General features: G+C 39.6%; 1 protein-coding gene across 1 annotated transcript; it reads left to right on the plus strand.

The window, feature by feature from the left end:
* Positions 1-17,643: 17,643 nt before the first annotated feature.
* Positions 17,644-112,415, plus strand: hs3st4 (heparan sulfate (glucosamine) 3-O-sulfotransferase 4). Its single transcript, XM_074656050.1, has 2 exons — positions 17,644-19,147; positions 103,513-112,415. The coding sequence occupies exons 1-2, from the start codon at positions 18,534-18,536 to the stop codon at positions 104,165-104,167; spliced, it is 1,269 nt and encodes a 422-aa protein (XP_074512151.1). The 5' UTR covers positions 17,644-18,533; the 3' UTR covers positions 104,168-112,415.
* Positions 112,416-144,179: the final 31,764 nt, after the last annotated feature.

A 144,179-nucleotide genomic window follows, 5' to 3' on the forward strand; every position in this document is an offset into this window, starting at 1 on the left:
GTCATCCGTCTCATACGTGTCTGATGGAACCATACAATTTATATAAAGATGGACCACATGACAGCTCCCCAAAAGTGAAGCCATAATATCTCAATCACCCTCTAGTGGCTGGCTGCAGTATAGGTCATAAACCCCGCCCCCTCCATGTTAGTGGATGGGGCATTTGACGTTTATTTTGACTTTTTAGTTTGGCCCATGTCTCAAACTAAAAAGTCAAAGTATAAACGTCATATGATTTTTTTCCCAAAGAGGATTTCTGTCATTTTAAGTAGTTCTTATCACGTTGATGTATGTTCCAGTGTTCATTTTTCTGATAAGTTGTTTTTTATTAGTTATTTGATGCTGTAAAAAGGGGTCGGGACATCATGATTGGCAGCTGTGAGTCTCTCTTGCTGACAAGCATGCGGCCGTGCTCAGTCGTGCTCGCCCGATCACTACTGCGCAGACTTTGGCTCCAAATGACGTCAAAATCTCAAGATGGCAGCTCTCGTATCCAGGGTATTTTGACTTCACTTCTAAAATTTGCTATATAGCACTAAAGACGAGCTACAGTTGATATGAGGACGGGAATGTCATTAGTTTTGCTGCTATTCAGGGGATGACCAAAGTAGTTACAATGAATCCGGTGGGGAACATAAAGTCAAACGTTTTGTCCGTCCATCCAATAGTTGGATCCAATAGTTGGATGAACTGTCAAATTTCAACCTCATGGTGGCACTCTAGAAAAAAGTAGATCACAGGCCATCCATCCATCCATCCATCCATCCATCCATTCATCCATCCATCCATCCATCCATTCTTCCATTCATCCATCCATCCATTCATCCACACATCCATCCATCCATTTGCGTCCACTTATCCAGTGCTTGGTCGCGGGATCAGCAGGCTTAGGGGGACCCCGAGGCGTTCAATGACAAAGTCAAAGTCATTAGGATTTATTGTCTTGGAACCATGGATGTCTAAATGTCTAATGTAGACTACTAACGTTTGTGCCTCAAAATATCTTTAGAGCATCTAATGCTTGTTGCATTAGAGGTGCCAGCAAAACAGTAAACACCTTTGTGTATATATATAGTATATATAATGTGTAATTTTAACCTGCTGAATACTAAACCGTGACAGTATGGTGCTTGGGGGATAATACAATGATTATCTTAAGGTTAAGAGTCCTTATATCAAAACCATTTTAGGAAATGAAAGGAAGTATTCATAAAGTTATACAGTGCTAGTGCAGTGCCCGACTGCTTGGCCCTCAGAAGTGCTGCTTGCAGTGTTGTAGAGAACTGCTTGTTGACTCCAGGGAAGTGACGAAGAGTTTGGTTGTAACATTATATGTAGCATCTAGCAGCAAAAGTGAACTGCAGTCAGTGAGCCGCAGCAACTTCGAAACTCCCTCCCCAGCAATACACCCGCCAAATGAGAAGAAGAGCGGATGGATGGTCCTCGAGATATGCGAAGGACACACACAAACACATACACACAGACAGACAGAGATTCCTTGCTTAGTTAGATGCTGTTATAGAAGCATTTGATTGGAAGCAGCTGATTTGACCAGTCACACTGCACCTGTTCCCAGCAGAAAGCATATTACCATTGTACTTAACAAGCTGGCTGTGTGCTGAATACTGGGCTAGAGGGTAAATTATATGGAGTGAGCCCAATGCACAGTGTTCATCTCTGTTGCCATAAAAAAAGAATATAATTCGAGAGGTAGGAACAACAGTATAACTAAGTTTCATCCCTCATTTGATTATTTTGTAATTATTGTGAACACACTACTCTAAATCAAGCTGAATAGATGTTTTATAAGAAGGTCAATTATGAGTAATGCTTTAAGATTCTATGGCTCGCCTGCACTGCCTGTGGCTGGCAGCAGTGATACCAACCATTATGAACAGCCAAACTGATCTCGTTGCATAAAGAAATTCGACTTAACAGCATCTTTCAAAAAATCTTATTTGCACATTAATAATTGCGGGGGTTATTGGCCAAGTTGCCTGGCCCTACCCACAAATCATCACTATGTGGAGGGGGAAAAAGAGATTTACATATGCATGACCAGCAGAATGCAGATGTATTTCTCTGCCAGCACTATTAGGGGTGTTCTCCATTCACTGCACATGGTTCGTGAACAGTATGGCATTCTAATTTGGTCATTTCGGAGGTACGGTGCACACTCTATGCAGCTCAAGCCCCCAGGTCAGAGTCTACATGTCTCATCTGCTGAAGGAGTTGAGGGCACAAGAATGATTTGTTTGTGAAACACATCATAAAGCCAACTGGAGGTAATGGCGAGGCGAAATTGGTAACGTCTGACACTGACTCATCTCTTGGTGGGCCGTTTTAGTCAACTCAAAGGAACGATAGAAACATATGGTGCCACTCCCCAATTGCTGGAATGTCAACCTAAAAATCAAGCATATCAGTTTAGTAAAGAATCATGTGTGCATTATAAAGCAACATATTCGTATGAATCTTCATACAAAGTTTTGTTATTTTTTGTGCGTTTTCCTACGAATGTCCAGCAACATGAGCGATAAGTGCACCTGCGCAAGCCCCTGCTGTGTTTAAGCAATAAAACCACTTGGTTAGGTTGAGGAAAAGATTGTGGTTTGGGTAAAACTAATCCCGGAAGTGGTGTTACATAATTACAGAAGGTAGGCGACAAAACAAAGTCAACGTGTGGATTAAATTAACTAACGGAGGTTGCATTACTTAAAGGTTCTAAATACGATATTCAGAGAACATCTATGATTAAGGGTATTGCCTCCACACGGCTCTCAACATGGCGACAGCTGAGCCAGCGGCTAGCAACTAACGGTGCAACCAGCACTAGCAGTACGAACAACGACAACAATACCGACAGAGATAACAGTGTTAGCCTGGGGGGGGGGAAGCGGAGGGCGGGCGCTATAGTTCCCCGACGACGCCATCAGTCGGGACGACGTTGTCAGCGGTAACCGCAGTATGATAGCAGTGCAGAGCGCCGGTCGTGAGCTAGCCAATGGGACAAGAAATCAGATGCACTAACATGGGCCGGCCCAGCTTTGTAAACAAAGCACAGAGAAGCAATTGGATTGCAACATAGTTGTTTGCTACTATATCAAAGCTCTGGATATCATATAGAGAACCTTTAAGTACGGAAGTTACGTGATAAATAAATCAATGTTGACTTCTGATTTCACACGGGACATGAACAACAGTCTCCTGGGTGACAGCCCATCGTTTTTGGACCCATCCATCCATCCCGACCTCCTCCCTACGCGGACTTTGTCTCTCTTTATACTACGTCACCTGTCCTTGCTCATGATAACGAGCATTTTGTGTGCATTACGTGCACACTATAGTGCATTATTTTTCTTAGGTAGGCTATAGCTACGAACAGTGTGTGAGAACAGCCTGAACAAAGACAGCTAAAAGGTTTAACAGTAAGGAAAAGGAGATTTGTCCACCAGATTTACCCAGCTTTTTAAAATCACAAAATTAGCAAAATTATATATCAGGTTACATGTTTGTACATTGTTCCACAGAGTGTGGAGCCAACATTTCATATCTACCTACCTAACTAACAATGTGGACCGATTCCACATGGCACTCACCCATGCACCCACACAGGCACAGAGAAATGAACGCAAACGCACACAACCACACAGAGAGGACCTTTTCCAAACATCGCTGCCAGATCAGATTGAATGGCTTTGAATCATATAGAGCACATCCTTGTAATTACACATATCTTAGTCACAAAATATGCAAATGCCTCATGTTGGAAGATGTCTTAATACTGGGAGAAGACATTTTGATATAAAGCCAATAGAAACAGAAAAAAAAAACGGTGGCCTCTTGTTCCCTTTTATAAAGTCTCTAGTCATTTTTACGGATCATTCAGATATTTTAAAAGTACAAGCTGCGAAATGTTACATTTTATAAGTATTCATGCTGTGCCAAGTTTCTGATGTGCTCTGCTGCGTATTTGTTTATGTCTTGGAGACAGAATATGTGATTTATAGTTAGACTGGTGGGGGTGGCAGCAAGGGAAGCTGTTATGTTCTTCCTTTGCTGCTTGTCGTGCGCCGCTGCTGTTCTCTCCAGCTTGCTGTACGTTCACCCCGATATGCACCCTCAGGCAGTACGCCTTTCATTATTTCTTTTGAAACTTTCATCTGAAGTCTCTGAGGGATTAGCCCTCTTGATTCCTGACACAGTCAATGAAAAACAAGCCTCATATACAGGGAGGGCTTACAGCCAGAAAAGCCGTGCTCAGCCCTCCCCTCTCCTCTCACTGTGAAACTGTATAATGGTTTACACAACAAGTGGAGGCTCCTCTTGTTTCTGCCCATTTGGATATATTAAAAAAAAATTGTATGCAAGTGTGTTGCCAGGAAATAATAATCATTTTGCATTTCTGACAACATCTAGCTATTGTTCCTATGGAGGTTGAAGTCTCTTTGGATAAAAGTATTTGCTAAATAAATTTAATGTAATGCAATTTTAACCTTTAAGCAATATAAACCCAACTCTGCAGCACTATGGGGGCTTTATCTGCTTGTATGTGTTGTTTCCAGGCTGCACATAGACAGTATAGGTTTAGTCTCCATGCTGTCATTATCCTAATTCCAGCGGGCGAAATTAGACAAACTATTGCCCAGCATGATACCACAGTTATACTGTATGAGGGGAATAAAGGCTGGTAAAGAAATGTGATATTTTCCTTAGCAGCTGAAAGAGATCAAATCAGAGATAATAGGTTAATTTGTTGACTATAGAGATATACAATAGTATATTAGTGTTTTTTTTTTTTATATTTCTGTACCTTCAAAAATGACTTGATGCTGTTTTAAATATTAAGGAATTAAATAGCTGTCATATGAGGATAAAATCTACGGAACATATGAGGATGGTTAAGTTATTTAAGTGGCTATCAACATTTTTATAATAACAATGTATCAATAGAGTGCTGTAGGAATGTGTCTTAAAACCCAGAAATTAGTTTTCTTAGCACTTCCGGTTCCCTCGTCTGGAAGTCGATGTTTTTTTTGAATGGGTTTAAAATAAGGTTGGTTAACGTTTTGTTCTACGATAAAATTCATCAATAAATATCCCACTCATCAATTTTGAAGCTTTTATGTGTCTTAAAAAAGGCGGTTGCTAACAAGTGGTTAAATAAGACTACTAAACGTCATCACACCGACTCGTCCACCTTTACAGCCTCGTTGTGTATACTCACGCTCATGTGACCACGGTGCAGTTTGTTTATAGCCTAACGTTATAGTTTTTTACTGCTGCATTCGATTGCATTCACGCTTCAAAAATCTTAAAAGTGGTGTTAATTTGTGGCGATTATCTTGCTTAACAAGTATTATAAATGTTTGTTTGCCACAGAGCTTATGCAATAATCCAAAATCCAATAGAAAAATCCCATTGGCTTTTAGTCGAGGGAGCCAGGGCGATGCAAGCTTCCTGGTTGGCAAACAAAAATACGTTATCCCTGGTCGTGTGAAAGGGGTCACTCTTAGTGATGAAGCAAGTTCTCCCTAAAATCTGCAGCTCCCGTCATCTTAACAGAGTTTCAGCTCATTGTTTATCCGTCAGCCTGCAACTTTACTGTTTTGGCTCACTCTCACTGCTCTCATAGCATAGATTTCGACTGCAGCAGGCAGCTGTTTTCACTGAAAAAGCTCTTAAAACAACTGTACATTACCTGCTCAGCAACAGCAGACAGATACAGTTAACGACTAGCTGGTGAACATATGGTAAATGGACTGCTTTTATAAAGCACCTTTTTAGTGACCGCTCAAAGCGCTTTACATTACATGCCAACAATTACCCATTCACACACACACATTCATACATTAACACACCGGTGGCATAAAGGCGGCACCTGCTCATCAGGATGTAAACCAATGCTTATTCACAAACACTCACACACCGATGGCACAGCCTTCGGGAGCAATTTGGGGGTCAGTATCTTGCCCAAGGACACATTGACGTGCGGACTGGAGGAGCCGGGGATCGAACCAACGATCTTCCCATTAGTGGACAACCTCCTGAGCATAGTGGAACATTTAGCAGCTAAAAAGCCAGATATTTCCCTCAGGAGTTGGTAGAGACCAAAAACATACTGTTCATAAAAGAGTGAATTTTGGACTTGCATACTGGCTACAAAGTGTTTGATTAGAAAATTGAAATTTAGATGCTGATGCGGTCCAGATGGTCTGCCAGTTAATAGAATGTTTATAATGTTTTGCGATCATCAGATTAGTTTTGATGCTAGAAAGACTACACTGTGTGATGGAACGTAACACTCTCATATTCAAACTCTGTCTCCTTTTAAAGTGGCGGCGCAGGATTATCAGCAGGATCAACGTTAGCCGAATTTTGCTTGGCTGGTAAAATGTTGCAATCTTGACCCCTTACGCTGTAAAAAAACTGCGAGTTATTAAACAGCGTATCTGAGTTCCTTTGGGATTTACGTGTTGTGTAACGACGCACTCCCCCCTCGTTCTCCTTTGAGCTTACTTTTGTCAGCAGTTTCATTACTTTGCACTTTGCTACTAAGCAGGTGGAGCTAATCTATCTAGTTTGCCCTTCAGTTATGGTTTACTGTCCGGGGGACTGGACACAAGTGTCTCCAATAATCCCTTAATTAGGCAATGATGGACTATTCATTTAGTATGCAAAGCTGCAAATCTCCCCATCCAGTGAGCGGAGCCCTCTGCAGTCATACGGAGGCCAACGCTAATGATCTCGGCAAGTGGCAGCAATCCATTGGAGCGCTGCAGCAAGTGCACATTAATCTTGCGGGTGATCCAGTTGATGAATGACCCTGGCCCAGAAGCCCTGGCAGATCCCACCTTAATTATGCTGAGGGAGCCACACCTGGGAGGCACCGGGGGACGTCTTGCTAACTCAGGGAACTACGACTCAGGAGACGGCCCGCAGCTCGCTCCGGCCCGGGCGTCACCAGCTTCACAGCAACTCCGTGGAGGACATTATAGCCGGGACTGACTTCCAAAGCACACGTTATGGAAAGGGCAAATGGGATGTCATCAATTCAAGACATTTTCCAATGATAGGTCATTAGAGGGAAAGTGAAACTAGTTCAAGACTTTTTCCCTGTGATGATACTCCAACCAGAACAACTTCACCACCGCTCTGATTGTATCCCTTTATTTGTCCGTGCTCTGACATGTTTAAAGAAAAAAGAAAAAGCACAGCAGGCAAAAGCGTTGCATCAGTCTAACATCAACACCCTAAAGATAGCACACTGGCACAATGGGAGGATGAGTAAAACAGAAAATGGGATCAAAATGCAAGAGTAAACAATATGAGGAAAAGAGAGAAAAACACCAAATCCTCTGCAAACTGTTTGATTAGACGCCACAAAGAGAAAACACCATCCCACATAAAAATGACATCCACATTCTACAGAAGTCCTTATCTTTTAGGGAACATTCAAGGTCATATCAAAGTAGTTGGTTTCTTCATATTTAAGAGGCAAAACCCATTTACATACATACATTTTAGATGTTCATAATGCAAATTACTGTAGTAATAACAATATGGTTTTGGGTTTACCCCTTTGTCTTGAGAACAGTGTTTTAGTTTTTGTCACTGAGCAGCTGAGAAAGTGTGGAGAGGAGATGAGAGGAGGAGATTGGGAGAGTCTTGAAATGAGTTTTTGCTCCAAAACAGAGTAGTGGTCATTTTGTGCTGTTGGAAAAAATCTAGCTTTTTTCCCCCTGAGAGATATTAACTATTTAGCTTCAAGACATCCATTTTTAACTACATCAAATATGCTCAAAATATTCTAAATGTACCATACCTTGATGGTAAAATAGGCCATATTAAAATATTCCTGTGTAAGGGCATTGCAGTGGCCTCTCACTGATCGTGTTGGGAATACACGATCCACGTGAACTCAAAGCCGCCGCCTTGATTTACACCTTCTTCATTTTCCCTCCAGTAATGGTCGACTGGTCCTCACGTCCTCATAGGATGCTATTGAACATACGACCCGCTCATAGAGGTTATTGGATTTCCTGGCACAACAATCTCCAGTAGGGATAATTTGTCCCTTTTCTTGCAGCAAAGCCACTGTGACTTATCTGGGAGCAAATTTGTGAAATCTCATTATCTTGTGTTTTGAAGTGAGGATCAATGGGTTTTCTGCTTTGTTTTATTCATATAGGTGGGATGTGAAAATTGACCCATTATCACTTATTCCAAAATCCTTTATAGTATATATACTTTAAAGGATTTTGGAAAAAAAGGTTTTATTTTATTTGTCTAGTGAATCAATGCAACATAGGCCAATTGCTGCATCACAAACATCTAACAAATTGATATAACTTCATCCACCTATAATAAAGTTAGGACCCAAAAGGTCAGCTGAAAATGGGACAAAGCCCAAAGGAGTTCTCTTAAGGGCCAGCTGAATTAAATACACATCCATCACTTTTTATCATCTAATTAGTCCGCTGTGTGGCAGCCTGGTCAACATCGGAGGCAAGCAGAATTATTGATCAAGTAAAGGATAGTATCTATCATTTCAACCTCAGCATCGACACTCCAGCCGTTTGAAAACAGGGAAGACAATATAGCCGCAGCAAAGTGCGATGGGAATCATGATTGCCATTCAAAACAGGGGCCATTTGTTTGTTCTCCTCGGTTAGGCCATCGACTAATAGACTTGTTGTTCTGACTTTGGAGTGCGACGACTACTGGGAAAATAAACACCACAACTCCAGGAACAATAGCAATCTGCATTCAGAATCATAATGTGAAATATGATACTGTAGTTTCTGATCATTACAGGATGTCCGTAACAGTTGATGTGCACCTTACGTAAGTAACTGCAGAGAAATATAATAACTTTATTAACGCCTTCAGGGGCCAGCTCATAATTGATATAGATCATAGTTAAACATTAAAAGTCTTGTTGATATTTATAAATACTTTTTTATACAGAAATAGAGGAAATAGATATTTATTATTACATCCATTAATACACTTTTCATTATTGTATATCACGCAGTCTGACAACATTTATAGTAACAACCCTAAAATCCGGGAGCGAAGCTGCAGAGAAAGTCACCAGGTGGATCAACGGGGCTGATCCGTGGGTGGTTGCTGCTGGGACGCAAGTCAAGGCTTGATCAACCCCGGCTGGGTCGCCTGGGCGACGGTGTCTGATGTAGAGAGACCGGAAACACCCGATGAGCCCATGCCACATCACGGAGGATGCGTCACAGCGCATCCAGAAGACGTATCTTGCACACACACAGAGAGGAAGATATGGCATTTAGTTATGATTGATGGTTATTGTTTTGAGAGGATACGAGTAAATAATATTGAGTCTAATGATTATTAACAAACCACCTGGAAAAACACAACAAGAGAGATGTGTGTGCTACAGCTCCGTCTTGTGCTTCCTCTTTTGAGCGGCCCAATCAAATGACAAGGATTTGATTTAAATCCCTCTCGTAACTTTACACCGCTCAAATAAAGATGCTAAAGATGCTCTAACTTCTGTTTCAGTGGAACTCTAAAGTCAGCCATTTCTTTTCTCAAACAAAGACATGTAATTTGAAGTTGGGCATATTGAGGTTACCGTGTGCTATATCCCAACTTTAAAAGGACCTCCTCTACAGTATGCACCAGTAAGTAATTGGCTGAGGTGGATTTGCTGCATGCTGAGAGCCTCAAATGACGTGTCCTCCAAATTGAGCCAAACAAGGTTGCTTTTCTTGGCCATATTCGGAGTAGCCTTTGAAATGGGACAGGCCTTGTCGACCCGTTATGATGTATTTGGTTTTGGAAATGTGAATATCGACGGAAGCGGATCCTGAATTGGGACGCGGCTACAACCATCTCCGCTGAGATCTGTAATGTTAGAACAAACAAATCAATACTGTCAATCCCAGCATCAATTAGTCATCCTGACAGTTGACCCCGCTGAGTTGTGCTAGCAAGTTCAGCAATTCAAAAACAGCTTTCTAGCAACAATAATAGGCTAAAGTGACAAATAACTTATCTGGTTTCAAACAGCCCACTCAGGAATTCAGGAGTTTTTGCAGCTATGCAAGAATTACAACAAGAGGACAGCGTAACTATCCGGTGTGAGTGCTGGAATATGTGCGTGTTCTGCAAAACTGTGCTCCAAAACTGTTAGTATTTATTGCAGGATCAGAGGGTTCGTCAGGGTGTGAGTGTGTTTGTGAAGAATGACCAATAAAGACCAGTGCACACATCGGGGGCAAACATCCACACACCCTTTTTTCATTTACAAAATGATCTCATCAGTGCAAATGATTGTCACTATAAATCATGTGAAATTGTACATTACACAGGAACAAGCTTAATAGCGAGCTAATTCAATAGCTGTCGGCTCCTACAATTAGCCATAATTTGTTATTAATTTAAATGCCTCACTTTGTCCCTGTTTGGCCTTCAGCTCCTCTCTCACAGCATCCCTTTCTGTCAACAAAATGTGCATAACTCAGGACAGCAACCGCAGCTGACTGTGAAGCAGATCATAAGTGCATTAGGTCCTTACCAAAGAGAACTTAATTTTTTTTTACATATAAATTTGCTCAAATGTGTCTCAAATTTGTCAAACAAAGTATTTTTTTGTCAAAGGCTGCGATATTCAATCTGTTAAATCAAGACCAACAAAGGGATCCACTTTCCTGCCAAACTCTGCCATTATTTAAAAGGGACATATCATGAAAAACTCACTTTTTCAGTGCTTGTGCTCATACATTTGGGTATCTGGAGTGTCTACCAACCCACAAACTGTGAAATAATACAACCCAGTTAGTTCTTTTGTGGGCTGTCTAGATCAGAAAACATGTGATTCAACAAGCCGTTCAGATTTGGCTCCCCTTCCTATGTCACATGCAGGATCATTAGAATATATCGCCCACAGCTTGAGATCTACCTTTGCAAAGGTGCATTATGTTTTTCTCACAAGCCAATCAGAGCAGACTGGGCTTTTTCAGGAGGTGGTCTTAAAGAGACAGGCACTAAAACAGAGCATTTCAGACATTCATATTCAGACAGACACGATGAGAAAAATGTGTTTTTTTATATATTAAAGCATGTAAACATGTTCTAGTAGAAACCCAGAATAGTGTCAATGCAGTCATCACATCTTTTTACTCATAAACATAAAATGATAACATTTATTTCAGAGCAGGAACAAATATTACAACTTTAAGCCAGTTAGGTAAAATGTATTGCAGTTAGTCTCCCTGGATTTTTTACTAATTTGTTGTTGACTGCATCATAAATGTATTCATAGGAAATTTGCATTTAACTTTTGATTGAATTAAGGTGCATCCAAAATCCTTAACGTCCTATGGAAAGTGCCGAATGAAAAAAAAAAAAAGGAGAGGACCTCTTCATGTGTCAGGAACCTTTAGATCCGGCCGTCATTTTGTGTTCCAACAGGGTGATGACCTAAGCAAACTGTTAAATCCAGGGTTGCAGCCTGGAGTTATGGGCTCAAAACACTGAGTGTAACTCTAGTCTGACTCCATGTTATTCCCTTCCCGTCACTGCCATTACTCATTACTCAACACATTGTTTACAACAATAACTGAACTATAACTGACTTGACTGTTGTAACCAAAACTAACAAACAAAACAAAACAAAAACAACAAAGTCTGCATATAGGAAAAGGTTACGCAAATTGTACTATATTTTGTTCTAATGTCTCATCATATCATACATCTCCACAGTGATGTATACAAGCAATACTGCATTTATATATGTATATTTCCGGAACACAAAAGCCATTTTAGTCAGTAGTCAATATCACTTTATTGTCATTGCACAGAGTATACAGTAGATACTGAGACGATGAAATGCAGTTTAGCATCTAATTAGTGCATTAAAGTGCGGAGTAATGTACAGAGTACATACAGAATAAAAACATAAAATAAATATAACGTGGAATAAACAGTAAGGGGTATGAATACGCAAGATATATACAGTATGAGTACCATGAACAGTATTAACAGTGTGTAGCCTATGAATACACTAAGGTATATACAGTATGAACATAGTAAGCAGTGCACTATTATATACAGAATAAACAGCTGGAGGTATGATCTGAATACGGTGTAAATGTTATAGATCCTATATGTACAATATAGACAGGGGCATATGCAATATGACAGTATGGACAGTGAGTGTATGTGGCAGTAGTTTGGCAGTGTTGGTTAAGTGTGATACCAAAGATAACGTGGTTACTAAAACCCAGATTTAGCACGTTAGTATGCCTATTTTAAGGCATACACTATGTTTTTAATTGCTTTCATTATCCAAACTCTGTCTTTCACTGTTGTCATGCAGCACACCCAATCAAAATGTACAGTACATACCCAAGGTGCACAGCTGCAGGGTGGCACACACATATTTGCACACGGTGTTTGTGTTCATATTGTAAACCCCAGGTTTTATTTATATGCACGGCCCCAGGCTTCAGGTCTCTGGATGCGTGGGATTCATGTCTTTTCTTTACGCATTTTGTTGCTCAGCTTACTTTCACATGTGCATTAACCAGATTTCTGTTTATATTTGGTATGCTAACAGAAAACAAATGCTTTCCGCAGAGGTTTGTGTGATATTGATCCAAATGCATTTGCCTGTCCCAGAGATGGAGCACGGGATTTTTTCACGTCTCATCGTCTGAATGTAAAAGGTGGTTCGTCGCAATAAACATGGCATTCCCTGTTTAGTGTTTCTATAGAAATTCATTCTTTTCTCAGTAGTTTGAAATTCACTGTTCCACAATGTTGTTCTACATTAAAATGTAAAAAAAAAAAATATTTTAACAATCCTTCTACTAATGGCCCAATACTGTATAAGAAATCTTTATTTTTCCAAAACCTCCTGCAGAGGAATTCTTCAAAGACATTCATGAGGAAAATGCCTTCAAGCATTACTCGAGGCGTTTCCTCATGAAATTTCCCCATGAATTGTTATCTTCATTAAATGCAGACACCAAAGCTGTAGACTCTACTGAACCTGAGCCAGCACTATACAGCGTCGAGCATGCATGTTTTTACTTATATTCCTTCATTAGAATGTAACATATAGGGTATACTTTATTGGGACTTTATAGTACTCAAGACAGAGGTTGAAATTTGTGCAATTAATTACCAGGTCATGAAAGTATTAATTTACTCCTTTCACGATATTTTGTACAGTTCCTTTTCATCATTGTTTAACGCCCCTCAATAGTGGGATTTAAATGATGGAGGGTCGGACACATCCTCTGTCTAATTGCATGCTGATAAACCATCTCTGCTGTCAGTCCCAGTGGAACTACAGGGCGTGTTACCGGCCAAAGTGCTCTGACTTAAATTACACCGAGCGCTGTAGCAGTCCGGACGGCTGTACCTGCCAAAACCTTCCCACAATGGCCCGTTCATCTCAGCTGCACCAGACAGGCTCAGATTGTGGCAGAGTTCAGAATCAGGTCATTCCATATTAGACTAAATCTCAAGGTGGTGCAGCAGCTCCTGAGCTGTAACTATATTGAGAAAGTGCCAGCGGCCTGATGCATTTTGCACTGACAGCACATGAACTTCATGTGTGGTGCGTCTTCGAAATTTGGACAGGAATTATTTTAAAGGAGTTGTTTTTTTCTAGCATAAAATAGAGTGTGTTGCACCTTGTGATGATGAATCACACACTCAAGGTGCTCTGTAGTTCACCATACAAGCGATGGCAGGTGTTGTATAAGATGCAGTTTAGTCGTTAGCTCGTCTGTGCTAACTGCCTCTGGGCTGCAGCCCCAAAAGGAAACAATGCACTGACCACCAATAAACGCTGTGGAGCTGCTCTCTGCTTTATATTGTATCTGTACCTGGTGATACAAAGCACACGTTATGTAAGATACCTATTATATTGATATTAAAAAATAAGTGGTTCTAATATTGTCTATCCTGCTGTACAGTTCCACTGAATACTGTAGACTGAATGTGTCTTCTCTTTTGTAATATAGAACATATTCCAACAGGGTAAAAACAACAGCATTGAGTGCATAAAACATAGTGGACCAGATGTGTCATATGGGTATAAAAGAGACACACGCATGTACTGCAGTAGAATAAAGTCGACTCAGTGCTGCAGCCTCCTCTAAAGCCTGTGAGACGATATTTATAATGAATTAGATGAATAATTCCGCCTTAACTGTGAATGGATATTGTCAGGATGGAAAATCATAATTGCAGTGGAGCTGCAGACACATTGTGTAGCTAAGACACATTTTTAATTCCAGGTATAAATGTAATATGGATAATTCATATCTGAATACAATCTAGACACGAGGCGAATGTTAATGCGAGCTGCAACGAGGGCCAGTGTGCTCCGTGTGGCTCACAGCCTCGTAGTGATGAGCACTGATAGTAGATTGTGACTGCAGTGGTTTTAGCTTGTGCCATGTTTACTGAAACAACGAGACAACGTTTTATGATATTTAGCTTCAATTAAATCCTGTTAAGACTTGTTGCACGTGTGTAAAATATAAAATGTTCATTTGATATCGGCCTTTTGACACAACCAGTAAATTCTGTTCTTCACAAAGCAGCTGCCAGGACTTAAACTCAACTTCAATAAACTCCATTTTTTCCGGAGCGACTTGCTTGTTTGTAAATGCAAATAGACACAATCTGAGCATTCAGCTTCCGCGGGGACAGACAATGTCTGAGCGATTTATGAATGGCTCAGATAACAGACACAACAAAGGGAAGATAAAACGGGTCAATATATTTTCTCTTGTGCTCTGATAATAATTTATCATCAGCGCTGAGTAGCGGCAGCCATCTTAATGACACTTCACTTGTGTTGTTAACACTGACACGTTCTGCTGCAACTGCTCCACAGCCCGAGTGTCTGAGCATGCTCGGAAATCTCTGACAGGGTGACTCTTAGACAGGTAGGAAGTCTGATGACGGTGAGGATTTACAATCGGGGCAGTTTGCTGTTAGAGAGCTCTCCGCTTCTCCGAGTGGCAATTTGCGAATACAACAATTTCAACAAACCCATTGAGTGCTCCTACGCTCTCTTGACTGCCAAACACCCAGTAACCATTGTGCTCCAAACACTTATCCATGCTTTCCTCCCCCTCGCCCAATCACCTGCATTGCTTATGTACAGGTTCAGTTTGCCAATAACATGATATTCCATATTGGTTGGGACGTAACACTGGAAATAAAACCAGAACTGACAAATCCTTACAAATTATGATGAATTCAGTCATGCAATAGTGTTGTGAATCAAGTTTTCACCAAATACATTGCATGGCATCTAGTGATACTGTTTAATAGACATAAGCATCTGACATAACTAGCCTATGAGATAACTCATAATTATGGGATGATTCATAAAACTCATATTTGGCCATAAAAATCTAAATTTCTGACTTTTTTTTATTTTTTTATTCAGTGATCATGGAATGGTATCCCCTTCATAAAATAACCATAACTGTCTTAGCCATGAGATAATCACACAGGGTTATTAGACATACATTAATTTCAGCATTTCTTTTAACCTGCAAAATGTGATTTATTTATTTTTTTGGCCACTGGGGGGCAGCGAGCAACAGTTTTGAACACAACCTTGACATATCATCACCTTTTAAAGGGCCAGTGTGTAGCATTTCAGGGGATCTATTGGCAGAAATTAAATATAATATTCATAACTGTTTTCATTAGTGTATAATCACCGGAAACTAAGAATCGTTGTGTTTTCGTGACGTTATGCTATGTTCACACTACGAGTGGCAAAAGCAACCAAACGTCCAAGCATGGCCAGCTACATTATCGGCGAGTCGATAATGTTGTTGCTCAAGCGCTCATTGATGAAGGAACAGAGTGAAACAAAAATACATGATTGGTTGATGCTTCACCGCGTCATTGGAGCGCCGAAAAAAACTTGAGACCAGCTCAACTATGATTTGTAGCGTGTCACGCCTGTCACGCAGCGACAAGTGTCGGACGTCAGTTTGTAGCTTCATGTCACCAGCTTCCATTGAAAATGACTTGTAGCCTGTTGCTATGTTGCCCGTAGTGTGAACACAACATTAGAATGAGCCCTTCATATAGGGAGCGGGTCCTCTTCACGGAGTCCGCCATGTTGCTACAGTAGCCCAGAACGGACAAACCAGACACTGGCTCTAGAAAGAGCCTTTCACATTTTACATTACCACCGTAGTTCTCCGACACGTTTGGAAAGGAAGGGATGAGCGGAGGGGGTTATCAGTTGGTTGCAATCTGCAAACTCAAGGCTAGATGCCACTAAATCCTACACACTGGACCTTTAGGTTGAAATGGCAAACTTGATAGTGTCTTATTTACACATTTATGGAGCAACATTATCATTAATTTGGACTTGTGCTTCCGGGCGGATATTCCCTCTCTTTTAGCTCTGTTTTTGGTCTCCACCAACTCCGGAGGGAAATATCTGTCTCTTTAGCTGCTAAATGCTCCATCATGTTCACCAGTTAGTCGATCTGTTTGCTGTTTGGTGCTGAGCAGGTACAGTTGGTTTTTAGAGCTGTTTTGCAGCTGAAAACGACGTAATGAGAGTGAACAAAAACAGTATGAAGTTGTGGGCCGGAAAGCTAAACTATGAGCTGAAAATAAAGCTCTGTAATGCCGCGGGGAGTGACCCTTGTCACATTGGCACATTGGTTTGTTATTTTACAAACATAGTGATGGATATAGATAGCTGCTTTAAGTATAGACAGCACTTGCAATAGCTATATCTCCATTGGGTTCAGAAATCTCGACTATATGTTGATGAGATGAGAAGATGTGTTTTTTCTCTCTGTACTTTAGCTCTCATCGGATGACATAGATTTTCTGATTCGGTGGAAATGCACACAGTCTGAATGCAAAAGAGTTGTCCTTTAGTAACACCGCAACACTCTTATAATGAAATGACTTTGTGTCACCCTGGTTTGCAACGCTGAGCCGGCTACAGACATTTAGAAGAGACAAATTTGGCTCAAGGAACATACACATATATATTTTAAGTTCAGAATTATTTATAACAGTGCTTTGCTGCTGTTCTGAGAGGCAGGCGTTGCAAATTATTAGAGAGCCGGGTTGCTTAGTGTGACGCTGGCTCTCCTGGTGTGTTGGAGGTGTGTGATGAATGAGATCCTCTAATACAGGGAGACATTTCAGTGGCGTGCAATTTTAAATCCTCATATTGCGGCAACAAAGTGTACAAGTTAAGGTCTAGTGAATATTCTCATCAGTAATTATAGTCTGCACCCATGTATGATAAATTCAGTGTATAATACGGCTAAGCAGCATAATGCAGAACATGGATTGTTTTCTTGCATTTTGAAATATATACACCCTGCATGACTCATCATTTTAATTTAAAACACACTGTTACTCATCATACATAAACCTCTTTTTTTATTTATTAGAATAAACTTTTTGTAAATTAACTTATGCATTGCTCCACAGAAAACCAGCAGGGTGCAGACATGAGCTTTCTGTAAAAATCTAATCTCTATCAAAAAATAATCTTCCCTGAGATGGACTTTAAAATAGTGAACTTTATGAAACAACTGCACAGTGTAAAATAAGCTCATATTCCAGCTCCTGTAAATCTCTGCAAGCAGCATGCAGCCACATGAATGAGGTAGAAGCAGATTGTCCACGCCAACTATATTCCAGAAGAGGAAATCTGACGTTTATTATAGCCCTACTTGTGCACGGATAGAGGAAAGAAAAAGTGGGTGTACACACACTAGTTGTGTGGTGCTGTGTGTGGCTCTCTACGGTGCTTCAGTTTAGATGAGCTCACTCAGCCGATGTGCACATCGTTGGATGCTACCAATGTGAGAAGAGCGCAAGGACGGTAGTCAGAGAGGAAGACTGGACGCTTTTTGTGCGCACAGGCTGCGGACTTTCTGCTGCGCAAAGTGAGAGAATAGAGAGAGAGGATTCGCCTCTTGTGTTGGAGGAAAGATGCGATGGATGTGAGGTTGCCTGGATGGATGTGAATCCACTCTTGTATCGCAGACTGGACTGGACTCCGGCTGATGAGAAGAAGAAGAAGAAGCCTACTTTAAACACATTTTGGTCCTTTTCTCTCTCCTCTTTTGTTCTAAAATGCCAGGATCCGGTCCATCATCATCATATTATTCTGTCCAGTTCAAGCCAGGCTGCTCATTTGGAAGGACGCCAGACCTCCAGCCTCTCAAATCTGCAAGTTCAGTCCAATAAATTGTGACATTGTCTGTCAGCCTTTGGAATAAGAAATCGATACTCAAGAGAGAGAGAGAAAAAAAGGTGGATATTCTTCCGGAATTTTAACGATCTCATTTCCTATCCTTATAAATATGCGATTTTGGTTGGATTAGGGTTGGTTTGGTCCAGCTCCACGCTTTTTTTGCGGCTGATAGTGACTGATTATTGCTGTTGATTTTTGTGTCCATGCAAGACTCCGTGTGGAAACATGTCTGGCCACTTCTTTGAGAGGATCACTGCTATCAGAGATGGCATTTTGGTCCAGCACTTCGCTTTTCACCTCTAAAGTGCCAAGGAAAATCTTATTCATGTTCACCCTCTCCCTCTCTGTCACCTACTTGTTCTACAGCTTGATGAGCTGCTACAACTCGCTGCAGTTCCCAGTTTTGCAAGAGAATTACGCGTACCAGGCGAGGCTGGTGACGGAGGAGACAACTTTTGTGACATTGAGGGAGAAAGTTTACTCCGCTTCCCAGGGCTTTACCCAATTCACCGAGGAGGAGGAGAGGACCACGGAGGTTTCCAGCAGCGTGAAGGATCACCATGCCGAGGCCGAGCAACAACAAAGGACGGTGGAGTGGATTAGGACGCAGGCGTCTCCAACGAAGTCGTCGTCGTATCGCACCGACGCGCTGGTGGAGAGGGAGCGCCAGGAATTCAGCACCACGGACAGCGACCTCAGGGTGAACTGCACCATGGATTATGGAGAGAAGAAACTTCCCCAAGCCATCATCATCGGGGTGAAGAAAGGGGGGACCAGAGCTCTGCTGGAGGCTCTCAGGGTGCACCCGGACGTCAGAGCCGTAGGGAATGAGCCACACTTCTTTGACAGGAACTACGAGAAGGGGCTCGATTGGTACCGGTGAGTTCAGCAGTGTGTTTTTATTACAAGTCATGCACTTTAAAAGCTGCTGTTGAGCATTTTTCCAAAGAATGTATGTGTTTTTTATTACTTTCCACATAATCACAGGTGTTCATTATTTTCTTGGAGGTAAGAAAATCAATTAGCAAGAGACTGATTAGCAATCAATAACAGTGATTTCTGCCTATACATGGTAAAGCAAACTTTTTCACTCTCGGTACTTTGAGCCACATTTCATTAGCTTTTTTTTTTTTTTTTTTAGCATTTTCCATATAATCACAGGTCTTCATTATTTTCTTGGAGGTAAAAAAAATCAATTAGCAAAAGACTGATTAGTAATCAATCAATCAATCAATCACAGTGATTTCTGCCTATACATGGTAAAGCAAACTTTTCACTCTCGGTATTTTCAGCCACATTTCATTAGCTTTTTTTTATTTATTTTTAGCATTTTCCATCCAAAGAATGCCCTGTATGTGTTTTTTTTATTACTTACCACATAATCACAGGTCTTCATTATTTTCTTGGAGGTATAAGCAAATCAATTAGCAAGAGACTTGATTAGTAATCAATCACAGTGATTTCTGCCTATACATGGTAAAGCAAACTTTTTCACTCTCTGTACTTTCAGCCACATTTCATTAGCTTTTTTTTTTTTATTCTAATAAATATAAACTTTTGTTCTCTGTGGATTAGATTATGTGTGATGGGTTATTTTACTCCAGCAAGTCCTGCAAGTTAATTTTTTTAATTATTTTATTATTATTTAGCATATAGTGGCATGAATGATGGCTGCCTGGAAATGTTTAAAAAAACTTGAACAACAGTTTTGTAAAGTGGTTAGTAATGCACATATGGTTTGTAGAAACGGATAAAACTGTGTGATGGTCCTTTAAGAGACTGTCACTATCTGAATGAAGTTCTATAATTGTTGTGTGTTGGGAGTCTGAGACCATAAGATTGCGTAATTTAGTTTCCACCTTGTTTCTGAAACATAGGTGTGCATTATTATATACTGAACTGAATATACTGAACATGCATATTTACCATATATCAAGTCAGTTGAAGTTTAGACCTTTAACACACACACACACACACACACACACACACACACACACACACACACAGTGGCACTCAAACACACACAGAAGGAATGTCACTGTTTTTTTTTTTTAAACGTCTGATTCTATTTTGTTTAGTCTCTAAACCAAAATCACATTTTGTTTTACATGTTACATGATTATTCCTGAACAGAACCACTGTGTGCTCTTCAGGCTGGTTCCTGTGCCCACTGGTAAAAAATGAAACCCACTGTGAGAGAGTATCATCATATGATGTTCAAATTAAAAAAATAATATAATGTTGGTCATTTCTAGATGACATTATTGAGAAATTGTACTATTCAGTTAATTGCTCATCTCTAGTTTCCTCTTACACACACACACACACAAACACACACACACACACACACACACAAACACACACAGTCATGCTCACAGATTGCATATCACATACATTGTAGATGGACATATTTAAAGGACAACCAGTAAAGTCTATTTTTTCCCTGGTGTTTAATCTGTTTTGATCTCACAAGTCAGCCAGTCATTTCTGCTTCTTCTCAACAGAACATCAATACCCATCAATTACCAGACCAAATTGCTTATAATAACATGTAATAAGTGCTGTAATTCCTGAAAACCTCCTTTGTCTTTGCTTTGCAGATGGTTGCTCAAAATCAGCATGGATGTGCTCACACCCCCTTTCATGTGTGTGTGATGGTTGACATTCACTTTGACTGCAGGTTTTATTAGCCAGAGAGGAATCTGTTTATCATTGCTGTGTTTATGGGAGAGAAAAAAAAACAAGAAAATCAATCTGAGGGGTTCATTCATGGTCAGTTGGTCATGGCTCAGTTGGGCGTTGTTTTCACATGATGATGTTTGACCAAGGGGAACTCAGGATTTTTCTAATGGAGTCAATGAGCTGATGAGAATGACGCTGACTCAAAGTCCCCTCTGTTCCTCCGTAGGTCTGTTACGCTGGTGTTTGGGTTGCGGAGCATCTGCTTTCATCTTGCTGCATAGACATGGGAGCTCTCGGCTGCTCATTTTGCCTGTGTTAATGCAAGCTGTTTCATTACACTCACGGTGAAAGGCTCATTAGACAGGAGGATGACATGCTTACATGAATAATAATAAGTGTGCTCTTGTGTTTTAGGGCCCCTGAGCCAAACAAACACCTTCATTTTTATATCTGCCATTGTCCTGTTAAGACTGTCCACCTCAGAGTGATGCGTTCAGGGGGGGAAAGAAACACATTTCCTGTTGTCAAAGTTGATGGTTAAATGGTTAAAAATAATCACGAGCTGAGCCACTTTTTTCAGATACCAGACACTGATGTTAAAATTCATTCAGCCCACGTTTGTTTGTTTGCTTCTAAATGATGCATTATACTGCATCTCTCTTCTCTGTCTGTGATGCTCCGGCTAATGTGGACTTAATGGAAGTGAAATTATGATCAGTTACAGATGTTTGCAACCATTTGACATTGGTGTAGTTGAATGAGACCAGTAATCTCATAAAATGTGATTCATAAATTTGGGCCTGTCGCAGTAACACCTGCTCCACATTTTGATGGATATGATAGACTATGGGGAATGTAACCCAAAGGCATCTTGTAAGCGCTTACATGTGCTCAAAATGCTCGATCAGTCGCTTCTCAACAATCCAATGATGTCTTTGTGTTATTGTGTTTGGAAGCTCGTGTTGACTGTGGATATTTGTCCTTTCCACATATTCAGGTTTGGTGATCTTTAGAAAGAACTGATTACTTTGCTGTTACTTCGTGTAATGCTCTGGAGGAAAGAAAGCAGGAGGAAGGAAAGTTCCATTGAGTTTTGTGCTGTGAATTAAAAGAACCTTGAAGACAAGAAGTGAAAATGTACAGTCTGGATTCACTCAGGCTTGCGTGGAGCCTTTGCCACTTAAAGTACTGTATGGTAGTTCACTGGAGGTCATGGGTAGTAGTCGAACCAGACTGTAAGCATGTGTTTATGCCGATGATGAATCTTGAACACTTAGTTGCCAACTCTCTGTCCAGGAAATAGCATAGTAAATGTTTTTTGTTGGTACTTTTCTATAGGTTAGGCAAAGAATCATCCAAGGATGTTGTGATTATCCCGGCAAATGTCTGACATGGTCAAACATCAGTGACAGTCGAAGGGAAAAAAAAGGAAATATGAGCTCTTTTATGTAGGCAGCAATGCACGCCCCCTCTTATTCCACAGCCGCTGTGATGGGAGATAATGGGGGATATCATGAAAAACTCACTTTTTCAGTGCTTGTGCTCATACATTTGGGTATCTGGAGTGTCTACCAACCCACAAACTGTGAAATAAGACAATCCAGTCAGTTTTTTGTGGGCTGATTAGATCAGAAAACATGTGATTCAACAAGCCATTAAGACTTGGCTCCTCTTTCTATGTCACATGCATGCTCATTAGAAAATATCGCTCACAGCTTGAGAACTACATTTACAAAGGTGCACCGTATTATTCTCTCAAGCCAATCAGAGCAGACCGGCTTTTTCGGAACGGGGTCTTAAAGAGACAGGCGCTAAAGACAGACAGTGAATACAGGTATATTCAGACGGACAGTATGAGAAAAATAATGTGTTTTTGAACATTAAAGCATGTAAACATGTTCTGGTAGAAACCCAAAATACAAGTACGAACCTGGAAATGAGCATGAAATGTCCCCTTTAAGAAACCGCCAGGCTCTCACCAAAGTAATAACAAGCAGCAGCTTTCCAGTTTATAATGTATAAAGGCTTGTTATTTATAGAGGAGTGATCATAATAACTGCATTTCATCAAGTTATTCAAAAATAAAATAAAAAAAGGTAATTGACCTTCGATTTTGACAAAAGTGCAAGTGAAACATTTTCTGAAAGGTTAGAATCTCTGTGTTGTTGTTGTAGTTGTGTGAGAGGATGCACAGTAAATGGCAGACTAAATCACAATCGTGCAGTATATTACTTTTGAAATTAACATATAGTAAAGACCTACTTTTAAATGACAGTTTGTACAATTGTGCTTCAAAAATAGCACAGTGTATTTTTCACAGTTCTGAAAACTGGCCAATTACTGTCTCCATTAGCAGCTGAGGGGATTTAGCAAAATAAACAAAAGTAAACTATTAATCATAAAATACAGAGTAAGTAATCCATCATACATATCAGAGTAAACTTTGAAAGTTACTCCATTCCTGAAGAGGATACGGAAGGAAAACAATGCTTTCAGACCTTTTTGTATGTTTTGTAGAATTTGATTTCAAGTTTAAATTCAGTCTGTACAGTATTTCTTACAGTGATGACTGTAAGGATGATGCACCAAGAAGGTTTTAGCTTCCTCTAAAAACCCAGACTTCCCTGTCCATAAAAAATTATCTGCACAAATCCAGCACACATCTAATATTCACATCAGGATTCCAAGTTTAGTGAGGGTCTGCTACGAGCCTCCGTAGACGGGCCCAGATTGGTGATTGGTGCTGCTTTCCTGTTTTTATCGCTCTTGGACAGTTTCTCCAGTGTGTTTTGGGCTTACTTGAACAAGCAATTAGCAATGTAGTGCCATCATTACCATACACAGAGGACTCTCATCAGCCAATTGGCGCTTCTAATGTTGCTTCTATTTCTGAGTAAAGAGGATGAGCCACCACCGCGAGGATTTAACTTATCTGTTCTCTTGAGCATGCCCCAACCTGGTGCAAACGCCCATCCTGGAAGAGGAAACGTTTGATGCATGATGACCAATACAGCAAATGTTACTGCAGCGCTGTGCCAGCATTCAGATAGGGAAGATAATGTGCCACATAAATTGTGCTAAAGAATGTCATTGATTATCGATCATACATGAAGATTTATGCCTGCTGTGGGTGAGGCATTCTCAGCAGGAATTCACGCTAGTTGGGGGCCGTACTAATGAGGGCTAATTAGTGAGGTTGACTGCTTGATATTTTCTGCCTTTTTGCAAAATGCCAACAAATAGCGTTTACATTAGTGGGGACAAATTAGGGTTTGAAAGGAGCATATGCCAGAGCAAGAAGCTGGACAAAACAAATAAATAATCATAAAAATGTTGAATTGCTGTCCGAAAAAGTTAGCCATAATTATTTGGGACAGGTAGAAAAGCATGGTATGATCAATAACAATGGAGTCTTGTTGACGGAGCCATTATTTTTAAGCCAATCAAAGCAGACTAGGCCTTTTTCGGGAGGGGGTCTTAAAGAGACAGGCGCTGAAGCAGAGCGTTTCAGACAGAGGGTGAATACAGGTATATTCAGACAGACAGTACGAGAAAAAATAACGTGTTTTTTTAACATTAAAGCATGTAAACATGTTCTACTAGAAACCCCAAAAACAAATTTGAACCTGATAAGTGAACCATAACATGTCCCCTTTAACATTTTTCAAACTATTGCAGTACAAAATAGGAAAATACATACTTTTAAGCTCTTTAGTAGGGGAGTAGTAGAGTTAACAGTGGCAGTATCACTCTAAGACATTGTTAAAAAATAATATTGAAAAGAGTCAGATTGTCTGATTTAGATTAATTCCCGTTGAAAATTATGTGTGACCAGATCAAATCATTCAGCAGGAGGAATGAGGTTTCTCATCTATTGAGGCTCAATGGAATTCTGCTCTGCATTGAGGTGTGAACTGGACAGTCAGAGAAGTGGGAGCAGTTACATCAGTCTTTTCACAAGCAGTAAGAAAGGCTTTCTTCACACTCAAAGAGCCCGGTGTGGAGCAATTGTGCTGAGAAATGTGCTGCGTAATAATGGAATTATGTAATAAATATGTAATTAAGTAATTTTGAATGTTGAGGCATGAATGTGTCCTCAAACATCTCTGTGATTTATGAGTTAAAAAGCGAAGATTCAAGGTAATGAAGAGTGGATTCCATACTGAATGCGTTGGTATTTTAGGCTTTATCCGTATCTATATCAGCCAGAGGTGCAAAAGGTGAACTGATACCTATCAAGAAATCAATACAAGAGTCAGAGACACAGCTACATCGACACAGAACCACAGATCTGAAACAAATTCTGTGTGAAATTTATCAAAAATCGATATGTCTGTGAAACATAGATCTTAAAATTTCAAGTAACTCTGTCTCTGCAGTGTCCTTGTGCTTGTGTGTGTGTGTATACAACACTGGCTGAAATCTCAACTAAAGAACTGTGTTATGCAAAACCTGCAACAATCATGTGAAATATACTAGTGCCATTGACTTTGTCACTAATGTAAAAGGTAGCATAATACAGAATAATGGGGCGCTGATGGAAAAAAAAGACCCTATAGAATCCTGTTGAATCTCAATGAAATCCATTTATATTTTTCTATCACATGGTGGTCCATATAGTAAATTACATATTAAAGGGGACATATCATGCTCATTTTCAGGTTCATACTTGTATATTGGGTTTCCACTAGAACATGTTTACATGCTTGTATGTTCAAAAAACACATTATTTTTCTCATACTGTCTGTCTGAATATAGCTGTATGAAACACCCAGAAGCCCATGCTCTGATTGGCTTGCAAGAAAAATATGGAGCACCTTTGTAAAGTTCTCAATCTGTGGGCGATATACAGACGTAGGCAAAGTTGTTGGTAACGTTCCGTTAAAGAGAGAAAAACCCACAATGGTCACTGAAATAACTTGAAACTGACAAAAGTAATAATAAATAAAAATTCACTGAAAATTAACTAATGAAAATCAGATATTGTTTTTGAATTATGGTTCAGCAGAATCATTTAAAAAAACAAACTAATGAAACTGGCCTAGACAAAAATGATGGTACCATTAACTTAATATTTTGTTGCACAACCTTTTGAGGCAATCACTGCAATCAAGTGATTTCTATAACTCTCAATGAGACTTCTGCACCTGTTGACAGGTATGTTGGCCCACTCCTCGTGAGCAAACTGCTCCAGCTGTCTCAGGTTTGAATGGTGCCTTCTCCAGACTGCATGTTTCAGCTCCTTCCACAGATGTTCAATAGGATTTAGATCAGGGCTCATAGAAGGCCACTTCAGAATAGTCCAATGTTTTGTTCTTAGCCATTCTTGGGTGTTTTTAGCTGTGTTTTGGGTCATTATCCTGTTTGAGGACCCATGACCTGCAACTGAGACCAAGCTTTCTGACACTGGGCAGCACATTTCGCTCCAGAATGCCTCGATAGTCTTGAGATTTCATTGCACCCGGCACAGATTCAAGACACCCTGTGCCAGATGCAACAAAGCAGCCCCATAACATAACCGAGCCTCCTCCATGTTTCACATTAGGTACAGTGTTCTTTTCTTTGGATGCTTCATCTCTTCGTCTGTGAACATAGAGCTGATGTGACTTGCCAAAAAGCTCCAGTTTTGTCTCATCTGTCCAAAGGACATTCTCCCAGAAGCTTTGTGGCTTGTCAATATGCATTTTGGAAAATTCCAGTCTCGCTTTTTTATGATTTGGTGTCCTCCTGGGTCGTCTTCCATTAAGTCCACTTTGGCTCAAACAGTGACGGATGGTGCGATCTGACACTGATGTACCTTGACCTTGGAGTTCACCTCTAATCTCTTTGGAAGTTGTTCTGGGCTCTTTGGTTACCATTCGTATTATCCGTCTCTTCATTATGTCATCAATTTTCCCCTTGCGGCCACGTCCAGGAAGGTTGGCTACAGTCCCATGGACCTTAAACTTCTGAATAATATGTGCAGCTGTAGTCACAGGAACATCAAGCTGCTTGGAGATGGTCTTATAGCCTTTACCTTTAACATGAAGGTCTATAATGTTCTTTCTGATCTCCTGAGACAACTCTCTCCTTAGCTTTCTGTGGTCCATGTTCAGTGTGGTAAACACCATGATACCAAACAGCACAGTGACTACTTTTCACCCTTTAAATAGGCAGACTGACTGATTACAAGTTTGAAGATACCTGTGATGCTATTTACAGGACACACCTTAGTTTAACATGTCCCTATGGTCACATTATTTTACATCTTTTCTAGGGGTACCATCATTTTTGTCCAGGCCAGTTTCATTAGTTTGTTTTTTAAAATGATTCTGTTGAACCACAATTCAAAAACAATATCTGATTTTCATTAGTTAATTTTCAGTACATTTTTATTTATTATTACTTTTGTCAGTTTCAAGTTATTTCAGTGACCATTGTGGGTTTTTCTCTCTTTAACGGAACGTTACCAACAACTTTGCCTACGTCTGTATTCTAATGAGGCTGCATGTGACATAGGAAGAGGAGCCAAATCTGAATGGCTTGTTGAATCCCATGTTTTCTGATCAAGGCAGCCCACAAAAAACTGACTGGGTTGTCTTATTTCACAGTTTGTGGGTTGCTGCCTACCAACCCCCAAACAAGCACTGAAAAAGAGAGTTTTTCCTGATATGTCCTCTGTAAATTGTCTGAGAGGGCCAGATACACACCCTTCACATTTTCTCCACATAACACAGAAAAACCCTTTAACAAGCCTTTTCAAATCCTCTAAAATGAGTTCAAATACAACCCACTAAAACTGAGTTGTCCATCCATTTCATATGTGTATATGAACAAGTCTGTTTATAGTTTTACACTCACTTCCTGTCCCAATAATTGGCTAAAGGCCATAAATTATACTCATCTCATAAAGTGTCCTAGTGCAAGACTTAACAGGATATAAAATTGATTTATATACTGTACTTCATCAAATAACTGCCAGTAAGAGCAGCCAAAAGAAAAAAAACAGCACAGTCATGTATGAAGGAACATGTGTCCCTCTCTGTAGTGAACACAAACAGCCATCCTGAATAACTTATCGCTCTGTCAGCCTGCCGCAAACACACTACAGCTGCCACCTTCTGTAACGCCCTGGTTTCACCACACACTCTATGGATTTGACCCAGTGTAAAAGGATTTATTGCCAAGCGCACCTGTTTATGGGGTGAATACATCATTTATCAAAATCATAGCCCCACAGTCGGGACTCGGCGGCAGTAAATTAAGAGCATATTTTAAGGAGAAAAAGACGGAGCAACAGCAGGTCGTAATCTAAACAACTTTAGTTTGAAGTAGTTTCATGACTTTCATCGCACTGCACAAAAATCCAGAACCTGATTTGCATGCATTACTTGCATTTTTGCTAATGAATAATTAAGATTATGGTAGTCACTTGGAAATTTAAATATCTCTGGTCAACATGTGAGAAAAATCACTGCAAAAGGTCTGCATGTGCATAACTGTGTATCCTTTTGTCTCCTCTGCAAAGCGTTTACACATAAGATAAATCAGATAACTGTGAAACAGAACCAAAGTTTTACTGAGGTTTGCAAGCTCTAATATCTCTGTGTTATTAAAATGACACTTTAACCCCCTCTGTAATAAAAGCTGAGGGGATGTGCCTATAAATCTTTAGAGCGCCCGTTCTTATCCTTTCAGGGCTGCATGCGTCCCTGTGCAGAGGAACGAGTCAGTAGTAGCTCCCAGCTCTGTGGTGATTAGTCCCAGTAGATATTGTTTTTATCCCAGCATACTCTGAAACTATTTTACTTTTTGTTGCAGATTTTTTTTTTCAATCATCTTTTTCTTGATGCTTTGTAAGCCGTGGCCTTTTTAAAAGCATGTAACAGAATTAGCCTTGCCATTTCCAAGGACTTTTCTCATTGTGCGAGTTGTAATGTGCTCTAATCAATAGATCCAGGAATCTTTTTACCTCCAGCAAGGTCATACAATAGAGTGCATTCACTCCTCACCTTATCAAAGGAACGAATCCTTTCTTTGCAATGTGCAAAAATTCACCTATCTCCTTTTTTTTTTTTTTTTAATATTACAGTCTATTCATGGAGGCTGTGTCAGTGTATCCTGTCTGATTCAGCTGCTGTGGGACTTTGAAGGAACAGGGAACAGTGTGTGCCGCGGCGCAGGCTTTAGTGTACCTGCAACCTCCGGTCGTACGAAAAGGACCCGGTGACAGGAGGTGTGTAATGGAGACATGGATCCACTGCCGAGCCCAGCAGCAGAAAGTCTAAATCCAGCGTTTATCCCTTGTTTAGCCCTGCTTTCCCTCTCTCAGCTGCTCCGTGGGCAGCTTAGCCCCTGACTCTTGCCACCTGACTGGGAGCCCGTGACTCCACTCAGTGGGGAGATGGGGAAAAAGAGCAAGGTGGGCCAGATCCCCGAGTAGGCAGGATGCCATCCCTTCCAGCTGGGCCTGTGTGCTGCCGCAGTGCCTCCCTGTCCCGCGCCTTCCCAACATGGCAGAATCTGCCTACGCCTGATAAGACGGCGCCAAGACTCACAAGGACGCACCTCTGAGTGCTCTGATGCCAGTGCTGCAGTTGTGGAATTAAACTTTTTAATTAGCAGCATACCCCTGCGCTGTCAAGAGAGTGGACCGCTTCAGTACAGTCATAGTCCACCCTCTTTCCATTTGATTAAACTCCCAGGCATCGTGGAGCTCCGAGGTTCCAGTTACCACAGGAGCAATCATGTTTATTTCTTGTTTTGAGGATCTCTTTAGATGCAGCATAGCACAAGGAAATTACTCATTACATTCTACAGCCTGATAGAACAGCCTTTTTTAATATTACTCTGTGCCATATACAAACCGATGTATTGACCAGTAAAGCCTACACTGTTAAGAATTTCCCAGTAAAATAACAGTAAAGAACTGGCAGCAGGGTTGCCTTTATGTTACTGTAAAATTTACATTTTTATACTTTCGCTGAAATTTACAGCTTTGTACTGTTAATGAAAAATACAGTTTGAACTGGGTTTTTTTTTGTAATTTCACAGTATTTTACAGTTCATTTACTGTTTAAAGATACATTATATAGCTGTTTTTCACCTTTCTTTTACATTATCTTACTGATTTGTTTTAATGCACTATTTATTTTTTACATACATTTTAATAAACATTATTTTTTGCCTAGATGAATAGACTTAGCAGGTTACAGACATAGGAATAGTCACACTAAATACAATTAAAGGCACTTGTTAGGAAAAAGGCTATAATAGACTTGTTGACACTTTTCCCAAAATGTGTGTCTATAGCTGCTACAAGCACAGAATGCAAACCAGAACAACATGTGAGTGAAGAACAATAAAGATAATTCACTGATTTTACAATCATGTACAATGTACAAGCCTCACATGTGCAGATCAGGTCCCAGAATAAAAAAAATACTGCATGAAACTGTTACTGATGATACTTTAGACAGTTGATCAGCAGTAAAGTGATGTTTTTTTAAGAATACATTATAGTTCAGTTAAAAAACGGCCTATGAGCGTAATTTATCAGGTTTTATTTTGTATTAACAGTAAAGCACTGTTTTTAGCAATAACAGGTTAACACTGTTGAAATCCTGCTGTAAATTAACAGCAATTTTTTTACAGTGTACTATACTTCCATGTTATTCCTGTCCAGTCAACAATATGATGAAGTCATCTTCTCCATGAGCAAAGATGTGACTTCTTATTGTAAATACTGTAGGCACTCCTCAGTGATTATCCAACATGCAGCTGATTGTGAAGGGCAATGCTGGAGTGCCAGCTTGAGGTAGAACTGCATATCTACATATTTACACCATGTAATTCTAGTCACATTGTTAATAGTCTCTTGTATGTAGAAGTGTATACATGATTGTATCAGGTTACTTGAATCATTGATGGTATGCTCTGTATTTATGATGTCTATGTGTTTATTTATTCAGTGGAAATCGGTTCAATATATAGTTTATGTGCAGGGCCATTTCTGGACATGTTGGCGCCCGAGGCCAGGCATGTATTTTCATTATAATATTTTAGAATAATTATGATAATTGCAGAATATTTTATTTGAAATGTCAGTGCCATGCCTTTAACCTATATTCTGACAGGTAGTATCTTTACTTGCACACTAGTCTCTTGTATGGCTTATCCTGGTTTCATATTCTATGGAAAATAGGAAACCTGGGCATTAATATCCCTTTATGATTTGATGTGATAAACATTATCCTGGCTTCTGAAGGTCTGTGTGGGAGCATGTTTGACTGCTCATAATCCCACACAGTCTCTGTCATTCCTGTACAGACTTTGACTTATGGATGTCCAACACATTTTATCATCCAACATTTATATGAATTCTATTTTGTACACTTAAGGCTTGCATTAAAGGACTTTTTCAACATTTGAGGGAATACGCTTATTTGCTTTCCTGCAGAAAGTTAGATGACAAGATCAGGTCTGTGGCTACTGCCAGCAGCTGGTTAGCTTAGCTTAGCACAAAGACTGGAAATGGAGAAAAACAGCTAGCCCATCTCTGTCCAAGGGTAATGGATTCTGCCTCTTGATGTTTTAATCCAAGTGCAGACCAGGCAGCAACCTCTGGTTCTGAAAAGTGAAGCCAATGCTGAAGTGTCTTAAACTTGCATTCTCTCTAATAGCCAGCAGGGGGCGACTCCTCTGGTTGCAAAAAGAAGTCTGATTGTATAGAAGTCTATGAGAAAATGAGCCTACTTCTCACTTGATTTATTACCTCAGTAAACATTGTAAACATGAGTTTATGGTCTCAATCGATAGTTTCAAGTCTTCTTCAATACAGCATGATGTACAGCACAGTGTGTTTTCAGTTTGTGAAAGTTAATTATAACAGTTTTGGTCATCTAAAATGTATTTTTCAGCATTCGGTTGTACTTAGCTCCACCCTCTCGTGTCAGTTCTGGTTCCAGAAAACCAAGATGGCGACGGCCAAAATGCCAAACTCAAGGCTTCAAAACCGTAGTCCACAAACAAATGGGTGGCGTCACAGTGACTACGTCCACTTCTTATATTCAGTCTATGGTGTAGACACAACAAATCACCTTTTACTGGAGCTCATGTGCCAGACTATTTCTTGGCTTTGTTAAGCTAGGGTTAACTGGCATTTAGCTCCAGCTACAGATTTAGCATACAGACACGAGAGTGGTATTGATTTTCTCTCACATCAAGAATGCTTATAAAAATATTTCCCCAAATGTCCCAAAACTATTCCTTTAAAAAGGACCTGTGTGTGAGATTTAGTGGCTAGTGATGTAGTGTAGAAACATGACGGTGCAAGATGGCAGTCTTCATGGAAGGGGACCTGCTTTCTGTAGATATACAGGGTACATTTTTAGGTAACAAAATCACAACAATTCTTATTTGCACGGGATTATACACTAATTAAATCATACTTATGTATATTATACTCTGTTTCTGCCAAGTCCATTCAGTTATATGCGACTAAAATCCACACATTGGACCTTTAAGTTTTGGGAATGATCATGGCTTTGGCTAAATATTGCAAAAATAAACACGTCACATCCCATAATTTAATTCAGTGCAATGAATAGATATTGGGGGAAAACAAATGACATACATCAACGTTTTGCAGACACGTGCAGCATGAACATTTTGCCATTAATATTCATAAAAACATTTCCTCATTGTGTACCTAAATATGCAATTTAAGCGGCAAAATACAGGGTTGCACTAGAAGCACTTTCCAGTTAAATACCATTTTCTGGACCATCACCGATTTTATAGAAGGTATCAACATCATCAGGTTTGAATTATTGAAATCTCAGATGTAATACACTGTAGATTTGAATTTCAACAAGTACAGCCACGAAGCAGCAGCTATTCCAGCACAGCTAATTAGTACAGCCATTACAACACCATTCTCCAGGTTTCATATTTGCTGCAGCAAATATCCTAATACAGTGGATCAACACAGAGCACAGTGCTGAATTACCTTTCAGGAGGTTTTTCCTTTCAGTGGTTTTGTTTTGGCTGAATAGACGCTCCTTTTTTCATTCCATTCCAGGATTACAGATTGGTTTGATCTTATTGTAGCGATCTGTATTGTAACATGGGAATTATGGAAGAAGTAATACCGCTCCATCCTTTTTGCATATGGAGAGAGAAAAAAAAAGAAAAGAAAACCTCTTGAGAAGTTAATGGGTATAGCCAATTTCATCCTGCCTTTGGTCCTGTTCAGAATTCATGTGCATTCCTCCACTCTCGCACACACATTCATCTCTTTCTCCTGCCCTGCTGTAGCTACACTCCGATGCTTTCAAGTGGAAGTCTATTTTACTTATGGTTAGAATTTAATTCACAGTTTTTCCCCCCTCCATTGCTATGAAGTGGCCGTGGGTTATGGTTCACCATCAAGGCTCATATCCACTTTATTTTTGTGTCCATCAAAAGAGACGGATAAAATTCAGAGCAGCCGTCTCCTGCGTTGTCGCAGCAATGGAAGGGAGGACTTATAAGCTTGTGTTTTTGTTCCACGACATGGACAGATTGTCTGAGAATGAAAGACATAGCTTCATCTGTTAAATTATTTATTTTGGACACAAAATAAAGTATAAGCTCAGCTGAAGTCATTTTATGCTCAAAGGGATTCGTCTCTCCCAAAAGATTATTTGCATGCAACAGAATTGCCTTGATGTGCTTCTAGTCTGGAGGAACAATGATTCTGTTCGGCAGAATGCTGGTTTACAGACGTTTTTAAATCTCTGCAAATAAGACTACCTTGGGACAAATACGCATGTCAATCACACTTGTCAAGATTCCAATTTTCCTTCCACATCTCCTGGAGCACTTGCGCTGCTCATGCTCCTTATTGGCTGCGAGGGATGTGGTCTCATGACACAAGCTGATGCATTTGTTCAGTCAAAGGGAAAACCCTGACAGGAATGGTCATGGAGCCAAGATACAGGGACTGCTGGGAGTGTGTTTCAAATGTGTGTCCATGAGCTGATAGGTGTGTTATGCTGAGGGATGGGGGTAAATGAAAATGTTGGCTTCTCCCACTAGTATAGGTGGCATTATCATATGACCATTATACAGTAGATATATGCAGCATATGCATCAAGAAAGCCTTGGCTATCTTGAGAAAGCACATAAATTAGCATTTAACTCTGGCTGCTAAACAAAAATTCCATTTCAGCTCATTTTTCAAGATTTTTCAGAAATTACCTTTTTTTTCTCGAGGATTTGATTAAATGTAAAGTTCGGATCATTTATAGAGGTGACCAAATCGGGGCCAAATGCATCTCGTGCTCTCCGTAGCATCTACAGTTCAGCAACAACCTGACAGACTTAATTCAATTATGGCTTTGTGATGTGTTGAGACTCCGGAGGTGTGAGCTAATTCCTCTGTTTACACCCCTGAGTCACTGTCACAAACAAAGACAAACACATTCATTGGCTTCCAGGATCTTGTTTGCTGTGATTGTCCCATCTCCTTTGAAGCTTCTCATCGCTTTATGTTGTTTACTTATTCATGCGCTTTCTTTTCCACAAATCACCATGGGGTATTCCGTTGGAATAATTTTAGCACAGTGTGAAACAATCTATGAGCTGATATCTCGATGTGTAAACTGCACTCAACACACTCTCTACATACAGTAGAGACGCTGGATTGACAGGCGCTTCGATCAATACAATACAGATTCTGTGATGAACCATATTGCCTACGTCTCTGCCACCAGCGCTTTCAGAGCGTTTGGTATGTTGGAAGTCATTAACACAAGCTGTGGCATTTGCCAAACTCCCTTAAGACTTGGATTAAGACAATGAAATGCAAAAGGACGCTATTAAGGATTAGGCTAATTGCAAATGTCTGTTTCAGGAAGTGATTGTTTTTCCTGGATAGCTTGGATTATTGGCGTTTGAGATTTAGCAGAGAGTTGACGTGTTCTGCCGCTCTCTCTCTACCATGAAGCCAACTCTTTCCTTGTGGGTCCTTTGACATGTGCGATATATTGTCCTCTATGGATAATGCACCACACAACTACACACAATAAAATCAGCAATGAATTGTGATTCAGACAAAGAGAAAGAGTATTAAGACTTTTAGTTGAAATCATAATACAGTTTTGGTGCTGCCCTAGGGTTAATGGGGAGAGTTTAGTTTGCCTTCACATCCTCTTTTCATTCTGTTGTAAAACCCAATTCAACAAACCACGTTTACCAACATTTGCTGAAATATATAACCTACTCACCACTGCAGTATTTTTTGAAGTAACTGAAGAAATGTTTTCAAAAATAAAATCACACTAACTTGTCAAACAAGACAAGACACAAGAGGAGAGGACTTTCAAACTTTAACAAAAACCCCAGGACCATGACACTGTAAACCTTGCTTTTTCATGTTGTTTATTCATCACGCCCCCGGTGTCTAAAGGCCTTAAATGTTAACATACTGCTGGAATCAGATTTATTTTCTCTGAACAGTAAAACGTATGATAATCAAATTCAGACTTTTTCTGTACATCCATGGCTGACTTTATGCAGCATTTGGCATGGAGGCATTTCTGAGTAGCCCAACTTATTGTGAAGATAACAATAACAAGTCTAGGTTGCACATGAAGTGGCCATAAGACTGGAAATAAAGGAAAACTGAATACAAAGTTAAGGGATCCAGAGCACCATGGACATATGGGACTCACCAGAGAAAGAACAATAACATTGGTTGTTTGCTCAAATGCTTAAAATGTTTATATTTTGTGGACAAGGGACCAAGGTCAGTGTGGAGCATATGTGTAACCCTAACCCAACCCTGTCTACACAAATATTTTGCCATACAACTAAACTGCATTCTCAATTGTGTTTCGAGGAAAACAGGATTACAGTCGCAGTTTTGAACAGTTTAAAAACGTGATTAACGTTGTAAATTGTAACAAAAAAAAACTTACAAAACCATAACAGAACTACTTGGTTAGGTTTAGGCAATAAAATTACTTGGTTAGGTTTAGGGAAAAAAACATTATGACTGTGCTTAAAATGACTACGTTTGTTACGTTATTAAGCTACGGACGTAAATTATGATAAATAAAAGATAGTAAGATCTGCCTACTGCTTCACAATGGAAATGTTGATCGTCAAACCTTTGATTTCCTGCTCTCTGATTAATTTCTTTGCATCAGGTTATTGTGGAAATGTTATTATTTATGTTAAGGAAACACAAAATCCTCTGTCACGCATGTGGCTCGCCCCATAAAATGTGTCATGATGAGTTGACGAGTGCTGTTTTTACACCTCGTGTGGACACCTACAGTATGTCTGCGCTCAACGTCTCCTCTCCTCATCCCTCTGTGAGTGTAAACGTAGGCTCCTTCAAAGTGTGTCGGCCCTCCCCCTAAACGGTGTCGTTTTCAGGCTGATGTCTGTACATTACGCACCGTCTCTCCTGCAGTGCAGTGCAGTGCCCGACTTACAGGTGTAATTCAGCCTCCGGATTGAGCACAATGGACAGCCACAAATAGTAAACGGAGTGCCCTCCTAATCAGTAAACAGAATAGCTATAAAATCATCAATAGAAGACAATTCTAGGGCTGTACCGAGTAGTTGGAAGCTCTGAAGCATTGACATTGACATTCTAAATCAACATTGTAATGCTACACAGCTTCTTTTTTTTTCTTTTGCATGCATTTCTGCACAGTTGCAGATAAATATCAGGCTACACTATTATCAGTAGTATTATGCTATTTGTAGAATTAGATTCCAGTGGTGGCCACAAAGATTTGTTTTTAACTTCTGTAATCCAAACATTTCCAATAACTCCAGAGTGTTGTAAAGTCCAAAATTCAAAATTGATTGAAAACAGATAGATGTAATAATTTCCAAAATCCACTGCATGTTTTTATCTAATGAAATATTATGCTTCAATCTGTATTTGTTGGCATTTAGCCATTAAAAAACCCCCAAAAAAACATTTTCATTGCACTCACATCTCCACTTTGCCGAATCCACTATTTAAATAGCAATGCACCAGGTGCAGGCACTCCTAGCCTTTAAAGGAAATGGAAGAGGACACTCTGATTGGTTTAATTCCTGTTACGCACAAAACACACCTATGATTACTTAAGAGACTAAATACAACCCCTTTACTTACTAACTAGCAAAAGTGGAGTTGAACACGTCCTAAATGCACCTGTGCCATGCGCTATAGATCATTTAAAAAGGGCCCAGAGTGTCAGAGTAGAAAACTCACCTTACGGATGTTTTGTAATGCCACTGATGAACCACCTATAGTGGTATTATTCATGAGGACTCGTCAATACAATATGTGCACAGTCTGTAGAAAACAATGAACAAAGTCCCCTGTTGACTTTATACTATTCTGTTGGAAGTTTGGATGTAAGATTTCTGGGTACATTTAATGACTATCTGCCAGACATTTGACTGGAACTGGGAACTGGAAAGTGGAACTGGAACTGGAAATTGAACTGAAAATTTGGTATTTGGAAAGCCAAAAACACAAGCATAAAAAAATTAAATCATTTCCAAATTTAGTTACCCGGAATTAGCATATTTAGATATTACGATTACTTTAAAAACACACCACTATAGATAGAAAAACACAGGCAAAACTTCAGGATGTGTTTTATTTGAGGTGTCTGTTGGGGACAAAACTGTAAAAACATAGCAGTGTGCTTTCAGGCTGTTGCAGGATGGCAGGATTAGGATCCTTGACTTTATTCTCTGTCTTTTTTCATGAGGTATTTGAGCTGCGCTTGGTTATTCATTCCATGCATTTTAAGTACGCCCATGGAGAATCTCCCAATAGTCGCTCTCTACTCTAATCGACCTCTGGTTTGTTTCATGTCTACAAGACAGGAGGAGGCAGAATCCTAAGTATGAATTGATTTTTGAATGAGCATACATTTACTTTTAAACACCGACAGAAGACTGAAGGCTGTGCTTCGCGGCAAACGGCTGTCTTAATTGATTTGAGTAATGAACAAGGACATGCTTTCTGTCTTTTGACTCAAGGTCACTTTGCCATCGCAGTCTTAAACTGTGTCCTCTGGTCTTTATAAAGGACCAACTCACCATGAAAGTGTATCTGGGCCGAGGTGAGAAGGTAGCTGCTGTAACTAATGGGTTTATTTAATTCAATTTATTGCTTCAGCCGCTGCATCATATGAGACATGCTGGTCACTGTAAGATTGAGGTTTCTTCATGAAAGAAAGAGAGATTAACCCCCTTTTCAAAAGGGCAGAATACACTCTCATGTCATGCTGGATTTTCGTGCCTAGATAGCTGGATGTATAAATCTGCAGAACTAAATGAATATAGGTTTGTGGTGAAATGGGGCTCTCAAGCTTATTTGGTACAAGCCTTCTAATCAGCGTCACGCTGGGGCTGTGCTCGCCGGGTTGGGAATCTGTAATAAATGAGGGCTTTGTCAACATGTCCACTGTTGGATGGGGGGGGGGACCAGTGTCTTTTGATTTCAATGTGTCAGCCGAAAGGCCCTCCGGCATATTTGTCCAAGCAAATGTTGAGCATTTACTGCTATCTTTATCATCTATTATGTATTTCTATGGATTGAGGATGGCATTCTTTTTTCACCCTCAGCATATTGTAATAATAAATTCACCCTTAATACTATTATGGTGGCTACACGTCAGACCATATCTGCCTCTTAACACATTGTCTCCAATTAACATTTTCCAAATTTCTGATGCAATCTGCAGAATACAAATGAAGGCGTCCCAGCAGCTGCTGGCTCTGTTGTCTCAGCTCAGAGCGATGTGCTTTCTCTTAAATTTGTTTTGTAATACACCTCACTTTACAGGAACAAACACGTACGCTCTGCACATTGGGTAAACTCAACAAAGGCTTCAGGGTTTGGAAAATTAATGCGCCATGATAATTAGTTAAGCAACGGAGCAATGCCAGAGGAAGGAATTTCACACCTTGAGTTTAATAATATATAGTGTAATTTGCCTTGGTTGTAATGTGCATATGTTTCTTCGTGTTATTTCATGGTCCTGGTGCTGTATTGTCACATCTTGAACAGATGGATCGTCACATACTGACACAATGGCAGCTACTTATTTCAAAACATCTTTATTTGTGAGGATATTTTTAGCCCACTTGTAACATATTTGCATGGATTTCTCAAGTACGGCCATGATTGTTAGAGACTTTAAGGGTTGTAGGATGATTGCACTCATCAGAGTATATATACTTTTCTTGTAGGCTGTGGTTTGAAGAATTTAGAATGTCCTTTTTGTTTACTAATGGATGAATGCCTTGGTTTATATTTTCAAACAAGCATCAGCGTACCAGAGTGCATCTGAGAAAATTCCTCAAAAACAACTCAAAATATGAAGATATGCCATTCTAAACCATCTTGTAACAAGATGCTCAATGCACCACTATTTTCATTGCAAAACCATTCACCACTTCCCGCTTCCTTCTATCCTGCCAGGTAGCTGATTGCAGGTAATTGCCTTCACCTGGCGTCCCAGGTGTAAACCACTTCCTGATTACATGCTCAAACTGAAAACCAGCAGGCCTTTAGGTCCAGAGGGCTTGAATTGAGAACTACCGCCTTAAACACTCATCTACTTCTAAACCCATCTACTCTAATTGCTCTCCCGCAAGTCAGCAAATGTTTTCGCTTAAAAACATCATTTAGTATAGCATTTCTTCATGCATGCAGCCGGAATAATGTCAACACCAAAATATATATTTCTGTTAATCTTCGGAGGCTTGCCACTCTTTAGTTCACAGAGGAATGTCTGCATAGGTACGGTGGCAAATTATTCTGACAGTGGGTTGCACAGACTCTTTGACATCAGAGAGGCTTTGCCCCCTGCCCTGGATAAGTGCTAACCCACAGAGTCACACATAGCCCTTTTTCTCCATGACTTCATTGCTTTTTGTTTCCGGAGTTTTTTTTGTCTTTTTGAGAGCTCAAAATCTGAACAGCACAACAATGTCCACCGCACATTCTGTCAATTTTTGAAAGTCGCCAGAGCAATCGTGCGGTGAAAATGAATGTAATCATGAAGCCTCCTGTGGTTTTGACACAATTACAAAAAAAAAGGAATGTCAGGTCTTGGAGCTATGAGCATGTAAAACAGGAAAATACCCCCCCACCCCCCCACCCAGATTGTGGTGTATGATGGTCAACAATCTCGGAACCCATCAGTTATTGGTCTGATAAACCTCTGGGTGCAAGGGATATTTTTAGGGTTCCGGTGTAGCAAGTGGATATCCGGGCCAAGACCGTGCGCTGCTCATTGTTTTCAGTACGATTCTACATGCAAATGCAGAATCTGTATATAGAGATTAGACGGTCAAAGACTAGTGATGTCACGAGAACCAATACTTTGGTACTAAGTTGATGCCAAAATTCTGAAAATGTGAGGGTATTCAGGAGGTTACCGCAGGTACCAGGAATCAGGGCTCGAGACTAACAGCATCTCGGGGACAATAGAAAATGTAACCCTTTATGCTACATTGTGAGCAACAAATCCTGTGTTGAAATCGGCAGGAGGTGAGCTAGTTAACGTTAGCTGTTAGCAGCCGGCGGGCAGCAGAGTCCTGCTTGGCTAAATAACGGAGCTAACAGCTAACGGTAAAGGAAGTTGCATTGAATTACATTATGATACATTCAAGCTTTATTCAGTAAAATGAATATTGGGAGAAGGTAAGTTCTAACGTTATCATAATGTGTTCAAATGTAATCTTGTAAAATTTAGTTTTTGGCGAGAAACTTGAAGCGGATCATAAGGGATTAATCATTATTCACAAAAAAAAACAGTATGCAAACGTTAATAAAGGAGTGTATGTTGAAGTACATGGGATTCATTGTTTTCTCTGTGTTTTTTGCTGTGGTATCAAATTGGGTATCGAAAATCATGGAATTCCACTGGTATTGGTATCGACAACTACATTTCTGATATAGTGAGCAAAGACATTCTTAAAATATTTAAGGAATAAATTCTACCTTTCTGAATGGTAGAACAATTTCATGTGCATATTTAGCATGGACTGTGAAGTAATTAAGACCATATTTCATCATGTTCCACAGCAGTGCAAGTGCAAGGCACAGTTTTGATTTAGATATGTACATCTTTGGCCATGATGCACAAAGAGATGATGGGCAAACGGTAGAGCAGCATAATTCCATTGTCTCCCCTAAGGAAAATAAATCAGCCAATTGGTGTCACTGTGACATTGTACTTTGTATATTAGACAATATAAACTCAAATATACTGAGCAAATATTCATGAGCTTTATAGAACATTGGCAGAGTGTGTGAGTCAATACAAGTGTTAAGGCTTGTGCAAACATTGTGAGTTGACAGACAGATCAAGTAGGTATGAGTAGGAGTCAAGAGGCTATGTGGAGGCTGCATCTAAACACTGCTGTTGGCATATAGGGATGGCTCTGGGGAAGTAAGTGTGGTGACTCACGATCTTGGTCATAATGACTATTAAGTCTGAGAGGAAAACTTGTGGAGCAGATGGTTTGCCAGGTGTGTGCGCACCACTGTTAGCATTTGACCAAAATTAGCACAACGTCACTGAAGTATTGACAAGTGAAGAATTCATTTTGAGGCATTTTTCTGAGCTTTGGGGAAATTTGTCTAGACATTACAAATGTGTTAACTCAATAGGGTTGCCAGGTTTTGTCAAATGTGTCGATCTCTGTTATCTGTTTTGTTAGGATACTCTGAAGAGCTTTCTTTCTTGTTATAGTTAATGTGATTGTTGTTAATTTTACCTCTGAGAAATTGCTGCCACTATAAAATGTGTTCAACTGGCTTACCAAGCACAATGTTTAAGACACAGTGGCTGGGTTCCATATGTAATGTTTGAATAAGCAACCGTCCAATTTTTTGTAGATATTATTGTTCCCACATAGCCCTTACGATTTTGCAACTGAAGTAATGCACATACCTGCTGTCTTTTTTTTTTAAATAATTAATACATTTTATTATTAAAGATTATTTTGGGGGCTTTTTATGCCTTTATTGACAGTGACAGATATAGTTATGAAAGGGAGAGAGAAAAGGAATGACATGACATTTTGGTTCTTTTATCCATGCTAGCAGCATAGCTACAAAGGTCGCTATGTTGGTCTGCCAGTCGGTCAACCGCCTTGATAGATTGCCATGTAGTTTTGTTGACATTCATGATCCCCAGAGGACTGACTTGGAATGACTTTGATCCCTTAACCTTTCTTCTAGTGCTAAAATCATCTCAAAATGTTCAGTGAAATATCGCAACATATCTACTTGATGGAATGGCACACAATTTTCTACAGACATTCATGGTTTCCAGAGGATGAATCCTAAGGACTTTGGTGATCCTGTGACGCTACCTCTAGCACCACCATGAAGTTGACGTTTGTGGTTTGGAGTAAAAATTCTTGACGACTGGATAGATTGCCACAACAGGCTTTTACATACCGGGGTCCACGAAATACGACACGAAAATGCAAAATACTCACTTGCGAATATTACAGCTTTTATTGTGAAAGGTAAGAAAGGAAGGAGTGGATCTGGTCTACGCTGCCTTTGTCAAGGTTGAAAGGATTAATGAAGTTTGCCGTCTCGGTTCGGACTATGGAGCCTACGTGTTTTTTTCATAGACGCGAGTCAACCCGTTCCGCCCGACTTGATTGGTTGATGCCTTTATTCGAGGTGCAAAAGCTCAGAAAAATCAAGACTTTTTTGCAGCATAATATTTGTGTTCTGTGTGGAAGTATTCATGACAAAACAATAACTTGAAAAAATGTATTGACATGCAAATTAATCGCACAGAAGAAACACTCCCATTGTACAAAGGCCTTAAGATGAAGAGTAATAACCTCAATGATCCCCCGACTTTTCAAATAGTGCCATCATCAGGTCAAGTTTGTCCATTTTGATTTATGACCAAATGCAAAACGAATGACGTTCCCTTCAGCTGCATTTTGTGTTTAGTGCAAATTAGCAAATGTTACCATTCTATAATTGAGATGGTGGTCATAGCCATCAGCATCAGCATGTTTCCATTGTCACTGTAGGCAATGCTGACTATCTTAAAGCACCGCTTTGTCTAAGAACAACCTGTTAGAGCCGCTAGCATGGCTGTAGACTCGGAATCTTATTAAAACAAATACTGATACCAAGAATTGTTCGATGAAAAACGAAAAAAAAAAATAAAACAATAAAAGGAACAAGTTGTCTTATAGAGGCAGTTTTATTTTATCTTAACCACCAGGAGGTGTGTTAAACAATGCCTGACCATACAACATTAGTGAATGAACGGTTAACAGCTGCTGCCATTGCACTGACACATGATGCTGGACTTCCATGTTGGCTTCCTGTGTATGAGAGAAGCCTCTGGGTGTGATTTCATCCTCCTCTATGCTAGTGTTGTGGTTTGTTTGTTTTGGAGCAGGTTCAGTGCCTTAGCTGGCCTCTTTATTACTGCATTCCCTAATGCCTTGATTTAATGCACTCTCAGAGGTCAGATATTGTGCTGGCAGCCACAGACCACTTCCTTCAACACCGCCCCATTAATAACAGCAAATAAATCAGGGCACACTGTGAATTTCCTCACTTGCATATTAGAGCTATTTGGGAGTGCTATGGGGACATCTTTATTGCATAGAGGAGGTAAATTGCCAAACACTCATCTGTTTACACCTCAATCCCAAGTCTGAAACGTGTGGTCCATGTCCAAATTAATTAAAGGTACAGCTCCCTGTGGGATGCTTACATTTGCATTCCATTAGAAACCCTCAGAGGGCCTCAAATTGATTTGTGGAAGATTCATAAGACCATGTAATGTTTACTCACTCTGCAAACTCTTCAACAATTTATTTTCTCCTGAAGAAAAAAACACAGCTTTTCTTTGTTTTAGGTGATTTCATGGAGAAGAGATGGATGGAGAAACGTAGGCACCACATCAAGGCTTTTTATGTATAGTTTGTAACATAAACTAACATGATGAAAGTAAATTTGCTCATTTGTAGCCCAGTTTGTGTAACTAACCTGCTTAAAATGCAACAAGGGGTAAAATGAGTCATTGTCAGCAAGCAGTACGGTGCCAGAGATTTGCCTTTTGCAGCAGCCTGTTTTCTGCACACACGTATCAGATTGCGTTTTATCATTCGATGATACGGATGTGGTCAGACAGAAGAATTATTATTGTTGTCAGCATGTGTTCATCTTGATTTGGCCCTGTATAATCAACGTTGCCCAGCGAGCACCTTTCCTTTTATTCAAACGCAAATGTGTCATCAAAACCCCTTGTGATTAAACTTTGAATAATGCCAGATATCTCCTCTTGCTGCCCGTAACAGTCTGATTGTTTGTACAGCAGATGCAAACTGTGAAAGGAACCGCGTCCTGCTGTATCTTTTTAAATGACTGAAATTACTGAAAATGGGCTACCAGACAACTAAATGAGAAATGGCTTAGTGACGCAAGATGTTCACCATTTCCCAACCTTACATGAGGGACTCATATTTGGCCAGAACGACGGTGTTAAAGCTGCGTACATAAAACCCAACATGTCCTCCTAGAAGGGGTTTTTCAGGTAGAAATTTATAACAAATGTCGAATCACTGAGGTTAAGGTCTACATGTGCAAGTGCTAGATGCACATTTCAGTTCTAGATACATCGGGGATGTTAACCTCTCGGCAAGGTTTCTGTCCGGGTTAATGCTTTACAGAATTGCCTGAGAAGAAATAAATAAATAAATGCATGAAGATAAGAAAAAAAATGTATACAGCACACTGGTTCTATGCTTACACAGTCATCTATATTGTTATGTACCATTACTCTCCCTCAGCCTTCTCTCCTTCCCTTTTCACATGAAAGGATAAATTCCTCCAGGCTATGCTCATGCAACAACGGCTCATGCTGTCCGTGCTGTAACAGAGGAAAGCAGGCACCGTATTCACATAACTGCTCCCCAAGAGCGAAAATACATAGGACACCGCTGCTCATGGTTGGAGGGATTTCATTATACATAATTATGAAGTTGAGGAAATAAATTTTGCCCAGAGTAAAATATTAATTTCAACCTCTTCTCTTCTGAAGTAATCAAAGACGCCACATTAATTACATACATGAAGAAAGGAAAACTTGTTAAGGGGTGATGAACACAGAGTTACTGAAGGAGCTTAATGCAAATAGCACAATAATTGTGCACACGTTTGTGCGTGTGTGTGTGTGGGCTGGCACGAGGACAGTATCTTCAATATAGGAAGTCCAGAATTCTGCGATGATTTATGCTTTTCTCAATGAAAACCAAACATGTTGGTCGGCCTAACTGAAAAATCAACATCATTAGCCATTCTATTTTTTCTCCCCTTGCTATTAAAAATGAACAACCTCACTATAGCATCAAAACTACTTGATTTACCAGACAGCCAATGAAATGTGTTGGCGGGGGCGGGCATCCTTTCAGATGTTAAGATGTATAAATTATGCAGAAAGCAGCGGATCCAATATTTATCACTATATGTGATATTTTATTATTGCATAGGAGGAAGCAGCCGCGATTACACGTCAGATATTTAGATTTCCCCAATTACTCGTATAGAGGATGTTGCAAACATTTTAGTGACTAAAGAAAAGTGTCCAATTATCACTTTTTTCAGTTGTTCAATCACAATAATCTCATTACAACCCCACAGTCAGCTTAAGTGGATGCTAAGAATACAACTGGGAGAGTGAGAGTGAATGGATCTTGTGTTTGCACTTCCGTGCTCAAGTAAATTATGCACTGGAGCATTGTTTATCCATCAAACCAGGCCCTGTTCCAGCGATCCACTCACAAAGAAATTCAGAATTAATTGGCAACACCAAAGTGAAGACACAACAAACAGACAACTTTCTTCTTCTGTCCATGATGCAAATAAAAAAAAAAAAAAAAAAAAAAGCAGAGCTCTCTCTCTTTTATGTCTCGTCCCCTTGGTTTTTATGCCAGAACTCAGTTGCTCTGGAGTCTTTAACCTCTCCACCTCTGGTTCCCCAAGGCCCTGGCAGGAATATCCTGACTAAAATGACTGCAGTGAGCAGCGATTGAGGAGGTAAATGAAGGATTGTGAATGACGGTCTGATAATTGGGGTCTGCTGCAGCTCTCCGTCCTCCCTCTGATCTGGGGACAGAAAAGGGAATGGGAATGGAGAAGGGGGAGGGCGGCAGGGCTTACTCAGCAGAAGAACCCATTTGAAGTAGGGACACACATCCCCCTTCTACCTTCTGCTCTTATAATAGCCCTTTAGTACACTCTTAAGTGACTTGCTTAGATATATTGCATGTGGCTTACCCCTTTTGAAAGTTACTCTTCAACTGCGCTATCAGCGGCCCTTGTGGAGAGTGCTGTTCATGCTCGAGGGGGAGCGGAGCGGGGGTGTGTGGGGGGGGGGAGGGCTGCTAAGTGGCACACCTTGGCGGGAGCCGTGTTTACCCACGAGCACTCAACACAGTGACACATGCTTTCACTTTGACTAATAAATCATTGAAGGGCTGATGCATCGATGGGAACGCGGTGTCAGTTTTGATACTTGATTAGCATTGCTGTCACTTCGCCTTACGTTGAACATAACTCCAGCTGTGCAACTCAATTCACACTGCCCATGACTATGACGAGCCCTTCCTCAAACCGACAGCCTGACGTTTCGACGGGTCGACAAAATGTGCGATTTCACTGAATATTTGAAACAAATAAGATGACTGTGCAAGGCGTATTTGCATACTGTATACAACAATTAGAACAGAAGTCTAAACTTGCATTCTTTGCAGTTTTATAGTCTCGTACGTGACACAGCAAGAAAATATTACAGCTCTCTCTCTTGAATGATAATTCAATGAGAGATATCCCGTGAAATGATGACATCTACACCTTCTTCTTTAAGTACCATTTCAAACCAGTACACTTTGGCCTTGAAGGGATGCATATAGCAACAGTTCTTGGGTAAGCTGTTCCACTGGTTCATAAGGAGCCAAACCTGTGTTCAGAAAACATTCATTGCACCATTGCACCCATTGTGAATGTTATCAGGCAATCGAATGGCCATTATCAGTGGTTATCACTACCATTCTAATGCTTCAGATGGGCCAAACTTTTGCTATGTTTATGCCTAGCTCGCACACTACTCCAGCATTTTTGACGTTTGAAAACTCCGAGGTTGCGTTTAAGTCTGGACGGACAGAAATGGAGACCTTTAAAAATGATGAAGCAGACACCCATGTCCGCGTCTTGATTGGGTCTTATCAGTCATGACGTGTCCTTCCCTGATTAGTCACGCCCCATCACATGAACATCAGCCTCGACCACCAGTGGTTAATTTCAACATGGATAACGAGTTACAAGCCTTGTTGACCTTTTTGTCAATGCCAGCAGCTGTTGTGCAGTTAAATTCTGCATTTTGTTTTGCTACCCGTACCTACATGCGCAAGAGGCAAGCTATTATTCAAGCGTTTTGCATCAGTTACCGTGTCCAGCGCTGCTTCCTGTTTAAACCTGCACATGCATGCCTAGAGTATGTGAATGATCATGTGATATGAGTTTTCTGGCATGGTAGTATGGACGGAGATTAATTCTGAAACGACCCTAAAATGCTCGTCTGGCAGGAGATTGTTTAAAACGCTATTTTAAAACAAAAAAAGTATTAGTGTGGATGTAGCATGAGGCAGAAGTGACTGATTAGAGGGCGTTAACATTATTTTTTTAATATGAATTTCATGAAGTAGATCAGTCCCAAAAGATCGACTCAATCTCAGCATTGACCTGTGAGGTTCAGGGCTGATTTAAAACAGTATATGGTGTATTGAGCCATTTTCAACCCATGAAATGCATATTTTTATAAATTCCGGAAAAAAATGCCAATATTAACACTAGCAATAATGTGTTTAATCACAGTACAGTCATCATTTAGTTAACAGCTCAAAAAACAAACATGTTTAAATTTGCAGTAAACAAAAAACAAACCAACTTTAGGTTTAGGCTATTTGGTTAGGTTTAAGAAAAGATCATTGTATGTATTGAACTAAGTAGGCTTGTTACGTAGCTGACGTAAGTTGGCGTTGGGGAAGTGTGTAAGTTATGTAACAAAAGTATGGTAAAATAAATCAACGTTGACTTTTTCACATGGGACACAAAAAGCGGCCTCCAGGATGAAAGTCCTGTGTTTGTTTGACCCATCCATCGCCCCCGACAACTATACGCTCTTTATACCTCGTCACCTGGCTTCCTCCTTTTGCTCCCGACATAACATAATAGATGATAACGGCCTTCCTCTAATTACTAGTAAGTGTAGCAGGCCCCTTCTAACCCATATCTATGGGGCTGATAACCACTGATAACGCCCATGCAATTGGCTGATAGCATTCGAAACGGGTCACCATTTCATTCAACACGCTGCCCTGATTGCATATTTATTTTAGTCCATCATGCCATTCTCAGTTGAGTAAAGACGCTACAGCTTGCCAAAATCCCTGCAGATCAGCTGTTTCTGAGAGTCTTATACCAACAGTCATGACACGTTAAAAGTTGTAATCACACGTCCTGCCTGTTGGACCATTTTGATGAACAGTATATAAACCTTTTAACCCTGCCTGTATGTTTCACACATATGCTTTATTTATATACTGTATGACTCACTGATTAAATGAGCTGTTTGGTCGCCCAGCAATGTGGAAATTATGGGAGTGTGTAATATTCAGTAGCATGCAGTATGTGGTTCACAACTCCCCTTAGAATATTATGTAAACAGTGTGCCTCTGTACCGATATGGGAATTACCGTCCTGCCTTAGCGTATGTTAACCTACGCTGGGCTCAGCCCTCCCCATCTGTCAAACTCCACTGTTCAAAACAGCGAAAGGGACGAATCTGTCTGTGACACCGACTGTGGAGCAAAACAGAAACTTCAACTGTCTTAGTTTAATTGTTACATCCCTAATAATATGGCATCCTCTCTCTGCTGTCAAACATATAGCATTTAATCCCACCTTCATCATTTTAAATATATCGTGGTGAATATTTCAGAAGTGTTTCGGCACACAGTACCATATCTGCTCTCAAGCACAAGCACGTAGCATGTGAAAATAATTATGAAATACAACAAAACACCCTCGCACTCACACAGAAACACTTACTTAGCTGACGCAATAACACCCTCACATTGTTGACCCTGCTTTTTTCAGAGCAAATATAAAACATCACATATTGTGCTTTGAAAAAACTGATTATTTTGACTTTTTGAAGGATCAGAGTTAATGTGGCAGTGACCTTGGAATTCAACTGTATTGAAGCACTTGAGCCACATTTTCATGCAAACTGTTAATATGGTCATGAGAGGATATGTTAATATCCACCTTCACTCTTGTCCTCATTCATCGTGGCTGTAGTGATACCTGTCCGTGGTAATGCCCGCTGCAGCCCTCCTGATAGAGGCCGGCCTGCCCGGTCACTGTTAACAGCAACGCTGTCAAGGCAGAGCCAGAGGCTGGATGCACTTAACCCTTTCACAGACCTGACTGGCTTGTGCAATATCACATATCAGTGTGCAATCATTCATTCACTCATTGTGGAACTAGCAAATATCTAGTCAATAAGGCAGTTATTCTCAACCCAGCATCCCTTCGTGTACTGTTTGACTGATAAATCTTAATGAACACATTAACAACACTATTAACAAAAGGCAAGTCTTAGCACACATGTTTCTTTTTTGCATAGAGCATCTGGTTTATGAATGTTTTGATCATTGTAATTACTTTGATTCAGTAGCGTTAGAACTTTACCGGAGCCAAATCCTCTTTTGAAATGGTGAGATGATCAATGTGTGAAACACAGTTTTTCCATGGCAACAGTAAACCGACTTTTTCGCTCAGCTAGCCAGCTGATCAGAAAACAGCTCTCGACACTGCACAACAGATTAGCCAAAGAACTACCCTTGAATCAAGGAAAGTAATGAGTCTCGCTGCTTGCCACATTATTCAGCTGAAGAACGATCATGTAATTTGCCACTCTGTGATGGCGGGTAAATAGGGCTGCATATGAATGCAAGATGTGCTGAAAATCTCAGGAATCTCTTCTATTGTAGTCTTAAAGGGGACTATCATGAAAAACTCACTTTTTTCAGTGCCTGTGCTCATACATTTGGGTATCTGGAGTGTCTACCAACCCACAAACTGTGAAATAAGACAACCCAGTCAGTTTTTTGTGGGCTGCCTACATCAAAAAGTCATTCAGATTTGGCTCCATCTTCCTACTATGTCACATGCAGGCTCATTAGAATAGATCGCCCACAGCTTGAGAACTACCTTTGCAGAGGTGCACCATATTTTTCTCATAAGAGGGGGACTCAAAGAGACAGGCGCTAAAACGGAGCGTTTCAGAGGGTGAATACAGGTATATCCCGTCAAACAGTATTGGAAAAATATTGTGTTTTTTGAACATTAAAACATGTAAACATGTTGTAGTAGAAACCCAAAATACATGAACCTGGAAATGAGCATGATATGTCCCCTTTTACTGAGTAGATTACGGACCTGATAGTGTGACAGGGAATCAGAAGTAGTCACTTGTATGTGTAATGTAACCAATGATCCAATAGATTTACATTTTAAAATGTATCTCACAATAAACTATGAACATTTTTAAAGATTCTGAAGACTTTGTTTTAGCTAGATCTTCTTTGTTTTAGGCTGTGAGCACTGCTAAATGTGTAGTCAAGATGATATCAGATGAACAGCGCACTTATTGTGAAAGTCAACATTTCCTGAAGATAACCTAAGCAATAAAGTGACTTTTGCCTAATCAGGTACCACCGACACATATAAGATGAATTTAAACGGCTTATATTACATTTACTTTTTAGTTTTATAGCAACATAAAACTAAATGCTTCCTATTTACAATATTATAAAAAAATTGAAATAAGACTTTCAGTAACTGACGGGTGCTTCGGTTCATTTCAAAGCCACGCTCAATTTATTTAATGCAGCTTTCACGAGATTTTTTTTGCTAGTTTTAAACAATGTTTTCAGTAATATCAGTGTAAAAATGGCTTATCATTAAACATTAATCCTGGTAGGATTAACATGTTATCATAAAGATTATAGGATACAAAGTATTGATTAAGACAATGCAATGTGTTGACATGTTTGAAGGTTTTGAAAAATGAAAAAACTGATCGAAGCGTGTGGTTTCATGAACCTGTAGTTTGTTACTTTCAAATTTGAAGTAAAACTCTAACTTATGGCCCTGTGTGATTCTAAGATTTTGTTAATTATTAGTTTTTTTCTGTCTTTGAAATGATTTGTTGTGTTTTAAAAGACCTGAAAGCCTGTATAAATCCTGGTTTTGTGAGCATAATTAGCTTCTAATAATGTATTACAAAATGTAATGTATTAGTGGCGGTTTAGATGATATATACGCTATTAAGTTGCGCACTCCACATCCATTACAGCCCAGGGCTTCTGGCAAGAAAAAGCTGAATACCACTTAAATAACAGAAAATATATATTTTTTTTTTATTCAGGAAAAAATAAATAGACTACTAACTCCAGATCATAGAGGAGAGAGGCACCAAAAAAGTAAATCTTTTCTGACATAACAGCAAATTGTAATAATAATAATTTGTGTTCACTCATGGATTTGTTTGTTTTACTACTGTGTGTAGTACTAACTTAGCAGAGCGTAAAAAAACACACCAGACGTGTCTGGGTTTGGTGGTTTTCTCTGATTTGCTTCCAGAGTTGGTCAGAGAATATCCTGTGGGGCTTGACCCTTGCTTTAAGGCTTGCGGCCTACATTGTATTGCACAAAGTAAATCTTCTTTGTCTTCCCCTCTGAGGGCCTCTGAATCAGAAACATAATGGATACAAAAAGAAATGGTTTTGGAGGGAAAAAATGCTCTTGGGTATGGTGTCCTCTTGCTGCAGCTTCTGTCTGCATTATAATGATATCTTAGTGTGTTCTTGTTTTGGACTTGGGGATGGATCCACACACACTAAAGCACTTCATTTAAATTGTGGCTGTATTCGTGGACACCAGCCTGTGAAGTCAGTCAGTCTGAGATGAAAGCGTGACACAGCTTTCAAATCGTCTCATCTTTAGAACAAAGACACATCATACCGCAACACACAAGTCTACGGTCTGTGGTAAATCTGACAGTGTTTATATGTAACAGCAGCTCGCTCTGTCCAAACTTTATACCACGCCATTAGTCTGAAACTCTACGAGGTTTAAAATCATTGCAATGAAGCAACAATTACATAATTAATTGAAATTGATGAAGTAAACATTGACAGAATTTAACATTTTCTGTAATACATCAAAGACTTCTGTCAACATGGGGAAATTGTTCACAATGAAAAATAGTTTAATGTTAATTGGATTCTTTTTAACCATCCAGGTTTATGATTGCGCATCCGCAGCTATCTCTGTATGGCTGTTGACTGTAGCACCAGTAATAGTATTTTAGAGCGTGCAGCTGTACATCTGCCCTGCTGTTACAGGCTCTGACAGGTTTAGTGGCGCAACTGCATTAACCCAATACTGAAGGAAAGAGCTGAGTCTGCCAGTCCCCCGGTGCCGTATTCACAGGCTGATCTTCCACCGGACAAAGCCTCACACTTTGATCTGCTCAGTGAACTTCTGCCAGAACGACTTCTTCCTCTTCTCTGTAGCTCAGATGTGTGCTTGTTTTGAAGGGAACAAAAGAACAGCTAAAAGATTTGGGTTAAAAATATGTTTGACTGCGCACTGTAAGAAAAACAGCAAATGTTCATCACTATTATAATTGATGTAAATCCAATCATGTCATGCCTAGATTAACATCTGCTATCAGATTCATTAGTGAAGGTAGAAAACAAACACGTATTAGCTCAGTCGGATCATGATTCATAGTGTTAAGTCTTTTGGTGGCGAACACTTCATTCTAGCCTTGTTTTTCACTTTCAACTGTACTTAAAATGACAATTTCAACACTTGAACTTTTGCACACAATCGCGCGCCTCGATTTACATCTGTTCCTAAAGTGGCACATAATGATGTTAATGCCTTTTTCAGTAAGAGACTGTGCCAAGCATCGCGGTTAGTCATCTCCATTCCAGAGAGGACGGCTTGCTCTGTACTAAAGCTTCACAAACACGGCATACCTCTCTCGCTTTTTTGAATTTGTAAAAAAAAAAATCAATGACTTTTCCCTCATTTTTGTGGTATGATGCAAGAAAGAAAACATAAAAGCTTTCTCAGAGTAAACTAGTGAGGTCATCGGTGTTTGACCAGCAAAGTCAAAGAGGTGCAAATTGAAGGGAATAAAATCCCTTTTCCCTCATCTTCACACTCTCTCCTTTATCATTTTAAATGGAGTGTAATTTCATTAATGGATAATTTCTTTCTAAGGACACCACAGCTATAGAGTCGCAATGCCAATTTGGTTACTGTTAACAGCATTGAAGGTCATATATTTGGAGTAATTGTTACTCAAAGTCTGTGTAATTATATCTTTGAATAGCCAATTAAAATCATTGTTAGAGGTTGAGACATTCCTTTATTTACCTTCTCTCTGTGGACCTTCTTTGGTCTTGTCATTCCTTAAAGCTTTGCAAGAGTACACCCCTCTGCATGCATACACACACACACACATACACACCACCGCTGCTGCTCCCACGTCTGCTCTTGTCGTGCTGGTTTAATAAGAGATAGCATAGAATTAGAGAAAAGACAATACTGGGTGTTTGCACTCCCCCATACTGGGGTAATGGTCTGGGGAAGCTGATTAAATACCCTGGGAGCCTCTGTCCAACCAGCTTAATCTGGACAATACAGTATGTGGGTGAACACTATTCCATAGTGTTCACACCCGCCTATACTAAAGAATGAAATTAGCCACACATCCCACACACTCAAGTCTTTTCTTTCTCTGCAATTTCTTTACGTATTTTCTGTCACACGCAGTAATCATGTCAATTGCGGAAAGCCTTTCCGTGTTAACACCGCAGTTAGTGTTATTTCAGGAGGCGCAGCCAACAGACACCTAAAGCTACAGGAAGAATGCTCCTCATGTGTCAGCACCTGCACCTACAGTAGTATCAGCGCTGGAAATCCAGTCTCTAGGTAGAACTGTGAGGAGGGGATGTGTGGATCTGGAAATAAACCTCCCGCCGAGTAAAAAAAGAATTACAGACTGAACTGAAATGTGAAGGGCTCACTCAATATATGTGCTTTTTTATTGTCACAATGTGTGTGACGGATGATGTTTTATTTGTCTAGCTGTGTTTCAGTGCTGAGGTTAAGTGACATATTTAAAAGCAAGTGAAAAGGCTGCTGTATAACCAATAAATGCCCTCATAACTAAAAAAAAGCACATTTTGCTTGCTACACTGTATTAGATCACTGTTTGTAATACAATGCAATAACCCTGCAGTAAATACTATATTTTTCAAACTTATGCTATTTATTTGGGGGGTAGTTGTCCTGGATTATATATCATAAAATCCTACTATTAGGTGCTGTGAGTGCAAAATGATCGTAATACTTTTATACAACTCTCTAACCTGAAACAACATTTAAAAGCACATATTTGATATGAATTTGACACAATGCTTCACAAGTCTATGTTGTATTTCATTATATTCAACACTAGAACCGCCAGGGGGCGCTGTATACCTCAAACTGCCAACAGGTAAAATTGACCCGCTATTAGAACACATTGATTTTCAAGGAACAAGGTTCATTGATTTATCATTCTACAACTCAGGGTTGTATAACGTTGTACAGTAGTCCCTACGTCAACAGTCACAATCTACCAAGAACCAATCAGGAACCTCTGGTGCTGAAAAATTAAGCCTATGCGGAGGTGCCAAATATTGCAGTTCCTCAAATGGCCACTTGAGGGTGACTCCAAACGCGAGTCAATCTCCATAGACCCCCATGTTAAAATATACAACTTTAAAGCAGAAATAAACATGTTTACAGCCTGGTACAAAAAAGGTTTTGGTCTTTGTAGCTAATTTCCCCATTCATGACAACTGTACGGGGAATACATTTTTATATAACCCCATTTAAATTATATTAAGACTTTGGCGAAATTGTGGGCGTGGCCGCTTTGAGTGACAGGTGGGTGCCATCTCAAGTCAATTGCCGCTATGTGTCATCGATCCACGCCTTAGTCCATTTTAGCGACATCCGGAGCCATCCACTTTGAGCTGCACAACGGCTCTTCAGACAACTACGGGTGACGTCCCGGAGACTACGTCCATATTTTATACAGTCTATGCCAAGGACACATCGCTCTGTCCTGAAACCTCCCCAACATCAGACTCTTCTTCACTCAATGCATTGCTCAGGTTTAATGCCTGATGTACATCCATAATTCTCTTTCTCATGTCCATAATGAAGGTTAGCCTATGACTTATGACGCAGCTCTATTAGGCACAGTAGACAAAAGCTGTTACCATAGAAACATAGAATGTTTATCTAAACGCGCAAAAATGCATTGCGTGAAGATATTCTCTATACAGGTACATTTTACCCACGAGTGTTTCTAGGTATAAATTGACTTTTTTTTTTTTTAATCTGGCATTATCTTGATGATTTACAGCAATAGGGGACGCTGCATAACACACTTTTAGGAAAAGTCACAGACTTGAATATTTTATTGAAACAAAGTTAATCGAAAAACAGCCGCAGGTTCTAGTGTCAAAGCTACTGCTGTCACTGTGCCCATCCCGGAATACTTTTAAAAGGTACACTGTCCTATTTGCCTGACTTTAGTCAATAGCAACTCCATCATATATACACTGCCTAAGTGACCCCAGGGGTTCTCATCTCTCAAAGATGCCACACTATGCACCGACCATGATGCTATAGAAAGAGCTAAAAAAGCTGCAGCAGATCCTTTCTCATGTCGGTGCACTCAGCACGTTGGGCCCATAATGCCTTGAGTGCTCGCTTGAGCAACATGACATCACTCAGTTCAGCCTCTCTCCAATTCTAGTTTCCCCTCCGATATCCAGGGTAACGAGAACAGAATAAGTGGAAGAGAAAAAGGTGGAATAAGGGTTTTTTTGGCGGGAGGGGAGGGGCGGAAGCAGACAAAAGCTCGCCCGGGGCAGAGCACACCAGAGAGCTCTCCGCGGTACGCACTAATCTGGCCACCCACTAGTTGTGACCCATGTATTCCCCGTGTGAGCAGCGTACTCCGGGACAAGCCCACCCTTCCATCACTGTCACGCGCTGCACTAATGAGCGCCAGAGGGCACGAGGTCAACGACTGGGCTGATTTGCCTGCTGATAAGTGATCGCCAGGAGGTACCGCAGAGGAGAAACTGAAAAGAAGTCTCCGCTGTGTTTTGCCAGAGCAGCTCTCTGCTCCCCCTTCCCTTAAACAAATATGAACCTCAGCCTCGTTCCATATTCTCAACAGCGAGACATCTAGGGAACCAAGCAAATAACCAAATCACTGCTAATATAACATTTGCATTATTTAGAGAACAGGATGCTACCATCGGTGTAATCGCACCCTAGATGTGTTTTAACCTTAAAAAGTGTTTGGTGCATTAAAAAGCCGACTCTTTATCATTCTCCGTACACCAGTCTCTGTTGTTCCTAATGGCAGAATAAGTGTTTTGAGAGTCAAATTGCCCCTCAGTGATTTGGGCATGCCATTCACATATAGGTAAGTGATATCAGCCCCCCAAAACTCATTTACATGTGATTATGCAGCTGTTACTGTAGAAAAGAGAGGATAGCTGTAATTGTCTCACTTTTAGCATGTAATTACATAGCAATTTGCTTTGTGTAATCTGAGATGCTATGGAGAGAGCTGTCTGGCAGAATTAATTTAGGAAAGAGGTGTGTTGTCTGTTCTTTGTTCACATCTCACCACTACTCACATTTGTCTTTTTTTTTTAATGAAGTGTGTTTTTCACCTTTATATAACACTCAGAAAGTTCTTTAGGGAAACAGGTACGACATCTAACACTGCCGTGGATAAAAGGAGGGGAAAAAAAAACTCTGGAGTAATTATCCTATATACCTTGTAGAGCTGAAAATATGTTTTTTTTTTCTTGTTGCGTTCCATGGATAGCTCCTTATCATCGTGTTTCCAGCTTATCTTGCTCTCTTTTAACTTCACCAAAAGCAGCATCAAGCTGTTGATGACTTTAATCTTCCTCTAACATTCAAGAGGAAGATGCAGCCTGGAGCTTATGAAATTTCAGGCATCAGATGGGGGATGAGTGCACAGTCCGGTTGAGCGTCTTAGCTTTGTAATTGTAGATACACGCTTGATGCCTTTATTTTGGCACGACATCGGATATTGGCAGTTCTCAGGAAGACTGGCAGCAGCCGTAATCAATCAGGTCATCTGGTGCCAGGGGGAGACAGCCGAGCCCATGGGCTGCCTGTCCGTCAGGGAGCGTGGCAGCCGTCGCAGGCCATCGCACTATACCTGCACTGCCTCCATGCATGTGCATAAATGAAAAGGTTGCTTTAATTAGTCGGGGCCTCCTTGAAGTTTATTCAATTTTCAGCCCGTTTAGTGTCATTAGAAGGTGGTTAAATAATGCATCAGGTACACAGAGATGAGTAGGTTTTTGTGTTCCCACTCAGAGGATTTGCAAATATCGCTGAAAGATTTAACAGTTTGCTCGGAAGCTTTTTACATCAGAACGGTTCATAGGAAACTCATGCAGACATCAGTTTTTCACAGTTCATAGAGGGGGGTTCTGCTTGGTGGGGGTGCCTCAACAGGGTGCGATCGAGTTCAAAAGTGAAAATGCAAAATTCAAAGAGAACAAAAAATGTCCAACGGTTAATCACTGAAGTCTTACAAAGCTGTGATCATCCAGCACTTTTTTGGGGTTGACTTATTTTTTGTCATAGAGACATTTTTTTACAGTGCAGAGAATGTGCAGTAAAAGTTGTGCGCTCATTTTGGATTTATTTCGCGATCACGACACTTGATTTATTCGAGCAGGAGGACGGAGGCAACATATGCCATTGCAGGTGGTGTTTGTTATGAACCTACCCAAACAGCAAGTCCATAAAACTAAATCCATTAAAATTTCCTCTTCATTTTGTCAGTATTGAATAAACACACATAAGAACATATTGTAGATGCAGCTGGGAAAGTAAACACTGGCAATAAAAAAAATATATATATATATATATATATATTTGTATGCTTATCAGCCTCTGTATCTTTGCAACATTGGAATACATTCAAGAAATAACGTTTCCAAAACTGAAAGGACACATTAGAATTAGGATTTATTGTCATTTGTTCTTGCTAAATTTGTTTCTTCATATACACTGACAACTAACATTCAGTAATAGTTAGATTTTTAACATGTTTTATAGCCCAAAATGCACGTCACATTTATTACTAATATTTAGCTGTAAATTAATCATTAAATACTAAATAACTTGACCAGTAATCCACCAGTGTTCATCGTCACTCATTAAAGGGATTAGGTCTTTAATGGAGAAAGTCAGAAATTCCTTTAAAACTTGTATAAATTCAGATTTTTTTTACCACCTGTGTTGACAAAAAGAGATTTGACTCGTGTGGGTGTTTGTGCATATTTCTTCTGAAATCTGGCACAAACTTTAGACAGCCAAAGTTTTCTTGGATTTAGGAGCTGCGCCTACCTCGAAGGTCCAGGACACACTGTAACACGAGGCTGATGGATCAAAATAACACTGGCTTCTTTCAGAAAACTAATAGAATAGAGTTCATTTAATTTCAAACATACAGTCGTCTTTTCACAAACTGCTATAATGTTCCTGTTTTCCTGGAATCATATTCGCTGTGTGTGTGTGTGTGTGTTGTTGCCAGCCCATGAATGATGCATGCACATGTAGAGCTGCGGGGGCTTTCTAATAGTGACCCTGCGTCGCCTCGCTCCCGGGACTGCAAAGAGAAGAAAAGTGGCAGCCTGTAACCGTGTTGACATTTTGGAGTGAGTGATCCACGACAAATGTCCATTAATGGTATGTTGCGTTTCATGCGGGTCTGTTGTATTCTTCCAGCCCAACACAGGTCAGCGCAGCCATGCCAGCAGAGGTGATGCTTCACCGAGCTGCACAAATCAGCTTTCCATTTCACTTTGCATGAAAGGTGTTTAAAAAATGGTTTCCGGTTGATAAGTGGCAGCTTCCCATGATGGAAAATACAAGTAATACTTCCACTTCCATGAGCAACAACCACATGGTAATAATCTCACATTGCCATGATGGAGAATTAATGCGCTGCTGGTGCAAAGGCTACACTGGGCATCCCACCTGCAGAGTGTTTGGTAATCAGTGCTTACGACTGGAGGAACGGGAGCTATTAAATGGAGTTTAATAGATATGAAACCAGACGTTAATCTGCTCCCTCTGTTACTCAAGAAAAAGAACAGCTAATGTGGATGTGACCTTAAGAATTTATCTTTTTAATAATGGTTGTCTAAGTCCATCTGCTTACAGACACTTTAACTACCTAAACACCTTAATTTTTCTCTGTTTTCTCCAAATCTGCCACATGCAGGTTGTGATTTGAGAAATAGCCTAAGATGTGACATACCGTACAGGTACTGTATCAGCCGATTAGACTGATGTCAGCCTATTAAATAGGCGTTATCAGTCACTATAAGCCCCATAGATGTGGGTCAATAGGGGCCTACTACACCCACTAGTAGGTTTTATAATCTATTCACATGGCAGATCACCAGAAGAAGGTATAAGAGAACACGACAGTGAACTCTAGCGACCGTAGTCATTATGACAGGAGCAGAAGTAGAAGTCAGGCGCTGTAGTATAGACAATGTGAAACTCCATAAGGGGTGGAGGTTGGGGACAATGGATGGGACACAAAACACAGTGCTTTGACCAAGGAGACCGAAGTGTAGTTGTCTTTGTGTCTGTAGTTATTTTAACCCAAGACACAATGCTTTTCCCCTGCTTTTTTTTTATTTTGCCTAAACCTAAAGAAGTTGTTGTTTTATTGCCGAAACCTAACTGTTTTGTTTTTTTACCTAAACCTAAAGAAGTTGTAGCTTTTTTGTCTAAACCTAAAGAAATTGTAGTTTTATTGCCGAAACATAATGTTGTAGTTTAATTGCTGAAATCTATTTTTATTTGTTTTGTCTAAACCAAAAGAAGTAGTAGTTTTACAATATATTAGAACATGTTGCTTTTAAGTTTCACTTTCGCTTTTACAACATAGTAGGCGTAATAGGCCCCTACTGACCCATAGCTATGGTGCTTATAGCGACTGATAACGCCCATTTAATGGCCTGATCGAGTCAAATTGTGTATGGGCCTTTAGATGTGTCCTGCTTTTTAGCATTGATCCTCACAGTGGTGGTCCTGGTCCTAAATTTATTTTAGCCTATATTTGTTTAGAGTTTGGCACAATTGCATTGTGGAAAGTCATGCTGCATTAGCTAGTAGCAGTTCCTATTTGAAATGTTACCATGAATGTACATGACTAGAGCTATCAATTTGTTCTGCAAAAGAAAATTAATCAGCAGCTATTCTGACAATCGTTTCAGTCATGTGTGAAGGCATTCTTTGATTCCTCAAATCTAAAGATGTGCTGCTTTTCTTTGTCATATAGACACTGAACTGAATGTCTTTGGTTTTTGGAGTGTTGGTCGAACAAAACAAGACTTATGTAGGCGTCATCTTGGGCTTTAGGGGAATTATAATGGGTACTTTTCTTCCGGCAGACTGATCAATAATGAAAAGAACCAGGAGCACACCAGACTGAAGAGAACGTCTAATCATGTAGATTATGAGGCAAGATCTGAAGTTATAAGAGGCATGTTTTCATCTCTGATTTCGAAGTGGATTAATGGATGTTTATCCACACCGGAGATACCATTATCTCTGTAAAGTGTAGGCTGAGTATCATGTCTGTGTATTCACATTTGACTGAGTTGTGAGTCGGAGAAGAAGGAAGCTACCCCCACCCTACACACCCAAAGTGGTGCCCTAGGCAATTGCCTGCGTCACTTATACCACAAAGCACCACCGGGTCCTCAAGCTGAGACGCTCCATGAATATGAAAGCCTACCTTCTAGATTATACTTAATTTGTGCCATTTATCCTCTGGGAGAAAGAAGGATTCACACATTGTATTTTCTTCAAGAGCTTCAGATAAATCATGATAATGAGAATAACGTCGGCATATTGGAATAATAACATGTTATAGTATTCCTTTTCAGGCATAATGATGCTTAAAGGAAGATTTCCTCAATGCACCCACTCCCATTATCATGGAAAAACTCTGATTCTTAACAGATTATTTATCTTAGTGGCTTTAATTGAAAACGTGAGTATTCTCCAATTGTAATGTCTAATTGCTAGCATGTTTAAGAGGGAAGATAAAATGGAGCTTCAGGTATAGCAGCTCGTGAGTCCCAGTTATCTCGGTGTGTGAAAAGAATTCTCATATTCTCTGCTTTCATGCATACAAATAACAGCAACACAGGACATTATCCTGCCAAAGGTCCAAAAAATACTAATTACCTGCTGTTTACTGGGCTTTGTACACCCCACCTTTCTTTGGACAATCAATAATTACACACAAAGGCCGGGGGAATGAAATCACCCTGATAACCATTAGCATGGAACTGGATGAAGTTCATTAGCGATTCTGTGGGCGTAGTGTGTAATATCCAATATCGGAGACAACTAGCTCTGTTATCCCTTTGTCTTCTGTTCTCATCCGGTGTAGAAGGCACACAAGTTGGTATTCTGTGACAATTCATTACAGCGGCACACAACATGCAGGCTGATATATAATGCCTCATAACAGCAAGATGAGCTGGTGTTGATACATTTCCTAGGTTGAATGGCCGTACTGATGCTGCAATTTTCTGTAAGATAGAATGACATGATTTCTTCAGGTGTCACATTTTAACGAGTTGGATAAAATGCCAAATTTAAAGGTGACTAATGAAAGGGGGAAAAAAAAAAATTATAGTTGTGATCACAGTGTCAGTTGAGACTGTTATGTCCGTACCTGACAATTATCCTGGTGGCTTGTAGCCTATATATCTACAGCATATTATCTTTTCATTATTATGTGACAAGTTCCAAGATCTCAATTACCACCCTTCTCCATCTCTGTCAGACTGCCATTTTCAAGTCATTTAAATGGATTCTGATTTACTAACCAGGTACATTTCACACAATATGGTAATAGCTAATAGTTTAATAGTTGTGGGCATCTGTTGTGTGGTGAAATAAAGAAAAGAGGGGATTATTTAAATGTGTTAAATCCTGTGTCTCAGCGTGGATACTGTGTAGTCTCTTACGCCTGAACATGCTCTTGCTGCATGCTCTATTACACTGCATGACTGGCTCCCTATGGCAGCGCACAAGAAAGCTCCTTTCAAGCTCGGGACGGATGACATAAAGGCCGCGCATGCAAAAAAATAAATAAATGAAGAGATATGTTAAAAATTAACTATCTCTGCTTTTTCCCCCCCAAATGACCAAGTGCCTTAAACCGCCACTAAAGCTCTCGATAGGCGAAGTAGGCCGGCACTCAGACCGTCGTTTACTTGAGCCTCACTTGCTCTCAACCAACCGTAATGACAGCGACCAGAGGTGATTACTTTCGGGTCAAAGGTAAACTACTTTATTCTCTATAAAAGTGGACCCCGACGCATTAATTCTCTGTTCTTGTTCATCATCTGTGTGTGCTGGATTTTGACAGTCTGGGCAGTGAACCCCCGATTTGTACCCCGTATAACCCACTGCAGTCTTTTAATTAGTTTGTGGAGGCACATTTACATTTACTGAATATTTATATGGAATTGCATCCTATTAAAGCTCATCAAAATGTCTCATCAATTAAACTAATTATATGCACATGCTGCTCATTAAATCAAGTTAACTGTAAGGCATGACTGAAACACAGTATGAATACATCAGAAAACACTGGAATAGATCAGTGGTGGAAGAAGCACTCAGATCCTTTACTTAAAGGGGACACATCATGCTCATTTTAGGTTTCTGCTTGAACATCTTTACATGCTTTAATGTTAAAAATACACGTTATTTTTCTCATTATGTCTGAATATACCTGTATTCACCCCCTGTCTGAAACGCTCCGTTTTAGTGACTGTCTCTTTAAAACCCAGTCTGCTCTGATTGGCTTGCAAGAAAAATATGGCGTAGCTTTGCAAACGTAGTTCTCAAGCTGTGGGCGATGGCTTATTGAATAACATGTTTTCTGGCAGCCCACAAAAAACTGACTGGGTTGTCTTATTTCACAATTTGTGGGCATTTTGGCCTCAAACAGTTATTTAAATACAACTATGTGAGAAGTTTAGAAGCAAAGTCTCTTTGTTGTAACTGCTAACAACATCTATGGATGCAAAATGGATTTCAGTGCAAACTGAAAATAAAGTTGTATCGTATTGTATTGTATCGTATTGTATTGTATTGTATCGTATCGTATCGTATCGTATCGTATCGTATCGTATCGTATCGTATCGTATCTGAAACATGAGTGGTGCCCATGGGGCCCAAACTAGACATTGTTTTATTGTAAGCTGTCACAAGTCAAAACGGTTGGGAATAGCTGATTTAATCTTTAATAAATGTGATGTATTTTATACGCGTATTGTGTAGTGTTTTTCTCTAATATTTCTCTCTGAAATGAGGTACATAAAATGTAAAGTACAAGGACCTCAAAAAAGTACTGTAGACTAATCGAGTAAATGTACTCAGTTACATTCCACCACTGGGAAAGACCTTACAAACATGTTTCTGTCTTCCTTAGACTAAACTGAACAAAGACACATTGATGCATTATTAAACTACTGTATAATTTTTAAACTATTAGCCTACAAGTGAATAATATAAATAATTAATTAATTGAGAATTAAAGGTTAAAGCTTGCTATATTTATGAGTTCAAAGTCTCCTTTTTAAATGTTTCAGCATTATGTACCTGGTGTTAAATAGGTGGACTAGATTCGCAGCTTACATTGATTCAGTTTGAATTAGTCTGAGATGGAACAAAAGGAACACTCACATCCTTATCCTGCTGCTCTCTTTATACATACATTCAGCGCTGTCGTGAGGGATAAAGACATTTGCTCTACCTAAATGCTTGGCTGGTTTTCCTTTTTTAAATGCCTCTTACTTCTGGTGAACCTATTGGAAACCACAGTCCGTGTAAAGTGTTAAATGTGGAGAACTTTTGCCACATCACCACATGTCAGGAGCAGAGAGAGGAATCTTAATTCATCACTGGAAAGCCCTCTTCACCTCTTTATCAGCCACTGAAGGGATATTACAGAAGTGGTACTTTATAACAGGAAAGTTAAGGAGAATATAAATCTTTTTCTCTCGTGGTAAATGTTACTTTTATGTTCAGATAATTCTCGGACAAGACAATGTCTTCAACGTCGCTCACTGTCCCCTACATTTGTGCTGTTCTGCCCTAATTAGAAACCCGGCAGTTTAAGAAAATTGTAAGTGCTAGCATTTGCACACAAATGGCACCTAGTGCACACTTTAGTTGCAGACCCCTTACTCAAGGGTTTCTCACTGCATCTAATGACAGGCCTGTGGGATGTAGCAACGAGCTCTTAAACTCGCTAAATGTCACAACAAATAAGGGAACAGTCGTTGGGAAATGCTGTTAAAAATATTGGCAAGACATTTGAGTTGCAGCACAAGACACAGTGTCATATTGCTAAAAAGTAACAGGGTGCCTAAAAAATAACAAGGTCAACAACAAGAACTGCGACACAAAAAAAAATGATCATGGTGATGTGCTGAAGAATTTCACATGTAAACATACACAATGTTTTTTTTCTACCAGAAATATATCACTCTTAACAGATGTCCATCTTTCCCCCCCAAGGATGTTTTCCTAGTTCTAGTTCTGCTTCTAACTTTCAAAGTGAAAAAGATAATTTACTGTGTGCCGGGGGAAGCCTTGCTTCACTCTAGTAAACTTGTGTCTTTCAAGTTTGCTTCTTTGCAGTCTCTGCAGTAAATCAAATGAGCACACTTCTCTTTTTCTCCCTCTCCTGAGACATATTTTGTTTCAGTTTTCTGAAAATCACACACTTTACTCAGGGTTTGAGGGTGTTGTTTACCGCAGTACTGGAGGAAACCTGCTACGAAAAAAATACACATTTTTCAAACTGAATTTTGGAGCTAAATGGGTTTATAGTTTGCTTTGTTTTTTTGTAAAAACACTACCGTGTCACTCAGCTATCAATGTTTGAATTGTTCAGTGTGCTCAAGTTGTGATCGTTAATGGTGGTACGTGATGACCACCGATAACCTTTCAGCGTGCTTCACCGTGTCTGGTTGGACACTTGATGAGAGACAAAGAGTGTCTCAAGAACAGAGGGGATGTTAAAGAGCTCAGCATACCCTTCCACTGACACTATCTCAAGTGAGACTTACTGCAAGTGGACAAGAACAGAGAGCCGAAAACATACCAGAAAAAAAGGAGAGATAACATTGATCAAGGAGAAAAATAGGATCCTTATTCAGAGTTCTCTGCTCTAAAGAATACGTAACGCGTGATGTTTGAAACCTGCTTTCTCTATGAAACCAGAATAATTAGATGATTGTATCTGTTTATCTCAAAATCTCTTTCATTTCTCCATCGCTGCCGCTAAAGTAATCAGAGTAATGGAAACCCACTGTGCAAGAGTCTGGTCCTGATGCATCACATATGTAGGGCATAATGCAGTTGTGTACATCAAAGTAAGGTTCAGGTATTTTGCAGACCGTTTATAAAAGTGGACCGTGATTACTGTTTTGAAGCCTTGAGTTTGGCATTTTTGGTCATCGTCATCTTGATTTTTTGGAACCAGAAGTGACTATATTTGGATGAGTGGGTGGAGCTGGAGAGGAGCAGGGCCAGGTACCATTAGCATCTTTTATTCACGTTAACTATGAAATTAATTGGGATGCTAATTTTGGCTTGCGGAAAACTGGCTTAAAACTAAATATTCCCACCGGAAAAAAGTCGACTCCTTGGAGTGTATTTTAGTAGCCTACACCGAACGTTGAAAAACGCTGTGGTAGCGACATGTCATTCAAGTCTTTATGTAATTTAAACAAGTGATTTACATAAAAATTCACCCCCCGTAGAGTTGTCATGAACGAGGAAATTAGCTTTTTTGTACCAGGCTGTAAACATGTTTATGTCTGCTGTAAAGTCAGGCGTATTAACATGGGGATCTATGAAGATTGACTCACTTTAGGAGCCAGCCTCAAGTGGCTATTCAATGAACTGCAGCTTTTGGCACTTTGGCATTGGCCTCATCTTTCAGACCCGGAGGTTCTTTAAATCAATAGATGAGGCAATTCTTCAAGGAGAGCATAGAGAATTATATTAAAACTTTTTTTTTTTTTTTTTTTAATTTGTAATATAGTCAATGATTCATTATTGCTAAATTAATTTTTAGGCAATATTGTTATGGTCAAAGGAAATGCAGAACGTCTGTAATTTGATGTCGGTGCAATAATTTGACTGTTATTGAAAACCTTTGTACCCATAAAAACATCTAAAGACTATATGATGTTAAAGACGGCATTTTCTTATATTTTGACATTTCAAAAAGTGAAACTCCTCAGACACGTAAAAAAAATAAGCACTTCGATCCTGTGACCTCATTAATTACTCAAGCACATGTCGAGATGGCTCCACCATTACCAACGCAAACATAAAGAAACATCAGAGTTTCCATGCCATTAAGCACACTGGAGCTTTGAGCAGGACCTTAGCTTTTAGCGTCTTTTTCACCCCGGGCTTATTGCTTACAATGGCAGAACACAGTATTTTTTTTTTTAAAGTCCCCGTCTTATTCAAAGGATATTTTCAGCCATTCTGAGAGGAAGAGTCCTCTGTAAAAATGTCCTCTAACAACTAAAACAGCCCAATAAATAAATAAAAGCCCATACTGGTTTGCAGTTCACCTCTCTGGTCTCGAGTAAAAACCACAGTAGTACATTCTCTGTTTCTAGGTATGACAATTTAAGAACATCCCTTTGACAGGGTTGTTTACTTTAAGACATGCTTTGAGCAGCAGCTAAAATTGTTTGCCTGCTCACTTCTATTCAGTGTTTATCCATTCTGTCTGCCTCTCCCACCCGGATTAGCCGGGAATCTATGTGCCAGTTTAGAGAGGGGTTACCCTACTTGACAGTTTTTCCTATCTCTCTAAAATGACAAATGCCATCAAAGAATCAGGAGGCTATAGTAATACTGTTTGGCTGGCAGTTTCCCTGGTAATTAAAATGGGAGGGCAGCTACCTCCCTAATGTCAGAGGGATTTTGTTATCAGCTCTGCGAAGGTGCTAAGAATGAGTCTCTGTGCGCCATAGTCTTAACCGTTCATATCTCCCTCCTCAGACTCTCGCTTGAGTTGCAGTTTTAGACAAGGTTGCCATCCTGGGCCCGTGACTCGATCATTAGAAGGTCAGAAGCACACGAGCAGAGACAGATTGCGCGGCCACCTCTCAACAGGACTCATCTCATCTCGTTTACAGCACAGTGGGTCGCTTTCACAGTGCTGTGTGACGTGGCTAACACTGTCAACCTGAAATGTACATAAAACGCAGCGAGAGCCGGCGGTTTCCGTCCCGCCCAGCAGAAAAAAAGAGATGCAAAGCACAGTCACACCTCACATTCCTGACAGTGTTGTCACATGGCTGAGTACTGCTCCCCAAAGCTTTCAGCCTAATGATGGTGCCGTTGATGAGGCCGAGTTTGATGACACGCTACTTAACGTCCACTGAATGCAATTCATACAGTATGCGCAGAGAGCTGGTGGTGTGGAAATGGGCGATGAAAACGGTGCATTTATCAATACAATGCTGCTCAACGTGCATATTCATGGCTATAGACCTTGAGCGTATGTTTCTGTTAGAGGTGTCAATTCAATCATTTTCAGAGTGGCTGAATAAGGATGTCAGTATTAATACATGTTAAGTGTTATATAAAGCTCAAGCAAGCGTCATGTAAAGGGTTCATTCTCCCCCCAAAAAAAATACCAAAAAAATAATATCTTACATTGCAACCTCTCGTGGTTTCTAGTCATGCACATAAATAGTTGGAAATAGCCAATACAATACAATTGAAGTGAAATTCCATTTATGATGCTGAGAGCATGGAATAAAAAGTGTCATTCAACAGCAGAGAGTCTTTCCTAGAAAACATGTCCCTGTTACTGTGGATGATCCACAAACTTCACTGTCAACAATTTTTTTTATTGGAACTACTTTGTACTGAAGAAAGACTGTTATGAAAACGATTCACATTGAGGTATTTCTCCTTGTATTTCGGTCGAGGCAAAAATCTCAGCGACAGATATCTCAAAGCCACGAGAAATCAAACTATTGCGGTAAGTGAGAAAATATGCTTTTTGGAATTTTAAGTGGATCAACCTTTTAAAGCGGGGGTAGGCAGTATATTTTTGGCATCACTGTAATTCAAGTGGTCTGAGAGAAGACTTCTGCACCTCCTCATGGATCTGCTTTAAGGCTTTAGAAAATCTAGCCCGTGACGGGAGCCTTTGGCCAATCACAGGTCAGAGAGAGAGAACGTTCCGGCTGATCTACAAACACAGATGCACGTCCCTTCAGATGGTGAAAGCCTGATTCAATGGCAGAATATCCTGCAGGAAATGTTGCTATTCCAGCATTGGCAACAACTGCCTACACTGCACAGCAACCCAAAAAAAGGAAAACGGACCTAACAAGAAGAGAGTCTGACAATATCGGCGAAGCGTTTCAGAGAAAATGTTGCTAATAGTTTTGCCTTCTGCGAGCTCGCCTCACGGCTACTAGCTCGCAGAAAGCATCATTTTCTCTCCATCTCTCTAATAGTTTAGCCTTCTGCATGAGCTCCTTTGCTGCGGTGCAGCTATTACGGCCATACGGTTAGCAGAAGACTAAACTATTAGCAAGATTTTCTCTCCATCTCTGAAATGCTTTGCTGATATTGCAGCTCACTAGAGCCTCGAATCACAGTATGTCATCTCAAAGGGCTTCACAGGTCCACAAATCTGCAAAGAAAAACAGGACGGTAATTATCATACAATTGCCTCTACAGTATATTACAGCATCAGGAGACTGCCCACCCTGGGCCACCACTTGATTTACAACATGCTCAAAGGTTATTATGGCATTTTTGCCCAATAACATCAAAAATAAATTGCCTCTCCCAGCTTTAAGTCAAACAGAGGTTTGAGGAGGGCAAGACATCCTTGAAGAATTTATAAATGCACGCTTGACACAGCTTTCCGTGATCTGAATGAAGTGTGCGGGACTGTAACGTCATGACAGGACAAAAGTTCACCAGCTCCAAGCCTCACTGACTATTTGATATTCTAACTTCATGCTGGATCAAAAATATTGTCAAGTATTTCCTTGACACTTCCATCTGAAGGATGGACACCGGAGGTAAAAGGTCTTCTGTCGATTGCTTTTTCCCAAATCTGAAGCACTTATACACACACACACACGCTGTTCACTACCAAGAATACCCTCCTCACACTTAGTCATGACTTGTAACATCTCCAGTATAACGGCTTGTCTCATCCGACCAACTTCTAGCTGACGGCTGTGGTTGTTGTAATTTACACCGCAGGTTTCTGGATCTCAGTTATGCTAAAAGTGACTCTCTGTATGTAGCACACACATACCACTGTGCTGTGTTACATGGTGACTGGGCCAAGTACCAAAAACTGAGCGTCATCCTCTAAAGTGCTACCTCACCACAAAAAAAAAAAAAAAATGGTGCTCTCTTCATCTACAGCTTTGGGGAGTAATTAAACCCTCTGTGTATGTAGCGACAGAGTATTTAATGATATCAGTTGTACACTGCGAGGCACAGCTCCTCCTGGCTGTGTTGGTGTTTAAATAAAATGAGCCCTTATTGTCCGGTGTTTAGCAGACACTTTGTGTTATTTTCTATCTTCTGTAGCCCTTTTCTGTTCATACTTGTGTTCTAATCTGCTTTTAACTAGGGAGGGGAATTAGGTTTTGAGATTGAGATCTTCGAAAGTGAACAAAAATGCTCACCTTTTCTCTCTCCAGCTTCTATTCCCCAAACCCTGCTCTTCCTTCCCCCCGATCCTCTCTCTAATAGTTTTTTTCTCTTGCTTTTAGTTTTATATGACAACCCCCCTCAGTCTCTCCCCGCTTATAAAGCTTTTAAACATTGATAGCGCCTGCAGAGGGCACGGAGGCCCACGTGGGAGTAGAGTCGGTGACCTCAGGTGATTTTGAGCACCTGGCTCTCAGAGGAGACGTGCGCCGAGCTGCTCCGTAGTTTTGCTTTTAGACAGACGCGAGCAGCAGCAGACCCACTTTCTCTCGACTGCTGATGAATTCTTTTTCTTCTCACCATTCCCAGATGTGCCTTTGATCACTGTGTCTATTTTTACAGTCTTTCATTGTCACCAAGAAGTAAAAGAACACATATAAAGACCAGTGTTTTTGCGGTATGGAAATCTGGAAAGAAAAATAGTGTATCTCAGACGCAGATGTTTGACATCAATGCTGTAAATTAGTGATAGTATTTTCTTCTGCATTTCCTGCCTTCAGCGCTTCTTGGAGGCGCCACAGACAAGCACATCATAGTGTAATGGAAAAAGACAGGCAAACACAGCACACAGCTTATTTAGGATTTCCATCATAGTCACAGCACATTTAGAAATCATGGGGTCGTTCTTTGGCATGCAGTTGTCTGCTGATTGCTGATTTTACGTATCTGGCACTCATACAGTATGCCTCTGCATGCAGTGTTTTGGTAAAGAATGCAATGACTCTTTGTTTTTCCAAAAACCTAACGCAGCTTCATATTTCCAAGGATGCATTTAGTCATACCTCATTTGGTTTGAGGACACTTAACACGCTCAATTAGTTGGTCTGTTTTCGCTGTCATTCATTTTAATAATGATCACTGTCTGCTTCATTCTTGAATAAAACAATCACGGCTTACGCAGCGAAAAAACGACGATCACGTGTGATCGCTTTCCAGTAGGCTGTTGTAGCTGCACATTACAACTGACTGTCTCCCACCCCCACGCACAAGTGCTGACAAACAGCGATTTAGATGTCAAAACCGGCTCTGCTCACCACGCTGCTGTGCTAAAGCAGCATAGGCACATCAGAGCGGTCAAGCATGGCATTAGTTTCCAAAATTCCCTGAATTTGTTGGGTTTTAAAGGATTACCAGGGAGCACACAGCTCAGTGCTGCTCTACAACTTCCAGATTTTTGCATTTGTAATGGTTGATATTTACAGCCCCTTTTAAATCCGGGCCTGCTTTTTAATGTCTGTTAATCTATTCAGGTTATGTATCAAGCGCCACTCCCCAAACATGTTGCCCTGGAAATAAAAAAACATGTGATTGTGAAACAAATCTAGTTTGGAAAAGGAAAGCCTATAATGTTTCTTCTGCTATCTAATATACGAGATTAATAAAACACTCACAGGTGATTTTGTGTGAAAAGGGTAAGCCATCATTTCAGCTGCACGACATACTCATTCCTTTTATAGAGAGACAAGATTATCCCCATAATAATTCAACATTGGAGGGAAATGAGAGTGTTTCCCCTCTTGGCCACTGAAATAAAAACCATTCCCTGAGAAAATGTAAATACATTTCATAAACTACTTAATGTACTGTACATTATCCTTCACAGCCACACATAAATAAACCCATGAAGGTTTGTAATTCAACAACGATCCATTAAATGCCTTCTCTGAGCTATCGCTCATTAGCGGCTGCTGAAAAATTCATAGTGTTAGCATTTAAGCAGCAGTTAGCAATTAAGTGCAATAGGGACAGGCACTGCAAATTAGCTCGAGGCTATGAATGCTATGATATGTGGTTTCAGTCTAATCAATGCATATCCTGTTTGTTTTCCTATAACAATAAACTAATAATTCCTCATATAGACCAGGGTTCTCATCAACAGAAATAACTGGGTATATATGCTGTGTGTCAATCTGGTTCAAATGGTCTGTTGACTTTCTATCAAAATGCATAAACAAAGCTTGCAGAAGAGGTATTGTGAGTTTGTGAGTTATCAGTGTCTGCTGTTGCTCAGGTCCAGCGGGTCATTACTGCCATCTTTATTGCAGCATGGGGGAGGGGGGGAGAAGCAGTTGTTTTCCCCAAACAGCTGTAATATTCTCTCATTTCACTGATCTAATTTGTATTAAATCATTGTTTCTCTCTGATTTGCATTTGTTGTGTTTTGAGTGCAAGCAGCAATGCACTAAACTGGAGAATGTAGCAATTGCAAAGTGACACATGCTTCAGTAAAACCTGCCGCGGTTTAAATTCATGACAGGAAGTTTCAGTGATAGCTCATTGAAACACAACTCGTGTTTTTTTTTTTCACCATCTTATGATCCCAAGTTATTTTCTCATATTGTGCCTCCAAGATGAGCAACACCTGAGAGTCTCACGAGCTTGGAGAATAATCATTGACATTTTTTATGTTTGTTTTATTTGTAAAAATGAGGATATTGTTCATATTTATTCACAATATTTACATATGATGCAAGGTATCTGTTAACGCTACCCTTTATAATGAGTATCCACTACTATTGAAGAATGAAATATTGATATAAATGCACATTTTTAAGAACAAATACATACAATTATTCCTTATCTTTGCATACTTTCTTTTAAACTTGTTTTATTTTGAAAGAAACTTTAGCCCATGTTTGAACCTCACATCTGCTTAAACGTTCAAGGGCATAGAAATATGTGTATTTGAATGTTTTTTTGTTTTCTTTCTCTCTCTTCACGTCTTTTTTTTCCCTACAATAAACAGATGGCCCTGGTATGATCCTTTCTTATTGTTACCATGGTAACCACACAGTGCAGGTGCAAACCTATCCTTCACCCAGGTCTTTTTAGATATGAGGTGTGAACAGGTTTATATGTACAGAATATGTACATATATTGCTCTTTTTTTCTTAAACATTAGCCACACTTTTTTTTGTATGTGTGTGTCAGTACATGTCAGTGCTGTGCCTTTTTTATCGTGGCTGTCATGGTTGTCATTATCAAGCACATTTCATTTTCTTCCCCATTCATTTTGCCAGGCCATTTCATTTTCTGCTCCTCCCCAGATGAAGTGATAAGAGTTTAAAAGTGTTTTTGACATGTAGATGATGGACGAGAGGCGTGAATAAGCCCTGCGGCTACACACTTCAGACGGGGTCTCAAAGTAAAACTGAACAGAGGTTTACGTCTTCCACCGGAGATGAAACAGATTGTATAAAGAAATATTGCATAAAGTTATTACTACTGCTGAAAAAAATTAAGAAATACAAAAAAGGATTTTTCTACCTTGATGTTAAGAGATTAACAAAAGGACGGGATATTTATAGATCATCTTGATGGGTGAGTTGTTATTGTATATTAAATTGCAACATGGAAGACAAATATCACACATCATAAAGAAGAAAGATGGTGGCAATAACTGATAGCAGATAAATCCATATTGATGTCACTGACGTTTGACCCCGGCGGTCTCACTTCGACTAGCTCACCTCAAGCGAACTGCAGAAAGGCTCCATTGTGAAACTGATACAGAAGATACCTTATTAGTTCAAGGCACCTATTCAATAGCTTTGGTTTGATTGTACAGCTGAAAGACGCCGTCTTTTCAATATTCAGATATTCAAAACCTTTTACTGTCATCACAGTAAGTGAGAAATCAATACATCCACGTCACATTAGTGTCATTGGCGCTGCGGATTATTCACTTATGCCAATTAGTGGACTGAGAGTGAAATGGAAGAAGCCCTTCAGACAAAAGCACATGTCTAACTGAGTACAGCTCGAGGACTGTGAAAGATGATTTTAAGTAGCTGACTTGATGAACATTTGGACGTCAGAATAAAACATCAAAGAAATCACGAGTTCAAATGTAACAGCTGTAGACAAACCTTGTCAGACTAACAAAACCCTGTGAGTGTGTGTGTGTGTGTGTGTGTGGTTTTCCAAAGCACTTTCACTAACAGTATATCTCCCCGCTGTTGAGTAGCAACCGTAATGTTTAAGATATTTCACCGCGATCATATCCTCTCAAAGGGCCCTATTGTTTTGCTTGAATAGCCTTTGTGTCTCAATCTCTACGTGAACAATCCATTGCTTGGTCAAATACGCTGTTTTAGAAGGGAACACAAACATCCATATTTTATGATATTGTTTGTTTTTCGACTCTCTTTTTCTCCAGAGGGCCATCCCGGCTAGTGTACTATATGTATAACATCAGATCATCCGAATTCAAGTGTATTTTTTTTATTGCGTCAACCTGAAAAAATCTGGGCTTTAATGTGGCTGAGTGATTAACCTGTTAAACTCCAGGCAGAGTGGGATGGCTGCCTCACAAAACTGACAAAAGGCATCAATAATTCAGTATCTGCTGTGCTGAATGCTACAGGCTGGAGATTAATGTTGCATTCTTTGTTTAGTTGTAGCTACTACAGTACATAAACTTTGATATTGCACTGGGGACGTCGGGTTTTATGATAAAATAGCCTCTGGAGCATCAAGGGCCTCAAACTTATGATTGTTTTGCAGAAGCCAAAGACAATGATGAAACAAATATTCAGGCCATCATAACATATGTAATTTTCAACAATAATGGTTCGAATTTAATACTCAAAGTGCACACATTAAACTGTTATCAGCTCATTAAATGTACGTTATCAGTTGTTAAAGCCTCATAGATGTGGGTCAGTAGGGGCCTGCTACACCTACTATGTTGTAAAAGTGAAAGTGAAACTTAAGGTTGGTTGGTTTCATTCAAGATGCTAACATCGGTCTCCTTGGTTAAAGTACTGTGTTTGTCCCGTCCATCGTCTCCGACCTCCAACCTATACGGAGTTTTACGCCGTCTATACCACAGCGCCTGACTCCCGCTCTTGCTACTGTCATAGTTACGGTCGCTATAGATCGCTGTCGTCTTCTTTTATTCCTTCTTTCTGCAATCGCCCATGTCAATTGATGTGAAAACCTACTAGTGGGTGTAGCAGGCCCCCTCTGAAAGGAAGTTCTGACCCACATCTATGAGGTTATAACCACTGATGATGCCCATTTATAACACAAAGAGTAGAAGCTAAGGAAATAAAGCGATCGGTGTCCAATGTGTGGAGGTCAGTGCAATTCAGCAGAACTGTCAAATGAATCCCAACACTGGTTCAATCAATAAGAACACTTCATTTAAATATCTGTCACTTCCCAATCAATCAAGGTTTCCTTCTTTTATTCACCATGCATTTGCTACTTATTATCGAATCACTTTAAATCTCAAAAAGGCAGCGTCTCCTCAGTTCAAACCATCCAGTCAGCTAATCTTCTTTAATGGCAATCTGATAGATTTGTATTTCCATTGTCGCCGTCACGCCGGTTGTTGCTTTTCTCCCCAAAAAGCAATCGCTTCAAGTGCAGTCTCTGCCAAAGTTTTAAATAGTTTGATTCAATAGAGCGTTTTCCAATTAGTCCCTCCTGATGAAATTAGCATAGACTCCTTGCCACTAATGCAATAATGTTACAGAAGTGTAAATATGTGATCACTTCTGTAGCATTCATTATTTCAGAACTGTGCAGAGCAGGAACAGAGGGTTCACGTTACACTGGCCTTTCCACTCTATACAAATTGTACAAATTTCATTCTCCGTTGCTGTGTCTATATTAGCGGTGTTAGCATTATATTTTAAACCTGAGCAAAGGTTAATCGATTGCAAAGGGAAGAACAAGCACAAGGTGAAACTGGAACGCGCCGCCTGGCTCGCAGGTTGATCCCTGATAACAAGGTTCATCATATTTCTGCTAAAGCCAAATGCAATGGTATTGAAAAAATGTATAACTGGATCAACCACAGTGCTAATATCGCTGCTGTTATTGGGCACTAATCACTTCAATATCCCCCCTCTGTTGTATTTTATGCCCTTTATTTTCCCTTCAGTTGTGCTGGAAGACCAGGAGGCAAATAATTGGAACCACAGGTCAATTTTAATGGCAATGGTAGAACATTCAAAAGGTCATAGAAGGCATTTCTTTATTTCTCAACCTTATAAAGGCCCTGTGTTGTAAACATGAAGGGCATCAACAAGCGAGGGGTAAAAAGTGGCCATGGGGTCACAGGATCTGCCCTCTCTGTGATATGTACGCTCTACAATCGTAGGGAGCCCTGTACAGAAAACTCGACAATCTTTGAGGCAGCAAAGGTCAGAGGCTTTGATGCGAGCTAACTGATGTCATGAGCCAGGACTGCAGTGCTCCTCACACTGTGCTGAGCAGCTCAGCCTTCACAAGAACTTTGACTCTACAACAGGCTAATTGCTGTGAAATGGAAGTGACCTGATAACCTAACATCAGTCCGTGGCATATTTATCTTTAATTGGCTGCGATGGAGTTTTAGGCCCTGATCCTTCCTGTATTTTAGATGACATTTAACTGCTTTGACTGACATTTTCTTCATATTTTTTATTCACAAGATTTCACCAGACCACGCTATCAAGACAGCCATCAAAACACTTCTGCCTATGCGAGTAATAGCCTCGCCATCCCTTTGTGCAACCTTTGAAATAGCTCTAGTCTGGAGGAATGACAGCCGTTTAGACAAGATTTACTCTAATGTTAAAGTACAACAAGTAGTTCATGTGAGTGCAAGGGAAGAACAGAAGCGCAGGATAACCTTCGGAAAAAAATAAAAGCTCATTTCCTCTGTGGCCCTCGGATAGACAAGGGAGGCTGAATGACAATATGCTAAAAACATGATTATAAGACAAAAGCGTTAGCATTCGTCTTTTTTTTTTTAGACCATGTCTTGACAGATTTAAAAATACTCTTTGATTTGCAATTGTTATGCAGAACGAGAAAGCTATTTCAGACAATCTCTTTACGTGAAGGAGAGCTATTCCCTATAGAAATCCTGAGTTTGTTGATCAGTCTCTGCTGACTCTTGTTCTAATGACTATGAGACTCTGTGAAATGTGCAGTCTATCAGCTGGAATGACTAGGTGTAGGAAGGAACGTATTGTGCGCAGCTCTTAGCATGCTGTTAAATGAGAGCAGACGACCCTTAGACTCTGTGAGAGGCAGCTGGTTGATTACAGCGATGGCCTCCCTGCTCTGGGAGGTTGTTTGAGTGGCCAAATGGACAAAAGATGCACATTATGACAAACGACGGCGGCCACAGCCAGCTTTCACATGAAAATATAGTGATTGTTTTGTGGGCCATATTTTTTTTCAATTCAACTTCAGACATAAATGAAACATAATGAGGAATAGTTATTTTGGGAAGAGAGTTAGATGAGAAGATTAACACCACTCTCATGTCTGCAAAGTAAATATGAAGCTCTATTCTTGCATCCAGTTAGCCAACCTGTTCTCACTCCCAACTTGCCAAATACCGCAGCTTGGGCATTGCCCATCGGATTCAGATACCAACGTATGATCGCACCATTTTGCGTTGGGCTTTCAACTAACTCCAATGTAATCACACCCAAGGCATTATAAGACGGTAAGAGCAACTGACGTAGTATAAAGAGCGTGATAGTCCGCTTTGGGCTGGGTGGATGGGTCAAACAAGCACAGGACTTTTCAACCAGGAGCCCGCTGTTCCTGGCCCGGAAAAGTAAATGTTCACTTATTTTGTCACGTCAGTCGTTAGTCACGTGACTCTTTAGTTTCGTTAGTCCCTTGAGTTACGTGAGTAGTTAGTAAAGTTAACGTCGACCAAGACCGCTTCTGAACCCTAGGTGGTTGTGTTGCCTAAACCTAAACATCCTGTGAAAATGGAAGTTTATTTTGAACAGACTCTAGCAATGTAACCAGCGTATATTGACACACTGTTCCTGACACGTGCAAAAAAGAGCATCATAGTTTGAAGCTTATAGGGCCACTGACCATACGTCGGTATTTGACGAGTTGCGTGTGAGACTGTGCTGAGAAAAAAGAAAAAAAAAAAAAAGAAAGAAAAATCAAATTTCCCCATTTCCACACTTTATGCTAAACTAAGCTAACTGGCTTAATACCTATATACCGTACAGATGTAGAGATTGGTATCACTCTTCTCATATAACTCTCGACAAGAAAGCGAATAAGTGTATTTCATAAAATTTGTGATAGAAACTCTGCATCATGTTTAAGTCAGTTCAGGTGTCTCCATGGGTGTTGCAATTTTCTAACCCAAGATAAAGGCCACATCCAACCATATATTCATGCTGTGATGTCATTGTTCAATCAAGTTATTTATCTTTAAATGTTTACACTATACGGTTTGTTCTCTGCGGAGATGACACAGCTAAATGATTGTGACACAGATAATGAAAACAGTAAAACGCCACAGATTTAAGTGCCAGCACAGCTGTTAATTATTTTGTTCTCTAAGGCACTGCCCCTGGGGTGGTATTGAAGAAGGCTAGTGTTCAGCATATTTAGGACAGCTTATGTTAATTGAAACAAAACAGTGACAACTAGCGTAGTGCTACTTCCGTGCCAACGACTGTAAGTGTCTTTGGCAAGTGATGTATTGAATTCAAATCAAATTTGGAGGTCACTAGAACAACTTCAGTAATGGTAACATACTCTTGGCAAAGTTTGGTTTTGTTTACACTGAAGAAAGTTGTTTAATGTACTTATAATTAAACCCAATGAAAGATGAAGCAGAAAAAGGTGTAATATTGTTAAACGACACAAGCTGTCTAATTAGAAAAAGGAGAATCAGAGAATATGCTTAACATACCTATATTTTGGGATGTTTGGGATTACATCATTCTTCTGTGAATATGTTTGTATGAGGGGGACGGCTGGTTCTTCATGAACAAATCCAAAAAATACAACCAGCTGATGCGTGTGTTTGCTGTGGGGCAGGGGAGGGGGATGGTCTTGCTGGGCCGTATGAGGTCCACTGTGTTTCTCGTGCTGCTGCTTTTTGTTAAAATTGCCAAAAAGAACAACAGTGATGTGTCTTGACAGGTTTTCAGAGCCACCTCAAAACTGCTTCTGTTGCAGACAGTAGCGTTGGCGTTCAGGGTCTGAACGGAGCTCATTCCAGCTGAGATAGAGCGTCAATGTCATAGCATAGGCAGATTCGGTGCAGAGGAATGTGTATGCAGCTGAGCCCGCAGCCATATGCTTCTCTGTCATGGTCAGACCAAATGACAGCCAGACGGGACACTCTGTCACTCAGCTCGCAGCGCGAGGTGGAGGATTGCAAACAAGACGAGAGAGGGTGTCACATCATCAAAACATCACAAAACATCTCGAGCTGAAAGTGAAAGAAGGCTTGCGAAACATCTAATTATGAGGGAGGAAGAGGGTGCTTTGAGTTAAATGATGGAGTAACTTATAATTTTCTTCATTCACTAAACCCCGCCCCAAAATAGTGATCAGCCAATCATAGTTTAGCAACCGTAACGAGGCACGACCAAGATGGCACAATGTCATAGTTTAGGGTAACAATAGCAGCTCTGTCTTTATTTAATTCATGGAAGTTTACACTCCAGCAAAATTTGTGTTAGATGGCATTTTGTTATTATTATTATTATTAGTAGTATATGCTCTTCATATCTTCTATGGATCATCCGTTGTTGCCCTCATGCCAGATACATGTAACTTTAGCATTAGACTTTTAGCATGATATCATGTATGTGACCATCAAGTATTAACAGTTTTTCTTTGGATTATACCTAATCCATTTGTACAATACCCAGTGTATCTGGAGATTAAATCTATAAATATTCATATTTGCTTTAACAGCTTTTTTTAATTGCCCATGGTGCTCCATCAGATATCACTGAACATCTGCTTTGAGAATAACAGGGAAATATCATGGGTGCACTACGTTGCTAAATACTAATCGAGTCAACAAAAATTAGTGTCTGATTTGATTACTAGCATGTGAGGGACATCAAAAAACACAGTCTAGGATAACAAAATTAACCTTTAAGGTATACAAACGCACTACTTAGACATTTTAATCACCTGTGAGCAATTAGAGAGTGTCATAAACCGACACGTCAACACCACGTCCTTTTAAAGACCTCTTGGGTTTGCCAGCGCATTCATTTTTGAAATTTATAGGAACTGTACTGAGAAAGAAAACAAGCCCAATTTCTAACAAGCTTCTTTTCTTAGTAAATAAGTCAAAGTGAACACTTTCTCTGCTTTGGAGCACTTAAGCAACATGAATAATTACAGGCTTTATTGGGAACGTCTGACAACGTGGTCACGAGATTGGTTGTGCTTGTCACAAGCTGCACATTAAGTCATCATGAGTACAGAGCTGTCCAAATGGGACTTGTACCATATCTTTATCAATAATATAAGTCTTTCTCTTAGACTTAATCATCTTGTCCCAGAAAATGTCTGAAGCAGACCTTTGTTCCCTCGTTTTTTTTCTACCAGCTTCAGACAAAGATCAGTTGAAGCGATGTAATGTGGAAAAGAAGTATATGAAAAATGGCATTATCATGGTGGTACCTCATCATTCTTGGTCATTTAAACAAAATATAAACAGGGGAAAAAATGAATGCATATAAGGCTTATCTTCACTCCCCCTGACAGGCCTGAGGCTGGTCACTTCAGGGTTTTTGTTCGAGATGTCAGCATCCTTAGCTGTGAGAAATAATGAACATCCAGAAGGAGAATAAAGCATCCTTTAATAGCCTTCTGCCGCGCCGAGGTAAAAGTCAATGTGGAGACCATTTATAATGAGGCAATCATCAGGTGGACTTCGTGATAATATTGTTTCTCATAATATGCCCTGAAATTCTCCTGGCTCACAGACCTTCCCCCCCAGACAAGCTGCAGAACTCTTCCTGAGCTTGTTACAAGTGGAAAAAACAACAACACATTATACGTTGTTTTTTTTTTGCACAGGGCCGGAAGGTTTTGCACACGGCATTCAGCTGGATTTGCAGAGATTCGAGTGCCTGTCTACTTGAAAAAGTACGTTTGAAATGTGATCATGCGAACAACCAAGCGGAAGGATTAATTGAGGAGGAAAGTCTTTCCGTCAGGCTTTTAACCGCTATGCTCTGATATAAAAACTGTCCATTAAAAACATTAAGAGCTCTATACCCATTTTCAGCTCATCGGAGATTATCCCTGTTGAAACCACTCTTAGTTTCATAATTTCTTCAAGATACAAGTGGTGGGAGGCCAACAGTTTGATATTTTTTCAGTTTAAACCATGAAACAAAAATCCTTGTGTGAAAGATGACTGTGATGTGTGTAATATTAATTATAACAAACATCTGCTCAGAGAAACGGCAGGAAGTGACAGAAATGAATGAACTGTGAATCCAATTTTACGAAAAGAAACAAAAACAAGCATATTATGTTTTGCATAATGACGGCGTGAAGAACATAGTGGAATGTATTTCAAAATAAAAAAAAGATATGAGGCCAAAAGTATGTGGACATTTGAACATTACACCGATTAGTGATTGTTGAAGATGTCATTACAAAACCATGGGTGTTAATCTGCTGTTAGAACAGCCTCTGCTCTTCTGGGAAGGCTTTTCGAACTTGGCTGAAGGGATTTGCTCCCAATCAGCCACAACAGCATTAGTGAGGTCTACCACTGATGTTGGGTGATAAGGTCTGACTCACTGTCAGTGTGCTAGTTCACCCCAAAGGTGTTGGATAGGCCAGTTAAGTTCTTCCACACCAATAACTTAACTGAGAAAACCATTTCCTCATGCACCAGGCTTTGTGCACAGGGACACTGTCCTGTTGATGGGAAAGGGTCTTCTCCCCAAACTGCTGCCACAAAGCTGGAAGCACACTCTCTAGTTTATAAAGCTCTACATAACCTAGCAGCTTACTATTTTTGAGTGACTGCCTCTAATTGTATGCTCCAACTAGAACTCTCACATCTTCTAGATGTTACTAATGTTTCCCACAGGAAAACCTGATGAGGCTGCTCTCTGTGTTAATCCCCCATACACTGTGGAATACCCTCCGTTTGGATCCCTTGGTGTTTAAAAAAAGAAATCAAATACATATATTTCAGTCTGGATTTGAATGTTGATTGTATTGCTGTTGTTTTTAATGTTTTATTGCATTGCATTCACACATTTTATTTAATGTTGTTGTATATTTGCATTTGGGTTTAAAGGGGGACCTAATTTGCTTTTTCACTTTCCTTTAGTGTGTTATATATAATGTCAGAATCACTGCTCCTGAACTGTCTGAAACACCTCGCTTGAAGTCCTACCCTTTGTTCCATAACATGGTGATGTCACCAAGTAACATATTTGCATACCGGCTGGTTTGGCAACGCCCTCAAATGAAGCGGAGCCGGGATGGAGTCCGAAGTGTTTGGTTTGGTTGACCAATCACAACAGAGTGGGCTAGTTGACCAATCAGAGCAGACTGGGCTTTTCGGGGTGGGCAGGAGCTCTGCACAGCTAGTATGAGGAAAATAAAGCATTTTTGAACATTAATGCATGTAAACTTAAAAAATACAAGTATCCATCTGAAATAAGCATAGTAGGTCCTCTTTAAGATATATTTGTATGCTGTAGCATTACTTTTGTCTTAATTGGAACCAACCCAAACCATGGAAAACCACCCTGGACCAAAAGCATACAAAACCAAACAGTGTGCAGATACACATACAGTATTTTGCCATAGGATTTTAGAGTATGGAGGGTAAAGTCGAGCCTTTGTATTTACATATTTAAAAAAAATTAAACAGAAGGTATTGATCTTGCACTGTGCAGCAGTTTGAATAGGTTGGATTCTGCCTCCTGTAGTTGTTTTTATGTTCTGAAAATATATAATTTACTTCAAAAGGGCATTATTGTCATATTCTGGCTACAGTGTCCTCGAAAAAAATACACTCCTCACCTGCACACCGGAGCCCCATTTTCACTAAATTTCTGACTGGTGGAGATAATCATATACATCACTTCATGAAAGTGTTTCCCTTTAACACATTTCTGGCATTTGAATGAGCTGAAAAAGTCACTGGAGAGGGCCTTTGGCGAAGTTGTTTTCAGCTTCCCTTTGCACATTTATTGCCTAAACAGATCTTTATTGAAGAATATATGAAGCCACATTGTGTTGTGAATGATATCTGAACTTCCATTACAAGATTACAAGACACTTCTGCTGACAGGGAGCAACAAAGGGCTCTTGTTCACTGCTTTTGTAAGCTCTCGACTAAAGCATAAGCCTTCCAGAGGCCCCTCTGTTCTATCACTGCTATCATGAGAATATATTGCTTGTATGTACAAGTCATTAGGCAATTCATTTATTGTGTGACTTTGCACACCCCGGTGTCCAATTCGATTTATGAGAGCGGATTGATTGTGAAATTATATTCTTCAAATGACCGGAGCATTGCTTTTATGTACTGTAAGGGAGGGTCCACATCCACTGCAGAGTAACATGGAGAGTTCAAGGATTGGTCAGACTCACTGGCGTTCACACCACAGACTTGTTTTTCTGAGATGATAAATCAGTAAAGAGCTCACAGTGGTTAATGATGTATAGTAACGCAGAACTCACTGGCCTCACTGAAGGAAACCTGGCTACTGACAAGGATAAAACTGTCGTCTACCAACCCTCAAACGGTGAAATAGGACAACCCAGTCAGCTTTTTTTGTGGGCTGCCTAGATCAGAAGGGCTTCAACAAGCCATTCGGATTTTGAGAACTACCTTTGCAAAGGTGCTCCATATTTTTCTCCCAAGTCAATCAGAGCAGACTGGGCTTTTTCTGGAGGGTGTCTTAAAGAGACAGGCGCTAAAACGGAGCGTTTCATACAGAGGATGAATACAGGTATATTCAGACAGACAGTATGAGAAAAATAATGTATTTTTTTTTTTACATTAAAGTATATAAACATGTTTTCGTAGAACCCCAAAATACAAGTATGAACCTGGAAATGAGCATGATATGTCTCCTTTAAAGTCCAGTCTGTCCTCAGTCTGAAAGATAGAAAGTCATGATAACACTGACTTTGCCATGTGTTATTGAAAATGGCATGATTACATATGGGTACACATACGAAAATGCCTGTCTTAGTAATATACCAGTGTCAGTTTCTCTTGCGTCACAACAGGAGAAGCACTAAAGTAGCCGCAATGCAGTTTACTCCCAAATCGTCTGATCACTGTTGCTTAATTGAATACTGATGTGAAACGCAGACAGCTAGAGATAGCGGAGCAGGTTTCCACGAGTAATTAAAACATGCTACTCAGGATAATTTGCTTTAACTCATTTATCCTCTGGGGTGGAGGCGTGCCTGCATTAAGTGTTGGTTATTGATAAGGGATTTTCATGGTCAGCAATATGTTTGCAGAAAACGAATGTGCAGCTGTCAACATATAGACCGTATATGCAGTAATGAAGTTCATCCAGCTTCATAATTTAGCAGGTTATAACCAGGTAGACATCTGAGGTTTACTCCATCAGAAAATGAAATCAGAGCCATTCCCCCCTCCGGCTCCAGGATGTAATCAGATACAATAAATGTACAGGAATGCATTCGGTTGTGCAGAAATAAGCTGTTCATTTACATTTTAACACAGTAAATACTGAGGAACACGGTACAAGGACAACAGGAACTTTGGCTCAACAGACCATATAGTCTACACATTGCTTTGCGAATATGCATTTATCAGTTAATAAGTATGTGCATGGGGACAGTGTGGTGCGCAGTATGTCTCTCAGTGCATTATCCAGTCAGCAGGTTTTTTTCTCTGGCAGACATGTGGGCCAAATAAACAGCCAGGCTGTGGCACAGATTTGGTGGGGGATGATGTCAAACACTGACATACCATTACCACCAAGTCTGGAATAACTGATGTGACTTCTATCTTGGATTTTTTTCAGAAATAAATGTCATCCTCCAACCAGAGGAAACTGGTAGGAGATACTGTTTAGGTTTCTGTGCATATAGAGGCAACCAGTGGCAGTGTTGTGCAGGCTGAGGTGCCACAAGTGATGCAGCTGCAGCAGCCTAAGCATCGACCATATGTTACCCCGAGGCAAATGGTTTCCATGGTGCTATAGGCACCATATACTGTACGGCCTTCAGCTGTTTGTTTTTATCCAGGCTTTTAATGCCTCTGGCTATATAAGGAATGGTGAAGCATGCATGTTGATGGCCCACATGCGTTAAACCAAGCCATTTCTAAACCACTAAGTTGTCTCATTTGGCACAACAGTTGGACCAGAATTGTGTCTGGCCTCATCTATCAGGGGCGGTTGTTTTAGTTTTATTTCTCTGACTTGCTGTCAGAGAAAATGTGACCTCATGATGCTCAAAGCAGTTTATGGGAGCGATCAAGTGTGACTGCTCCAGCAAAAGGAGTTAATCACCGGATGTATTTTGAAATTCATTCTTTTTCCCCTTCCATGCCCTCTCCCAAATGGTCTATGCAGAATACCAAAACATACTCACAAAACCATGTTATTATGTAAATCCCACAAACGCATATTCAACATTTAAATAATGGACATTGTTTTTTTCCATTTAAAAAAACAGCACGGAGAATGAAAGCAACATCAGAGGATATTTAAAATGTCTGTAACAACAGGTCACAATTTATTAAGGTCATGCTGTGCTCTAACTACATGATAATTAAAACTAACTTTTATCACTTTGCACTTGTCCAGTTGACACAGCGGCAGCAGTGAAGTGGCTGCACATCTCCCGACAGAATAACGTGTGTTTATTTGTTTAGGGCAGCGGACATCTTTTTGTGTTTAACACCCTTGTCTTTTAAATTAATTGCAAATTGCTGTGTGACACTGAAGCACTCAGTCGCTCCATGAAATTACTTGGAAACCCATTTTGGTGAAGATGACTTAACTTAATTCACTGAGTTTTGCACCTGAGTTGTTCTTTTATCGTTGACATTTATTTAAAGACGTAGTTTGTGCTGATTTAAACTAGAATAAACTAAAAAAAACATGTGTGTGACAATTATTTAGAAACATGTTGCTCTGCAGTTTGAAGATGAATAAAAAGTAGTAGTATTAAATTGCTGTCTCATAATATTGTAAAATATGTTTTATTTAGGTTACTCACATCATTTCTGTTTAATTGAATTGTAATAGTTCTTCCCTTTACTCCAAGAATAGAGCAGAACATGTGAGGACAACAATAGATAAACGCCTTCGGAGATTAGGGTTTTAATATTTGGTTTTATTCTATCTATAAACATTTGACACATTTCTCTTTAAGCTCTCCCTTTGGCAGCTGGGATTACACAAATTAATCTGTGTATCTCTAAAACATTATCCTGCATTTGTGTGATGTGTGGCAGATTCGCTTCACGTGTCAGACTACCTCTGCTGGGGAGATTAAGGGTGTGTACAGGGGTTTACTGGAAGTGCTCAAAGAAGCTGCTGAGGGCTACACCGAGATCCGTTTAAGGATTACATCCTCATATCTCCTCCCATCTGGAGTATTGAAAACCATGCGAGATGTTCAATGACTTGCAACAGCCATTTCACAGCTGAGCTGTTTGTCTGTCCATTTCCCCGGCGATAAAGGGTATCTTTCTGTTGGTTTGGGGCTGTAACCAACAGAAATAATCTGGAACGGACGTAATAAACAGGTTAGAAGTCCTGCAGAGGCTTTTCTGTGCAGTTATTTGAGATGTTTGGTTGGTGTTCACCCAATAGTATGGTCTTTGAGTTACTGGAAGTGGGAAGGTGTTGGAGTCGCCATTTTCAAGTTTTCTTTCTGACAGTTAGGTCCTTTACAAAGTGTCTCTAATCCCTTTGCAGGTATGAAACTCCAGGAGGAGAAGCAGCCCGTTGCGATTAAGGTGTTAGATTAAATCTTACAGTGATTAAATAACCAACCATTATATGGCTGTAGCAAATTAATTTCCCCTGTGTCATGTCAGCCTGGCTAACACAGTGTATCTATGGAGCCAACTGTGAACTGCTGATATTAGCTGTAGTTATACCAGCTCCAGAATAAAACAGCTAACCTAGTGGCTGGCCTCTGCATAAAAGGGGTTCAGTGGGTAGAGCGGGTCGACCACAGGCGACGCACATGAAACCTGCCTTGGCGGAGGTCTCTGAGTGCACTTCTAGTTTTCCTCATACTGTTTGTCTGAATATACCTGTATTCACCCTCTGTCTGAAAGGCTCCGTTTTAGCGCTTGTCCTTTTAAGCCCCCCTCCTGAAACAACACATTCTCACTCCCAACTCGTCAAATACCGCCAATTGGTCAGTGCCCCTCTGCATCGGAGACCGACACACGGGGTATCCTTTTTGCGTTACTTTTGGACGGTCCAGGGACGGCATGTCGATACACGCTCGTTACGACTGACGAGACAAAATAAGTCAGCGTTGCTTTTAGTTTCACACGGGCCACGAACGGCGGTCTCCTGGTTAAAAGTCTTGTGTTTGTTTGAGCTATCCACCACTTGCTCCGACCATCGAATAACGCCGTGGGTGGGTTTACATTGGAGTTAGTTGAAAGTCTGATTTGTCACATACTGTTGCTAAAGTGTGCCTCTGTGCATTGGTATCCGATGCTGAGAGGCACTGCCCAATCGGCGGCATTTGACAAGCTGGCATTGAGAATGGGTTGCCCAAAAAAGCCCAGTCTGCTCTGATTGGCTTGCGAGAAAAATATGGTGCACCTTTGCCAAGGTAGTTCTCAAGCTGTGGGTGATATATTCGAATGAGCCTGCATATGACGTAGGAAGGGGGAGCCAAATCTGTATGGCTTGTTGAATCACATGTTTTCTGATCTAGGCATCCCACAAAAAACTGACTAGGTTGTCTTATTTTACAGTTTGTGGGTTGGTAGGCTCTCCAGATACTCAAATGTATGAGCACAAGCACTGAAAAAGTGAGTCTTTCATGGTATATCCTCTTTAACGAAGCCAAACTCTGCATTCTCAAAATGACACCCTAAAAACAGAAGCACAAAGAGGCTTTTTGTCAGTCATAAAAGAAAACACTCGTGCTTCTGCAAGTAAATCTTACATAAAAGAACTTTTTTCATGTGCTTGCCCCTGTCTGCAGTCGTAAATATAACTGTCACTCAGCACATTTGAGTATGATGTAAGTATGACAGCTGGGGCTGTTAAGCTTGTGTCAAATGAAAGCACGCTTAAGGCACTGCGGACTGGTCATAGCTGGCATTTATATGGTAGGCAAATGGAAAATCCACCATGAAAAAAAGCTTTTCCAACTGAAAAAAATAGCTTGGCGTTTGTGCACATATGATACTGAGAGATAAATATCTTATAAATGATAGCAGCTCACATGGAAGGTGTACTATTTTAGCCTTTTTTTCCTCCCAGTAGACCGTCTGAATTGAGCAATCTCTGCCAGCTAAAGCACAATTTGGATTAGCAAAAGCCCCACTGATAGGTCAGCTTAGCCCGTAATGGAGCAGCTTAGGCCTTGTCTGCATGATTATAACATTCTTAGCAGCCTATTTGCATGCATCCAGATGTTACAGTACAAACATCTCTGCCTCCCTTTAAGCCCGACACAAATTTAGATCACAGAGGCATAAAATGATGCACTTTTAAAATATCTCTGTATGATGATGTGTTTTGACAAGAGACCTAATTGTATCTGCACTGCTGTTTCTAATGAATGTCTGAATCATCTTTTGTAGCTGTAAAACATTTCATGCAACACTCATTCATTTGCCACATTTAATTTATTGTATAAGTTATTATCTTGGCATCATAATGTCAACTTTAGCAACATCCTTCACTAGATACGCCAGACTTTTCAACTGTGACACTCCATTGAGTGAAGCTGGCGTATGAAGAATGTCTTTTAGTTAATTGACATTTAGCAGCTCAGTCATTTTGTTCGCACTTTGCTTTTAAATTGCCATAAATCCTTGTCCAGAAGCTATATTTCTCCAACCTTTCACTTGTAAATTATTTCCAACAGCTCAGTTTGTGGCTGCGCTTTAAATAAGAGCTCCCTCTAGACTGTTCCAGCTGTTCTGATGAAACACTCTGATGATAAAGTGAATTATCCCTCATGTCACAGATACTAGTGTGTGTGTATGCGTGAGTAAACCTTAGTGCACTCACCTACAGCGAGGATTCAAGGGTGTATTGTTAATAATAATACGTAGTAATGCTCAGCAGCATTCTCAGCACAATCGATAAACAGGCCAAGACAAGGTTAAAGGTTTTAAAGGTTCATAAGTGGGGTTGTCAATGATGGAAATTAGTTGAAAAGGAGATTACCAGGAAAATCAATTGCTTTTTTTTCTCTTGCAAATGACAGTGTGTGTGAACTGCTGTGTGGTTTAGTCATTTTCAAAATGCATTCTGGCTAAACAAATCTCCTAGGCTCTCTCACTATAGTTCCCACAAACATGATTACATGTACTTTACGGTACTCAGCAGTCAACAGATGAACACTTTTTATTTATGGGTTCATTTTGTACTTAAAAAGGACTTTAACTACGAGATTTTAAGGTGAAAGTATATGAGCAGCACATGCAGGTAGCCCGGTGTGATCTCATGGGAAGGTGTATAAATAGCACTCCACTTTTGAGGACCTTCCACGTGTCATGATACACATTTTAGACTTGTCGTTTGTTATGTAACGCCACATTTTTACCATGAAACGGTCGCGTTTATATTAAGGCAACAAAACAACAGTAACAGCCGCAGTTAGGTTTAGGCAACAAAACCACTTACTGTAGTTAGGCTTCAAATAAGTACATAAATTACGTACATAAATAACGTAACATAAGTTAACGTATTCTCATACAATGGTTCGTATGATATCTTACAAAAAAGTTATTCCTTCTTTTTTCGTTCAATATCCAACGATTGTCCAGCAACACGTGTCAGTTTTCGCTCGTTAGATGCATACAGTCTTTTCAAAATAAAGTTCACAGGAAACAACTTCCTTATGTGTAGGCAACAAAGCTACTTCGGTAAAACATTTACTTGGTTAGGATTAGGCAACAAAACTACTTAGTTATGTTTAGGAAAAGATCGTGGTTTGGCTTAAAACAACTCCGGAAGTAGCGTTTGTTAAGTATGTAACTTATGTGACAAATACATCAATGCTGACTTCTGGTTTCACACGGGAAACAAACGCCGGTCTCCTGGGCGAAAGTTGGGTATTTTTTGATCCACCCATCTACCCTGACCTCCTCCCTATGTGACATTTGTCACTATTTATACTTCCAGGTTCACGATTATGTTGATTACGCAAAATTAATTTTGTGGGATATACACAAAGTGCATTACTTTTTGTAGGTATGGCTACAAACAGTGTACGAATACAGCCTGCATAAGTACAGAAAACACATCACTAACACCGGTGTCCTGGGTGAAAGTCTCCCGCCCACCATACTGTATGTAGTATCTCACTTTTTATATGACATCGCTGAAATGACACACCATTTGGTGAGGCCATGGCTGCACCATTAAACTGTTATAATGGCATAAAGAAGAATAGGGGAATAAGTAAATATTTGAGGCTGGACATGTTATTTTCGTCGTAGAGATTTATGTTACACACACTGTTTTAGGGGCCCCAGGCCTGAGCTGATCAGTTCTGTTGTTCTTGTTGTTTTGGAAGGGATGAAGGTTTAATGTTGTGTCAGATGGGTTTCTTTTAAAGATAATTTGAAAACAACACAAAGAAAAAAATAAATGTACTGAAAGATGAGCTGATGCTGATCTGTCCTGGTGTTTAGAAACAATAACTAATCCTGAATTCAAGAAGCTCCTTCTGATAACCTCCCAATGTCAGCTTCATCACATTTTAGCCTTCCTCATATTTTTTTTCCCGAGGACCCATTTCCATCCCTTTCCTCTCCTCTATCGCTACAGCCAACATCAATATTTTACAGCGAGTACCGGGGTGGGCCAACCTGCCCAGATGACCTGCCACAGCAGCTGAAAGGAATTTAACTTGTGCCACAGTGTTTGATTGGTATTTAAGGTGCCTTTGCAGCACACTACACACCACAGTGCATTTCGTGTGTATTAAACGTACGTGAGAGATCTTCGGGCAGGGAAATAAAGACAGGGAGCTGGTAAATCTCTCATACAAAATGAATAGATTTACTTCAGGCCTCCTCTCTCTTTGTCTGTTGGGAGCAAAGATCTTTCCAAATGCAAAGGCGACATGTTCTCAAAGCTCATGTATGTGGGAGATATTCACAACCTCTATATTTTACGTATGTATCTGGAGCTAAGACAATATTTTTAAAAGGCTTAACACCTCCAGTGCTCAGAGGATGCCATTAACAGGAATAACAGTCTGACAATTTACTGACAGTATCAACATGCCATGCAGGAACTTATCACACACATTTCACACCATGTTTAAAATGATACACGGTGTTTACAAAGAGCTATCGGCACAGGATCATAAATATTATGGTGATCTGAAATCACACACACACACACACCAGCAGGCTGCCACACTCCCCCACTACAACAGTCTCACATTGAAGAGAGGAAAATCATTTCCGTTTGTCACATTTATTTGCTGACCATTTGCAGCGGAAAATCGCTGACCGAACACTTTTGATATACATTTAGATTTTTTTTTTTAAACTCATTTTAAATAGCGGGATCAATACACATTCAAGAGCTATTCCATATCAATGTGCTGCTGCAGTTGTTGCCATTATAACAAAGGGTCAAACGTGAGTCACAAGACACTACTACTACTACTGCTACTGAAGTGGAAATACAGAGGAATTACAATATCAGCCCATTCACACGAAAAGGCGTATGAATAATTCAAAATATTTAAACAAATTGCAAACTATCACTTTGACTGTCTAATTGATTGTTGTTCAGTTATTGTTCTAACTAGTGGACATAACAAGTGGGGGCTCATCCGGGATCTTTATTTCCCCATGAACAACTCAACAACCAAGTTGATTATGATGAGTCACTGTGGTAGTTTGCAATTTGTTTAAAGATGGCATTTAATCTTCAGTATTTTGTAGATGGTCCTAATTTGGATAAAGTGGAGACATGTCGTAAAGATGATTTTCTTAGCATTGCGGCACACTTTAACATTGCAGTGTAAAAATATAGTGTTAAAATAGAGATAAAAGATAAGTCAATTGAAAAATTAGTTGAGTTAAAAGTTCTAGAGGTTCCAGGCAACTCTGATTCCTCTGGTGATGAAGGTTCACTTGACACAGGTTCTCTAGCAGAACCAAAGACTCCCAAGGAGGAACGGATTGAATTATGAATAATGCGCAAGGCGTTTAGCGTGCATTAACAATGCCTTTCTTGATTTCCGTGTGTCATTTGTACGCCATGTATCCTGACTGCAATGTAAACACATTGCACATACAGACCTGTGTTCGAGACCGTTATTGACCGGCGTTACATAAAGTTACGTTTGTCATGTGATGATTGTTACACGTTTTTTAGTGACATTTGTGACATGTTTTCTGTAGTTGTGTTATGTCGTTTTTGTACGGATTTTAGTGTACGTATACTTATTTTAAGCCCAACCATGATGTTTTTTCGTAACCTAAGTGGTTGCGTTGCCAAATCATACCTGCGGACTTTTACTTGGCGTACAAATGACACACGAAAAGGCTAAAATGCGTTCTCATGACACAAGGAATGTCCGTGTAATGTCGTGCTATTTATACGCCTTCCCATGAGACCGGGCTAACAATTCAATGACATTTTTCTTCAGTTATGATTCCACTGCTGTTGTTCAACAAAAGAAATGATAATAGAAAATGTGATGGGCATTTTTGAACCGTCAAAGAGCAGAAAGGTCGAGTGTTAATTATAAGGTAACACGCGTCATTACAGCATCTTCCAAGGCTTTTTTACTTTACTTTTCTTTTGTTTGCCAGATAACCTTTTCACACAATCTGATCAAAACCTGGCTCACTATGAAATAAAGAGCGTTGCATCACTTCTCATCACTGTTGAGGTTCGACATTCATCCACTGAGGAATTCAAACATAAAACTGAAGGCTGGAGACTCAATATAGAAGGACTCTTGAATCACAATGTATTCCACTTTAGTGGGAATTCAAAGTGGATTCTAGTCGGCTAAGCTATAACTAACCCTTTTTCTGCTGATCATTATATAAATATTTCAGGGCTGTGGATGAAATGTGTCTTTGTCATCTTCATTTCCTTGCTCATTTTAATTCACAACAAAGTACAAGACTCCCACACCATTTATCCCTGTGAGATTCCTGCTGAGCTTGAAGAATGGTGGTGAGAGTGCACTGCAAGCTCCTGTCTGTTATAGAGAGCGAAATGCAGGCAAAACCATTCATTTCAATTTGACTTGTTAATGTGTTAAACATGCTAAATCTTCTTGTTTTCAAAAGGGGAGGTTTCGATTTAAAATCAAAGGCATGTTTACAACTTTCAGATTAAAAGTCTGGCAACAAAATGGCCTTTCTAATAATCAATTTGTACAGATTTTTAAGTTGAATGTGCAGTTTAGCAGATGTAGAAAAGCGGTTTCATTTGTGCGGAACATTTGTTTTGCACACGCATGAAGGAGCTTCATACTTTTCTGCCATTTTTCTTATACCAAATTGGTCCAAAATAAATCGAAGTGTAGCTTGTAGAAGGAGAGCTGTGCTTGTGTGGTTCATAGCAGCTAAGAAATGGATGCTGACGTGCACTGAACAGCACTATTTAGCTTTTTGACGGCAGCATTGAGACAAACTTGAGTAGACAGAGAGAACTGAGGTTAAAATGTTGCCATGAGCAGACTTGAACTCACTGCTACCATTTTGCTAATAAACTCCCAAAAGCATCATGTATTATTCAAAACTGGCCCTGGAATATTTATAGTTCATTCGGTATATATTTATGGCATTGTTGTATGTTGTATTCACTGGATATTTTTTACCACAGCTACATTTTGGATTTTGGATTTATTCCTCTGGCTATAACTTTAAATAATGCTGGTAGGTTAGCAAAAGCATTAAAGGTCACATATTATACTCCATTTAAACTAGTTATTATAGGTCTCAGACACCTCCAAACCATGTCTCTGAAGTTTTTTTTTCAAAAAAACAATCAGATCATGCATTCCAGCATGTCTCTATAACCTCTGTTTCAGCCCATTTCCAAAAGTGCTGATTTCTGTGTCTGTAGCTCTGTAGGTCTCATATTATGCTCATTTCCAGGTTCATAGATGTATTTTAATGTTGCACTAGAACATGTTTACATGCTGCAATGTTCAAAAAAACCTTTATTCTTCTCATACTGCAGCCTGAGTCTGCCTGCCTCAGAGCCTAATTCAGCCTCTGTCTGAAAACCCCTGATTCACAGCCTGTCTCCTCCCACTCTGCTCTGATTGGTCAGCGTTTTCTGTCAATCAAACGTCCTCAACAACAGCGTCACCCTCCCCCTCCCTCCCGGAGAAGCTCTCTCTCTCTCTCTCTAGAGAGAGAGAGAGAGAGAGAGAGAGAGAGGAGCTAGAATAAAGTTTATAAACCACTTTAAAGTTTATAAACCAGAAACTTCACCCAGCGCACGTTACCGGAGGAATCTGATCAGAAATCGGCGACACATGATCAACATCTGCGGTCCAGATTCCAGGTTTTCCTGACGGTTTCTTTCAGGTAAATAATACTATTTATATCTCTGTTAGTTAGCTCAGTGTTTACCTCATGCATCAACTCTGTAAACCGTAAACATACACTCTGTTTTACGTCTGTCTTTACAGATCCATCTGTGAGAAATGACCAACAGAATCATCCCAGAGGAGAGCAGACAGCTGAGAGCAGACAGCTGAGAGCAGATGGCTCTGTTTACATGGAGATACAGAGCTAACCCGGTAGCATGTAGCTAACCCGTTAGCATGTAGCTACATGCTACCGCTATGACACGGTGTGTAAACACAGCGACCATCAGGATAGAAAATAGAAGATGTGAAACAGTAGTCAGTTCATTATTTCTGCTAAAAGATAAATGTATGGAAGATCAGAGTAATGGTATATTATTTACAGTAGGAGCTGTCTCTGTGTTACCATGACTACAGACCACCGGAGCTTAGCTTACCATAGTTTACCAGAGCTGAAGACTTTCTCCTGTACCATGTTAACATAACTAACTAACAGGTGAGATGATTACAAATGCTGTGAATAATTAATATTGTCATCTGTCAACTCAAATAAAGTTTGACTGTGAAACAGAAATGTGTTGTGTTGCTTACAAGTCACTATTTACTACCTGTACTCTGCTACATGCATGACATCAAATATATATAATATATAAATATCATCTGTTTAAACAGTGTAATTACATAAAGCCTTTGTGAAAGAACATGTTATATTTAGATGATGGGAGTACATGAAGCCTGTTCTGCTGGTTCTTGCAGACTAACAGTAGGAGCTACTTTGCTCAAGTTCGGTTGAGGAGGAGAGACAGTGACGCGCTGTGGGGCGGGGTCAGCTACTGAAGGTTCTGCTCTGGTTCGACCAGGAAACCCTTATATGGCTAATTCTCTAACGACGTCAGAAGAAAAGAAAAGCTGCGCAGCGTTGTTTCGACACCCATTTCCGGACAAACGGAGCAGGAGAAAAAGAGAGAGGATGGTCTTTTATGATACTATGGTGACTTGTAGACACACTGGGGACAGATATTGATGTTTAAAAGACATGGAAAAGTGCATTTTGCATAATAGGTGACCTTTAAGGAATAAATAAGGAAATAGTCAACTCAGAGTCGAGCCTCTCTTGGTGGAAAGTGTAAATACCTAAAGGTTGATAAAATATGTAGACCCAGCGGTAGTATTGCTTTTCTCTGAGCAGACAGAGACCGACGCTGACATTTCCCGACAAGTTTTATGGCACACATTACCAATTTTTTTTGCGATATGAGAAATGGCAAACGTAACAAGTAGCCCATGCCTGCCATAATGTTCCCCTGATATTCATCCTGACATTTTGTGAGTTACCTTAAATTTCTATAAAAAAGGAGAAATTCTCTGAATCAAGGTCTGTCTGTATTACTCGATATATGCTCTAATGTCTCGCACGGAGAATGGGGAGAGTTTGTGCAGCGTCCTCCTCTGTGGTGTCACACTGACCTACAGCTCCATAATGAATTGGAAAAAATGGAGGAAAAAAGTAACTGTGATGGTCCTAGGTAATTTCCTGGAAAGGTTCATGTTCAGGTGTTTAACGGATAGTGCTGCCAAAAAAAATAACCTCTTGGATACAAAAAAGGAAAAAGACAGACAACCTCCTTCCTTTAAGCTTCCTCTACACTAAGTTCAACATACCTCGGGGCGAACAGGTAACAGTCTATAATACATCATATTCAAAATTAAACAAAACTCAGTTTTAATCTCTGTTGCACAGACTGAAAATCAGACACAGATGCTGTTTAATTTGGTGTCTTTAATGACCGGTTTTATTCCATTTGTTTCTGATGATGGCTCCAGCCATATGGCTTTGCTCTGATGGAAAGCATTTTTTATCTTCTGAAGCCACTTGTTTATCCCACACAGAGTAATTGATGTCCTTCAATCTCGTCATCTTGTCAGATGCTGCATTACTGCAGGCGTGGTGCGCAGTGTGTGATTAGAAATTGCCAGGAATGTTCTCATTTTGTTATTTCACTCGATCATTTTACACGTACTGTTGGCCAATCACCTCAGATAAAGCCACTTAATATGAATATACCTAATAAAATCTCAGGAATATGAGCGTGAATGAGCAATACAGGGGAATTCATGTACAAATGTTGCTTCCTGTGCGTCTGCGGTCAGCCGGTGCAGAGTTTCCTCCGCGGTCAACTTCAGTGAAGCGATTGGATCCTGAAGTGCCGGCCATTTTTCCCAGACAAGGAAATCTATCATGTTCAAACTGTCATATTAATTGGTTCTGCTTAACTGAGCCGGATCTGCAACATTTCCAGGATGTAAATTTTAGCCTTTGACTCTGACGTATTCAGGTGTGACTTCCAATTACAGTTGGGCCGTTTTGTGCTTTTCTTTGAGCTAATACACAGTTTGAGAGGATTGGAAGATGCAGGGATGAATGAAAGATAATTTGTTGTTCAATCTAGTCAAACTTTTTAACCTTTACTAACAAGGATATTTAGATTAACTGTAATTCAAAAAGGAAAATGCACAATAGATGCAATATTCTGTTGTTATTGCTATCATGTGCATATATGTTCTGTGTTCCAACTAAATCAATAAATGACACTGACGTTTCTTCTATGTGTGTTTGCTGCCGCTGAAGAGTGGAGACTAGCACATCACGAGTGCTTGTATTTTGTTGTGGCAACATCAATAACATTGAATATTGAGGGCAATTGTGATCAAATTGAATGAGCTCTCATCAGCTCATCCAAAAAGGAAAATAAACAAACAAGCAAAGAACAATAAAGGAAGAGAATCATCTTTGAGACTGCAGCGCAGATGAGCTATTATGTAAGACTTTTATTTTTGGTGTAGGGGGTTTGTACTATATATTTATTTCTAGGCTTGTGAGGAGACATCAGTGCCTTTTTATAGCCAGTAATGTTAAAACTAGACACTGAAGTTGAAAAGAGCAATATCCTCCGAGTTTGTGATGTGAGATAAGATTGCTTTCATTTTCTCCCTGATTTTTAATACAGTTAAAAATAGACTAATTTTCCAGCTCATATACACCGTTATAGACTAATGATGCAGGGCGCTACAGCTTCCCAAACATCCCCATCGTTTCCCTCGTCGCCGCGCTTTATTTCATGATGTTTTATGTCCAAAGGGCATCTGAACATGCTTCAGATCTCAGCGCTGCAGCCTGGTGATGTGGGGAGAGAAGTACCTGGCTCGCCCACTGTTGGAAGTGGGACGGTCTTTAGGGGATCTCAGGAAGAGAGCCGGGAATAAGGTTTTTGATCAGGACCAGCTGTCACTTCTGTCCTCAACTATTCTGTTGAAGCCCACAGTGCTGCAGAAGTACACGTATAATGGGCTTATTCAGAGTAGGGAGGCTGTGTTGTGTTTTAATTAGTCTCACTGTTTTATTCTTGCCATTCAACAGACATGTTTACTTAAGTTGTCACTAAAACTAACTTTACTCTGGAGAGACCAACAATAATAATAATGTAGATTTATTTATTTATGACAGGATGATTTGGCTTAAATCCCACCAGGCTCAAAAAATTTTGTATTTAATTATTGAGGTTGTGTTGGTGAGATGATGGACTAAAGGATATGTAGTCTGTGATCCATCAACGTGCTGGACTCATGAGGTGGTAGGAAGCAGAGTACTGTGGCAAACTGTATGACAACAGTGATCAGCATGTAAAAAACACATATGTTAGTTAAACAGTTGTTTGAAAAGCCTGTCTATGGATTGTTTGTTCAGCTAAAATCTTGGTCTCAAATCTGAAGTATATTTCTTTATTACAATAAATATTATGTGACTAAATAAGCAAAATTATTTTTTAAGAGTTTAAGACTCATCAGGACTGTGTTGATGTGGTTTTATCTGATTTAATTGACCAACCTGTTCGAAGAGCTCTTGTCATAGCTGCTACTTAGGTACTTCCGGGGTCATTTCACTCCGTTAGGAATTTCCTAAGCAAAAAGGACTATTCGAACGCAACCCAGGTCCTCTTCACAGTCTGCCTTGTTGCTCCACCATGTTTCTACAGTAGCCCAGATCGGACAAACCAAACACTGGCTCTACAGAGAGACTTTCAGGTTTTTATGTTACCTGAAGGCCACCGTAGCTCTCTGACATGCTAAACCGTGGTACCGCCAGCCGCCGTCTGACTTCCGTTGCTCCTAAAGTAGTGTTATTATGGTGAGGATGGCCTCTGAGCGAGGCGAACGGCGTTACCACAGTTTTGCACTAAGCACCGCAGTCTTGGAGAGAGAGGAGTGAGCAGAGGGATACTCAGTTGGACCCAAATCTGCAACCACACCACTAGATGTTACCAAATCCTACACACTGTACCTTTAAGATAACCTGATAGGAACCTCTTGTGGAAATGCAAATTGTGATCATTATCTCTGAGAAGCAAAAGGCAGAAGTTATGTTAAAATGTGTTGTACTAGACTGCATTTGTATTAACTGTGTATGTGCAGCCTATACCTGTATACATTTGCCACAGTGTATTTTGTCATTTAGTTTGGAGGACTTGTTGGATTTGGAAGTGACCAAAGAGAGAGAGATACTGAATAAATGATTCAGCAGGATCCATAAAAAGCTAAATGTGTGAAGAATATAAAGTAGACTAATTAGATAAAAGGGTATGGAGAAATAATAGGTGTGAGTGAGAAGTGTCAGGGCAAGGCAGCCTCAGTAGTTTCCACCAGAGCTCCATGACAGGTCCAAAAATGAAAGAATGTGAAGATACATGTTGCTGTTTAATGCCTCTTTAAGAGTCTACTTCCTCTACACACAAGAACATATAAAAACAAAATCTAAATTGAACCTACAACAGCTCTATGTATGTATATTGCATAACTAGATCCAGGGGATAGATAGCTTCAAGGCAAGCGAAGGATCCTTCCACTGCTCTCAGGTGGAAAGTTCAGCTTCAGGTTGAGAAAAACAAAAACAAACCCAACTCTCCACCATTACTTGAGCCTGATCTGATCACTGAGAATGGCAGAGTACTCTGTATTTGTTTTTCCTCCTTAAAGCTGCACCTTAACCGTGACAAAACAATGCCTCCCACTCCATAACAGACCCACTAAGACCCTCTGCTCTGGCCTGTAGGCTTATTGTTTTCTCTGTGTGCCAAACATGTACTCAGCCACTTGTTGAGAGCCGAGTAGAAGAATGACTCATTTGACCGACCGCTTTTTTTTTTCTTTTTTTTTTCTCTCCACCTCTCAGCAAAACCAATGTCTTTGTTCTTTGTACTGCTGTAATCACAAACATGTCACTCAGGGTGTAATAATGGGATTATTCATTGCAAAACTGACCACAGTATCTCTCACTTCAAATGTCCTGACTGACTGTTGTTGATGAATAGCCGCTTACACTCTCGATTGATATTTCAAATCGGACTCAGAGTAACACCTGAATACAAATGCCTTTCGTCATCCGTTCTATTGTCTGCCTGCACTCGCAGTGAAGACGCTGGTTTACTGGGAAAATGCCCGATTTTTTTCAGAAAAAAACGCTTGAACATCAAATTAACTATAGCTTTCATGTGCCATCACCTCTTTTATAATATGTTTTTTCATAAAAGAGCGAAGATTCCTTCATCTTCCCAACAGAGAGATTACTCTCTGTCTCAATATTGACAGAAAACAAAGCAAAAATGACACATTTCCACTGTAGAATTCACACCTCAATATCATATTATTATTTTTTAAGGAATTATTAAATGGATCACAGTCTGCCCACGCCACTGGCACCGTCTCCAAAATGTTCTCTCCCTGGACTCGGGAGCTTATTATGAGTGGACTCCTTTAGAATAATTGATTGTATTTGACATGACATGGAGGAAGCTCGGCGGATTGATACTCTGCAGCACGATCAATCCAAATGAGGAGACCGGGAGAGCTTTTATTTCTCTGCCAGAGTTTATTAGAAACAACTCAGCTTCTCTGGAGAAACTCCCATCTTCCAGAAACAGCTTGGACCTATTAGTATCTGGGAATGTAAATTAGCGTGATCCCTCACCTCATCATGCCTCGAAATATTCCCCGTACACTAGTTCGACAGAACATAATGAAACATCGAGTTAAATGCCGGGCCATGTTCCAGAGCACTTTTGCGGTGGGCGTTAAAGCATGAAGAGTTGTGATTATCTGCGAAGATTAGTTTCTGTCTTCTTAACAAACAAAGATTTGCTGTGATTTGGTAGACTGCACGTTCTGAATGATGAATCAACTTTAGGGACGACCGGGCGATCTGAATTTCATGTGGAATGGGTGTGAAATGGATTTCCTTCCTAAGTTGTAGTACAATACAACTGGAGAAATGTAATTTTAGAGGTTGATTTTCTGCGTTATTATTTATTTGTCTGACTTGGATAATGTCTTAGCGATAATGGATCTGTTTGCGAGGGATTTTATTTTCTACAGAGCGGTTATGAGACTGTGTTCAGCTGTTTTCCAAGGAATTTTAATGGCTCTCAAACTATTTTCTGTTCAGTGAGGTATCACAGAGTCATATTGTGCGTGAGCTGCTATTAGTCTGTCTGTATTGTTTACTTGCATCCACTATATCTCTCAAAGCAACAAAGCTAATTCTCTTGCTCATCGTAGAGATCATTAAAAGTTACTCCATGCTCCAAGTACGAGGCACCTTTATCTTCTGTTTTCTATGTAAATAAAGCTTTGGGCATGTGGTGAAATGCAAGAAAAGTAAATGCAATGTGGTATGTCGTCGGTCTAAGGCGGTAAACAGCAGATGGTTCGCAGGGCCTCTTTAGCACTATGGATTTGATTTACCTACCCACCTGAATGACCTGTGTCGAGCTGTGCAGCTGATGCGGAGAGGAAAAAAAAAAAAAAAAGAAGCGAGAGTTAACAGTTTGCTCTTGTTTACTCCAGTTCCACTAGACTGCAAGGCCAGAGGAGTCATTTGCCATGCACGGAGAAATTAGCTTGTTTATCAGCATTTTGATTTCCGTCCCGCCTCGCCGTCCCACTGACATTTCAGACGTACATGATCCATGACTGATTCCCAATCAAAACGGCAGCCTCGGTAACATAACAAAAAGTATTCACAGCTTCCATTGTTTTATAATTAAATGCACGATGATTAGCGTTGAGCCCGTGAGGACAATAGCTTGTTACGCGCACACGCCTTCGAAAAAGGTAACCTTGAACATTGTACATCTGTCCTGTCAATTGGATATGCTCCAAAGATGCACAGCACATTACCAGTGAGACGTCGCAGCTCGGGTCCATACAGTAGGATACCGGTTGTTTCAAGGTGATTTGATATCTCTTTTTTATTTCCAATTACCATACATGGTGATGTTGCACCTCGGACCACCTACTGTACTTTGGAGTTGAGTGAAATGGCAGAACCGAGGTGAAGTCCTTGAAAGGTTACAAAAATCTTTAGCCATTCATTACTGTAAGGGAGGAAGTGTGGAAAAGTGATGGAATATAATGAAAACTAATACTCTTTCTAGTCACCATGCTATCAGTTGATATGTTTAATATCCCATTACAGGCCCAGAAGTAACCACAGTTCTATGCTGTCAAGAGACAAACATAATCCAGAGGGAAATTACCCATCAGGAAGGCAATACTGTTACTGAGATGCAATTACCAGGCCACTTGTGAGACTTTCAGCCCAGTATCCATGGGTGCATGTGTGTGTGTGTGTGTGTGTGTGTGTGTGAGGGTGGTCGATATGTGCATAACAGCTCTTATGTTTTGCAGAGTAAATTGGATTCTTTGCTGGAGAACAGTTAATTTAGAATATGTCCGAGATGCAAATGATTGATGTGACTATATCGTTACAACTGTAGGTTTGTGGTGCGGGGCAGCTTAATGGGAAAAAATATATATTGCAGGGGAAAGGAAATAGCTTTTATCCCAGAATTATGGAGAATTTTTCTGCACCAACTCTGTGAGTCTCCAGATGGAATAATTTGGATTTTTTGGGGGTTTTATACATTAATTTCCAAGCAAACATTACTTAATTTGGGGAGGAAAAAAAGGCGGTGTGCATGCTCAGATTTGGTTTCACTTTATTATATTGTGGAGCTCCTGTGCTCGTATCTGTTAGTAGTGAAATAAACGGCGTGTCTCACGGAGGATTTAATGTACCAATTTAGCGCTGAATCACATAGCCTTCAAACAAAGAAAACAGCACGGATTGGAATGAACATCAGTGTAAACATTTGATAAGGATTTGCTCGAGGCGAATGCTATGCTTTATTATTGATACAGAAATAGAAACAAGACTTGCTTCTGTGCGTGTGATATACTCGGCATCGTATCCCACAACTCATCCTTGCATAACCGAGTAATATTTGTGGCGATGGCAAATGCCTTCCTGTTGCTCCTGAGATAAATTTCTCAAGTCGGGGACGTTTCTATTGTACTACAAATTATCACCTTGAATCTGATAATTAATCTCTGCTGCCTTCAATGAACAGCCCCTAACCTTAAACGTAGCACGGAGAGAGGAGAAGAAAAGCCTTCACCCATTGCAGGGGAAGTGCATAAAGCTGCCTGCGCAGAGTGTGAGCCTTGCATGCATAATAAATGTATGACAAAACAATACCCCAGGCACCCGAGTATTAATGATATGCAGCGAACTCATTATTAAAGTTCCAAAACAGCTCCTGGAGTAACACAGATGGAGTCAATTAAGCAATGAGCATACTTGCTTGCCTGCCGTTTCATCTTCTTTCTTTTATCTCTTGCATATTACTCCATGGGTGTAATTAGCTGTATGTTTCTCCTCACAACATAATGTCCAGTGATAATAACAGCTATTTTCACTTGTAATTTCAAATAATGTACTGCTTAATAAATGTACCAAATTTGCTTGCGCTGTGTCCTTGGGTATTTCATTTGCACTGCAAGAGGTGTTGAGAATAATACCGTGCTAAGCTGCTTTTTCTCTCTCTTTCTCTTCCCCTGTTTGTGCTCCCAGAGACCTGATGCCTTCAACGCTGGAAGGACAGATCACCATGGAGAAGACGCCCAGCTACTTTGTGACTAACCATGCCCCAAAGCGCATCCACTCCATGGCCAGAGACATCAAGCTTATTATCGTGGTGCGTAATCCCGTCACTAGAGCCATTTCAGACTACACGCAGACTTTATCCAAGAAACCAGAGATCCCCACCTTCGAGGTTCTGGCTTTTAAGAACCGGACGCTGGGTCTCATAGACGCCTCGTGGAGCGCGTTGCGTATAGGAATATATGCGCTCCATTTGGAGAGCTGGATGCAGTATTTCCCGCTGTCCCAAATGCACTTTGTCAGCGGGGAGAGGCTCATCGTGGATCCCGCGGGCGAGATGGCCAAAGTGCAGGACTTCTTGGGACTCAAACGGATCGTCACAGACAAACACTTTTACTTCAATAAAACGAAAGGTTTTCCGTGTCTGAAGAAGCCGGAGGACAGCAGCACGCCCAGATGCCTCGGCAAGTCTAAAGGGAGAACTCACCCGAAAATCGACCCGGACGTGATTCGGCGGCTGCACAAGTTCTACAAACCCTTTAACATGATGTTCTACCAAATGACCGGCCAGAACTTTGAATGGGAGCTGGCGGAGGACAGTGAAGCTCGCAGCTCTCAGGACTAGCAGACTGCGGCACGGCGCAGCGCAGCCACACCACCAGCCTTCTTCAATAAAACTACTATTGTCCTCGCTTCGTCTTCAGAGAGAGTGCTTGAGCACGCCAATCAATCATGGCTGTCTTTGCAGTGTCTGTATCCATTAGCAAGAGTTTACTGACATGCTTTTTCTCTCTCCCTTCAATACTAATGTTGTTGATGATGGCAAATTATTATTGTATATACTAAACATAAAAATATATTTATATTTGTGAAAAGGAGATGATTTATTCCTTTTTGTTTTTAAAAAGCATAGAGCTGATATAAAAATCATGTTGACTATGGCAATGCATGCGATAAGTTAAGTGTCCTTACCTCATGAGCCCCAAGGCTAAACTCTGTCTGTTTCTTCTCCCTTTACTTTCCTGCAGTTTGTTGCCCTCACGCCCACTCACCAGCATCCAGTACAAAAAAGATATTCTATTTCAATGGCTAAGGCCATGAAGTGCTCTGTATTCTGTCTTTTCACGCTGCCCTGCTGCTTTAGAAGAGAGAGAAAAGAGAACAATGATAGACACATAGTACAATAATCCTCTGACACGCGCTCATCTTTTCAGTTGTCCGTATTTGGAGTGGAGACAATCCTGTTTTTTTGTCAGTCTAAGTTTACCAAAGTGTTAATTTACTCAGTGTTCTGGTTTGCTCTGCACTTCATTAGATCGCACACATATTCAATGAGAGAGCTGATGTACAGTGGCCATCATTCAATAATTGGATTGTTTTCACTGCATAGTTGAACATTAGCATACTGATGGCCATGCACTCAGATGCGGCGCAGTATCAGTGATTTTGGCATAATTTGACAAATGAATCCATGCACTACAAATATCAAGGGTTAGCTGCGGATCAAACAATTCTGCATCTTGACAAAAACAATTTCCCTGTCGCCGAAACATCAGTTAACTCTCGACTGTTTGCCTCGTGACCCTCCTCTTGTCGCAGTAATACATGTCAAAGAGGACCGAGCAGAAGTTTGTTAACAAACATCTGCTGCGGTCTTCTGTCGTTAGAGATTAATGGCGTGTTAAATAAACCGCCGCCGCTGGAACAATGTCAATGTCAGAGAGAATTTGCTGTCAAGGAAAAAAACACATACATGCCCAGGTAAATTACCAAGCCATTACTGTATGTACTTAACTTGAATGAGATGATGTGTGGCAGGGAAATGTGCTGTAATCAGAGGCTTACTTGTGAACAGCAGGACTAACGGGGCGGATGTTTGTGTGGAAAATAACAGGGTTTTGCTGTGAAATGCTCCTTTACTCATGCAAATGAAATAACAACACTGACCCATCATATTTTTCTTTATTCTTATTTTTTTATTTTGCATAACTCGCTGTGCGTCTGTCTGTTGTCTCTGGACTATTCATCAATTGAGACAATCAATACAGCCAATGAGTCAATAAATACAGTCTGCTACACATCACTGGGTGCTACAGCTATGATGCATTGCTCTGTTAATCCTCCCTGTTCCCTGGCTATGGATGGCTGGATTGGTTCCCTCTCCGCGGACCTCTCTGTCACCCTGGGGAGGCCGGCACCAGCAGCTACTTACACAGAGCAATTGATTCAATCAAAGTAAGCACTATACTGCCCTTTGTAGCGCCAAGCCTGAACACTTACCTCGGAGTATCACTATCCCAGAGTCACAACTTCCACTTTGAGGCTTTTTCTGTGCAGCCATCTCTCAGTGCTTTCTTGACAATATTTCTTTCTCTCTGCACTTTTACCTCCTGTCTCTCTCTCTCTCTCTCCACACACACGTCATCCTCTGAGCCAATACGGCGCGGCGGGAAGCCGTTTCACAAAAGGCACAGTGCTCTGTATAGCCTGAAGGTAACTGCATGCTAATCATACATTTAAAAAAAAAAAAGGGGACATATGAAAAACTCACTTTTCAGTGCTTCTGCACGTACATTTGGCAACCCTGTCTCCTGCAAAATTACATTCCCATACAACTAAAGTGCATTCCTCAATTTCATTTCGAGGAAATGTATGTATTTTCTCCTGGCTTGATCACAGTTTTAAACACGTGGTTAACATTGTGAATTAAAACAAATCAAAACTACCTAGTTTGGTTTAGTAAAAAAAATCATCATGGTTTGGCGTAAAATGACTGACATGAATTCAAATAAGTGACCGTTGACTTTTGGTTTCACATTGGACACAAACACCGGTCTCCTGGGTGAAAGTCCTGTGTTTGCTTGCCCCATCCACCCACCTGACCTCCTCCCTATGTGGACTTCCTTAGACTATGGGCCTTTCTTAAACCACTTCTATCAACCCACAAACTGCGAAATAAGACAACCCAGTCAGTTTTTTTTGTGGGCTGTGATTCAACTACCTTTGCAAAGGTGTTACATATTTTTCTCTCAAGCCAATCAGAGCAGGAGAGGGTCTTAAAGAGACAGACAATAAAACTGAGCGTTTCAGACAGGGTGGTGAATACAGGTATATTTGTGTGTTTTTTGAACATTAGGAGCATGTATGCATGTTCTAGTAGAAACCCAAAATACAAGTATAAGAACCTGAAAACGAGTGTGCTATGTCCCCTTTAAGTAAAGCCTTTTATCATTATTTATTTATCTATTCACGTGTTTCCCCCCAAGCTTTAGAACACATATAATCCACCTTCCGCACCAGACAGTCCCTCCTACTCAGTGTAGAGACTCTCAAAGAAATCCACAGAAGGCACCCTACAGTGTTATTAGGACAGATGAGGACTCCATTTTCCCATCTATGAATATGCACTCCTGCTGTCATTTGCATTTCCAGGATCACACACAAGCATGAGGGAATTCCTCTCCGAAGTTGAAACTTGGATCCAACCTCTCATTAACAGCAACACACACACACACACACACCTTCTTTCTTTTGTACCCCTTGCTTGTTTTAGGTACAGGCGGAGTACTGTGATACATCCTGGGAGAGTTGCGACACATGAAAGGCATGCTAAGCTGTCCTTCATGTGTTCCTCCCGGTGGGGGTCATGCTGCGCAGTGTGGTTCATCGGCATCAAGTAAAGGAGACTGTGATGATAGACGAGCATCGCCTGCTCATCAAACTGTCACTGCTCGAGTGCCGTCATTTCAAAATGAAGTACAAATTCATATTTGTCAGTCATTACTGACAATTTGGCAAAAGAAACAGTAATTCATGGCATGAAAAAGCTACCTGTACCTGTATGCACCTTGAAAAGAGTTGCAGCTTGTGTGCCTATTTCGGTTTGAGAGGCTGTAATCTGTTTACGAGAGGTGCTTTAAAGTGTTTTCTGTTATATGATCTATAATTATATAGTGCTGTAGGGCATAATGAAAGGGTACAGCAAAAATAAGCTCAGTTTGGACCAAACCGGTGTGAATAGTTTGGCTGTAGAAACATAAATGTTTGCAGAAGTAGTTGTTACAGAAACACTGGTGAGCTTGGCAGGAAAACACAAGACAGTCTGGCAGCGACCGATTGAAAGTGGAGTGGTATAAATACTGAGGGACTAATGAAAGAACGGGCTGCAGGTGAGGAGCTGGGCAGGGAAGACCAGGTGAGGGGAATGAGCCGATCGCATGGCCTGAGAAAGTGGCAGCACCTGAATCAACAGGAGATTTCGTAATAAAGCAGAACCAGATCAAAACAAACTTAAAGGCTATGTTCAGACTTCGTATGTGGTCTTAAAGCAGATACAGGTCAGATTTTTTACAATGCAACCTCGGAATTCAAGTGACTTTTTTACGTCATCCATACACACCTCTGCACAGAAGTAGCAGTCATCATTTTCAGCTGGAGAATATGTTCAAGCACCAGAGCATCATAAAATACACTTCAGTCTCCTAAAAATTACATTCCCATACAACAAAACTTCATTATGGATTACGTTTCGAGGGAAATCTATTTTGTTGCAGATTACGTTTGTTTTTGAGGTATCACAAATACGTTTCCTACCATAGTCCACGAAAATCCGCATAGGGAGGAGGCTGGGATGGATAGGCATTTCAAACAAACACAGGACTTTGAGCCAGGAGGCCAGTGTTCGTGTCCTGTTTGAAACTAAAAGTCAATGGTCACTTATTTAGATTTTGTCTTACTAAAACTAACAAAGTAGTTTTGTTGAATTTTTTGTTTTGTTTCAATTTACAACGTTAACCATGTGTTTAAAACTGTGACCGTAATCTTGGACAAAAAATGTTTCCCTCAAAACGTAATTGAGAATGCCGTTTATCTGTATGGGAATGTAATTTTGAGACAGGGTTGCTTCATTCAAACTCAACAGAAACAAAATAAAACTCACCAAAGCCATCTTGGTTAGTCTTTCTCCATTGATCCAGCAATCACAAACTCTGGTTTGGTCAAAATAAACTACAAATTCAGAGAGTTGGAAGTGAAAATGTGCCGGGGTCTACACACTGTGTTTTCTAGCTGTCTCTCTCTCTGCCTGCTGAGCAGTTGATCACTGAGCAGCGTCTCTCTTGTTCTTCGGAGGCAGATCATTACATTAACAAAATAAAATGACAGCCAATTGACCATTATTTTTTATCATGTGCTCACGAATTGCCTGGCTTCCACTGCAGATCAACTTATAAATTAAACTGTAAACGTTGACTTCATTGGCCTCCGTGTTAACTTTAGTACGACAACGCACCAAGGAGTGTCGGGGGTTAGGTTATGACAGCCCGTTCGCACGAAAAGGTGTATGAATGCCAAGATATTGTGCAAGGCATTTAGCGTGCAATAAGTACGCCTTTCTTGATTTATTATTTTTACGTATTTTTCTTAATTTAAGCCCAACCATGATGCTTTTCCTAAACCTAACTAAGTGGTTTTCTTGCCTAAACCTAATTGTGGACGTTTGCGTGGCGTAAAAATGACTCCCGAAAAGGCTAAAATGTGTACTCATGACACACATAATGTCCGTGTAATGTCGTGGTATTTATACACTTTCCCGTGAGACCGGGTTTGTGGTACCGTGGAAGTACCGAGAGTAGAGAGTTGGTGGAATTTGGATTGTATTTGGACAGTCGTGAAGTCTCCATTACTACCAACGGATTAGTTTTTCACTTCATTTGAGTGAATGATTAACAGCTGTGTAAAGAAGCATAATAGTGTCAACTTCTACAACTAACTAATCACCTTCTTTCAATGCCTACTGATATCCAAAATCCTAGAAGACAGATGCGTGTTGTGATGTTTTAGCAAAGGTTGGAAATTCACTAAAAAAGACAAAACACAATAAAAAACAATGTGTTAATGTTAACACACAGTGAAGGTTTCTCAACAGCTGTGAGTCACTCCAAAACAAATAACCACAAAATGAAATAAGCTGAAAACAAGATGCAACTGTACACTCTCCCATCGCGCTCGTTTTGCTCATCCGTAATGAAATCATTCTTTTATCCATACTGCAATTGTATCTGCATGGAAATGTTCCCAAGGTGGCTTACTCACTCATTTCATTTAGCTGCCGCCCATGCACAACAATCTTATTGATCACCAAATTAAGGATTAAGCACAATCCCCGCCTCGCTTTTTTCTTTATTTCAATATATCTTTGTCTTCAGGTGTATACGGCGGGGTAAAAGGGGGGTCAGGAAATGAGGACAATGCATCCACTTGTTACCAAGGACAACGTGTACATTGGTGACTGAACATATTGAGATTCACAACAAGACAAGACACAAGACTCCTCAATTCCCCTACCGCTAAATTTTCCATGAAGCATAAATTTATTTAGGTGGTGCCCTGCTTTGTGGAGTGTAAATGATATTCTGCCCCATTTCAGAGCTGGAACTATGAGTGAAGTTTCTGTAACAATAACCATTACAAAGTTCCCAACAGCAATGAAAATATTTTTTTAATGTCTTCAATCACACATGGTTCCTATACTGTATATCCTCAGGTCAACAGTTCCTGCCATTTCCACAGACCAGAGTCAGAACCAGAAGTAATCACTTCATCTGCTGCTGCATCCTGAATCAGGAATGTCCTCTTCAAACCACCTCAGGAGAGGAAGAGCATCCTCTCATGAATCTTCACTCAAAGCCTCTCTGCTCTGTGCTGTTGGGGGTGATTTTCCATCCCCACCGCACCACCACTCTCTGATTCCTGCCTTGTGTCACACACACAGGACTGCATGCAATCTTTACAGTGACTACAATTTGAGTCATCTTGTGTGTTTTAGCCCTGAATACCTAAATACCTATTTGAGCTCTCTGATCTGAATCATTACAACTGCAGATATTGAGGATATAAACAAAGAAATAAGAGATATATGACTTTATGAAATAAAGAGAAAGTGTTAAAAAATGGATAAAATATATGAAGATACGCTGGCAGCCAGCAGGTAATAGACCTAGAAGCACGACACATAGACAAAAGGTACAAGTGAGAGTCTTTACTTGGCAAAAACACAATGTAGTTTAGAGGTAACTGTCCAGAGAAGACAGACAAGGGTGCCAAAAACACAAAGCAGAGACCAGAAGCAAGGTCTAGGAATCTACTCAGATTGCTGAGATGCTACTGAGATTTACTAAAACAGTAAAGAGAAACTGGAACAAAAAAAAGACTAAATACACAAGGGAGGAAGGGTGATTAGGAACAGGTGAACCTGATTACGGCGGGATTGGTAATCACACTCGCAGGAAACACATGAGATGAGTATACCCAAATAAAACAGGATATAATAACTGAAAACTGGAATCAAAGAAAACCGATTTAACAAAAAACATCAATTTGATTACCAGCAATTTTGCAGAAATACAGGCTGCAGAAAAGTCCAGCACAATTATCAATTGCTACTAAGCTATTTTTGACCCTCCCTGTGTTGTTTACTGTCAACTATCTTTCCTGTGTTCTGTTACTTAATGAGATGCTGTGTGTTCAGTGTGAAGGTTTTGTGGGATGTTTAAAAGGTCCGCTTGAGCAAAGATGATTTCAAAAAGCAAAAACAAAAAAAATGCCACGCAGCGTCACAGTTATCATCTAATCACCAATTAAACACTAATCACTCCAAGATAAACCTGTTGATAATGCAGACCAATAAATGAGGCATACATAATTAATGTACGTTTAATGAATTCGGCAGAAAATCGCATTGGCTCCCCGAACTGTGCTATGATAATGTGCAGTAATCCAGTTGCAACTGAATAATATTAAACCCAGTAGTCCCCACCACATCTCCTTTATTAATACGTACCATAACAACAACAACAACAACTCTCTCTCACACAAACACACACACACACACACAGAGAAGCTGGATCTGCTGCTCTGACTTCACTTTTTAAGACAATTCACATGCATGACTAGTTAAAGCTGGCATGTTCAGTCCCATTTTGACATTGTCGCATCCTGATATCATCACGACTTAAAGGTTAATTCAGCCACTAGATGTCACATTCTCCCTCCCCCGTTCCATTGCATTCACTTCACAACAAGTCGTTGCCAGGCACTCACCGTCAATCTCAGCCATTTATCTGCTTTTTCCACACTAACTGACGACCCAGATTGTTGGCTACTGTTGACTCACAAGTCTTGTTAGAAGTGGGAACCAAAGGTCATCTTCCACTGAAATAAACAAAACATTAATTTTGGACCCGCCAACATTTTTTAAATAATCAATTCACAATCATGAATCTTTTATTTAGCACCTTAGATTAAAAAATACTTGTCTATGTAAAAATGTTATCAATAAGACCTTCAAGTGGTAGAGAAGGAAGTGTAAAAAATAAAGGAAACATTTGCGATACAAACCAGTTTCCTCATTGCTTTTAGATAGTAAATGAGTTGTGTCATGGCCCAAAAATATCACTATATATCTTTCTATTTTTATGATTTTATTTGCATTATTATCTGCAACATAATTTTAAAAATATAACACTAAAATGTTATTAAAATATTTTACCAGAGGAGGAAAGTAATGCATACTTAGAAACAAATCAATTCACATTCTCATCACATTTTTCAGACTTTCTAACAATTTAGATGATCAATTATTTCTGTGTTTTGCTCTCCAAACAGGACATGTTTGACACTCGTGATGAAGAATAAAAATACAAAGAACAAATGAGATGCGGTGTGCAGCACAGAGAAAGAAACAGCATGTGTAAATCTGTGGTGTGATGCTCATTATTCTCTCCATGGATTAAGATAAAGCCTTGTTTTTGTACTGAAATGAAACGCTCAATGTCTCTGTGGGGAAAAGATGACAGATCAGTTTCTTATCCTCTGAAGAAATATTGAGGTACTTGATTCCTCCGCATGAAGCTGCATGTGACTTGGACATGCAAACAACAGGCAACTAGAGTGGACTGAACACATATATTTAATTTCCCCCACAGTCTGTAGGGAGAAACCGCTCTAGGCCCTACAGTAGGTACTTTTATCTGGTCCTCCAGGGACCAGAGTCCTGCAAATGTTTGATCCTCCTTGACAGTTAACAAGCCACACCTGGTCTGTATCTACTGTATTCAGCACCAAGTGGGGCACATTAACTATCAAGGAGGATCAGAATGAGGATCAGAAAACCTGGAGGATTCCAGCCCTCGAGGAGCAGAATTGAGTGTTTTGGCTGCAGGCCAACACAGGGGCTTGTCATGAAGCCCAGCACTATACTGCAGAAATGCTCTTCTAAAGGGACCCTCTGTCACCTTGAAGTGAAGGCCTTCGTACAGCAGAATACATAGTAGTAGTGTCTAGTTTTTTTAAAGGTCTTTAGAAAATACAATGTAGGAACAGAAACTCTGGTGAACTTGAAGGCTTGGCAACAGACAGCAGTAGTATAGAGGGGGTGCGTTTGCGCGTGCATGTGAAATGTGCGTGCACGTGAGCGTGCGCGTGCGTGTGTGCGCGCGCGCGTGCGTGTGTGTGTGTGGGGATACAGGTGAACCCTTGGTGACCCTGTTGACCTTTTTGTAACCCTAGGGCTGATGTTAATTATTGGTAGTTGTCCAAAGGTGTCTGCTGTATGTGTTATCAGTTGCTCCACAACAAAAAAGAAGACCCCATCCTGTGGATCCTGATGCAGATAAAAAATACAGGTGTATACCAATATGTGTCTTTATTACCGTATCATTAAAAGTTCAAACAAACCCCTGGTCCCTGTGACCAAATGTTTTTGCTTTTTGGTGTTTCCACAGAAGACCCATACTGTTGATCCTGAGTCAGATAAAAAAAAAAAGTCGGTTGTATCCAAGATGTTATCAGTTGCTCAGTAAACAAAAGAAGACCCCCTCCTGTGGATACTGGTTCAGTGAACAAAACACAGTTGTATCCCTATATGTGAACTCCGTTGTATCCAAGAGGTGTCTTTTTTTATTACAGTACTCATAAAAGATCAAGCAAACCCTGGTGTGCAGTGGTCAAAATGTTTATGGCTTTTGATGCTGTGGTGGTTGGTACTGTTTGCAGGCTATATCAGCATGGCTCCAGTACCCATATGTTTGTTTGTGAGAGGGTGTATGGATTAGCGTTGTTCGTAGTCGATATTAACATGTATCCAGGACAAATGGTGTGAGAAGGGAAGTATGTCATCTCCTTCATGTCATCTCCTAAAATTCTTTATGAGATGTATCTGTGAGAGGGGGTGGGGTATGGGGTGGTATTGTTTGTAATAGATATCGGCATGTATCCAGGGATAAATGGGGTGGATGTGAGTGGGATGGGGGTCATCTCTTGTATGCCATCTCCTAAAATTCTTTAGGAGATGTATCTGTGCTGTAATGATTTGTTAACATTTAAATTGGTAGATGTGTGTTAGTACACCACTAATTTTGCTTGTAGTCATCTCCCAAAAAAAAAAAAGCGGTGCAATGTCGGTAGAGTTACAATATAGTGGGTTTTTAAAAAAAAAAAAAAAAAAATGTATGTAGTGTGAATGGGGCAACCTCAAGGCCTGTCAACCATGCGTATTCATGAGATGTCACTAGCTCCATCTTTTACCTACACTTTGTGTATATAGTCAGCATTCAGCTGAGGTCGTGTTTACCAAACTTCACAACTTTTGAAGAGGACGCTTTTCCTAACGCCACTCTTGCATTTTGCACATTAGGTACAGTGTTCTTTTCTTTGGATGCTTCATTTTTGGCGTCTGTGAACATAGAGCTGATGTGACTTGCCAAAAAGCCCCAGTTTTGTCTCATCTGTCCAAAAGACATTCTCCAAGAAGCTTTGTGGCTTGTCAATATGCATTTTGGCATATTCCAGTCTCACTTTTTTATGATTTGGTGTCCTCCGGGGTTGTCTGCCATTAAGTCCACTTTGGCTCAAACAGGAGAAAATGGCTCATGGACTACTACTAAAACACTATGAATACTATAGAACTAACTAGCATTGTTAGAAAAATAATTATTAATGGGACAAATTTCTTGGGTATTTTAGCGTGCGATCAACTGCTTAAACACATCAGGCTGCTTGGAGATGGTCTTATAGCTTTTACCTTTAACATGCTTGTCTATAATTTTCTTTCTAATCTCCTGAGACAACTCTCTCCTTAGCTTTCTGTGGTCCATGTTCAGTGTGGTACACACCATGATACCAATGTTTAATGTGTCCCTATGGTCAAATTATTTTCAATCTTTTCTAGGGGTACCATCATTTTTGTCCAGGCCAGCTTCATTAGTTTGTTTTTTTAAATGATTCTGAACCAAAATTCAAAAACATTAGCTGATTTTCATTAGTTCATTTTCAATACATTTTTATTTATTATTACTTTTTTGTCAGTTTCAAGTTATTTCAGTGACCATTGTTTTTTTTTTATTCTTTCTTTAACGGAAGGGTACCAACAATTTTGACTATGTGTGTAGATACACACACACACACACACACACACACATACAGTATATACATATGTCTATATCCACACCCGCTTACATATAGATATCCACTTAGACACAGCCAATGTTTAATGTGCCCCTATGGTCAAATTATTTTCAATCTTTTCTAGGGGTACCATCATTTTTGTCCAGGCCAGCTTCATTAGTTTGTTTTTTTAAATGATTCTGAACCAAAATTCAAAAACATTAGCTGATTTTCATTAGTTCATTTTCAATAAATTTTTATTATTACTTTTTGTCAGTTTCAAGTTATTTCAGTGACCATTGTTTTTTTTTATTCTTTCTTTAACGGAAGGGTACCAACAATTTTGACTATGTGTGTAGATACACACACACACACATACAGTATATACATATGTCTATATCCACACCCGCTTACATATAGATATCCACTTAGACACATTCGCTTTACACAGTTATCTATTCTATTTTACAGACAAAAAAAAAAAAAAGGACATATTTACATCCCTTTAGTTGACCTTTTTGTCGACATTACTTATTAATTAATTTTGTTTAACTCCAATCCTCACCCTGACTCAAAGTAGCCCACCCATGATCAAAAATGATATTCTGTTCTTTTATTTCTATTAACATCCCTCTCAAGAACCCACTGATGTTTCAAAAACATTTTGAAATGTTCAGTGTTTAACTGTTGTCTTTTTATAGCTTTTAAATATAAATGCTTTCCCCATCGTAATGATGATGTTGTTCAGGTCTTTTCCTTTTTTTTTTTCATCACCCCTTAAATCACCAAACATTATAGATAAAGGACAACTATAGAAATTTGATTTGTAGACTGAGATCCACTTTTTTCAACGTTAATCCAAAATAATGCAACTTCCTTACAATACCAAAAATAAATGAATGTCTGACTCCTCTTCCTCCTCACACAATCTACATATGTCACCTTGTTGGATGCCCCATTTTAATTTTTTTAGCATTCTCTTAGTAGGCAAGAATTTGTAGATTAGTTTTAGTTGTAAAATTCTAATGGAGACATCAAAAGAAGTTGTGTAAATACAAGCATATACTTTCCTCCATGGGATACATTTGTCTAACAAATACCCCCATTTTTGACTGGATAGCTACTGGTGTAGCAGAAATGTGTTTAAGTTGCATGTATAACTGATATATTTTCTTGTTTATTTTTGTCTTATTCATCCATGTTGTGTCCTTAATGTAGGGGTAACATGCCACTTGTTTTGTACATAATAATAGCTTCCTTTTCCAGATCTGAGGTATAGCTGCACAGAGTTGATTAAATGTAAAAAGGTCACAAACATTACCGTATACTATTTTAAATTCATCATAAGTCTTGATTTCGCCCCCACTATTCAAGAGGTCATTTATAAATAATATTCCTTTTTTCAAACATTGATTCAATAAAGATACGGTGATCATTAATCAAAATATTTCTATTATACCACAACACTTGGCTCTGGATTTCATAACTTCCCACTGGTTGATGATATTGGTATTGAAACCAACTGACTATGGCCTCGTCCAAAAAGCCGGATAAGTATGGAAATGACTTTCTCTTTAATATAGTGAACTGAAAAGCAGTTAACTGGAGGTAAGGATAGAGTTCTTTGTGGAACAGAGGATGAGCAGACCTCAATCATTTTGCTGAAAACCACTGCGGATTTAAGATACATTTTGGTATAAGGGATGCGTTTAGTGCAAAGTTGAGTGCCTTAAGGTTTAACAATTTAAGTCCACAGTGTTTGTAATCATTATACAGATAAGCTCTTTTAATTTTGTCAGGCTTCCAACCCCATATGAAATTGAACACATTTTGCTCATATTTTTTAAACAGCTCCTCTCCTGGGGTAGGTAATGACATGAGGATATAGATAAACTGAGGAATCACTAAGGAATTTATCACGGTTATTTTTTTCCATATAAAGTTAAGTTAGTCATTCCCCAAACTTTTTAATTTTCTGTCTACTGTATGTAGCTTTCTATCAAAGTTTTCCTTCGTGATAAGGTCCATGTCTTTAGGGATATGTATACCAATGACATCTATTGGGCCATCTGACCATTTTAGTGGGCAGATTACTATAGATATTAAAATTTGTACCTTTCAGAGATCCAATTCGCAGCACAGTACATTTATCATAGTTAGGTTTTAGTCAGGAAATTACTGAGAAGTTATTCAACTCTTTAACTAATGCAGTAAAGGATGCAACATTTGGTTGATTTTGAAAGTTTACATCGTCCGCATACATTGATATTTTTGATTCCAAACTATTTATTCTCAAACCTTCTATGTTGTTATTCATTCTTACTTTTTGTGCTAAGATTTCTATAGCTATAATAAATAGATACGCAGACAGTGGACATCCTTCTTTCAATCTTCTATATTGCTTAATTGTTTCAGAAAAAAAACATTGTTTATTATTTTACACTTTGGATTACTATACATTACTTTTTATCCAACTAATTAAAGAGTCTCCAAAGTTAAAATATTCTAAACATTTATAAATAAAATCCAAACGTACTTTATCGAAAGCTTTCTCAAAGGCAGCAAAAAAAAAAAAAAAAATGAAAGCAGAGGTTTTTGTTGAGTCATAATATTCAATTATTTCAATTATTTGTCTAATACTGTCACTGATAGATCGACACTGTAAGAAGCCACACTGATCTGGATGAATAATATTGGGCAGTACTAGTTTTAATCTGTTTGCAAGACATTTGGCTAATATTTTAGCATCGTTACATTGTAGTGTGATTGGCCTCCAATTCTTTAGAGTAGTGGGATCTTTATACCTTCCACCTGAATCTTGTTTCAATAATAGTGAGATTAAACCTTCCTGTTGAGTTTCTGTAAGTTGTTTTTTGCTATATGACCAGTTGAATGTGTTCAGCAAAGGTGTTTTAACAGACTCATAGAAGGTTTGATAAAAGTTTACAGGTATGCCATCGGCTCCTGGACTTTTTACCTTTTTCAAAGGAGTTAATAGCTGGATGTAATTCCATCCAGCGTAATAAGTCCCTCACAAGATTTTTTTCTTTCTCTGTTAACTTTACGGTATTATCGTCTTGAGAATTGGGGCTAGTATTTTGAGGCAATAAATCCTCTGGTGGGCTCTGTAAGGAGTACAATTTTGAAAAATAATTATGTTGTACCAGCAAAATTTCCCTTGGTTTTTTCAATGATTTTATTTCCTACTACAAGCTTCAAAACATTTTTCTTTACAGTGTTTTTATACTGCAGATTTAAAAAATATTTGGTTGATCTCTCCCGATTTTTCCAGCCATTCTATTCTATTTCTCAAATATGATACGTTGGCTTTCTCTGCACATAGTCTTTCTAACTCTCTTTCCTTGTGCTCAAGATTGTCCAGTAGAGCTTGTGACACATTTGTATTATTGTCTACCCGTTCTGTTAAATCTTCTATCTCAGCTATCAATATTTTTTCTGTCTCCAAACGATTTTTATTTTTCCTTTAGCTGTATTGAATGCAGTGTCCCCTTAAGGTGTATTTTAAAAGCATCCCATATAATCAAAGGATCCGCTGTATCATTATTCACTACAAAGAAATCTTTTATGAATTTGTTTGTTGTATCTATAAACTCTTTATCCTTCAATAGCTTCTGATTTAATTTCCAGTATCCTGGACCCCTATGAAACGTTGTGGTACAAATGCTCAAGGTTATAAGATGATGATCTGACCTAAATCTCTCTTTAATCTCGACTTTATTCATTTTTGGAGTCAAAGAAAATGATGTTAAGAAATAATCTATTCTGCTAGCCTGATTTCCTCGTCTCCATGTATATCTTGTTTGCTTTGGATTTCGCAATCGCCATATGTCAATTAAATCTAGTGAGGTCATGAGGCCAGAAATAGCATTATATGCTCTAGAATGATAATTCTTAGTTTGTATGCCTTTTCGATCCAGATCTACATCCAACACAGTGTTGTAGTCTCCTGTCATTATCAAATTTTTTATCATGTAGTTTTTCTTTTCTTGCAACATGTTGAATATATCTTGAAAGAAGAGTGGATCATCAGAATGAGGTGCATACAGATTTACTAATACAAATTCTAGGCTATCCACCAATATATCTTGTATAATATATCTACCTGCTTGATGTATTATTGTATCTTTGACCACAATATCTACTTCCTTTTTATACATTATCATTACAACTTTAGAATTTGAGCATCCGTGTGAAAAGTATATGTTATCCCCTCCACTCTGTTTTCCATTTAATCTCATACAGTTGGGTAGAGTGAGTCTCTTGTAAACAAAATATATCATAGTTTTTATCCGTAAGCCAACTAATAAAGTGTCCCCTTTTCTTCCTATCAGCTAAACCGTTACAGTTGAAGCTTGATATTACTAACTTAGACATATTTGATCTTCAGTGGATTCTATACTTTCATGATTCTTGAAAAAAAAAAAAGGATGGAAATAATAATAGTGACACCAAAACAACGGGAAGGGGCTGAAAATATTTCCTGTTTCTTCCATCCTCTGATGATATATTTTCTATTGTCATATTTCTCTCCCTTTTTAAATAGCGTCTAAGAGAAACATTTTACTATAACAAAACATCCAATCCCAATTTATGAGCGCAAAACTAAGAACAAAAGATCATCATTTTTTTATTTTCTGCATTGATGATCTTTTGTTCTTAGTTTTGCGCTCATAAATTGGGATTGGATGTTTTGTTATAGTAAAATGTTTCTCTTAGACGCTATTTAAAAAGGGAGAGAAATATGACAATAGAAAATATATCATCAGAGGATGGAAGAAACAGGAAATATTTTCAGCCCCTTCCCGTTGTTTTGGTGTCACTATTATTATTTCCATCCTTTTTTTTTTTTCAAGAATCATGAAAGTATAGAATCCACTGAAGATCAAATATGTCTAAGTTAGTAATATCAAGCTTCAACTGTAACGGTTTAGCTGATAGGAAGAAAAGGGGACACTTTATTAGTTGGCTTACGGATAAAAACTATGATATATTTTGTTTACAAGAGACTCACTCTACCCAACTGTATGAGATTAAATGGAAAACAGAGTGGAGGGGATAACATATACTTTTCACACGGATGCTCAAATTCTAAAGTTGTAATGATAATGTATAAAAAGGAAGTAGATATTGTGGTCAAAGATACAATAATACATCAAGCAGGTAGATATATTATACAAGATATATTGGTGGATAGCCTAGAATTTGTATTAGTAAATCTGTATGCACCTCATTCTGATGATCCACTCTTCTTTCAAGATATATTCAACATGTTGCAAGAAAAGAAAAACTACATGATAAAAAATTTGATAATGACAGGAGACTACAACACTGTGTTGGATGTAGATCTGGATCGAAAAGGCATACAAACTAAGAATTATCATTCTAGAGCATATAATGCTATTTCTGGCCTCATGACCTCACTAGATTTAATTGACATATGGCGATTGCGAAATCCAAAGCAAACAAGATATACATGGAGACGAGGAAATCAGGCTAGCAGAATAGATTATTTCTTAACATCATTTTCTTTGACTCCAAAAATGAATAAAGTCGAGATTAAAGAGAGATTTAGGTCAGATCATCATCTTATAACCTTGAGCATTTGTACCACAACGTTTCATAGGGGTCCAGGATACTGGAAATTAAATCAGAAGCTATTGAAGGATAAAGAGTTTATAGATACAACAAACAAATTCATAAAAGATTTCTTTGTAGTGAATAATGATACAGCGGATCCTTTGATTATATGGGATGCTTTTAAAATACACCTTAAGGGGACACTGCATTCAATACAGCTCAAGGAAAAATAAAAATCGTTTGGAGACAGAAAAAATATTGATAGCTGAGATAGAAGATTTAACAGAACGGGTAGACAATAATACAAATGTGTCACAAGCTCTACTGGACAATCTTGAGCACAAGGAAAGAGAGTTAGAAAGACTATGTGCAGAGAAAGCCAACGTATCATATTTGAGAAATAGAATAGAATGGCTGGAAAAATCGGGAGAGATCAACCAAATATTTTTTAAATCTGCAGTATAAAAACACTGTAAAGAAAAATGTTTTGAAGCTTGTAGTAGGAAATAAAATCATTGAAAAAACCAAGGGAAATTTTGCTGGTACAACATAATTATTTTTCAAAATTGTACTCCTTACAGAGCCCACCAGAGGATTTATTGCCTCAAAATACTAGCCCCAATTCTCAAGACGATAATACCGTAAAGTTAACAGAGAAAGAAAAAAATCTTGTGAGGGACTTATTACGCTGGATGGAATTACATCCAGCTATTAACTCCTTTGAAAAAGGTAAAAAGTCCAGGAGCCGATGGCATACCTGTAAACTTTTATCAAACCTTCTATGAGTCTGTTAAAACACCTTTGCTGAACACATTCAACTGGTCATATAGCAAAAAACAACTTACAGAAACTCAACAGGAAGGTTTAATCTCACTATTATTGAAACAAGATTCAGGTGGAAGGTATAAAGATCCCACTACTCTAAAGAATTGGAGGCCAATCACACTACAATGTAACGATGCTAAAATATTAGCCAAATGTCTTGCAAACAGATTAAAACTAGTACTGCCCAATATTATTCATCCAGATCAGTGTGGCTTCTTACAGTGTCGATCTATCAGTGACAGTATTAGACAAATAATTGAAATAATTGAATATTATGACTCAACAAAAACCTCTGCTTTCATTTTTTTTTTTTTTTTTGCTGCCTTTGAGAAAGCTTTCGATAAAGTACGTTTGGATTTTATTTATAAATGTTTAGAATATTTTAACTTTGGAGACTCTTTAATTAGTTGGATAAAAAGTAATGTATAGTAATCCAAAGTGTAAAATAATAAACAATGTTTTTTTTCTGAAACAATTAAGCAATATAGAAGATTGAAAGAAGGATGTCCACTGTCTGCGTATCTATTTATTATAGCTATAGAAATCTTAGCACAAAAAGTAAGAATGAATAACAACATAGAAGGTTTGAGAATAAATAGTTTGGAATCAAAAATATCAATGTATGCGGACGATGTAAACTTTCAAAATCAACCAAATGTTGCATCCTTTACTGCATTAGTTAAAGAGTTGAATAACTTCTCAGTAATTTCCTGACTAAAACCTAACTATGATAAATGTACTGTGCTGCGAATTGGATCTCTGAAAGGTACAAATTTTAATATCTATAGTAATCTGCCCACTAAAATGGTCAGATGGCCCAATAGATGTCATTGGTATACATATCCCTAAAGACATGGACCTTATCACGAAGGAAAACTTTGATAGAAAGCTACATACAGTAGACAGAAAATTAAAAAGTTTGGGGAATGACTAACTTAACTTTATATGGAAAAAAATAACCGTGATAAATTCCTTAGTGATTCCTCAGTTTATCTATATCCTCATGTCATTACCTACCCCAGGAGAGGAGCTGTTTAAAAAATATGAGCAAAATGTGTTCAATTTCATATGGGGTTGGAAGCCTGACAAAATTAAAAGAGCTTATCTGTATAATGATTACAAACACTGTGGACTTAAATTGTTAAACCTTAAGGCACTCAACTTTGCACTAAAAGCATCCCTTATACCAAAATGTATCTTAAATCCGCAGTGGTTTTCAGCAAAATGATTGAGGTCTGCTCATCCTCTGTTCCACAAAGAACTCTATCCTTACCTCCAGTTAACTGCTTTTCAGTTCACTATATTAAAGAGAAAGTCATTTCCATACTTATTCGGCTTTTTGGACGAGGCCATAGTCAGTTGGTTTCAATACCAATATCATCAACCAGTGTGAAGTTATGAAATCCAGAGCCAAGTGTTGTGGTATAATAGAAATATTTTGATTAATGATCACCGTATCTTTATTGAATCAATGTTTGAAAAAAGGAATATTATTTATAAATGACCTCTTGAATAGTGGGGGCGAAATCAAGACTTATGATGAATTTAAAATAGTATACGGTAATGTTTGTGACCTTTTTACATTTAATCAACTCTGTGCAGCTATACCTCAGATCTGGAAAAGGAAGCTATTATTATGTACAAAACAAGTGGCATGTTACCCCTACATTAAGGACACAACATGGATGAATAAGACAAAAATAAACAAGAAAATATATCAGTTATACATGCAACTTAAACACATTTCTGCTACACCAGTAGCTATCCAGTCAAAAATGGGGGTATTTGTTAGACAAATGTATCCCATGGAGGAAAGTATATGCTTGTATTTACACAACTTCTTTTGATGTCTCCATTAGAATTTTACAACTAAAACTAATCTACAAATTCTTGCCTACTAAGAGAATGCTAAAAAAATTAAAATGGGGCATCCAACAAGGTGACATATGTAGATTGTGTGAGGAGGAAGAGGAGTCAGACATTCATTTATTTTTGGTATTGTAAGGAAGTTGCATTATTTTGGATTAACGTTGAAAAAAGTGGATCTCAGTCTACAAATCAAATTTCTATAGTTGTCCTTTATCTATAATGTTTGGTGATTTAAGGGGTGATGAAAAAAAAAAAGGAAAAGACCTGAACAACATCATCATTACGATGGGGAAAGCATTTATATTTAAAAGCTATAAAAAGACAACAGTTAAACACTGAACATTTCAAAATGTTTTTGAAACATCAGTGGGTTCTTGAGAGGGATGTTAATAGAAATAAAAGAACAGAATATCATTTTTGATCATGGGTGGGCTACTTTGAGTCAGGGTGAGGATTGGAGTTAAACAAAATTAATTAATAAGTAATGTCGACAAAAAGGTCAACTAAAGGGATGTAAATATGTCCTTTTTTTTTTTTTTTCTGTAAAATAGAATAGATAACTGTGTAAAGCGAATGTGTCTAAGTGGATATCTATATGTAAGCGGGTGTGGATATAGACATATGTATATACTGTATGTGTGTGTGTGTGTATCTACACACATAGTCAAAATTGTTGGTACCCTTCCGTTAAAGAAAGAATAAAAAAAAACAATGGTCACTGAAATAACTTGAAACTGACAAAAAGTAATAATAAAAATTTATTGAAAATGAACTAATGAAAATCAGCTAATGTTTTTGAATTTTGGTTCAGAATCATTTAAAAAAACAAACTAATGAAGCTGGCCTGGACAAAAATGATGGTACCCCTAGAAAAGATTGAAAATAATTTGACCATAGGGGCACATTAAACATTGGCTGTGTCTAAGTGGATATCTATATGTAAGCGGGTGTGGATATAGACATATGTATATACTGTATGTGTGTGTGTGTGTGTGTGTGTGTGTATCTACACACATAGTCAAAATTGTTGGTACCCTTCCGTTAAAGAAAGAATAAAAAAAAAACAATGGTCACTGAAATAACTTGAAACTGACAAAAAAGTAATAATAAATAAAAATGTATTGAAAATGAACTAATGAAAATCAGCTAATGTTTTTGAATTTTGGTTCAGAATCATTTAAAAAAACAAACTAATGAAGCTGGCCTGGACAAAAATGATGGTACCCCTAGAAAAGATTGAAAATAATTTGACCATAGGGACACATTAAACATTGGTATCATGGTGTGTACCACACTGAACATGGACCACAGAAAGCTAAGGAGAGAGTTGTCTCAGGAGATTAGAAAGAAAATTATAGACAAGCATGTTAAAGGTAAAAGCTATAAGACCATCTCCAAGCAGCCTGATGTGTTTAGGCAGTTGATCGCACGCTAAAATACCCAAGAAATTTGTCCCATTAATAATTATTTTTCTAACAATGCTAGTTAGTTCTATAGTATTCATAGTGTTTTAGTAGTAGTCCATGAGCCATTTTCTCCTGTTTGAGCCAAAGTGGACTTAATGGCAGACAACCCCGGAGGACACCAAATCATAAAAAAGTGAGACTGGAATATGCCAAAATGCATATTGACAAGCCACAAAGCTTCTTGGAGAATGTCTTTTGGACAGATGAGACAAAACTGGGGCTTTTTGGCAAGTCACATCAGCTCTATGTTCACAGACGCCAAAAATGAAGCATCCAAAGAAAAGAACACTGTACCTAATGTGCAAAATGCAAGAGTGGCGTTAGGAAAAGCGTCCTCTTCAAAAGTTGTGAAGTTTGGTAAACACGACCTCAGCTGAATGCTGACTATATACACAAAGTGTAGGTAAAAGATGGAGCTAGTGACATCTCATGAATACGCATGGTTGACAGGCCTTGAGGTTGCCCCATTCACACTACATACATTTTTTTTTTTTTTTTTTTTAAAAACCCACTATATTGTAACTCTACCGACATTGCACCGCTTTTTTTTTTTTGGGAGATGACTACAAGCAAAATTAGTGGTGTACTAACACACATCTACCAATTTAAATGTTAACAAATCATTACAGCACAGATACATCTCCTAAAGAATTTTAGGAGATGGCATACAAGAGATGACCCCCATCCCACTCACATCCACCCCATTTATCCCTGGATACATGCCGATATCTATTACAAACAATACCACCCCATACCCCACCCCCTCTCACAGATACATCTCATAAAGAATTTTAGGAGATGACATGAAGGAGATGACATACTTCCCTTCTCACACCATTTGTCCTGGATACATGTTAATATCGACTACGAACAACGCTAATCCATACACCCTCTCACAAACAAACATATGGGTACTGGAGCCATGCTGATATAGCCTGCAAACAGTACCAACCACCACAGCATCAAAAGCCATAAACATTTTGACCACTGCACACCAGGGTTTGCTTGATCTTTTATGAGTACTGTAATAAAAAAAGACACCTCTTGGATACAACGGAGTTCACATATAGGGATACAACTGTGTTTTGTTCACTGAACCAGTATCCACAGGAGGGGGTCTTCTTTTGTTTACTGAGCAACTGATAACATCTTGGATACAACCGACTTTTTTTTTTTATCTGACTCAGGATCAACAGTATGGGTCTTCTGTGGAAACACCAAAAAGCAAAAACATTTGGTCACAGGGACCAGGGGTTTGTTTGAACTTTTAATGATACGGTAATAAAGACACATATTGGTATACACCTGTATTTTTTATCTGCATCAGGATCCACAGGATGGGGTCTTCTTTTTTGTTGTGGAGCAACTGATAACACATACAGCAGACACCTTTGGACAACTACCAATAATTAACATCAGCCCTAGGGTTACAAAAAGGTCAACAGGGTCACCAAGGGTTCACCTGTATCCCCACACACACACACGCACGCGCGCGCGCACACACGCACGCTCACGTGCACGCGCATTTCACATGCACGCGCAAACGCACCCCCTCTATACTACTGACAGCCATGGAGAGTTTAGTGTTGCCTCTGTTTATTCCATGTTCTCTGTGAACCTTTGAGCCCTTTTCAACACATGATTAGATCCCCAAATGATGTCCTTGTCATACGGGACTGGTATTACCCGGGGACCTCTAATAATTTGTAATAATTGTCGTCTGTGTTCTTATTCCCGTGCGAATCTGCAATGTCCGTATTTTGTCAAATAAAAATAGCACTCCAAATTATGAAACACAGAGGTCATGTGATAATATTAGTCCAGTATGAAACGGCATCCCTGTGATTCGGGGGTCATATTTTTTTTTTTTGCAACATTTTTTATTTTCTTTGCGCCGTTTTTCTGCCACATTCCCAGTCAAGAATTATGGAGGCTGCGTAAGCAGTTATGAATGAAAGTTTTGACAGCATTTTGGGTGCAAATTCAGGAGGCTCATCTCACTACACAGCATGGAGGTCCATTTGCACAGGCAACATAAATGGGCCTATATAATATTATAATAATTACAACATTAAATGTACATATTATATAGTTATTTTGAATATAAGCAGATGGTACACAGAGCCTTGACATCATATATATATATAAAGTAAATTTGAATTAAAATACAGATTTTGCTTATCCCTTGCGAATGCACTGTGGAAAGAGGCAGGAAAAAAGAAAATATGACCCCAAATCACCAAGATGCCAATTCACACAGGACTAATATTTTATATCATTGTCGAAATATAGTAGGTAATTCGTGGTGGAATTTTTACTAGACAAATCATGGACATGGCAGATTTGCATGTTATTAAGATCACAGACGACCTCCGCAATTATTACAAATTACCAGATGTCCCCAGGTGATGCTATCCATCCATCAATTATCTGTAACCGCTAATCCTATTCAGGGTCACGGGAGGGCTGGAGCTGATCCCAGCTGACATTGGGTGAAGGCAGGGTACACCCTGGACAGGTCGCCAGACTATCACAGGACTGACAGATAAAGATAGACAACCATTCACACCTAAGGGCAATTTAGAGTCCAGGTAACACTAGTCTTATGCAAATATGGCTCAAGACATTCAAATGCATGCAAAAATTTTGTACAAAAAAAAAGGGGTAAATTGCAGAACTGAGCTTTTAAAAATAATTTTCTATTCATCTATTTTTAATAATAATAATGGGAAGCCCTCAGCAGGCAGTATGAGTCGGCCTGAGCGGACTACGTCATAGTTGGATTCAGTCGCATTCTTATCCAGAAGCCGATCCTCTGTGTTCATGAACATACTCTGAAGTGTCTGCTCAGAGTTGGCTGAAGGACAGCAATGTATGTATAAGCTGTGTTGTTGCAAAATCCAAGCCAGAGGAAAAACAAGCAAGCAATCAGTGTCGTGAAATAGTACATTTTGAAACTGTGCTTGTGTTGTTAAAAAAAAAAAAAAAACAGCCCAAACACAGCATTAACAGCGTGATGAATGTGTTCATAAACAAAATAAGCATGATCAGTGGTATCAACGCTGAACTGTTATGATCAGTATTGTTGTTTGGGTGATTATTGAAATCACTGATGGTAAAAAAACATCAGCAGCCTGTGGAGAACAAATTGGGGCATTTCCTCTAAGAAATTGGGATCTCAGCAGACATTTGCTGAATACTGGAAAAATGGGAAACATTTGCAGAACTGTAGTCTTTCGCAGTTGTGAAAGGAAACAAAACAATATCCTCAAATGAACCAGATGTAATATTAGTGTGGTGTCAGATTTGAGATTTAATAGCACGAAACAACAGTAGAAACTATTTCCCCAGGACCATTTTCATTAGGTTTGTTTATGTATGCTTTATATCGGTAGAGCTTTTAATTTTTTCTTTTAAAGTTTATTGTACATTAAGTGCAGTTATTGTTATTTTAGGGACAAGGCTGAAACAAAGTAGTAAAAGAAGCAGTTTCTATCTAAAAACAATTCAATACTTCAGTTAATATTAACATATCAAACACAGAGATATTTTCTGAGGGTATGATCTAGCTTTGATCAGTTTGACGAAATGGAAAACAAATGTGTCAGAAATGCACACAACCTCTGACTTTTTTTTCTGTTTTCAACTTTTAAAAACAGAACCTTGTTTTAAACCTTCGTCTCCTTTTGACACATCAGCTTTTCTTTCTCTAAAAGCAGTTTATGATGATCACTCACTACTCTATCCTCCTCTCTGCAGAGCGTCTGCACTGTGTTACATCATTTACATAAATGCACACAACATTATAGACCTCTGCTTGCATACATCAAAACTGAATTACGTGTTACACATGCAACTTTTCAAAGATGAAAAATAAGTAAAACACTAGCTGAGGCCACATAGGGTTATAATCATTGAGAGTAACAATACAGTTGCAACAAGGCTTAGTTTGTTTAATTTGTAACTTTGGTTGGTTTATGTACCACTCATCTTTTACTCTGAAAAAATAATCACTAAATGTGTTTGGCTAATAATGAAAAAAAAGTAAACAATGAAGCTCGACTGTAGCCAAGATATGCAAGAAATATATCTCCAAACAAGGTCTAAATGCTGTTTTCAGGCCTTCACTGTGCTGTCGGATATAACGTTCTGGTTGATGAATACTGAATCTTTTTATTTATCTTATTGGCCTAAAAGTAATCAAATTGAAAGTAAACTTCCCAGGGTTTAAGTGAGGTAACCAGCTGTCTGTTTTGAAAACATTTAGTTTACGTTTATAATCTTGTGAAAACTGTAAAACTCACTCCAGCTACAGGCTGGTTAATATGAAATTTCAGTTCTGTTACAGATTCGGTTTGACTGGTTAACTTTGAAGTGCTGCTCAAATGAAGAATTGAAAGATGAATCAAACCGTCTCTGGAGTCTTCCCTAAGTACTGTCTGACTCCCTGCCAATTAATAACCCAGCACAATTTTCTGCAGAGACATATTTCATGTGTATGAATCACTCCTGAAATTACTGTGGGGACCTGCTGATAGTTTAGCTCTTCAGGACTGCAAAAACAGGCCACTGCAAGAAAAACCTGGAGTCTCTTCAACAAGAATAACACTAGAAACTTTGACACAACCTTTTTTTTTCCCCAAAAATGATAGAACACAATCAATACAGACACATTGATCCCCCCCGACGTAAGATAATTGCATGAATAAACTTAGCATATATGATATCAAAATAACAGTAGTCACAATTGTGATAAATACAAGTGAAGAAAATAAAAAAAAATTATCAAATTAAAAAAATATATAGAAATTGTAAAATTTAAACCAAGACAAATTTTTTTTTTTTCATTAATTTGGTTAGTTAATACTCTTAAGTACAAATCACAACAATTCTTAATAATTTCTTAGATAATTTTATTAAATTACATCAATTTTTAACTAGTAAGAAGGACATTTTCAGTTCTTTTATTGGCTGCGACCTCCAACAGTCAGGATCGCTCAGCACGGGCCATCTGGTCAAGGGCTTCACCAACAGATGCATTATTTTTCAAGTCAATACCTCCACATCCCACAAAGTCCTGCTCTGAAAGAAGACTAATTTCATTACCAATCCATGCAGGTAATGATCTCATTAATTCACTGTTGATTCATTTTCAGCTGAGTGGATATTAACCTTTTGCCAGTAATCATTAATTTTCCGTGGCAGAGGTGTGGTATGTTGTGATTGGAGCTACATAAACAAAACAATTAATAGGCTCCAGACGTTAGAGGTCCTTCATGATGTCCAGCTGACTTCTTACACTCAGATGATCGATTTATTGACCCACTCCCCCCCACCACCAACAGAACTGCTCTAATCTCTCACCTCACACAGAGTAGGTTTTGCCCCAGAAGTGACAAGGGGGATTATTTGTGTTGTTTTGTTTAGTCATGCATGTATTTTGAGGACAATTATCATGCTCTGAATACTCATAACTTTGCAGCAGCTAATCAGGGACACCGTACAGCACCTGGCCACTGCTTCCCAGTTTGCTTCAGAATAAAAAGACACTAAGGACACTATTATTGATCATTTCAAAGTAAAACAAATGTTTAATTAACTGTTTCATTGTTCTGAAAATTGTCTTTAATGTATATATGATCTGCATACATGTATATTTATGGTTTTACAGACCAATCTTGTGTTTCTGGCCGCATGTTTTAGTGCAGATGTATTTCTGATTCCTAATCAGAATTATTATAAGAACCACATTTTCAAACTGTTATTTATCTCCTGAGAAAACATCCTTGTTATCATCTGTACATACTGAAACTATTATAGAAGATGTTTTAAAGGTGGGAGTCGATCACTAACCTCCCTTCTTGGACAAAAAAGTTCCACAACCAAGTTGCCACCAGCTCTCTTTCACCATGGTTACAGTAATCCAATAAAGACACATTTACTCTCAAAATTGCATTTGAGTTCTGTCAAGCTGTGCAGTACCTTTACTGTATAAGTACCCTGCGTGGTTTGCAAGTGATTTTTCAAGGGATAGTAATTACAGTTGCCAGTCACTAAAGTGTCTTTCCATGAGAAGTCATTTCACTCTATAAAAACCCAAATGTTCGCTTACACACAAGCTCATACTGTGCATCTTTTCTCCCAACCTGCATTTGGATATTGAATAATAAACCACATTCAATGTATTGTTTTGCTTGCAGCACTCTTCACATGAGCTTCACTTCAGTTGATGGGCTTCCACACAAGAATATCACACTCATTCATTTTTACTGACTGCTCCACAACAGGAGTCCAGTAAATCCTCCACCTAAAAGGGAAATTTACAGAGACAAGACAACTGGAAAAAAGGCTCATGAAGCGTATGACCTCAGAATGGTAAAGGCTGCAATCTAGTTTACAGTAGAGAAGGCAACATGCTGGTTGAATGTGGCAACACGTTCTCACTTCCAACTTTTGCTTATTATTTTATTCTTTATTTTATTCTGCAGTATGTAAAGCGTCTTTGAGAACTTTGAAAAGCGGTATATAAATCTGAAGTATTATTGTAAAAGCCCTTTGGCTAATAAGTGCCCATCGGTGTAATGACAACATTATACAACTGTATGCAACTATCTCCGATGTAAACCCACTTGTGTCATTATTAGATGCTCAGAGCAACTGACGTGGCGTAAAGTGAGAGAAATTCCACTTTGGGCGGGGTGGATGGATCACACAAACACAGGACTTTGACCCAGGAGACCGCTGTTTGTGTCCTTGTGAAGCTTAAAGTCAACAATGACATTTTGTCACGTTAGACACGTGAGTCATTGGTCACTCAATACTAAGCTCTTTCCCTAACCCTAAGTGGTTTTGCTGCCTAAACCTAAATGTCCTGTAAAGACGGATGTTTATTTTGAAAAGACAATAAGTGTATATTGACAGGCTTCCTGACATAAGCAAAATTGACGCTAGAGTGGTATGTAGATGGTCGTAGTTTGAAGCTTTGGGCCACTGACAAAGCTGAAGTATTTGTGGTGAGAATGGTTTGCATGTGGAGGAGAGAAGTTCTCTACTAAAAATGTTCCATGAACAGCAAAGAAAACACTAAATAAGACAACCCTGTCTCCTAAAAATTGCATTTACAATTACAAAACTGCATTGTGAATTACGTTTCATGGGAAACATATTTGTTGCGGATTATTTTAGACATATCTCAAACAGGATGTCAGAGTGGTAGATGGATCAAACAAACAAATGATTTCCACCCAGGAGACCGCTGTTTGTGACCCATGTGAAATCAAAAGTCAACGTTCACTTATTTTAATTTATGGCCCTAGCTTAATAACTTAACAAACATAGTAATTTTAAGCCAAACCATGATGTTTTTCACTAAACCTAACCAAGTAGTTTTGTTGCGTTTTGGTTTTGCTTTGCTTCAATTTATTAACATTAACCATGTATTTAAAACTGTTTAAAACTGCAATTGTAATCCAGGAGAAAATATGTTTCCCTTGAAATGTAACTGAGAATGCAGTTTAGTTGCATGAGAACGTAATTTTGTAGAAGACAGGGTTGAATAAGAAGTTTCATCATTCATGTCGCTGTGGAGCAAAAAATTCTTCAAACCTGTGTAAAGTTCTGAAGAGATGAAAAATACTGTATGCCTCAGTTTAAATAAAGCTGAGTTTATAGCTTAAAGGAATCAGAAGACAGTGTTCGGGTGGAGAAAGAATATTTTTTGCGTAGGTCGAAGAAAGAAGTGAATGTGTCGCTTAACAGTGAGAATAAAGGGAGGCAGAAAGTTTCACACTTCAGGGAATCAGTGCCCATGTGGCCTACTGTCTGGCACTAATGAGGGCATTTTGTGTTGGGAAACATGTCAAAAGTGTTCTTTTATTTTCCAAGTTGATTTTTTTGTAATTACAAAATGCAGGCGTGCAAAATATGAAATATTTCAGAAGAGTAATGGACATTATAAAATTTAGATTTCAGTTGTCAGTGGCCAGTGTTGTAAGTCGAGACAAATCTTTAAATTTAGCCAATGTATGTTTGAATCTTGTTAGTGTATAATGTTAGTGTACTTAAAAAAAATAAGTATTTGGTTATAGTATAGTGGGGTTAAATATTGAGATTGATAAGAGACACTGGAAAAATAATAAATAGAGGATGATACTTAAAAAAATATAATTATTATTATTCCCCTCATTAACCTGATTCAAAGCTCGAATGTTGACAGCGTCATCTTTTCATCATGTTTGATTGCTCACTCTTCCACCTGGTCGTGACAACGGTTTACATTTCCTATCAACATAAATTTTACCCCCTAAATGTTACTAAATTATATACTATCCACTCCGGCACCAGCTCTACCTCCGCCAGCCTGGAGATAAAGTTTGAGGGAGCACACTTGACCCTACATGTGGCAGGCATAAATCTTAGGATGATGAAAAGCATTGAGGGCTTGAATACAAATAAGACCAGAATCGTGATATTAGGCTGCGAGAGGTGTAGAATCTCCACAACTGACACACAGTATTTTTTCAGCCCAGACAGTTGCAGCGATGACTGACATTATTCCTCCGCCTTAAACTAGGACTCAGGCTTTGTTCAATCCAGACTTAATATTCTGCTTGCTAGTCTCAAAAACAATCCTGATCATACATTGTACTTATTTTCGTATGAGGACCTTCTACTGACAAGTATATCGCTTAGATCGGATGAGAGGGGTGTGGAGGTTAGCGTCGGCAGATCTGAGGTTGCAGGTAGGACGGTTCAGGGAGTCAGTGCAGTAGCAGGGGGCTATAGGTGAGGACTTTCTAGGTGATGATGAGAACTTTGAACTTTGTGTGAGCTGATTGGCAGCTGAGTTTTGGAGATATTGTAGTTTGTTAATTTTTGGGAATGAAGTTAAGTTGGCGTTCAAAGGACAAGGTTTGATCAAAGATGAGACCAAGGTAACGGAAATGCTTTGAAGCAGGAACAGTGGAGCCATCGATACAAAGGAAGTTATTTTGGGGCAGATGATGAGAATTCAGATTTGTCACTGTTGAGTTTGAGGAAGTTAGCTCGCATCCAGGTTATTTATATCCGTGTGGCAGTTTGTGAGGGTGGAGTGAGTGGCGGCAGTAACGGATTTGTTGGAGATGTAGTCCTAGGTGTCGTCGGCATACAGTAACAGTGGAGATGGATGCCATGGTGGCGTATGATGTGACTGAGGGGAAACGTAGAGGATGAAGACGAGGGGACCGAGCACCAAACCTTTGGGGACACCTTGAGAGAACTGGGGCTAGGAGTTGGTATTATTGATACTGATGAACTGGTTGTGTTCGGAGAGGTATGATTTGAACCAGGAGAAGGCGGTGTCAGTGATACTGAGGGAGGACTCAAGGCGGGTGAGGAGGATTGAGTGACTGATGGTTTCGAAGGCAGCACTGAGGTGAAGTAGGAAGTTGAGGGAGTGGGCGTCAGAGGAGAAACTGGATTGAAATGGTTCGTAGAGTTTGTTGGAGTCCACATGGGTTTTGAGTTGTGAGGCGATGGTGCGTTACAGTAGACACAAATCGGATATTGGAGATGGGTCTGTAGGGGATGTCAGAGTCAAGGCTCGGCTTTTTGAGGATAGGCGTGACAAAAGCAAATTTGAGGTGGGAGGGACAGAGCCAGTAGACAGGGAGGAGTTGATTACTGAGAGGATGAGTGGGCGGAGAGCAGGGAGACAAGCTTTGACTAATGTGGAAGGGATGGGGTCCAGGGCGCAAGTGGGAGTCGTCATGCCAGAAAGTGATTTGTTGAATTCGTAAAGGGAGATCAGGGAGAAATGGGAGAATGAACGGTAGGTTAGAGGGGGAGTGACAGATTCAGTGGCCAGTTGGTTGAAGATTGTCTAAATTTTTGCTTGGTAGACTGACAGGAAGGAGTTACATTTATCAAATGTGAGAGAGTGGGATAGGTTGTCCATAGGCTTGAGAAGCTTGTTTATTGTAGAGAAGAAGACCTTAAGGTTTGCAGAACAGGAGTGGATGAGGCCAGAGTGGAGCGTTTGGTGTTGAGAGCATCTTTGTATTGCTGTATGTAGTCTTTGTATTCCACAGTGTGTGCTATGAGGCTAGTTTTCTTGGAGAGCGTATACAGTTGACCTTCACCTAAATGAGAGGCTATACTGTATAGTCTCCCTTTCTCCTTTTGTTCCTTCTTTGACTTCAGCCATGTTGTGTGCATCCTAGCTTAAACCACATACACAAAGAGACATAACGGAATATATAAAGAAAAGTGAAAATGAAAAGGAAAGAAAACCATTCCTGTCTCATCTATGGGTCTCTCAAGCATACTCCAGTCTACACTAGCATTACAGTCTTCAATATTCATTCTGTATACACTGCTAAAGCTAAAGCATTGAACAAGTCAAATGTACAGAATATAATGTGACAGACCACACTTTTAGGGTAAATGTAAGAGGAGGATTACAGTTCAAGCAGTTACAATCAGCATGCCTAACCACAACCTTTAATCAATGCCCTAACCCTATAAACTTAAAGTAGTAAGTACCTGCCAAAAATGTCCTCCCTTTACAAACAAATGATCTGAGTCTCAAGGCCTGCAGCTCAAACTGGCTCTCGCAAACATAAAAGTACAAGAACAAACAATGACAAACCTTCCCCACCAACACAAAATGCTACATTCAACATGCACAGATGCATTCATGTTCAAGTTTGTACTGTACATAATGTTCCCCAACACGTCTATTTTTGTGTCTGGAGGATTTTTGCTGTTGGCATTTACCTGTTTTATTAATGTTTATTCTCTGTCAGCTCTAATAACATTACTTCCCCCCCTTTACTTTATGTCTGTGTTTACAGTCTCAGCTGACGTTGACAGACTTCAGTGTGAAATGCACCTTAAATAAAAAAAAAAATGGATTTGTTTTCATTAGAACAACATGGAGCAAACAATTCTGATTTAATCTTTTAGTGGGTGGCAACACGTCAATATGTTTGTTCACTGGACTGAGTCTGTTGCAACCATTGCATCCTGATGCTGACAATGCATAAATGATGCAGGACTCAAAGTCATGGCAGGTTTTCGCCTCAAGCAATCCAAACTCCTAAGCAAAACAGTGCGGACCAATGCTAAAGTGAAAACTATGGTTGGTGCATGAAAACATCATTAGTCTCTTACAGAACCGGGAATCCTAAATCTGAGAAACACATGCTGGGTCATATTAAGAGTATTGATTTCAGTATTTAGCAACATATGTTGCAGTGCAGATGTTAGCAGTGACAATGAGACGGAATACACAGTCAAAAAAGAACAAAAACTAAGGAAATATAGACAGTACCAACTTCAAATATCGAGCAGTTGTGTGTGTGTGTTTCCTAGGAGTGTCCCATTGGGAATAAGGTTTGAGCAGGTTTAGTGTAATGAACCTTCTTGAGATTACACTGCTGTGTGCAGGTATTCCCAGCCTGCTGTCCACGCTGTCAAACAACAAGCGATATGTTAATATCTTCAACAAATAAGACCATCTCCCGTCTGCCGGAAACACCAATTTGTGTGTTTTACAGCAGAAACCAGCTCTCAAAGACTCGGTTTATAATCAAGAAAGAAGAAGCGGAGTCATATTACCAGAGGTGCACAGATATTCTGCAAACATATACTGCTCATACTTTTTCTTGAGAGAACAGACATGGCACAAAGCCTTTTACAGGTAAGAGCAGTTTGGGGTTTAAAGGTAAATCTTTTTGAAGAAAAGACCTTAAATTGTAGTAGAGTAGCCTCTGTTCCTGAAAATAGTTTGGACACTCTACCTTCATTTGAATAGGGAAAAAAAGGCTTATCATTTAATTGAATAGGAAATTGACAGCATATGAAATCACAGCAGATAGTAAGATGAGAGACGCTGTGCAGAAGAAAATAGCTGCATCCCATGAAGGTTTAATGGAAAGACAGAGCAGGTGGGGATTCATTGTGAGGGAATGCATTTTTTATGATCCATAGCTGGTAGAAAGTCAACTACATTTGTTACAGCAATATGTGGACGAGTGTTTTTGCAGTAGTACTACTGTACTGTATGTGCACCTCCCAATTATAATTTAGATGCATAGCTTTCAGTGTCTGAGTCACTGATCTGTTTCAGGAAGAGACGATTTTCTATGCGTAGGCTAGCAGACTAGAAATGCTGAGCATAAACGCTCCTTGTTGGTTCAGTGATATGCAAACAAGACATACAGAAATGAGAATCTGTCCCTAAATTGAGACAAAATTCATTTTGAGGAAGTCAGCCTGCAGTGGACTGAATATAGCTCACCACTATGAGCGAGTGTCCAAAGACATTTACAGTGTTGTGACTTGAATCGAATGGAAGCCCGGGGCCATGCACAGACAAACTAAAAGATTTTGAAAACCATTTCAGCTCCTGAAAAATAAAAGGGCCCTTCAACATCACACCTTCAAATGTGTTTTATTTTCTGACCTATTTTTGAAAATGGCAAAATGTGATGGCTGTGGCGCAAGGACAATGATATTCTATGTGTCACATCATGTGTGCGTGCAGAAAAAAAATCAATGAGAAGATGCATTAATATGGCACATTTATGCATGTATTCACCCTGTAGGGCATGATTAATAATTATAGCTCTCCATGTCATGATACAGAAATTAATAGCTAGTGTTTATGTAGCACCACAGGTAAACTAACACACCTCCCCAAGCACGACACTAGGCCGGCATGCAGCCTTTCACCCTTCTATTTTAACACTGACTCCCAGGCAGCGGCTTCTAATTTTAAAAGTGTTTGATTTGGCGGAGAGTCAGACCCCATGAATCCTCCTTCAGACATCCACTTCCTGCTGTTAGGTCCTACGTATTTTTGCCCAAGTCATCATAGTTAATATTATATGTCAACAACTGCTCATGCAGAAATGATCTCATGTCAACCTCTTAGCGTGTACCAACTGTTCACACCGAAGACGCCCTCTCATACCATGTTAGCCTCTGAATATGTAAAATTGATGAGTGATAACATTTTCTTTAATCTGTATGCATCATATGCATCATGTCAGTGTAGGATTTGTACATGAAACACAAGGTTTCCAGGTCTTTCAAGAGGTTAACATGTAGCTACCGTATGTTCTTTCATCACAGCAGGAAGCACGTCAATTCTCGTCAAGGTTAAACAGAGGAAAAAGGATTTTATGAGGACAAAATCAGCATGAAGAAGAAGAAGAAGAAGACTTGTGAGCATAGTACAAAAAATGGTCTGTTTACAGACCTTCCTCCCAACCTAAGGGGCATATAGGTCGTCTTTTCAAGCAGCTTATTACAACTCATATTTCCGTGAGAAAAGGAGGAAGTAAGGTGACGTAGTATAAAGAGAGACAATGTCTGCATAAGGAGGAGCATGGGGTGGATGGATGTGTCAAACAAACACAGTGTAGCTACATTGTTCAGACAAGACTCCAACACAAACTACACGGAAGCACCAAAACCGCAAAGTTATATCTAGTGAAGCCTGTCTTGCAAAAAAGTGTTGGCCGCGGTTGGAAGACGCGGGGGAGATCCTAGCTTTGGTCTCCAGGACCGGAGTCCCTGCTGTACTCTACTCCTCTGCCTGCTTGCCTTCACTCACACGGCGGGCTCGTTCTCACTCGCTCTATCGCTCCCCTCTCACGTGCATGCGCGCACACTACACACTGCAGAAGAGTTAGTAGCTCAGAGAAAATCTAGTGAATGTACAGTGGACGTTTGTGCAGAAATAAATGCTGGAGCTCCTCCAGACCAACAGAGGTTTGCCGTGTTTTGTGAAGTGACTGGGCTCCGCAGCGAGAAACGTGATCGTTTCCGACCAAAACTCCGGTGTCTCCCCTGTTCCCTCCGGCAGTGGTCGGGAGGCTGAGGCAGGAAAAGCCAACACTAGAATCGGCACTGATTCATGGAGAGACCTTCGTCTGGTCAGCTAACATTACTGCCAAGCAGCTGAAATATAGAGTGATATTGTGGTTTTAGCTGACGTGTGTCGCCTCACTGTTTTGAGCGATGCTCGTTCATGTCTTTTTAGAGCGAGCACAAGCGCGAGTGCGAGCAACAGGACGCTGACTTTCCTTGACTTAACGGCCACAGGTGTTGCTGTTAACTAGCAATTTCTGATTCTTACAAACAGTCCCTTTAACTGAACTGAAATTGAAAAAAAAGTATTGCCAACACATATACAAATAAGGTCGGGCAAAAAAGGGGTTCCAACTGCTCTAAAAAAGGCAATAAAATATAAATAAAAATAAAAAATATATTTTTTTAAAAAACAGAATGTTAATAGCTGGAAATTAAATATTAATACATACAACAGAGACTGAGCAGCTATTACATTCTATGGAAAATCTTCCATTGACAATAAGACTTAAAGATTTAAATGTCCCATCTGTTTTCACAGCTACGATACACAATGTTAAAGGAATTGGTGCATTGTATGAGGTTGAAGAATAGATTAGTAACGATTATTCTATATCGTGTTCACCAATGAAATTATAAAACGTATTTGCCAAAGATGTATCTTTGATGTAATTTTTTTCCTCGCTGAGTCTCTGATAAACACTGATGCTACCATTGGAAGTGTGTATCGTGTTTTTATGTTTAAATTTGTCCCGGGGCTTAAATCAAATGTTTGTGAAGGCTACCCAAACAGTCCATCCGTTGTTTATGAGGCTTAGAGATGCGAGTGTGGAGCTTTTCAAGACTCCGAGAATCGTTCTGTGCATACGAGAACATGTTTATACTGTTGCTGTTACAGAATAATATTTGATTTCGAGCCAGGGGTTTTATCTGCCTAAGAAATCAAGGTTACGCTGAGCGACAGAGGATAACTCATCCAATTTCTGTGGAAGAAGCGTTCGCTCTTTGGATGACAAAAAATCAACCCTCATTGGCTGCAGCGTGCTATAGATGACGAGGTCAAAAGGAGATGGCAGAGGAGTCTTAATTAAAAGTCGCTGGTGATACGACCCAAATTCAGCCTGTCCGGTCATTTCTTTACTGACAAAGAATCATTACATTAGATGTCAGAGCGGATCAATATTCTGACAGGGTGAGCTACCCTCATTCCCATCTCGCTCTCCAAACCTGTGCATTGACTGCAAACCTTAAGCAACAAGAAGGATGAGGTCAAAGATTTGTTCAAATCAGCACCTCCATCCCCGCGGCTAAGACAGGGGGAATCACTCTTCGTTTGTTGAGGCAGACTGTAGCAGCGAGGCATCATTAAATTCCTTCTCACTGCTTATTGTGCATAATTCATATTCAGCCGTTGAAATATAAATGTTGCTGTATTGCAGAAACTCTGCTAGGCCGAGGCACAAGATGAGGGCCAGAATCAAACCCCAAGTGGGACTTCAGGTTGAAGGAAAAACATGCGCGCGAGGACTCCTTTGGACAGTTCTGGATCGCCTGCAGCAAAATCAATGTTATACCGGGGAACAGATAAACAAAGAAAGGCCATTTAATTGGTCATTATGTGAAGCATTTTTCTCATTCGGATTAAGTTTTGCAAAATATTTTCAGTAAGTGATAACACCATGCACCACTAAGATATTAAATTCATAGCAGTACTTCATACAAAATGCATTGGAAAGTGGAAAGTGTTGTAGTCATTTGCTCATTGCTGATGAGCAGTCTGAATTATTTTGTCAGACCAAAGAGATGCCCTAGTAGTGCACAGAAGCTTGTGTAGTCTAACAATGAAAGAGGTTCATGCTCCTGACCTTAGCAGAGACATCAAAATATTAAAGAAAAAAGACACATTGATCACAATTTCAATTTGGTTTGAAGGACCAGTGTTAGCAGCAAATGAATGTAATATTCATAACTATGTTTTCATTAGCGTATAATAACCTGATAATAAGAATCGTGTTTTTGTTAGCTTAGAATGAGCCCTTCATATCTACACAGGGAGCGGGTCCTCTTTATTGATGTATAAAGAGAACTGGACACAGCGTTGGCGTTCATTCCTTTGAGAGTTGCTCAGTGGCTCATCAAGCCAAAATGGCTCGACTGCCGAGTGCTAAAGTACCGGATTATCCGACGATCTTCCCCATCCATTGGGCCCTTAGAGCAGGAGCAGTAGCGTTTCCTTTAACCCCACCTCCCAGCCCTTGCTCCTGCCTCTGTCTGAGTCTCATTACAACTTTTAGGACCTAATGATTTAAATAAGGGCTATTAGAGTGTCCGTACTGGGGAGTTGATTCACCTAAAAAAAAATTTGCTGCTGATTTACGGACATCTCTTTCCCAATGTAAGTCTATGGGAAAAAGTATTCTGGGCCCAATGGCATCACATGACAGACATAGAAAATGTAGTTCCACCGTTTGGCCACTATGAAAAGTTGCTTGAAAGCGCACTTCCTGTGGACTTGGGTCGTCTTTACTGTGTCTGCCACGTTGCACCGTCATCTTTCTATAGTAACCAGGAGCTTACAGGAGCCTTCACATTAAAGCCACCTCAGTTCTCCGACACGCTGACACTGCGGTAACGTCAGCAGCAGAGGGCCAAACTAGCTGCCGTCTGACTTTCGTTGCTCCTGAAGCTGTGTTATTATGGTAAGGATGGCCCCTGAGTGAGGCGGACGGCGTTACCACGGTTTAACACTCAGCGGCTCACGATACTGCAGTCTAGGAAAGGGAGGAGTGAGCGGAGGGGTATTCAGTTGGTTGCAATCTGCAACCGCACCACTAGATCCACTAAATCCGCCAAATCCTACACACTGTCCCTTTAAGAATAATGCATTTCCCCTGTTGGAAGGACTGCAATTAAGGAACACATATTGAAGCTCTTGACACATGTAACACATTATACAAGTATTATTGCCAGTAATTCTGTCTTGGATTGCATTCAGTGAAAATGTTCAGTTCCAAATAATTGATTTACCTGCAGCCATGATGTCGTTAAAAGTTGGGACAAATCATGTTTATGGGAAATAAACTATTAAACACCTATTGGACATGCCTTGGTCACCTACTAGAAATTTGCATGTAATTCAAATCATTTATTTATTTTCTGTGAAGTTCAAACAAATGACTAATGATACGATGAAAGGCATTTTCACTGCACTGCTATATGTCTGATAAAACAGCTTTCAAGAGCATAGCGGATTCTTGACGTCATGTCACATCGCCATACCTTGGCTTTTGCTGAAACAACGCCCCTGCAGGGATGACTGGTGGATCAATACAATGGCGATGTATTCTTGCCTTATTCACAGGGATCTAGCTCCCCCAGCTTTGCTCGCATTTAGGTGAAGCTGCTCCTCTTGTGCAGTGATCCCTACAGAGTGATTCACTGTCCCATCTCTCTCCTACATCCTCCCAAATCCCTCTAAGTTGGCCTGCTTTCAACCCCCCGAAACATTATCAGTCAGCAAGCATCGTGTCCACCATCAAGCACGAAGCATCATTTACGGAAACATTACATTTTCCAGCTGTTGGCGCTTTTCCTGCACCAAATGAAAAAAAAAAAAAAAACTTCCCAAGAATGAAGTGCCACCTGTACCCACAATAATGGACTGGAATTTTATCTCCTCAGCGTGATGTGAACAAAAGATTTTAGAGATTTGGTTTTTATCACAGAACAATATTGGACAAGCCTGCATGTGCTTTCAGGATTAGATTGCTAAGGTTTAGGGAGTGTGTGTGTGAGTATGCATGCATGTGTGTGTGAGCGGTCACTTAGCAGTGGCCTTGAGAGCAGGTTACTTCCTGGCTGTGGCACAGTATTAATGATGGGAGTGCAGGTTGGTGTAGTTGATCCTATCTATGGCGCTCATTCATTTTACCTTCCCTGTCACAGCGCTGTGTGGAGAATGCATGTAATGAATAATATACCAGAAGACTAACAGCAGGGTAATTACAGGATAATGAATGCACCTGCATTTTGCCCACAATGTCAGGGGAAAAAAAGACTTGCAATATGTTGAAGGGAGGCTTGTGCTTTATAGAGCACCGACTAGTTTGTGTTTTAATAGATTCGGCCGGGCAGTTGTCTATCAAAACAGAATTTGATGAGCTTTTTTTTACTGCAGCGTTTAAGTATTGATGTATAGATTGCCGAAGGGTGAGCAGAACTCTTGCAGCAAGGACCCAGAGCGATATAAGCAGGAACAATACAGTAAAACTATATTGACAAAGGTATTTAGTTTTATTTAAGTGCCGTGTCCTCTGGGTGTCCGGGTCACTGGATTTAACAGACGTCCTAAATCCATTCATCACTGCTCTTATGTCTCACATAAACAGACTCCCAGGTTATACTAATACTAATAATAAAAAACAACATTAAATCCAACTCTTGTGAAACCATCTGACATAAATACATTAGTAGAGATATAGCCAGAAAGCATGCACCTTGGTTTGTTTTATTATAGAACATTAAATATGAAATAAAGGCTTCCTTCTGGTATACACTCTGCATATTTAATATATAATGGTAAGCTTAACAGTATTTCATTTTAAAAGATTATGTTTTAAATGTTCCCTTCATAATAACTGTAATTTATGTTTGAAAAGTAAACTTCAAATCCCTTCAAGAAACGGAAAACACCATAAATCCAGGATGAGCATATATATATATATATAAAAAATCCTTTATAGTCTGTACTCAGGCGTCTTTAAAGTTTTTCCAATAACATACCAAACAGCTGTGTCTAATATCACAAGAATGATGTTCAGCACCAGTTTATAGACAGGGATATAGAGAGAGCATGTGTCTCTTTTGTCTCTTTCTGGTCAATTTTATATTAGAAAAGAACCACTTGTTCCACTACAACATAAACTCAAAATCTTTACAATTACCACCTACTATCTGCACACTATTCTTGTGGTCGCAGCGTGAAAACTGTTAATGATCCAATAGCAATTATTCAACTATAAGCTAAAGAAAGAGCCAAACCACTGTGGCTTTTTCAAATCGATGCATATTTCTATATATTTCTAGCCTCAGCTGCTATCATTATGGGATGGTGAGATATGGACGTTTTGCAGTATAATTTGCAGCAAACATATAGATCATGCAGAAGAAAATCACTGTGTGCCAGCTCTGTTCCTATGGATCTGTCTAATAGAGTGAAAGGCAGCATCATTACCCCCTGAATACAGTCACTGCTACACACCGGCCACATCAAGCCACTGCTGAGAAATTGAGTGTTTTGCTTTGTACTGGAGGCTCAGTGTGCTATTTGTGTTTACAGTCCCAATGATTTAATCAATGAAAAGTGTATTTTTTTTTTCCAATCTAAGCAGTTCCTGCGTTGCCCTCTTTTATTCCCTGATATACTGTGGCTAATCCATGTTTGTTAAAATCAGAGTGGACTGACGGGCCTGTTTTGTGTTTCCCTGTAGGATTAAAAGAAATCCCCCCGATAATGGATTTACAATTGCTCATATCCTTGCCATTCTTTCATGCTGTACCCTGGCATTTCCATTCTAC

The sequence above is a fragment of the Sebastes fasciatus genome, chromosome 13, assembly GCF_043250625.1.
Source record: "Sebastes fasciatus isolate fSebFas1 chromosome 13, fSebFas1.pri, whole genome shotgun sequence".
Taxonomy (NCBI): Eukaryota; Metazoa; Chordata; class Actinopteri; order Perciformes; family Sebastidae; genus Sebastes; species Sebastes fasciatus.

What these genes read in the sequence shown, in the direction of transcription:
- hs3st4 (XM_074656050.1), top strand. Translation starts at nt 18,534, where the DNA reads ATGGCATTTTGGTCCAGCACTTCGCTTTTCACCTCTAAAGTGCCAAGG. An exon ending in AAGGGGCTCGATTGGTACCG is followed by an intron (nt 19,148 to 103,512) that starts GTGAGTTCAGCA and finishes TTGTGCTCCCAG; the next exon opens with AGACCTGATGCCTTCAACGC.